The sequence below is a fragment of the Sylvia atricapilla genome, chromosome 1 (genome assembly GCF_009819655.1).
Source record: "Sylvia atricapilla isolate bSylAtr1 chromosome 1, bSylAtr1.pri, whole genome shotgun sequence".
Taxonomy (NCBI): Eukaryota; Metazoa; Chordata; class Aves; order Passeriformes; family Sylviidae; genus Sylvia; species Sylvia atricapilla.
Genome location: NC_089140.1, coordinates 74,457,662 through 74,601,840, shown reverse-complemented (window position 1 = coordinate 74,601,840; position 144,179 = coordinate 74,457,662). Strand labels below are relative to the sequence as shown.

The following is a 144,179-nucleotide window of genomic DNA, read 5'->3' as shown; positions in this document are numbered from 1 at the left end:
GTGGGAAGACCTCCTGTGCCTGGCTCCCTCAATCTCATCATGAGGAAGAAGCATGCCCCCCATGAACTTAGAGAGGGGTTGAGTCCAGAGTAGCCAAGAAGTCCTTAGGTTCTGTGAAGTTCATTACATATCATCATTTCTTAGATGGAAGCCAAATCACAATTCCTATAAACAGTAAAATTATGTAGTGATTCCAGAGATTTCAAGTTTTGACAGCAGCTGCAGCAATAACAGCTCATTTCATGCCTTTACAGGGTTTCTTTACAGCCACTATGAATAGAAACTCTGTTTAATCTTAAAAAAAAAAAAAAAAAAAAGGAGAACTTACTTAGAAATCAATGATTTTAGGTCTTCCTTGCTTGTGAGAATTTCCTATTTGTCTCAGGTGAGAATGAAAGTGCTAATCTTTTTTAATGTGCCAGTTACAGAGGCAAGAAGTGCAGTGGAACATCATATATTTTTGCTAGGCAAAGATACATAGGGTGACATATGTGCTTTTGCCAAACTTAGGGTTTTTCAGAATCACAGCCAATTTCATGAAATTAAAATAAAACATTTATGAACCTGCAAGGGTAAATTAAAGCATGTAAAATTTAGTAGTTTCTCTGTCTCAGCTGATGTCCTTGCACATTGAACTTCGGCAATCCTATTTCTTAATGTGGCACCAAATCCACACATCTTTTTTCCCATGACTACCCTGATGAATGTCAGCAGACCTGTACCTATAGATGGCATCATAACTTGATTAGCTGTTTTTGAATTTCTCAACACTTTAATGCTGTGTAAAGTACTATGCATATGCATGGTGCTATAAAGGAGCAATAACTTTTATTCTTCAGGAATTTATTTTCAGCTGTTGTTAATATGCTACTGAAATATGATAATTATGAAGGGGAGGAGGGAAATAGTTGTATCTAGAATAGACTGAAAAGTATTTTTCACCTGCTTACTGTTCCATCTCTGGTTAGATTTTTCTATTCAACACACTGTGAAAGGCAGTCCTGAATACAAATAAGCAGTAATGCATTGGCAGGAAATATAAGACGCAATTAAATAAATTTTCAATGAATGGTGCTTCATAAGGCAGGATACTTGTTCCTATTTAGGTGCCTCTGTTCCTTTTATTTTTTGGTTGCAGTGTTTCAAAGGAATTTTTGGATGCAGAATACACAATGTGTGCGTACACACAAAAGTCACAATGAATGCAATCATCCTGTAGCCTGTTTTGTTGCTCATCTTTTCAAAGGCTTCCATATGAAAAACAATCAAAAATATTGTATTAATATCTTGTTTCATTTGGCCTCACCATTGCTGTCAGGTGAACTGTTGTCTCACTTGTGATCCAGGCTTTGCAATTAAAGTTAGTTGTTTTGATAAATCCACTGATCTCCTGAAAAGAGAAAGGTGATGCAAGTTCAATGATGGAAAATAGGATACAGTAGATGCCTGTGGTGGTTTAAAACCCATCTGGAAAACTAAACCCACTCAAGATGTTCCCTTTCCTCCATCCCTTCCAGTAATGGTGAGACACTAGGAGAGATTATAAATTGGAGTAAAAATTTATTGTACAGAAGAGAGAAAGGGTGTTTTACCCACAAGAGGCTATTCACCACTGTTGCCCCAGGCAGCACCCACCATGGTCTCCAACAAAGTCAATACAGAAAAAGAGAAGCTTCAGCAACTTAACTTCCCTCCCTGCCTGTCCAAATACAACAGGAAGCAGGAACAACCCAAAACCTGGAAGTCAGTTTGAATAATGAGCCATTGTGGTGAAGTGTTGTCTGTCAGGGCTCAGCCCCACTGCTGCTCTCCTGTGCAGCAGCAGTGGCATGTCCCCAGTCCCTTCCCCCTGAGCAGGGACATTCTGTGTGTGTCCTTTCAGCTCTAGCATCTCCCTTTTCCCAACACCAGTAACTTCCTGCCAGAGCCACACCCCCAGCACTGATATGGCTGGTATGAAACTAAATAGTGCCAGAAACTCCACCCTGTTTTTTCACTTTACCCAGGACAATGCCTAAATCTCTGATGAACATCTGCAGATCCTGAAAAACTTTCTTACAACAACTGACTCATTTTCAGGGCATCTGAGAGTTAAAATTATAATTTCTTGGGTTTGTCTCCTTTACAGGATGAGACAAAACACTTCTGGGGTTTCATTTGTCTGTTGGATTTTTAATGGTGAAATTATTGAAAAAATATTTGCTACTTAGAATTTGTCAGTATTTATTTTCTCAGTGTAATTATAAATGCTTCTTTTTCTTGTAAAAACTCAATAAGGGAAGCTATTGAATTGGTGAGAATTATCCCACATTAGACTACAGATCCAATTTCAGGGAAAAAAGTTGGATTTTCTTTCCTTTTTTAAGTTAGTAAATTATTATGGTCATGGAGAGAACTGGACCAAGGAACAGAAAGGTTCTAAGTTCTTGCACTGGCTTTGGCTGGGAAAGACCTAATTTATAGCTTGGGGCTATTTTTTTTTTTTATTATTTATTTATAACACTGATAACACAGGCATGCTTTAGCTACTGCTGAGCAGTAACTAAACTATGTTTGTGAGTTAAGGCCTTTTCTGCCTCTTATCCCACCCACCAGTGATCAGGCTGTGAGTACACAAGACTTTGGGAAGGGCCACAGTTGGGACAGGTGACCCCAACTTACCCAAGGGCTACTCCACACCATGTGACATCAATTTCAGCATGTAGAGTTGGAGGAATAAAAAGGAAAGGGGTGATATTCAAAGCAATGGTTTTTGTTTTTCCAAACAGCTGTTATATATGGTGGAACCATGTTTTCCTGGAGATGGCTGAACACCTGCCTGCCTGTGGGAGGTATTGAATTAATGCCTTGTTCTGCTTCGCTCATATGCACAAGTTTTGCTTTCCCTATTAAATTGTCTTTATCTCAACCCATGAGTTTTCTCACTTTTTTTCCTTCCAATTCTCTCCCTCCAGATGGGGAGTGAGCAAGTGGCTGTGTGGTGCTTAGCTATGCTAAACTGCGACAAGTTTTCAGTACTTCAGTACCTTAAATATTTGGGGATTTTCCTTTGCTTTCTATTTGGTTTAATTTTGACAGTCTTTTAAAAAGACTTTCATTTTCTTCTCTCTTCGGACAGGACCAACATGTTCATTGCCTTTCTAGCTTAGATGTTTCCTTAAAATTACTAAAATTCTGAGAGAAAAAATACTTCCATTCTTTAATAAAAATAATAATAACAAAAAGGAAAAAAAAAGTCATGAGAAGTGCACATGTAAAGAAGCAGAGGTCCGAATCTTTAAGAAAAACCACAGGGAGGAGATGAAATTGAGATATCTGAGGGGAAAAAAAAAAGGAGTGGGGCTTTTTAAGTAGAAAGAAAAGAAGAAAAAACAGTCTTGGTTTTAGGGAGAGGAATAAAAAGGTAAAAATAATTTGGATATTGGAAACTGACATTTAATACAAGTGGATGATCAGAAGTTTGTTAGAGCAGAAAGAGGAAATGGAAACATATGCATGGAAGTGAAGTAGCCTAGGAGAAATGTCTGGAGGGAAGAAGTTATTAGTAATGGTGGGTCACAGCATGAGTCTGTCAGATGTCACAGTAGGAGAGAAATGAAGGAAAGTGTATTTGTATTTGAGGAGCTGGAAAATGAAATATGTGATCTTCTAGAGTTATAAAGAAATCTCTTATACAATGTAATAAGCAAAATTGTTCTATCCTGCTGTATTTTATTGCAAAATTGTTCCGTCCTGCTGTATTTTATTAAGGATCATATATATACTCTAGTGAGCACTTTCATCAGTGTGATGATCCTCCCAGACTTACTAAGAAAGCAAAGGGATACCATCCTTCCTTGAACAAACAACACATTTTGGGGTTGTAAAGAAGTTCAAGACAAACAATAAAATATCATTTTTTCTTTTGCAATTGTTAAAATAAATTTGAATTATAGTTAAGCCTGTTACAATTCATTGAATAACCTGTCCATCACTTTTCCAGCAGTTAAAAATTAAAAGTTAAGGTAGCATTTCTGTAATGTGCTGTTACATGTCAGTGATGTCAGAATGCAACAGGAAAAAAATGTTTTCAGTTAAATATGCAAAGAGGTTATGCATACACAATAACTACCTATTTGAATCCAGTAATCCAGTCCTCATACCTTTCATGATGGATATTCCAGGTAGTTGCTTAACAAACAGGACAGAATCTGTGTTTGTTAAAATTTAGATCAATGTTTTAGATTCTTTGCTAGTAATTTTTGTTGCCATTGTATTTGATTGCTTTACTTAAAATTCAAAAATATTGCCAAAGTGGCTAAATGTCTAAGAATTGTCAGTGATATGTTCTTTTTATCTTCTTACTAGTATTAATCATGGTAAAATACTCTTTTCAGCTCTTGGTTAATAAAATGTCAGTTACATTGTAATTGCTCTTGAATGATTAAATGAAAATAAAATTTCGTTCTAAAGGACTAAAGCATTCACATATATATTTTGATGATTGAGGAGTATACTGATAGAAATTACACAATCTAACAAGTTCATGCAGGTGCTGTATCCAGACTGCATGGCATGTACTGGTAAGTGACTGTAACATTGCTACTACAGTTTTAATTCATGAATAAGAAAAAGAAATCCCATGTAAATTTTTGCATACAATAATACACCATGTACAGTATGATTCTTTATTCTGTCCAAACAGTAAAAACTTTTTTTTAACATACATTTCAGCTAGCAATCTCTTAAGTAGCAAATGAGTCCAGATTAAGCATGGACTTTTTAAATCTTCTGGAACAAATGAAAATAAAAACTTTATATGAAAGTTAAATAAACTAATTTTAGATGAAAAAAAAAGTGGTTTGGTCTAGACATTAAAACAATATATTACTGAGATGAAGGTAGAACTTAAGTTCTGATTTAGAATATGACACAGCTTTCAATGAGTAGAGTTTAAAACTGTAGGTTTTTCCATCTCAGACAGCAAAACTGTTTACTTAGTAGTAATTGTATGCACCCAATCCCCTGCCATTCCATCATATTTCTAAGTACCAGTTTTTCTGGTTTTATGTGCCTTTTATTTCTCTTTGAAAATTGGAGATATTAAAAAAAATGCATCTTTAAAATTTTCAGCAATTTGGGCCATGGGAGCTTAAATCTCAAAGCTTACACATCCCACAATTTCTCTTGAAAGGGGTCTTTTAAAATGTCACTTCTGGTGTAGTTTTAAAACGGCCTCAGAGCTTAAATGGTCCTCCTCCACCTGTGATTTGAACATAGACTTTTTTAATATTTTGTTATCTGCATTATTATTTTGAGAAAAAAATCAGCAGATAAGGGTAGCTATAATATATCCTACTGTGCTATAAGGGCAAATAAACAAGGTCAAGACTGCAATGAAGAACTGCAAATATCTTTGCTGATGGAAATTTGAAACAAGAGTATCTGTTTCCTTGATACAACACTTAAGCTTGTAGTTATGTTCCTTTATTTGATTGGAAGATGAGGACAAAGATTCTGTCCTCATCTTCCAATTACATGATAAAGATGCTGAAGACAGTCTTTTGAGGCTTGTTGAATTGCTACTTAGCCAAAGGGCTAAACCAACACTAAGATTTTTACCTTTTTTTTATTTTTTTTTAAACCAGTGTAATAATTTAGAGGTCAGTTCATATGAGCTAAGTAATTTTGATTTGATTTAATGACTCTTGATACTCAAAAGCTCTGGCATATTTAAGAGAAAATAATGCTTTCAGTATCTGTTATTAGAGTTAATCCATTATTTGAACTGTAATGACTCATTTTTCTCTGAATCTTCTCTCCTCAGCAAGAATTGCAATGTGGTCATTATACTGTTTACTGCACACTGATAATATACCAGACTATTTGTACTCCTTCAGCTGAGATGTGAGTAAAATGCACACACCTGTGTTCCCTCTTAGCTGGCAGGTTTTTAGCTCTCAGCAGAACTTAATGATACCTGTTTCAGTCTCATGATTGCTTATGAAATGCCATGAATGCTGCATTTCTTATGTTAAGCCAACTTGATGTAATTCTGATATCTTTCATGTGCTCTAACTTTCACATGAAATGTATTTTTTACAAGACAAATATATCGCAGAAGGCAGCCAGGTGAGCTGTGGAAGAAAAATAAAAAATCAAGGAGCACAAATATATACCTTATTATTAACTCTTGTTTTGACAAAGCCAAGTGCTTTTGAGTGAGAAGGAGGGAAATACAATTATTTATCACAAAAAGTTTTCTTTTCTTCTAATAGTGTTGGCACTTAAAAAGTAAAACCTCTGTTCTGTGTAAGTTTAAAGCTTTTGTTTTCATGTACTCACTGTTGACAGACCTTTTTTTCTTTTGATCTTGTTCTATGATCCTTCATGAGGTTGCTAAACAAAGCGTGTAACACTAGTAAGGTCACATGGAAGAATTAGTTTTCCAGACAGTAGCTAAAGGCTTGTTGACCTTGCACAAAAGAAAGTAGTTGTTTTGGGGGTTTTTTTTCATTAAATGAAAAGATTTATAGTGCTCTGGAAGAATACTTGCCAACATACTCTAACTATTTCTCCAATGACATTTTCAGTAAAAGGAACACTTTGAAATGATGGGAAGTGGTTGACTGGGGAAATGAATACAACAGCTAAGCAAAATTGAAATTACTACAGTACTTCTATTACTGTTTGCCTTCCTACATGGTGTGGTACAAACTCAGATGTGATGTGAGAGAGAACATTTTATTTATAGATTAAACAACAACGTACAAATTTCAATATTAAACAAGATAAAACTTCTAACACACACAAATTACATTCCCTGAAACTATGAAAATAATCGGTTAAAAACAGTCATCATGTTTTTAATAGAAAGGGTGTGAGTACCACAAAATCCCTTTGATATTCATGCTTGCAGAAGTACATATGTAGGATATGTTTCATAGTAAATATCTGAAAATATCTCCAAATAGCCTCAACTTTTTTCTCAGGAGAACCATGATTTATTTGTGCATATGAAACTGAAACATGAATGACATTATAAGTCTTTGGGACACAATTAGGCTCATAATAAGGCTTAGAGCAGTGCAAAATGTACCATTTACGTTGTATATTCTGAATAAATACCATCCTGATAATTAACTCATGAATATCCAGATCCAAGAAACAATTACTTTTAATGTTGTGGTTATAAGCATTCTCCACCATGTACAACACAACAGTTTTTTCTTGTCATCTATAATCAGAGATATTATTTTGTAATGAAATTATAATGCAACTAACATACCTACATTATAAAAATGTATTCATTAAGCATGCAAGGCAAGAATGTTGGTGGGAAAAATAGTAAATAATTCTATCAGAAAAAATTGAGACAAAAAATAAGGTAGGGTTATTTTTTAATTAATCAGAATTAGATACATCCTTACATAATTCATTATTAAATTACTAATGAAATTATCTCTTCCTGGACGAAAAGGATGCCCACCCACAAGGTAATTTAATTCAAGAGAGATTACTTAAGTATATCTTGTTAGAATTCAATTTCAAAATTTATTCCAGAGTCAATCACTTTGACTTGTTCTGGCAGAATATGACATACATTTATAACCTTGAATTTTCGACAAAGGATACAGATCTATTGGGAAATAGGAAAAAAAAAAAGGAGGGGGTTAGAAACTGAAAACGATGTAGTGATGTAGGCATGCACTAATTGAAGTTCTTTAGCCTAATAAGTAGAAATCTTGATCAGGAAAAGAATAGCTAGATTTTAAATGCATGAAGTTGTCTGGTGGAACGGTTTGCTTTTTCGGTTTCTGTTCACATATCAAGTATGTGAAGAAATAAGTTTCAAAAATAAATTTTAAAAAGACCATATTTTACTGTATCTTGCATTTAAGATTATCATTTGGGACCTAGGAAAATTCCAAGATTTACTACTGGACACACTTCTTTTAAAACCTTGTAAAAACTACTTAAAGACCATGTTAAAGAATGGAAAAACAGACATGATGTGTATAATATTAATCTTTGAAACTAATTTCTTCAAGAAACTACTTGACATAAATAGGAATTATTAAAAATAAATGTGTCTTTAATGGAATGCAGTAATTTCACAAAAATTGTTTAAAATCGGTGTTTCTGACAGGATATATGTGATGGCTCTTATGGCCAATCCTGTTGTCTTTGACATTTCCAAGAGAGTAACTACCAAAACCAAGAATTTCTTATCTTTAACCCTGAATGCAGTACAAGAAAAGAGATCTCCAAGTAGCACTAGTGGATAAAGTGTTAAAGTGGTTTTTTCCTTCTTTGAAGGTGTTAAAATATACCATAGAACATAGAGAGTGTGTAATCACGAATTTTTTGCATACAATACATCACAGAACGCTTCCAACTAAAGCCTGAATGATTCTGCTCTTAGAACGGAACTTGCATGTGACAAAATACTGTGCTTTACTTGAAAGGACTGCACAAGCAAAAATTTTACACAAGCTAAGTATTATGCTTGATAGATATTGTTGAAATGAGAGTAATGGAATGAAATGAGAGCAATGTGCAGTAGGAAAAAGAGCTGCTCACCTCAAATTTATTTAGTCAGAGCTATTTTATTTCAGTAATACATTATTGAAAGCAAACCCAAAACCAACCTGGGTAATGTATGGCAATATAAGGAAGCAAATAAGAAAAAGTTAAAATACTGTTTGGTACAACTGCATATGAATGACTGATGCCTCACTGTTTTCTAGTGTTGGAGTGCTCTTTTCTGCTCAATAGAAAAAACCAGCACAATTAAAAGGAAGTTTTAAAAACAGATATGCAGAGGAAGAATTGTTTGTTTTTGTTGTGTTACTTAGAGCACATCTTTTATAAGCTATGAGGAAGAAACCCTAAAAGAGTACTAGAGGGATTTTGATAATGTTATCACTGTGAAAACTAATGAAAATAATTGTTGAAATTCAGTATGGAAACCTCAACACTCTGACATCAGAAAAAAAAAAAAAAAAAAAAAAAAAAAAAAAAGCTATTTGAAGAACTCTGCAATGGGAATATGAATAATTTACAACTTTATTTTTCAGGAATAAAATGGGTTATTGGATAATATATGGCAGAATGGAAAAACCCTAAAAGCTGAAATTCTGCTGACACTGAAATTCATACAGCAGGATTGCATCCTGCTCATATCGGATCAAAATAACATTAGAGCTAGAAAAGAGAATACTTCAGCATTTGAACTTTAAATATGATAAACACTCTAGGAATAAGAACTGAAGAGACAAGGACAGAAGCTTTTTCCTAGGGGCAGTGTACATAAAAATTTTGGAGAATGGTTTCATAATGACCTGCTAAAAGTGAAAGTTTCTACTGTTGAGGAACCTTACACTTAATGCTCTTATTAAATAGTAAGTGTTAGTACATTTCAGCAGGTAGTCTGAATACTAACATCATCTATCTAAATCTTAAGTGCTTAATGTAAACTTATTAAAAAAGTTAAGACTGTATATCACAAAAGGCAAATGGAGAAATCCTGAAATACTTTGAGGTAGGATACAACTGGAGTTTGCAGAAAAAATAATTAAAATTATAAATTTGTTATTTACTTTAAGATAGTAGTGATACATAGACATAAATTTTTTGTTGTGCTGAAAGACTGACATTTGACAGTTTGGTTCAGTAAAAGGATCAAATTTTTTGCAGAATTAAGCCAAAGCATGTACTTTTTTTTTTCTTGTCTCTGCCTTGTTTATCTAATTTCTGTGCACTGTCACTCAATATTATCTTTCCCAAAAGACTATTTACTCCTGCCATCCTACTCCTTCTTTGGATTGAAATGTAAATGAACCATGTACTTCTTTTTAGTTTCAAGTTCACCAGTCAAACTTGAGGTAAACTGATTGTAAATAAAAGAAATTAAATTTTATTGCACTGTTCAGTGCAGTGATCAAAAGACATAATGATCTATATATGCAGATGTGCAGTTTTCCATGCCCACCTCAGTCATATAATTTTTCAGGCTATTGGATAGTTCACTGATAGTTAAGGCATGACAGATTTTAAAGCTGCATGTAAAATACAATGTAGAAAATTATGCTTTTTGACCTAATAATGTTGCATGCTGCTTTATAATTTTAAATGTTTTGTTGGCAAATGGACATAAATAAGCAATTTAACAATATATTGAAAATTTTTGTGCATGATGGTTTGCTTCATCTGTAAACTTGAAATGCAGAAATGTTTCTACTCCACATTTTCAAAAGTCACAAGTGATTTATTTTAGCTCTTATTTAAAAAGCTAAAAATTAACAATATCTTTTTGAGAGATATGAGGATGCAGCAAATGCCTGCTTATGCTATATCAGCAGTTTCATGGATCTGGCTGATCTTTGCAGTCTTCTGTGTCTTTCCTGGTTTATATCTCTATTGATATCAGTGGAATATATTGTAGAAAACTGCAGAAATCTGTTTATGAACTGATTAAAATTTTTAATTATTGAAGGTTTTAAGGAACCTTCAAGATCATCTAGTTTCAATTTCTCTCCTGTGGGCAGAATGTAGGTTGCTCAAAGCCCCTCCAATCTGGCCTTGAACACTTCTAGGAATGGAACACTGACAACTTCTCTGGGCAACCTGTGCCAGCATATCACCACTCTCACAATGTAGAGTTTCTTTCAAATACCTAATCTAAACCTACTCTCAGTTTGAAGCCACTGCCCCTTGTTGTATCACTACATGCCCTTATAAACAGCTCCTCGTATGATTTCTTTTAGGCCCTGGGGACCCCAGACTGGACACAGCACTGCAGGTGGGTTCTCACTAGGGCAGAATCTCTTCCTTTGCCCTGCTGGCCACAATGCTTCTGATGCAGCCCAGGATACAGCTTGCTTTCTTGGGTGAGAGTGCCAGTTCCTGTCCAGACTCTCATCCGCCAGCTCCACCAAGTCCTTGCAGAGGTGCTCTGGATTCATTCATCCCCCAGTGTGCTGACGCTGCAGGTTGCCCTGAAAAAGGGTGCACTTGGCCTTGTTGAACCTCATGATTCCTTGGGCACCGTTCTCAAGACTGGCCCTCTGGATGGCATCCCATGCTTGAGGGGTGTCAGCTGCGCTCCTCACACCCCTCAACTTGGGGTCATCTGCAAATTTGCTGAAGATGCACTTTGTCCCTTTGTCTCTGCCGTTGATGGAGATGTTAAATAACACTAGTGCCAGCACACACTCCTGAGGGACACCTGTCATCACTGATGTACATCTGGACTCTGAGCCATTGTCATCAATGTTTTGTATGGATGTACACCAAGTTAGTATTTGCCTTTAATACATGGAGTCTTTTGCGCTTTTTTTTGCTGTTTTGTTTTGTTGTTTTTTCTGCAGACCAGTCTTTAGAAGCAGACTGGTCTTAGAAAAGGGATAGTTCAGAAGAGAGCAGAAGAGAGCTGGTGCTGTAAAGGCTCCATTGCTGACCTCCATTTTAACAACAAACTGTATCCATTTAAGGGAAAACTGTTTTATTGAGGAGAGACTATCAACAAATTACTCTAGTAATGATTCACATCAGGTTGCCAATCAAGCAGAGGAAGAGGAATGGTAAAAAAGGTCTGGTAATGGATCTGTTTGATTGTCAGTCATGTTCAGCAGTTAAGGCTGAGGAACACCATCTGCATCCAGAAGAGAGCTGGGGAAGGATCCCTAGAACAGTCACAACACCAGTGCACACACTGAGCATGAAGCACTTTGCTCTGGAAAGGTTTTGCATTTTTGCCATCAGGTGAAACAGAATAATTATGTTCCTCACTAGCAACCCTTCAAATGCCTACTGTAAGATACTCCACCATATTTTCCTTATAGTCTTGTATCTATATTCATTAGGTTTCCAGGTAATACTAGGTAGTTGTTTGGTTTGGATCAGAGGTAGTGGTGCTAAGTGCTGTTGGAAATATTTTAAAATTATGTCCATTTCTGGCTGTCTTAAGCTACTGCATTCTTTGCTCTAATTTTTATGACTATGTCATTCTTATCCCTTAATGTTTTCCCATAAACATTTCCTATCTCGTCATCCAACTCTTTATGTTGTCAGTTCTCCCTTCCTATCTCCATGATAGACTTCCTGTAAGTCTGGGATCTGTAAACCAGTATGCAACAAACATGACATCAACTGAATGAGTGTAACTGTCATGTTAATCCTGGAGTAATATTCTGATGGATCATAAATAGTGGTATTTCCAGAAAAAGTGCAATTTGCATTGATTTGTCATATAGTGAGTAGTTAAATTGAGTGTATAATAAGTGAGCAAGAGATGTTTTCTCAGGAAATGCAGCTGACAGGAGGAGGTGAAATAATTTTCGGAAGGAACTGCTAATTTTTTACACACTTATCTCCATTTTTCTATCATCTGCAACTCTAGGATCCAATTTATAGCTGACATTACTGCTTGCCATCCAAGTTTTACTATAAAAATAAGCAATTTCCATTTTTTTCTTAGCTGCTGTATTAGATCAACATTGAATGCAAATGTTTTGTGGACCCATGGAAATATGAAACAGCCGCAACTTTTTCTACTGATCCCAAAGCCTTTTTTTTTCTTTTTTTTTTTTTTTTCATTTTAATGCAGAGATGTAGTATATTGCTTTTCTGTACATGAGCTGTTTAATTTAGTTTAATCTCAGGGAGAAATTTTTAGTTATAATAAAGAGAGACACTTGCCATTTATGATTGTAGACTTAAGCCCTATAAAATTTTCAGTTGAGGCTGAAGATACAGTAAATATTAAAAAAAAAGAAAAATAGAGTGAAAAAAATATAAATGCTAATTTTTCCTGATTCTTATCTGAGTAGTGAGTTGAATCTGGCAAGCAGCCAAAAACTCTCACCACCTCCTGATCACTCTCTTTTCCATTGGGCTGGGAGGAAAATCAAAAGAAAGTGACAGATCATGGGTTGAAGAAATGACAGTTTAATAAAGAATGAAAAAGCTATGTTTGCAAACAAAACAAAATAAGGAATTGATTCACTATTTCCATCAGGAGGCAGATGTCCAGACACTTCTGGGAAGCAGGGACTCTGCATCTTAAATGTTTCTTGGAAAAACGGCAGAGCTTTGAAAGTCCTGCCTTCCTTTTCCTTTCCCTGAGCTTTTTCTGCTGAGCACAACATTTTATAGTTTGGAATATCTCTTTAGACAATTTGGTCAGCTGTTTTCTCTGCATCCCCTTCTGACCTCTTGTGCCCCAGTCTGCTTGCTTGGGTCAAAATGTGGGAAGACAGAAAGCCTTGATGCTGTGTGAAGACTGTTGAGCCAAAATACTGGTGTGTTATCAAGTTTTAGCCACAGAGCACAACACCATGTGGGCTGCTATGGAGCAATTTAACTTGGGCATATTTTTTCTACTGAAATTTGTAGTCTTTGTCCATGAGGGCAAAAACAAGAGGATGATGTTTAAAGGCAGTGGGGACAAGTGCAAATTGTTTACTCCTTCCAAGTAAAGTATTCAGTAATTTTAAGTAAATTTGTTTTGAATATATTAATCATACTCTTGCTATGTGTTTTGCAATGCAGGGTTAGATTTTGTAAATAACAGTGTCATTTACTACATAGCTTTATAATGCATTTTCTAATGAATGGTATGTTCTTTTGACCTTGCTAGGTATGTTATTATTTGCCTACCAGTTAACATATGAATTGCTCAGGAATTTATTTCTATTCTGAGATTAAAACATTTGTCTTATGTTCTTGATTTCCAATTACTATTTATCATTTGTTCTCTATTTCAAATTCAGAAACAACATTCTGACTACTTTTCCTAAAGACCATAACTACTTAGCTAATACTGTATGAGTGTAATCCCCTTAATTAATTGACATTCCCTCGTTTGAAACTGTACCTATTTTACAGTCATCTTCTAAAAGCAGTCTAGTAGGTGTCAGTATTATTTCACAGAAATGTTTCCTTTACTTCTCTGTTGTTTTCATAAACTTGTAAGTTCAGATTTGTTTCTCTTAGAAAAATCAAGTACTGAATATTATTCTCATATTCTGTAGAAGGAGGGAGGTTTCTTAAATTTGTAGTTCCACTGCAAGTAAAAATAGTCATAGTAAAAAAAAAATCTCCTTAAGTGGAGCAGGGTGGTGTATTACAGAGATACAGTCTAATTTTAATGTATTGTGTGGAATATTGGAATCATTTTACCTAATAAGTATTCTAAATTTTTTTAAGTCAGTGATAATTATCCATAACTTGGTTTTGTGATGCTTATTTACTTTTTTCAGCTTTTACTGCAATTGAAGATACTTCCACTGAAAATATTCAGGTTTTGCACACAATAGCTTTCAATAACATGCCATTCTCCCTCTTTCCCCTTCATGTTTAAGTCACCAGCACTTCATAAACTCTCTATAACTGGACATGATTGAACAGGAACGGATAGTGGGTGAAGGGAATTTTCAGTCTCAACTCTATTGCCAAAGAAAATGTAATTTACTAGCACCAAAGATTTACTATCTCCAGATAGTATTTTCAAAATGCTTAGTTTCAGTTCTTTCTTTCTTGAATACTTACTATTTTTATCACATGAATTTTTAATTTTCTATAAACATAGAAGTATATATCAGAGTGCTGTATATGTGTTACATGACAGAAAACAGTATTGATCAGCTTAGAGAAACTTTAGGCAGTTATGAGGACTGTGATAAGCCCATAACAGGCAATATTCAAAAAGATGTTGATAGCTGCTTCTTTTTTCACTATCATCTATTTCTCACCATTCTCTCTCTGACTCCAAGTATGAGCTATGATAACCATACAGGGTTTTTTTAAACTGGATTATTTTTCTTTTTTCTATAGGTTCATACATATACATATCTATCTATATATGTTTATAAGTGTATGGATGGACAAAAAATCTACTCATAAGTAAATATATATATGTATACATAGACATAATTATATCTCTGTGTATATATATATATATATATATATGTATATATATAAGAGTTAGAAATTTTTACTAATAATTATATATCTATATTAGAGACCAAATTTGGGAAAAACATAAAGTTGTTCTTCTGAAGAGAACAAAATGAAAATTTTTTTTTCTATTTTTTTAAATTAAAATTGGAGAGACACTAACTATTTATTTGCTATGCTTTTATTAGTTTAGGCAGGATTTGTTTCAAAGGTCAAAAGCACAGTTAGCTCTGAAATATGGTATAGATAGTACCTGAAAGTACCATAATCATTGCTCACCTTTTTGATTCAACCAGTGATAATTTAGTAAGTAATTGTATATTGGTTAAGCTATACTTTGGGAGAGATTTTATTTCATAGGAAGAAGGTTCAAAGTTTGAAAATCAAAACAGGGTGAGCTCTTGTAAGCCATTGTAACCCACTGTTCCACAGGGGATGTATACTCAGATAGGGCAGATGGGAAGATTTCTAGAAACATCTGTTGTCCATCATTCTTGTGCTCAGCAACCCAGATGCTGTTGACAAGTTGTATGTAAATCCTGCTGACAATTTGTTCAATGTCTTTCCTGCTGTGACTGAGGTTCTGCTGGTTGTGCCATCTATCAGATATACAGACACTGTGGTCCTGCGAGAATGGCTCCCACTGTTTTGTTGGTCAATGAGCAATGGTAGTCATTAAATCAGAGAAAAAGTTTCCCTACCTAGAATATGTCTCTATCTTTCAGAAGGAATTGTTACCTCTCCCCCATTCCATGTGAAAATGAACATTAGTTACTGAATGTTATGCACACTAGAAAATTCTAAATTGCTTTCTATGCATTTTTCCTCTGCTTTTTTAGTGACATTGGAAGATATTTCTCTACTCTGGTGTTTAAAAATTATTTTCATCTCAAGCATGTGACATACAAGGGGGAAATTATGCATACATTATTGTATAAATGTCAGGCTTTTTAGTTTGGAAATGCTGCTAGAAAACCTTTACATTGATAAGAAGGTGATTTATACCCCTTATCAGGCTTAAATTTACATCTTCCTGATATTTTACCCTTGATGAATCAAAAAAACTTTGATATATGTTAGAGGCAGGGAAGGAAAGAATGTTAATTTTTATTATTTTTAAATTATAGATTCTACAAATAATGAGCTGGATTTTAATAGGTCAACATAGAACTGCCATAGACTGGTTAAAGACCCCTCTATTGTAAAAAAAAAAAAAAAAAAAAAAAAAAAAAAAAAAAAAAAAAAAAAAAAAAAAAGTAGAATGTTACCTTACTTAAAGGCGTGGGAATGTATTTATGGATTTCTTACGAGATGAGTAATGTGCAGTTCTTGTGTGACCAATAAGAAAGCCTTGCAGATTAGTTATGATTTGGTTTAGTATACTGGCATTAACGGGTTGGTGATGGCACTTCTATGGTCAAATGTGAATGAATGCACATTTCACAGGATGGCCAGAAGAACCACAGAAAAAACCATTATATAATGATCTCTGAGTGCTCCTTGAGAAGTGCTGCTAAATTTATATAGCCCTTAATGCATAAATATTCCAACAAACTTACAGGAACATGTCGAATAAGAAGGACAGAAAACATTGTATAACTGCAGATAGTGACTCTTATATGGAATGATATCTAGTCTTTATAATTAAGTTAAATTAATTTCAATCAGTCTATACTTTGATTAATGTAAATTTGCAATGCTTCCTGTTTAATGATAAATATATATCAGAACACCAGAAAAAATAATCCAGATGGTAACATAGTCCCTAAAACTTCACACCAACATCCTTAAAGAATGCAAAATGTAAATGCCCTGTATTTATTTACAAACTTTATTTCAATTTGTTAAAATATTTTTAAAAAATCAAAATTGACTGGTTTTAGTCCAATTTTCTCTGGTTTTATTTCTCCATATTTATTTTTGTCAATAAAAATATTTTTATCATCATCAGATGTACTACGTCTAAATGTTATTCTGCTCTAAAATAATTCTAATAAGAAAGGTAGAAAATAATGGTACTTATTCTGAAGTGCCACCATATAATTGCTTTCTGCCATCATTCTAATGGATTTAAAATGTCACTAAAATTATTTATTTTGAAAATCAAAAATCAATAATGATTTGGAGACCAGCTTGCAAGAAAATTAGAGGTAAAATATCAGGCACTTCATACTTTGTGACAGATCTTTTTCGTAAATTTATCCTTTTAATAGACTATTTCAGCACACTGAATAATAATATGTATGTGCAACAAGATACACCACATGAGTAACTCTTGAGATGGAAGATTAATGCAGCATTATGGTTCTACATCTTGCTTCTAAGTTGGAATGATATGCATTATGAGGAAAAATTAAAAGGCCTGCATTCTGCAAACTTTTCTGAAGAGACTTCCTATGCTTCCAGGTCAAATCAGACATAATATTTAAATTTCAATAACAACAACAACTGCAATAATAATAATAATAATAATAATAATAATAATAATAATAATAACAAAAATAATAATAAAATTGCAAAGGAGATTAAAAATGAACTGCATGGAATAGTGAAACCCTGATTTATTAGATTTATGTATATCATATAACGTACTTAATTTCTGTAGAACCATGTAGAATACCATAAAATAAAACCATTCATTCATTGAAGAAGATACGAGGTGCAGTAGGTGTACAACTATTTTTAAACTTATGTCTAATAATATACCTAAAAACAATATGTTAGTCATGTCTGGAAAGATAAAAAACAAACAAACAAATAAAAGCCTAACCAACAAAACCAAAACCTAAACAGCAATAGCAAAAACCATAAATAAACAATAACAAGCCAGAAAAAGAAACCAAAATTAGACTTTGTGTGTGCTTCTAATTAAAGAAAAATTACCCTGAAAGATTTCACAATTTATTCCTCTTTTTTTTTTTTTTTTTTTTTTTTTTTCTGTTCCAAAAACTCTAGTTGGCACATTTTCTCTACTGCCACTCATCTGACCTCTTCAAATGACAGGGCTAAGATATTATGACAGTCTTTTTAAGAAACCAGAAAGTACGTTATGTATGTATACTGGGTTTGTGTGGCTGAATTTTGGTAGCAGAGGGACTTCAGGGGAGGCTTCTCTGAGAAGCTGCCAGAAGCATCTCCTGTGTGCAGTAGAGCCAGAGGGCTCCAAGGCAGACCTGCTCACCGACAGCAGTCGCACCTCTGTAATAAGACCTTTAGGAAGAGAAAACAGTTATTGCACCAGAACAACTGGAGCCAGAGAGGAGGAGAATGAGAATATGTGAGAAAGACAACTGCAGACACCAATATGTTGAGAGAGTAAAGCATGAAACAAGGAACTCTTTCAAAGGTGCTTCTGTCACTTCTGTATTCTGGTGAAAGGATGCTCAGCCAATGTGATCAACTGCATACACTGCATACACAGCAGCTATAGACCCTCTTGTAAATGTGGACTAAATAAAACACTAGGATTTTATTTACCTTCAAACTTCTGTTAACATTTAAACATGGCCAGGAGCTGTCACTTGCTGAGCTGAACAGCTCCAGTGCAGGCTTATCCTGCAGCAGAGCAGGGGTGAATTCCACAGCAAGTAGAGCAAACTTCTAGAGCCAAGGAAAATGCAGGAGAGCACTGAGACCCCCTTGAGACAGCAGCTTGCTCTAGGGTGGTGTCTTAACGTGAGCAGAGCCAACACTGGCAGCAACTACACCTACTTCCTCATACAGGGCCCATAGGAATGTGGTGAACAGAGAAGGCAAACAGGGCATGGTGCAGCAACTTGCTCACATCTGTGCAACTGCGAGGGCTTGTCTCTCACCATCTGGGAGCATCTAACAGCGACCAGATTCAGAATTTTGTGACAAAGGGTACAAAGAGGTCTTTTCATTGCCAGTCTCATCACTGTACTCTTTCTCAGATATGGTTTTTGCAGGCTGCAGAGTTCATTCTCCTGTCCACTGCACCAGCCACGTCAGAGGCCTTCAGCCAGATCTTCTGATGGTAGATGTAGCTGTCTAGATCTCAGGTTACCCACCATGCCTGATGTCTCCCTGGGCTGACAATCATTCCTTTAGCAGAAGGTGTGCCGTTGTTGCTGAGCTGTGTTGTCAGAGGAAGGAGCTACAGAAGGAAGTGAGCAGGCTGTGAAGCATCCATGAGAATGAGAGATAGGTGGGGTATTCTTCGAAATTGTACAGTCTCAGGAGTCACAAAACTCCATTGAAGTGGAGACACAGGTAGAAGCCTGTAAAGTCGTTAGCCAAGGGTCTGTTTGAACATGAAGGATGGAAGCTGGTCATTGCCCATCTAGGAAGAATAGTCCTACTGCTGAAAACCTAGAATCATAGATTCCACTCCTTGGTATCTGCACAGAAGTTAGGAAGTGCATGTAATTTTTATTTAAAAACTACAAAAATCCGCTAGGATCAGGGTCTAAAATCTAGGTCTTCCCGTCAAGGTGATCATTTAGCTACAAACTAAAATCCTTTCTTTTAAATCACATAAATCTTTCATTTCTCTTTGTATCATGATCAAGTTTCACTAGGCAAGGAGAACAAGGGATTCCGTCTCTGACTGGTTCAAAACCAAATCAAGTCTGGTCTTCTTTCCTAGACAAGCAGAACAATGAAGGTATTTTTTTGTACTTTTGCATTTTGAAGACTTTACATATTCTGAGAAAAGTCACTCAGTGTTGAGGACTTGCTGTAATTCTAAGATATATATTGCCATTTCTTTGCAATAGGAAAGATAATTAAAACAAGTCACCGCTTGAAGTTCTAAAATTAACTAAATTTTGTTCGAGGGCTTCAAATTATGTATTTCAATGATGGTATCTAAATGCTGTCCAACCCTACGGCAATATCTATGCTGCTTCCTTAGAAAGACCGGAAGGCTCCTATAAATACCCAGCCTGTGATACGCTTGTGAGGCAGGTCAGCCCTCAGGTTATTTCCAAAATATGGATCTTAAAATTGATTAATCTGCATCTTTTCTGCCATGTTGAAAGTGATTTTATTTTAGAAACTAAAAAAAAAAAAAAAACCCAAAAAAACCCAAAAAAACCCCCAAAAAACCCCCAAAAAAAACCAACAAAAAAACCCCAAAAACTTAAAAATGTTAATATATTCCTTTTTTTTTTTTTTTTTTTTTTTTTTTTTTTGCAAAACAATGACAATTTTTTTCATCCCAAAATGTAGGCAGTTGAATGAAGAAAACTTATCAGACATACTAATGTCTGAAAAGACATGCTTATGCTGATATAAGCTAGAATGTCAGCAAGTTTATAAATATAATGACTGGCATGAAATAATTCCAAATAATTAGTTAATATTCAATTTTTCAGCTCATGATTTTTTTTGCTAAATTCCTAACATCTTCTTTCAAAATTATTTTAAATATAATTCATATAGAAGTCAGGGCAATTTTATAATCTCAAGTGTTAATTTAATTTCCTTTTAGGACACTAGTTAGTTCATGATTCATTTCTTCAATATAACCACTGTCCAGGATCTATGTAGGAGTGAAAAGCCTTGCTTACTTTTTTAGTCTTTTTTTATTTTGCCCTATCCTTTTATAGTTCTCTCTATGATCTGTGAATGCCTTTAATTATTTGATTCTGTGTATGACACAGTAAAAATAAAAGTACATTGCAAAGGAAAAAAAAAACCAAAGGAAACAATGTGTATCTATGGGAGACAGATGAAATAAGGTTAGTTTTGTTTTTCAAACATATCTCACAGCTGATCTACATTAAAGCATTAGAGTACATTCCAGACTTGATTTTGGTATGAAATTAATTTTGCTTACTTTTTTCTCCGCAGTCCTTTATATTTTAAAATATTCTTACTATTATACCATTTAGTATTTAGAGAATTTGTCTTGCAGTTAAATTTGAACCCAGAGTGCTTCTTACTCTGCAAAGCATTTATGCCTGGATTTGAATGTGATAGGTTTGAATTTGTTTTCCAGTTTAGACCAGGTCCATTACATTCAGATTACTTCATATTTCTGATGTGACATTAAATTCTTTGTTGTAATGGTGCCCATTACTTGAAACAATTTATATAAGTATCCTTTCAGCAACACTGTTTTTAATTTCAGTAATGTATTTTTTTTCCTAGAGATGAATGCCAAAGCCTTTATTTCAGTTTGTTTTATTGTCCCTGTGAAGGAAATAAAAGCATTTGGGAAATCATTACAAGTAGCCAGACATTTGTTGTAACAGTGTGAACAACCATAAGGTTTCCATCACTTGTTCTCTTTCTGAAATATTTAGAAGGTTTTTGGTGGGACAGTAATATTTTTAGCCCAATATAGGACATAAATGATATAGGGCTAGTTAGGAAGTACATAATTGAGGTTATAGATCGACCTGACAGCAGTAATAAGATTCACAAAAGTTACTTATTTTCCTGTTTTGGGTATATAAATAGGGAGAAAATACTATTTTAGAGGCATAAGTCTATTTCCATGTTTAGTAGGAACATGAATACTTCCTATTTCAATTTGGTATGCGGTTTTTACACATTTTTCTCTGAAAAGTTTGATAATAAGGATGCTCGAAATGAGTTACAGTTAGATTGTCACAATTGTTCCTATTGGGAAATGTACAGTGGAAACAATTTCATGCAGATCTTGTTTAATTTTTTTTTTTTTCAGGAATAACTCTGAAGGTGAGAAACAGATGGAAATGTCAAAATGGATGGAAATCCATGGACTGATTTAGTTCTTGCAAGTCTTACTGCTTGATATACTGAAGTATGATTAACAATGCCAAAGCTCTCTAGAAAATTATGATATTTCTTGTTGCCCTCTAGATAGGGAAGGGAATTCCAGTGTTGCTGTTTCTTTTCTGCAATGGTGGCGGCCTGGTCTTTAGGAACGACAGCACGACGTACACATTCTCCTGTGTCGCCGGGCTTAGGAACACGCTTACGCCAAGTTGGTGGGTGGTTACAAGCGTTTATTATCTCAAGCATGCAGTTTAAATACTCTGGGGTTATTACTACGTCAGAGGGGTCTTGCTACACTTCCTGAGTTTAGTAGGGAGAATGGAAAAGTACTGGCACATGTTAGTAGAAGCTTATCTTAGGGGGTTGGAGTGTTCTCTGCTCTTCCCGTTACAACCGAGATCTTCCGAGCACCTGTCCCTATCCAACCACATTCCAGTTGCCACTAGGCAATTCCAGTTTGCCATTCAAATTGAGTGAACCCGCCCACCGAACAAGCCACGAGGTCAACGGCTGTCTTATTAAAGATAACTTTTTGGGTTTTTTTTATATTTTAGTTAGGAAAGCACAATTATTATTTTAAAATACAATAAGATAGAAGCATGGTCTTTGTGAAATATTCTCTGAAAAATAAGCAGAGCCACTTGAATCCAGAAAACAGATATTTAAAACTCAGAGATAATTGAACTTAAATTATTTGTTTTAAGTTCTGTTTAGAATGTTTTCAAATTAGCTTTCAGTTGAAGATCACTATTATCAGAAATTTTTGATGATTTTCTAAAGTAACAAGAATTAAGAGATCAGTGTCAGCCTTTTTCCTTTCAGTTCCCATTATAACTTTTGAACCCATGAATGCTGAGAACCAAATTTCACAAAGATGTAAAAGTCATAGAATTAACTTCATGTAAGTTAGACAATTGAAAGACAAATGAAAAAAGAGAGAGCTTCTGTGACCTCCAGAGCAGTGCCTGGCCTGTTACTTCATGTCTGTTGATCAGCAAAGAAAATGTGGATACTTTGACAGAAATGAGTGGAAGAGGTATTGGACAAAATAGAGGAAATATAGGTAGGAGGTAAAAGGTCCCTGTAAAACGAAGAAGACTATGAGTAATTTTGTCATCTCTAGGAAATTAAGTTTAATTATTTCATATGCCCTTGCTACAGCTTCTTTATTGCTAGGGAAAACAAACAAACAAACAAAACAACAACAACAACAACAAAAACCACCTGGAACTGACTGCTCTGAAAAGCAAAGTCAATTACAAGAAAGATTTAGTAAGACAGGTACCTTCCATTTCATGAGAATCATTTTATCACCCTGAGCATCCAACCATGATTTTCAGCAGTGATTACTAATGTTATGATCTTTTTTCTTCTAATAGCCAATAGAAATGCAAAGGACCTAATGCAAAGGCCCTAATGGTCAGCAATCATTAAGCACAGCCTTTGAAATGTAGAGTATGTATTTTTTTTCTTCTTAACTGAGAGATTATAGGTAGAACCCTTCCTCCTTTCAGCCATTGCCATGAGAAAATTAAAAAGGCTGGTTGATGTCAGATGAACCATGTTGTGCTTTTATGTTCATTCTACAACTGTCTTGTTTAGTAATTAGGATTCTTTAATTGGTAAAATATTCCCAGGAGACGTGGTCGTATATTATACTATCTACAGCTACATTTAACAGTTATCTTCTCTATGTTTTCTTCCTGATTATTTATTTTTAATTTATATAATAAATGATTAAGTAGTTCTCAGATTGCCAGTGTAAGGCCTTAACAGTGTTAGCTAGAAGGTATAAACTTGAAACGCTGTTTGTAATAAAAATGGGAAGAGAAAATAAATTACCTGGGATTTCAATAAGTAAAAAATTAACAAAGACTGAAAACATTGTTAGTGTCATCATATGTAGTCACTTAATTATCTATCAGTCTATAAAGCTGCATCATAACTTTCACAAATCTCAGGACAAAAAAAAAAAAATTGCTATCAAAAGTAATACATTATTAAATGAAATGCAGTACTGTCCTAGTTTCAGCCAGAGCACAGTCAATTTTTTCAGTAGATAGAAAAGAGATGTAGTCAGACCCAAACATTATTTAATTCCATCTCATGGGATTGGGGCAGGAGTAAGGGACTCACTCCAGATGGGAGAAAGCAGGGTGAGGTAGGGAAGACCCAGGCAGTGTTTTGTCATGGTTTTTCTATGTCTACTATGTCTACTATGTCTTTGTCATGGTTTTTCTATGTCAGTTCATGTCTACTGTTTTCTAGTGCCATGCTCTTGTGTCTGTGGCAATAAATAATGAGGTAGGTTGCTAAAAAGTGTTACTGCTGTCTAGTCTCACATACTTGTCTTCTTTGAGTGTCAGTAGAAGTTCTCACAGAACTTCAATATTTCTCTTGCCTGAGTTTTGTGTATTATTTTGCATAATATTTCATATATATATAATGTATATTTTATTTATGCATACTTACAGGTTAATACAGAGAGAAGCAAAATCGTGTATAAATAGGGAAATAAAGGGAAATAAAAAGAAATTAAAAAATCATTATGATGCTTAGATTGATTGTGCTTTTATTAGTTATATAGACTTTGGTCATAATTATGATGAATCCAAACTGTTCCATATATGATTTTGAAGAAGGTATACTCATAAGATACTTCAGGATGTTCTGAATAGCTTTATTTTATTATTAGTCTGCTGATTGTGCTTTAATTTTCAAGCAATTTAATTTCAATATGTCATTGTTGCATATTTGTTGAATGTGTGTAATGGAAATAAATATATTTCCATCAACAATCTGGTTTTGGAAACAATTACTGAAGAAAAGGGAGGATAGCTTTTAATGGAAGTTTATGCCCTGAATACAGATCAAGTAAGTGTTTTGGCCAAACTAAGTGAAGGATATGTGCTATTCTCAGGGGAATCCCTCTGTTCTCACCTTTATAAAAGGAACCTTTGAAACAGACATGTGTAGGATGTGTGATGTGGAAATCTGTTTAACAACAAGCCTTGTAATTGTGTACTCAGTATTCAATCACTCATATTGCCTCTAGAGGCACAAGGAAATAGGTTCCTACACATCCATTCAGGAAGGATAAGGTTGTCAGGAAGACTCTTTCACTGCATTACCATTTTCTACAAAGAAATACTGCAAAACTTGGAATCTAAATACTTCCCATCTGCAATAAATTAATAGGTTTTATATAACTGTGAAATGTTTCTCATGTCTCATTCGAGATTTTATTTTATTTTATTTTATTTATTATTTGTTTAATAACAAGTTTGTGCAATTGCAATTTTTGTTGCTCTTATTTTCTTCTAATTCATTGCCCTGCATGACTATTATTATTAAAAGCCTGCTTTTTTTTTTCTTTGCTTATTTTTTTATTAAAGGCATATTCTATCATATTACTTTTTCATAGACAAGAAGTTAGAACTGTACTTGATACTGGAGAAAATGTTAAATTATTTTCTTGTTATTATGAATACAACATGCATGAAATTATTTAAAAATTAATAACCTAAGCTATCTTGTAGTACAAACAGTCAACAGCTATAATGATTCTGTATGGCTCTCCTTTATTACACATAATCACTAACATCTCTATGCTGTCCTATACGGTATTCATTGTAACAGCTTACTGTGTAGTCAGAAAAGCCCATCTCACCTCTGCATCATTTAAGCACCTTCTATATATCTTATTTAAATGCAGAAACCATTCAAGACATGTTGTACATTTGTTCTTAATATTGTGATAATCATTACAATGATTATTTCTATTCTAGATATAAAATTAGTATGTCCATTATAATGAAAATATTTTAATATTAAGAAAAGCACATAAAGATGCCATTTTAATATTCAGTCTTAGCATCAAGTCCTTGTATACATACAATATGTATATATATTATATACATATAATATAATTAATACAATATAAAAATAACATTTTCTTCCATAAATACAGCAGACACATTTTTATATAAAGTGAAAAACAGTTCGAAAGAATTTCTACTATTCAACAAAATTTAAAAGCTCCAGAAATAAAGATCCATGCTACATTTAGATACCTATCCTTCACATCTATATTTCATCATAAGTGAGAAAATTTCCTAGATTAATCGATTTGTTTAGGTTGGAAAAGGCCTTTAAGATCATCATTACCTTAAACACTTAAGCCAGCACTGATATGTCCACCACTAAACCAAGTCCGTGAGTGTCCCATTTATATGTCTTTTAAATGCCTTAACTTTTCCAGTCCATGCCTTGAGGTCCATCCACTCAATAGATGTGGGAAGAGAGGTTGCCAATAAAGACTGAGGCAAAAATGTTGTTGAGTACCTCAGCCTTCTCTTTGTCCAATGTCTTTGACCCTTTGACCTTCATTTTCTGGCTGACATACCTGCAGAATCCTTTATTATTATTAGTAGTAGTAGTAGCAGTAGTAGTAGTAGTAGTAGTAGTAGTAGTGTCCTTTCCTGAGCTCTAGCTGTGCCTTGGCCTTCCTGGCTTTACTCAGCCATGCCAATGTCTTGCCCTCCTTTTATGATTTCCTGCATCTGGGCATCAAGAGCTCTTGCACACTATGGAAAGGATCCTTAATCTGCGGTCTCTTGTTCTTCTCCCTTGTCTCTCAGGGCAGTTTCTGTGGGAGTCCTATTGACTAATTCTTTGAACAGCTGGAATTTTGCTTTCCTAAAATTCAGGATCCCGACTACCCATTGCCTACCCTATAACTCACAGGTCTGTAAACTCTACCAAGTGCATGATCACTGCAGCTCAAGCTCCCTCAAATCTTGATGTCATTGATCAACTGACTTCCGCTGGTGGCCATCTGGTCCAGTATTGCATCCACTCTTGTAGGATTGTCTAACACCTGACATAAGAAGCTATCTTCAATTCACTTCAGGAATTTCTTGGATTGCCTACAGCTTATTGAGTTGTTTTCCCAGCAGATGTCAGGATGGTTGAAGTCCCTCACCAGGAAAAGAGGCAGCAAATGTTATGCCTCCTACAGCTGGAGCAAAAAGGCCTTGTCAATAGGTTTTTCTTGACCAGCTGGCCTTTAGTAGACACAAACAGCAATGTTCACTTTCTTGCCTCAGTCTCTAGTTCTTCTTCATAAGCTTTCAACCTGCTCATGCCTGTTCTTCAGAGACAGTTTTTTATATTTGTGTTCATTTCTTGAGGTAGATGACAACCCCTCCATCTTTCTTTCCTCTCCTGTCCCTTCTGAACAGCTTGTAGCCACTGATAGCCAGACTCTCATCTTTGTATTCATGTTATTAAGTTTCAATTATGGTGACTAGGTCATAGCTTTCTAGCAGCATAGTGGCTTACAACTCCTGTTTGTTGATGATGATGCATGCATAACTCTGGAGGCACTTCAGCTGTCACCTTCTTAGAGGAATGCACCTTAATTCCTTTGAGGTATTTCACCAGTATTTCCCTGGTGGTTCCTATTACTCCATGAGTCCCTTGCCCATCTACGTAAGATGTCAAGCGTGCTCCAGTGTACCCAGCATGACTCAGAGCAGTAGGCTTAGAACTCTCACTAGCAACAGGTCCCTTTATCCTTTGAGGAAGGTGATTCCCATGACTGGACATCCAGTACCCAAAAATATTTGACAGATGTGAAGGAACTGGTAATATCCTGACTTTATATAGTGTAAAGACCTACTAGTCAAACTGCCTGACCACTTCAGGGATGACCATAAGGTAAAGCACATTATTGAAGACAGTGTCCATCTGCCTCTTAAACATGGTGCAGGCTTGGTGCACCAACCACATCTCTAGAAAGTGTTTAAGTGTTTGACCACCCTCATGGTAAAGAAATGTGTTTTTTTTTTTTTTTTTTTTTTTTTTTTTTTTTTTTTTTTTTTTTTCCCTGCAGACCTTATCACAGGGAGAAGAGGGAGAAGAGATGAGTACCTTCCTCTCTCCTTCTCCTCCTCAGGAAACTGTAAAGAGTCTTGATGTCAGCCTTCAGCCTCCTTTTCTCCAAGCTAGGCAAGTCCAAAATATCCAGGAGAGAGAAGCACTCTAACAAGCCAAATTTTGTTGATTGGTGGCAGTTTTTATGGATAACGTGCCGTATTTTATCAGTTTAGATAGCTCTCCAGGGATGCTTATCCAGAAGCCAAGGCAACAAGCAACCTTCCTGAAGTAGTTGGCCATGGTCAGTGCTTCCCCCTAGAAGATGGCTGCTAAGAAGATTTTGGCACCTGTTCTGGTGTCATGTAATTAGCCATAACTTTAGTAGCTGTTACACATCCAACACCTTCTGTACAGCAATTTTGCACATGGACTGTCAAGTCAAAGTATTTCCTTGATGTAAAGTTTTTGAACATTCACTGAAGAGGTGATAAGTGGAAACATATATCCCACCCACAGGAAGAATAAGTAATATTTTGTCCTGACTTCACATTTCATACTTCTACAGGTTGACAGAATATAAAGATGTATTGAAAAGTGCTTACAGGTAATTGAGAACTACCTGACAGTACTGGGGAGATTAAGTCAGTGAATATTTGATTTTTAATCTAAAATATGAATTTTTGTAATAATACTAAGGAAACTAATCTTCCCACTCATATATTCTAATATTCTGACGCTGGCAAACTGTGTGAAATATATTTTTGTCAGACAAGGGATAGTGGAGATTCTATGAATGGATAGTTGCAGCAACTGCCTCAGAAGATAATAAATGAATCTAATTTTAAAGAGATGCTGAGATGATCCTAAGTAAGGTACAAGCTTAGCCTACTTTTTCTCTCACATTTTACTTAGAATGCTTTGTGCTAACTAATCAACTGATATTAATCATTCAGGTACCATGAAATACGCACAAGCCCTAGGGGCAGTACCGTTACATTTATCTTATTGTGACAGAACTGGTGCAGAACTGCCTTAAGATATCTGTATTCCTACCAAGTGTGTAATGTCACCTGGAGCTACCCCATGAACATGTGGCAGACTAATCAATTCTGTGAGCTTGCTCCTTCTCTCCTCGCTGGTGCAGGGAGTGTAGAATGAAGAGAGAAAGAGAGGAAAAATTATGACTTTAAAGTAAATATCTCCGGAAGAGTAGAAAAACATGGAGAACTCTCCTTTGAGCAGGAACTATTATATTTCTACAGTATGTCATTCATGAAAAGCTAGAGGTTTTTCTTTCTTTCTTTCTTTCTTTCTTTCTTTCTTTCTTTCTTTCTTTCTTTCTTTCTTTCTTTCTTTCAATCATCAAGCAGTTCTTCTAAATAATTGTTCATTTTCACACTTGATGTCTTTTTATGAAGAACAGGCATTTGAGAGGGTTTATATTTACTCAGTAAGGTTGACAACAAAAGGTTTTCACTACCTGGATAATCTATTTAGCATTTTATTGCATCTTATTTTTATAGTCTCTTTCTCCCCATATATTGAATTGGCCAAAGTACATGGAAACTGTTCCTTAACTACAGTGTGTCAAAATGAAAAACATAGCTTGAAACAATGCACATGAAAACTCAAATTTTAGTGGTGTTTTGATATTTGTCTTGTTTGACTGCTTGCTCTATTTAATTATTACTCACAATAAAAAAATGTAGGTATGTGGTATTTCCCAGGCTTTTGGCAGATGAAAAGCTGTGGCCTTGTTCATATAAATTCTAGGTCAATATTGTTCTGTTTAGAGCCAGACAAAATATTATTTTATGTAAAACGATCTTCATGGATTAGAACTGTTCTGATCACTTGCAAAAGTTGTATATTTATTTTTTTCTTCAAGTGCAATTTCTTTTTTCTGTTAAATCTGTTAAATGTGTTTGTTCATAGACACACAACTTAATAAATTTGCCATCTTTTGCAATTCTCAAAAACATTGGAAAACTGAAGATAGATTAATCTAGAGTCTGTTTTTAACATCCTTGTTCCTTTAAATGGGATTTGAAAATCAAATTACAAGTACTTACACTTTATTTTGGTCTGTAGCCCTCCTTTTCTTATTTATTTGTTTTTTAGTCAGAATAATGTCCACTTTTTGCAAAAATTTACAAGTCAAGAGAAATTTTCAGACTTGTAGTTCAAGAAGTTGTTTTGTACAGTGATAGAAAAATCTTGGTGAAGAGGAAAATTTGGGACCTACTTCACATGAATGAAACAAGAACCTGATTTCCCTTCAACAGGTTTATACATTACTCTTTTGAAATTTTTGTTTGTTTTTGGTTTTTTGTTTGTTTGTTTGTTTTTGTTTTGTTTTGGTGGTTTTGTTGGGGGTTTTTTTGGTGGGTTTTTTGTTTGTTTGTGTTTTGTTTTGTTGGGTTTTTTTTTGGGTTTTGTTTGGTTTTTTTTTTTTGCTTTAGCATAGTTAATCCTGATATGTGATATTTTAAGGATAAGCAAAAATCACATCCTAATTTCCAAGAATAACCTGATAAAGGTATACTCTGGCACTCTTAGCTTCAAGCAAATTAAGTTTTAGAAACTAAAGTATCAAATTCTTTAAAAAACTACATATATTTAATAGGGAAATTATAATTCCTTCTTATTCAGATAATGTGTATCAATCACATGAAAATCCAAAACTCCTTTGACTGTTCTAGTTACATATACTTTTCCTATTCAGATTAATGTTTCAAGTAAACATTTAAATGCTTCTAATTTTAAACTACTGGATTTAAGTGAAAAACAAAAGGTTCTTTCCCATATAATAATCTCATTGCTATTCTTGGATCTACACTGCACAGAAAGGAGTGGTATGGTTTAGTAAAAACCTGCAGTCAGTGGAGTGGAAAAGAAAGTGCTTTTGACCAGAAACAGTAGCCTCTAAAGGAATTGTGCCATCAACACAAAAAGTATAAATATTATATACAGCAGAGTAGTTGGATATCTCTTGTATATCTTGTACCTATAAACATACAAAACCCAAATATTGTGAATGCACACATACAAAAAGAGAATTTAAAAAGAGGATATAGCTGTTCATTAAGCAATTCTTAGAATAAATTGCATCCAAATAGACAATATGTGCTACTAGCAAAATGAGAGTTGTCCCTGCCAGACTTAAAATGGGTAATGACATGTTTTCTAATGGTTGTTGCAAACAAATAGACCGTCCAAAATTTTTTTCTTAATTCTTCTGATGAGCCTTGGTCTAAGTCAGAGCATCCTAATCCTGTCTGCCATCTTTTCTATTGTAATTTCAGTTCACCTAGTTTCTTAATTCTTAAATATTTCAGCAAAATTTTGCTTTATCTACACTTGGAGAGAAAAATTAAATACTCAAAAACATACGTCAAGCTCAAGACTCATTTTGAGATTCTTCTTTAAAAGCCAGCTTCTCCTCCAAGTAAGTCCCATTCTATTACACACATGTCAAACATTAACTGGGCAATTTTGCATTGTGTTACATCTTATGTGAGCTACCAGATCAGGTCCTGAGGTCATCCTAATCTTTATATAAATGTTCTCAGATACAAGCTTGTGGCCATTTAAGTTGCCTTCCAGCAAAAACAAAGCATGGATGCTTTTGCTTGCTATATTTCCAATTGTTCTATTGCTCCTACGATGTTTTCTGATCCAAATAGAGAAAAAAAGAATTCTGCTAGCTTGCTGTGGTTAATTTATTCTCTTTTCCATTATTCCACAGTCAGGTTTAAATGTCAGAGTCATCAGAACTGTAGGATGTGTCAGAATGTTGCAGAATTTCAGGAAATGCACAAGAAAACCTTGTGAAGAATAAAACCTCTGGATTTGGTGTCAGGAAGATACTACATAGACTCACCTGCATTTTTTAGCCATGATCCATTGCCCTGTTTGCTAGGCAATGATTTCAATAGTCTTACATAAATAAACATTTGTGGTGTGGTTCAGACTTCTTGCTTGTTCTACCTGTGAGTTTAAAAGGCTCTCAGAAATGCATCTTTGATTTAATCAGACAGAAGAAAAGCACACACTAAACAATTCAGTACCTTGCCTGTCTTGATAACACAATGAATATATTTATATTGACATCTTTCCTATATTCATTATCACTGTCATTCTCCTTAAAGGTTAACATCCTCATGAACTCATTTAGACTCATTTAGCACACACAAAAAAACATTTTTCACTTCCATCTGTGCAATGAAATTAAATCATAACATACTTCAAATTATGAGGTCTATATTAAAAAAAAAAAAAAAACAAAAAACAAAAAACAAAAACCTTAAAAACCAAAGCTCAAAAAACCCCTAACTGAAAAGCATAAATTAATTTCCATTATTTTCAGAGTTCTGATTTCCATTTGTGATAGGCCATCCTATCCAGAATGAAACTTAAAGAAGGCATGTTAAAGGAATTGGCAGTTGTGAAGGAGAAAGAGGAGTAGAAGCTATTCCTGTCCAAAATCCAAACAAGAATATGTTCACAGATCATGAGTAAACTTGGGTAAAATATTGTTTAAATAAAAGCTGTGGCAAAGTGTTTTAGACAATACTCTGTAGTAGCTGGAGGTGTGTGCTTTAATTTACCACCTTAAGGACTCTTCTGGCCCAGTTATTCATATGACCAAGAGTTACAATAAAAAAAAAAAAAAAGAATTGTTTACCGCCCATCATTTACAGCTACCTGATGTAGTTGTTGTGTAGTGGAAAAAATTTATATATATTAAACAGAGCTGCCTGTATATAAATAGAAAGTGGAAAAGTAGCCAACAAAATTTTAGGCAGTCCTAGTTGTCAAGGTAATAATGTCCATCAACCACAAGGCTTTGGATTGACACATTATTTCCAAGTTTAAAAATCTATTAATACTTTATTTCATATTTTTAAGTGTTTTAAGTTGGCATTTTGACAATTTTGAGGACACTTCTTGTATGCTTCTCATTAAGAGAGTAGGTACTTTCCAAGGGCAAACACAAAAACTGATAAAGTTGACAATAAAAGCAATGTATAATGAGCTAAGAAAATTCAAAGGGAATGTCCGGATTATCTCTAGGAGCCTTGAGTAAGATGTTGTCAGCTGAAAATTACCTAAAACAATTCTTCTAATTGCTGAAGAGATACTTCAGAGAGTTGACAGTTATCACCATAATTTCTTTTTCAATCTATATGAAATGCATGCATGAAGCAGCACATGCACATTAACTTGCTATATCTGTATAATATACAGATGTATAAAATATGTGATGTAATATATGTCATGTATAAAACCATCACCATATGGCAGTTTTCCATTACTTCTAGCCTTAAATAGTTAAGTACAATTCTACCCGTCTCTGCTGAAAGGGTGCTCACAGTCAGAAAAGCAGAACCATGTGAAAAGAAGGGCTGGAGAGACAGGACTCACAGCTGGAACCCCAACAGTTTGAAGAAAACCAGGTTGGACATGGTCAGTTTAGTGACTGAGTTACCTATGTTTCATACTTGTATAGGGTATCTTTGTATCAAGAGTGATCAATGACTTTTCATTCAGTAATAAAACCCAGAAGAAATCAAGAACGATTTTTATTTATCATGATAGCATTTCTACTTATAAATATAACCAAATAATAGAATCCTTAAGTTTAGAAAAGGTCTCTATGATCACTGAGTTCAACCTTTTACTGAAAATCATAATGTCAACTAAACTACAGCAATAAATGCCATTACCAGTCTTGAATACCTCCAATGCTGGTGGCTTCAGCACTTCCCCAGGAATCTTGTTCCAATGCTTAACCACCCTATCTGCGAAGAAATTCTTCTTGATGTCCAATCTGAACCTCCCCCGGCACATCTTGGGACTATTTTGTCTTGTCCTGTTGCTAGCTGCCTGTGAAAAATGGCCAACTCCTACCTGGCTACAGCCTCCTTTCAGGTAGTTAGAGAGTTATAAAGGTCTCCCCTGAGACTTTTTTATTCTTGGCTGAACAATCTCAGCTCTGTCAGCTGCTTCTCACAGGACTTCCTCTCCAGACCCTTCTCTGAACATACTCCAGCACCTCAATGTCTTTCTTTTTGGTGAGGGGCCCAGAACTGGATATAGGACTTGAGGTGCAGCACCAGCAGTGCTGAGTACAGGGGAACAATCACTGCTCTGGTGCTGCCGGCCACACTACTGCTGACATAGGAGAGAGTGCCATTGGCCTTCCTGTCCACCTTGGGTACTGTCCAGCTGGATCATATTCAGTCAGCTATCAACCAGCACCCCCAGATTCTCTTCTGCTGGACCACTTTCTAGACACTCTGCCCTCAAATTGTAGCATTGGATGGGGTCCTTGTGAATCAGGTGTAGGACCCAGCACTTTCCTTATTGAACTTCATACCCTTGGCCTTGTCTTGTTAATCCAGCTGTCCATATCCCTCTGCAGAGCCCTCCTACCTTACAGCAGATTAACACTCCCACCAATTTAATGCCATCCTGCATGGATGTGCTCAATCCCATCAGACAGATCATCTACTGGCCCCAATACTGAGCCCTGGAGAACACCACTTTTGACTGGTACCCAGCTGTATGTAACTCCATTCACCAGGTAGACTAAATCCACAACTTCTCCTTTATCCACTAAGCAGGTCATGAAATTCTGTTTACTTAAAAACTTCCAAATATCTATTCCAAAATTTATCAGCTGCAAACAACATGTTGAAACATATATTTGGTTTTTTGTTTTGGTTTGCATTAAAAAAATCCAAACAAACCTGTCAACAGTTCAGTGTCTCAGAAACATGCTTTATGCATAAAAAATAATGATCCAATTTTCACATTCCTGTCTGGAAATGTTTTTTCCACCTTCACCTTGGCAAAAGAGCAAAACAGTTAATCTGAATCTCACAGAAAAACAGGTAGGTATATGAGGACACTGGTCACCAACATTTCTTGTCCATACATTTAGGAGACATGTTTAATCACAAGTTAAATAAAATCTCACAGGAGTATTGTGGTCTGGCAAAAACAAGTTTGGAGAAAACAATTTGTGTCAGCATTTTATATTTTTCTCTATGCTAGCATTGTAAATTAGTAGATTCCACATGCACTTGATCATAACTGTTGAATTCTTAGCCAAAATCTCTGAAATTACCTAGAGAAAAGAAAATAGCATGTGGATAGTCAAGCCCTGCATGACAGCATGCACAGCAGTGGGTGTTTCAGAGAGTCAGAATTCAGGTTTTGACTTTCATAGAGAACTCCTACCTCAAAAGATGATGCCATTCACTTTATAGTGCAAACCCTGTCATAGCCCCTGTCGAATAAAGACCTGTGAAAAATATGTTAAAAAACTAATTAACATGAAAGTAAGGAGCAGTTCAGAAGGTATTACATCTGCAGAAACAAGGTGTGAAATACTTTTTCAGAAGGGTTAAATGAAAAAACAATCAGTGGTTTTCAAAGAAAATTGCTGGCCATTTTCCCTTTACACTGATTTTTGCCAACAAAAGATAACAAAGAGAAAAATATAAATAACATATAAAAACATATGAAAATATAAAAACATATAACATAAAAAAATACAAATAAATAAATAAAAAGGAAATAAATAAATAAATAGAAATGTGGAAGCTTTCCTTCAAAATTTGCATGAAAGCAAATGAGATCAGTTTCATTGCTGTTATGAAGGCAGAAACTGAATTGGCTAAATCAGATGTTTTATTGCCATGTTTTAGAAAGCATTTTAGAAGAGATGAGGTGGTATACAGTTTTTTTTTCTCAGCCTGAAAAATGTGTTCTACAGCCTACAAGAGCTGATGTAGCTTCCTTCCTTAGAGAAATAATATGTACTACCTTTAATACTGCATGTGTCATAGTAAAGAACGCTTCACATTTAATGAGAAAGGGATAAGACTTCAGAAAAGCTTTGAACACCATTACATCTTCATATTTTCTTGTTTCAAAAAAACAGTACAGGTTCTTTACACATTAAGTGAACCTTCCCAAAGGTTTTCCATGGAAAGAATGAACAGTCATTGCCTCTGGCATCAGACACTGGATTTGCCTGACCAAGAATGAGCAGCCAAGTCTTGAGTAGGACTGAAAAATGACTGGCTGAAAAAGAGCTAAAACTGTTCTGAGACCTCAACCCAGAAGAGATGCTATAGAGCTATATTTTTTTTTCCATATTTACAATTTATGTAAAATATATTGAGAAGTTCCTAATAGAACATCACTTGAAGTATGGAATTGGAACATGAGATTTCTTCTCTATGAAGATAGTATTGTGTAATATGAACAAGAGAAAAAAAAATTAAGAGCATTCTAATAGATATTTCTTTACTAAGTAAAACATCTAAATAAACACTTGGATTTGGTCCTTTTTCTAATTCTTCTTAGTGTTTTATGTTTTGCATTAATGATGTTACTGCAGGCAATCTAGTCTTGAGTGAAATTTAAATAAAAGTCTTAAAATAATAGAGCTAAAACAACAATTATTATGGCAATATAATCTTTCATGCAGAGTCAGTTAATGCCATCATTATGTGATTGAGTCCAAAACATTAAGGTGAAAGCTGTTTGGCAGCATTTTTGCATAATATGCCTCTGCTTGAAGCATCAGTCCAGTTGAAAACATATAATGTTTGAACGGGGGGTAAATGGGGTAAGGCAGATGAAAGACACATAAATCAAAATAGGAGGATTTGAAGCCCATTAAAAAAAAAAAAAAAAAAAAAAAAAAGCTTTTCATTTCCAAATATAGCGCATCAGATTTGGTTGTGATTTTGCTTCTTTTAAGTTGGCAAACCAGTTATACTCAAAAGGACTAGGAATATTTCACTATGTCCTGATGCATTATCCTAAAGCAAAACCTCAATAAATTAGTAAAATATACAGAGTAAAAGTTTTGAATATGCTAACAAAAACATATTTTAATTCTCAATGTATCTCACTTTTTCTTACACAGAACAGTGTTGAAGTGTTTATTTATATATAAAATATTGTATATGTAAAGTTGTTTACTTGGGCACGAGGATTAATTGTCATTAATTCAAATAATTAATTTGTCTGGAGAAGAAATTTCAAATGTTCAAATTTGTAGTTCGTGAGCCATTTCCTATATATCTCTTTGTGAGAAAATAATATGTATGTCCTGTGTAGCCAGAAATCTACATGACATGTTTCTTGAGCTTTCATCTTTGTGAAATTGATACTTCCAATGATGTGCTGAAATGTGTCAGATATGTTTCAACAGAGAGACATAATCAGAGCTCTCTTATCAGAGAGGGATGATACACCTTTATTGTGAAAATATTGTGAAATAAACTAATATTTGTGAAATATAATTTTTTATATTTCTATACACTTTTAATATATGTCCTCCTAAAACACAATATGCACTTAAAACAGGAGTCAGAAAATCAGTTTTAGCCAAGTTCTTGATGAAATTACAAGTCCTAATTTTTAGTAGCTTTATTTTTTTTCATGCTGTAAAAATATCATTGTTGCTTGCTGAATATTTGACTTTCTAAGTATATTCAAGATGATATAGCTGAAATGGGCTCATATTTGCATGTCATCAAGAAAACAGATGATATCTTGCAGAGACATTAGAAATATAGAGCTTCTCACTGAAAGTCAGAAATATTTGGTCATATAGAATGTATTTTAGACAACTGTATCTTGAATCCCTCCTGAATGGCTTAGGTGATATTTTTGAAATGTATACATTCCAGGAAGAGCACCAGCAAAGATCAAAAAATGGACCAGGTTTGTATAATTCTTACCATTCTTTGTAAGTCTTCTGGTTAGAATCAAGTAACAGCTGCGCTCTGCTAGTAACATATATATCTGATTCTCAAAGTAATTGTGAATATTAACAATGGAATTTCCCTGAAACATATTAATAACAGGAATAGAGATGGGTCATCTTCAATCATAACAATGCCAGACATAGATATACATAATTTTAGGTCTTAGTTTTCTGAAAGTAATAAGTAAAAAACCAATCTTTATGTTCCTTCTAGTTGTTTTTATGAATCAGAGAAGGGTAACAGATTTTGGAGTTGAAATTGTCTTTTCCCTAGTCTCGTTTTCCTCCTTGTCTATCTGGGACTGATGCCTTTAAAGGAAATGAATGGTGCTTCTCTCCAGAACTCCACCAGGGTATAGTAATAGAATCTACTACAACATCTTTTCAAATGTGTCCTCCCTCATACTCAGCACACAGCTTAGTTTATGCCCACCTCTAATGAAGAAGAGAGTTTAAAAATCCACAGCCCGTTGTTTTTCTTTTTAAAACTCTGTGACTGTTCTTCCATACTGAAGAACTAATGAGGGAAAGGTAGATTTCAGAATGAATAAACAAGCTGATTTTACCTTGTACATACTGGTTTCTCAAAATAAATTTATTTTAATAGATTTTATTTATTCATATGTTTTTATCTTTGCAAGTTCTACTTCCCTGATTGTACATGACAAGCTCCACCATAGTTATGAAAGAGATGAAACACTCAGAATTCTTAAAGTAAATGGTCCTGACTAACTCAAATTGGATGCTGCTGAAATTACATTAAAGTTGTCTTACGGCTTTAGGGTTCTACTTTATTCAACATCAGCAGAGGAATATCAAGGTGCCAAGAGGGACAAGGGCCTTAAAAATATTCAGTTAAGCTGTGAATGGCTCGTTTGTGCTTACCTGAACTGAACTTGTTTGAGGTACATCCACTGGAAGAAATAAAGCTGAACTAATGATAGAAGGAAACATTGGCCATTTTTTCAAGTAATACAACATTTTATTGCTACATTATTTTAATATTTTTCCTGTAGTGACATTGCAAAAAATATCCCCCCCAACATTTTTTCAGTTTTCACTACTTTATAAATAAAAAATAATTTATATTCAGCTTCCAGTGGCAGCATGGATTGCTGTTAATTAATTTCATAGCATTTGGATTCTAGACAAAAATTGGACTGCTCTCCTCTCCTGGAATTTTACTTTTAAGCATAAAATGTTTTTCCTTTAATATCTTACGTAAGATAATTGTTTGTGCATTAAATGGCTTATATATATATATAAATAGTGGACAGTGGCCAGGAGTAGATATTTTCAGTTGGCTTAAAGAGATTTCATCTGCACATATGAATGTTGATTACTATTGCTTTTACTTACATTTATTTAATTAAGGGATATAATCACAGAAATTTGTTTTCATTGGAATGGACAAACCTGAAAAATAGCTAAAAAGCTGAATCTTAACTGTGCAGATTCTAGTAAGCTCTGAGGTTGATTTGTTTTTCCTTACATAAAAACTTCGAGAAAAGTTATCTCTGTTGCTCAGTTACAGGTCTTCAAACTCACTCTCAATTTTGGTTTTAGGCACCTTCAGTGAAGCTTTCTGACATTCATTTTGACAGCATTAAGGCATTCTTTGTGTGGTTTGTAACATGATGTACTTGATACTGAAAGAAATAACATCCTTCTGCAACGAGCATAATCAGGCAGGTTTGTAGCTCTGGAACTACAAAGATTTGAATTTAGAAAGCAGATACACAGGACTCTGTGCTTCCTGTCTTGCTCAAAAAGCAGTTTCAGTTTCCTAGCATATTTTACGTCTGCAAAAATGTAATTTGTTGTACTGAACCAAATGTAGAAGACTAGAGCACTTCATGAGAGCAATTTCAAATTTGATACTTGATTTTATGCTGACAGTTCTTAAGAGCAGGGTTAAGGCCTATGGTATTAGTCAGAACATGCCTGTGAATAAAATGACAGCAATAACTCATATTCTTATTTGAGTTTTTCTTAATGTGTTATCAGAAAAGAATAAATACTGAAAATTTGCTAAATCCACTTTTAAGAATATTTTAAATTTATTAGTCAATCATGGTTTTACCCTATGAACTGGAATTTTAGGGAAATAAAATTAACTTTTATAATTCTATTATAAAATAATTATATATCAGTCTCTGCTGATAAAAAGGCCTTTCTTTATGTTTTATAATTGAAGGGTTCAGATTTTTTTTTCTATTTTCTCCTATGACAGATAAGAACCCTGAAGTTCTAATAATATTAATATTAATAAAAGATTCTATTTTTCCCAGGGAAAAAAAAAGTCTGGTAGCCCCTTATTTACAGTAAACAAACATATTTTCCTTATATTTTAAATAAGCTAAAACTACAAGATAATCTTAGACCTGTCACATTTTCAAAATTCATGTATGAAATGGTGGTTCCTTACACATTACAATACAGGTATAACTGAATTTGTAAGGAAAATTTTGATTAACTTTATCACATACTACTGGAAATAATATTCAAACTAAATATTAGTCAGCAAAATAAAGGTTGTAAAGGCAATTCAGAAAATGGCTGCTATTGAGGCTGTGCTTATTTCTTTATTTAATATGTGTGTTATAGGTAAATTTTAATCATGTGGTGTTTTTTTTGTTGTTGTTGTTGTTGTTGTTGTTGTTGTTCTTTGCTGAAGGAAAGCTAGCCTGCACTTCAAAAGTAACTACTGACTTTGTCCAATGGGTAGCCAAATATTTAATTTGCTATATTCTCCTTAGAAGGGGCTATCAAGTTTTGGTTTTGTGTGGTGTGGGGTTTTTTTGGGTTTTGTTTGTTTGTTTTTCTGTTGTTTTGTTTTGTTTTGTTTTGTTTTCCCCTGGCACTCCTATTGTGTTTGCCACTATAGAAGACCAGTGTTAGACAATTAATTGGGGAATAAAAATGCTCATGGTCTAAAAGGCTTATTTATATGTATTTTGCAAATAAGACCTGAGAAATAACTACTAAAGTAAGAAAATAACTTCTAGCTGAGATATATAGCAGTGAATTCTTGGTTTGAAGGACTAACGGTTTTGCCACAAGCTTAGAGCTCAGAAATTCAAAACTATATAGGTTATGGTTCCCAATATTTATTTATTTTAAGACTCTCCAGTAGAAGTAGAAATAGAAAACTGCTTTATTGGGAAGTGGTATTTTGTTGGAATATTTTTACTACAAATTACAATCTCTGTATGAAATGAGGCAAACCTCTACAGAAAACAGTCATTATACAGTAGCCTCAAACTATTCCCAAAACAAGTCTACCCAGTGTGCAACTGAGGATAATAGAGCAAGAAGAACTAAAATAGGGGGGGCATAAGAATTATCATAATACTTGGAGTAGATGGAAATTTGCAGTAAGGAAGAAGATTTTTCTCTCTCTCTCTCTAGTGCACTAGTACGGAAGAAGGCCATATTGAGCCCTTAGCTACAAAGGAACACTCTTTTACAAGAACTGCTTTTCAGATGATATAATTAAAGGTCAGAAGACAACCTTCATGATTTTCTTTTTTCTGTCTTCCAGCCTCATTTGTACCAAGGCTGCTTAGGTCACTGTTTTGAGTTGGTGATGCAGGAAGGTTTACGTATCTTTAGTATAATTGTGCATAGCAGTTTCCTAAAGTTTCTCTGCTGGGAGTGTCATCCAGAAAGGTTACTGTGACATTTCCAAAATTGTGTCTTATTAATAGCAATGAAGCATGTTCGTTTCCCCTTGCGTGCAACAATATTGCATAGATGTTTATCTATATTGTGATATGTTTGTCTAGAACATGCATATGTACTTGTATACATAGATATACATGGAATATTGATGTTAGAAATAGTATTTTCTTTGGGTTATATTTTGCTTTGAATGCAACATAAAAAATAGTAAGCTAAAGTATTTCTCAAACATGAATAATTTGGAGGAAAGAAAGAAGGTGGGCAACAGCCTCTTTCCAATAGTTTTCAGCAGCCACTGAGTTATGAACAATTTTTACCAACTTCCATTACTAAATAAAGTGATGCTTATGGCAGCTAAATTAACTATACTACCCTTGATTATCTTTGAAGGACTTTCATGCAGAGGGAAGCACTTTAAATAGCAATTTATGTATCATCTCATTAAATGTAATGTTTGCTAGCTGTTATGCCAGCCATGTCTTAGAAAAGTACCCACTAAATTTTCTATGAATAAATTTATATTTTGGCTCTACTTATATAAAAGTGCAACTGGAGAGAAGGGAAGGTGAGTTTAGATGAATAAAAGTTAAATAGAGCTTTTCTGTCAATATCATCTAACATTTTCCTGGTCTACTCTTCTGGATGCTGTTAAAACATTTTCTGGCATGACAATTTAGCAGCAGTTAGAGGTATATTGAAAGAATGTCAAGAAGTTTTGATCCATTTGTTTTGAGAATTATATGGTGCGATTTGTTTCTGGGGACAGAGGGAAGGTCATTGAAATGAAAATATATTAATCATTGTAACAGAAATCCAAATGTCTTGATCATCAAAGCCTGTGTTTGATGGTAGCCAGCTGTGGGTACTAAGGAAGAGTGAAGGCATAAAGTAAGCATGCAATGATTATTACATACTGAAGTTTCTTCTATGATCACTGACAGCGTAAAATTGTGGGGGTTCTTGATTGATTATAACTTACATGGAGGGGCTTTTGAGACATTTCCTTCAGCAATTTTGTAATCCATTTAAGCAATTGGCATTTACAAAATCTTGCAGCAAGGAACTCCAGTCTTAAGTGTGTTTTGCATCTAGAAAAGAACTTCTTTTTCAACCTGATTTTTTAGGGGGGTTTGTTTTTATTAGAGGATTCCTGATTCTGTTATTGAAAAGCACAGTGAATATTAGATCCTGCATATAATTAATGTTTTCATAGACATCTATTTCCTACCAGCTGGAAAATCCCAGCCTGCCCTGCTCTTCTTTGTAAAGAAATAATTTTCTGACCTTAATCATCGCTTATCCTCTTCTTTATCTTTGCTAGATGGAGAATACCTTACCTGGGCGAAGACACGCTAATGACAGCAATAAAGCCTTCAATATAAGGACACGGCTGTCAGTAGCATAACTTTTTTTTTTCTTTTCCTGATAATTCTTAATATATTATTTCCTCTATTTACTTAACACTGAGCTAAGACTTTCCTGTAATTAGCAATTATAACTACAAGATGCCATTTGTGAATAATCATGTTGCACCACTTCATCAGTTCACACTCTTTTGAATGGACTTTTTTTATTTACTGGTCTTAATAAAATTCACAAATAAGATCTCACACCCATTATTAATTTCCTTTGCCAGATCAAAAGATCAGATCTAGAAGAATTCCACTTTTGTCCATCCTATATTAGGATTATTGAATATTTACTTTAATTGATTTTTCTATACTTTGTTTAGAAGATTTTCTAACTTAATTTCTTTAGAAACGTTGATGATAGACCTTTTCAAATACCTTCTTGAAAGCTAAGCAGCCTATGAAATCTATGAATTTTCCTCCTCTCTATGTCAAAAGTGTAATTGCCTTGATACATAGCATGCAAATTAAATTCCTGTGGGTGGCCAAATTTTAATTTCTGTCCTCATGTACAAGCAGGTTAGCACACTACCCAGAAACTAGCCAAAATTTAAAAAGTTAATTGATTCTGTAATTTTTTTTACAATTCTGAAATTAGTAGAATGAGATAAACAATAGCAACATGCAATATGATGGAGGCATTTCTTATGTACTTATGTCAAATACACCAAAGTTCCTTTGTAAATTGAAGTTTTTCAACAGTGTCTTGACTTCCAAATCTTATCAGGTATTACTGATTAATTAGTTTGTATTTGCTGTACTTTCTGTGACTACAAAGTTGTAACTTGTGCTACCTGTTTGGAACATAAAAGATACATTCTATATCCAACTGCTGACTTTCCTCTGACCTTTTAGTGAATATAATAAATTAGAATCTGTTATGCTTCCCTCAAAAAGTTTTGCTAGAAGTTTCCACACACAGTACATGGGTGCAAAAATATTTATAAAATGCTTATCTTCCAAAACTTAATCAATAAACAAAATATCATTTTGCAAACAGTAATGGAAATGTGCAAAGTTATTTTGCCAATATAAATTCAAAATTTATATGACTTCTGGTTTTTAGTAAAAAAACCCAAAGGAATATTTCATATTTCATATTTCTATTTGAATATATTTTAATTTTTCCTTGTTAACTAGGGTTTACATCAATTTAAAGATAATGAATTTTCTTAAAAATTAAATGCTTGTTTTGATTTTTTGGGGGGAGATAACACAAGAGAAACTGGCATTCAGAAAAAAAATTGATTCAAAAAACTGTCTTTTTGATTTCATGGTTGACTATATTCTTTTAAAATGGAAAAAAATAGCTATGAAGAAAACAAAAGAATTTTAAAAATTCTGTCTGGCTTATTGTATTTGTGAATTGCCATGTTATTAGTTTTTATCTTCTGTTATGTAGAAAGTGACTTTTCATCCAGCTTAACCATATTAGAAGAGAGTTTAAATACGCTTCTGAAGAACTGGAGAGATGATAGAGATGCCCAGAGGATTTTGTTGGAAAAAATAGAAGTCTTATTCACATGTCTCCTTACATTTCCAATTATCTCCTTATGTTTACTATTTATAGGATGGCTTTGAACATAATAGATAACACTGTTAGGAATAAGTGAAATTGTTTTAGCTTGAACATCTATTTGTGCATCTTGTTATGAACAGATTACAGCTGAGTGATTTCTGTTCTGTTCAAGTGAGCCTGATAATGATAATAGTGTTCGAAGGCTTCTGGTGACTTTTATTGTCCAGTCTCTAGTTCAACTTATTTGACAAAAGCTAAGGAAACCTAAACTCTTTATACTCTTATATAAGATATCAGCTTCCTGAAAGGTTCATTGTTTGGTTTTCTTTTCAGTAGTTAGTGATGGGCCAAAAGAGAGTATTTGCTTTTTACTACTCAAAAGAGAGTGTTTTGCATTTTTGGATAAACTTAGAGGAACACTGTCAACATTTTTAATTTCAAATAAGTGGCAAACCAGTCTGAAACAACCTGGAGAAATGATTGCATTTAATTTTCTCCATAATCCATGATGATTCTTGTGGGTTCCTTCCAACTCAGAATACTCTGTGATTAGCATAACAAGCAGCTCTGTAACATTAACAGGTCTTTATGAAGTCAACCCAGAAGGAGTAAATTATAATAGCAGGTTTGATCCTCTTTCTTCCAACTTTGTGTGACAGGTAGCACAGGAAGTAGAGAAGTCATAGGAACATGTGATTCAAAGGCAACAGAGTCACACTGGACAATGAGTGACAGGAATGAAGGGCAAACTCTTGACAGACAGTACTGCAATTGATAAATAGTTTGGCCTGGGAATACTATCACATATGATTGAAGGAGAAATGATCAAAATATGATATGTTGTAAGAGTGAATGAGTGAAAAACACCTGCATATACAGAGATGGAAGCTGGTGGATATAGACCTGATAATTTGCAACGTGAGGAATTTTTTTTCTGTTTAAGTGCTTGTTTTGTTCTCTGGTTTTTCCTTTACTCTCCTTAGACTGCTCCTCCTTTCAATCACTTTCTTGAAGGCCCTATGAAATATTACTCTTTACATTATGTTCACTAACATAAGATCATGTGCACATCTGCTTCCATAAAATCCCCCTTTTTTTTTTTCAACAGATTCTAAGAACTCACTGTCTACTGTATGTCCAGTGGCTACAATCGTTTTTATTTGTTTATGACTTTTTAAACATTCATGAGCTGTCTTGTTGTAATATCTTGCAAGTTCCAACTGAAATGCAATATTAATGTATTTTCTTTGCTTCTGTGGTCCTGTGGCATTTTTGTCTTAAGAACATACAGAAAATTCATTCAGACTAAACTGTACCATGATTTTGTTTACTACATGGTGGTATTTTTGTTAATTTTCATCTGATTTCATGTGGCTAAGCTTAGGAGCTACTAGTTGGTGTCCTGTTTTACACTTTTTCCACTTTGAGTTGTCTAGGAGTTTCAATTTCCAATTCTTCACTATTTTCAAGATGCAAGAAGATATTGTAATAGTGCCCTAGATTCCTAAAATTTCCTAAAATGTGCTGAGAAATAAATGTCCAAGGATATGGCAGCAAATAATTAAAAAAAAAACTATTTATATAAAAATGTTAGTAATATATTTATATTTGGTTATATGCTTTCACAATGTATACTGTTATTAATTTTATTTAATAACACATACAGGATTAAATTTTAAACATCAAATTCAGATTCTGCTGAACAGGTATATAATAACTTCCTTCAACAAAGTAATAGAAAAATATTTCCTTATAGTTATTACTTGGAAATTAGTACTATAATGCAACTCAAGGTCATAGAGTCTTATTTGGTGTTTCCTGATATAGATGAATAGTGAGGGAGATGTATATACTTGTTTCTTCCTTCTGGAAACAAACCAGAGATTTTTACTGAGTTGTATGTAAAAGTGTTGTCTGGACTTGTTTAACCAATTTTTTTGGTTTTAGCAGATAGGTAAAAACCCAGATGCTTTACAGCCTATTTTATCTTCTGTCCTAGTACTTACTCATTTAAGTACATAGGGTGTCACTGATCTCAGTGTTGCTGTAGACAAAATTAGTTTTGGATGTTTATGCATTTAATGGACAGATATTATTTGTTTGTTTCCTCTTACTGCATGCTATTGAAGGACTGATGGAGATTTGAAAGAAAAATATTAGGTCCTGTTCACTAGGTGATCATAAAGAGTATCAACTGTTTGTATCACCTGTGAGACGTCTCAAAAGCTTAGTAATGTTGCTTATGTAAGACATTTCTTAATATTCTCAGATTCATATTCTATTAAGAAATATAAAAAATCATTAGTTAATAAAAGTAGCATTGATTGGAGTGAAGAAAAATCCATATTATTCACAGTTTCTTAATAGACCAAATAGTTTAACTTGATATCAAGTCAATAAAAATTTGGTCTCCATTACACCAAAACAGATTGCTTAATGGTAGTGCATTCTGCTTTTAACTTCATTGGGTTTTATCAGCCCATTAAGGAGAAGATATATCTAACTAAATGAGAATGCAACATTCCACATTTCAAAGGAATAATATATTTCCAATATCTCTTGGTTTTATGCCAATAATTAGCTAAGAGAAAGAGAGGAGGAATAAACCTCCAGCTGTGTTTCTCCCACAGTAGCCAATACAGACCTTGTAACATACTGCTTTGGCTTTGAAATTATTTAATCTCAGCAGCACTTCAAAATTGCAGTGCTGGTCTAGTACAACACTTGTGTAACCTAAAGATTAAAGGAAGAGACATTTCAAAATGGTTTTGGATGCTTGCTTTGTTTTGTGATAGCTAAAGTATATTTTTGGTTACAGTTGGCTAGTTGCTCAGGTTTCTTTTTACTAGCCTTGAAAAAAATCAATAAATTGAGGGGAGGGGCTGCTAGTTTTTGTGACACTTTCTCAGTCTTCAGATTGACAGCTTTAAAGGTTATTGATAAACAACACATAGTGTTTGTGAGCAAATGATTTGTCTTTGGAAAAACAGAGCTTAAAAATTATTGAGCATCTTTTTATGCTTTATCTGTTTCACTTACAGATCACTTCTGATGATGTAAGTATGACTCAAAATGAAGAACTGTAGAACAAATAAACTGTAAACAGAGATTTTGAAACTAATGTTATGTGTTTGGATAGATAAATTGTGTCAGCATGTTTTTAGAATAAGAGTTGACACAACTATTAGAGTTGACACAACAAATTCATCTTTCTAGACGATATGATTAGTTTAGTTAAAAAATAAAAAAAGATTCTTTTAAACATTGATTTGTAGAAAGTAGCACTTTTAAGCAAGTAAGTGTGTAACTTGTTCCTGTCTCAGTGAGCACAAGCACTTCAGACTGTGTTGTATGTATGGAGAATACTTCAGCAGAGAAGTATTAGCAGTTGGTTGTGATGCCACTGGAGAAATTCCATGTTCTTTTCAAGCTTGAAACTCATGCCAGAACAATTAACATAGTTGTAAAAACTGGTTTATTTTTTAAAAATAAATACAAAAATATAAATATAAAACATTGGCAGATAGAATTTGATGAAATGAAGTTGCACAAACTTTTTTTTTTAAACCAGCTGCATATTACACTTATTAACACCACGTGTACATTTTGTTTTATTTTAATGTACAGAACAGGATATATTGGATTTTTTTCTTCTTTGCCATCTTAAAAGCTGCACTTGCAGGAATAGGACATGTACCTAACAGAAGCGGCTTGAGGTTGCTTAAGGGATTATCACCCTGTTCGAATTTCTGAAGGTAAGATATTTTTTTTATTTTACTTACTAAAATGTACAACACTGAATTTCCATAGCTTTGGCTCTTGGAAGTTGATTAAATAAAATGTTGTATATATTCCAAGTGGCATCCTACTAGAAAGAATGAATGACATTAATGGACAAGTTTAAAACAAATTTTAAAAGGAAACCATTGTGCTGAGTGGCAGGAAAATTTTCCTGAATGTTAAATACTGTTGAGTGCAGAAGGTGTCTGTAAAATTACTTCAGCTCGAAGGGAAAGAAAAAAGTAGCCTACTGTAGGTTAAGAAGTGTCTTTGTCACTTTCTCCTCCACCGTACATCTCAGCTAGCTTGTTAAACCGAGGGCCCCACTCTCGGAGGTAATCATAGTTTTGGTCTCCTTCGGTAGTACCTGACTCCAAGGAGCTCAAGGATTCAGCTATGGAATCGTTTCCTTCATAGGCATAGGTTGCAAGCGAGTCATACGGCGGCGCAGAGGGATCCGTGTCGTGCTCTTTGAGCCTTTGGTTAATGAAATCTCGGACATCCGTGTTGTCTGGTGCCGAAGGAGTCCTCCGTGGCACAAATAACGTTTCGGGGATAATGTCTCGTCGCAGCTTCTTATCTTCAATAGCTGCAGGATTCCTCAGGGTGCCGATATCAAAGGCTTGGGTGTCCTCCTCTCCACCGCCTTCGTCATTGTAGCTCACAATGTTGTCTCTTATGTCCTCTTTAGAGAGGATCAAAGGCTCCTTCTTCCGTTGCCTCTTCAGAGCAGCAAATAGCACCACTATAACTTAAAGAGGGAAACAAAGAATGGGTAAAGATCTCTATTTAACAATTTCTTAGCAGCAAATCCACAGGTACAAGAACTACATTTCACCAACACGTTTTTTTGATAACTGGATAAACACCTCTATCAGTATAATGGTAGCACAATAAAGTCTCTATCAAAAACCTATTTTGTACACATTGTGTGCTCTGCTTTACAGGAGCATGAGCTTGTCTGCATGCTCCTCCTCTAGCTGTAATGAGCTTTAAAATAGCCAGGTCCATTCTGAAGATATTTTTCCTTTTTCAAGCTCAAAGGATATTGTTAAAAAGTGGGTTTGAGTTGAATTATAGGTCATTACTTGCTATTCTGAAAACTACAAAATGGAGGTTTTACAAAATTTTTTTTTTTTTTTTAATGACAGCACTGAAACCATTGGATAGACAGGGCTTTGATGTACTGAAATTACTGCTTACTGTTATATTATATGTGAAATATATCCTGTGTATTGATTTTTAGTAGTTATTTAAATGAAAAAGAGACTTTTCCTTAAAAAAAACTAAAAGACATTAAAGCAATTTTTGATTATACTATTCATCCTTCCTGAACTTTCTTTTTTTGGACAACTTAACGAAAGAACATAAATGAGCTTCTGGTTGCACAGTGATAGGTTTAACACTCTGGGACTTGAATTCTTATTTACAGTATTAAATTAGCAGATAATGAGGGTTTGCCTTTGTTTTCTTTTTCCTTTTTATTTTCAGCTGCAGGTGTATTCTTCTTGCAAAATCCACAATCATTGATTCTGTCAAGCTGCATAAAGTCAGGCCTCAAATACTTGTTCCTGGGCAGGGGAAGATGCGTTTCTCTCCTTACCTAGCAGGATGATGATGCAGAGGAGGATGGCCACCAGTGCCCCGGTGCTGAGGCCGGCGGGCAGCAGCAAGGCCTCGGCGCTGCAGGACTGCATGTTCCCGCGGCTGTCACAGGCACACACGCGGATGGTCAGCGTGCCCGTGCTGCTCTGGATCGGGTAGTCGTTGTCTGATATCACCACAGGCAGAAGGTAAGTACTTATCTCGTGTCGGCTGAAGCCATTCCTTCTCGTCAAAATTCTGGCGGTGTTGTCTAGATCAATTAAAAGACACTGCTGTAGGCTATATGAACATATCACTTATAGCAGACACAAATCATCATATTTTATATGACTTAGAAATAGTTCCCGATATCACAGTTGTATCTCTGTTTTTCCAACAACATTCTTGTTTGATCAGAAAGTTATTTATAAAGTTTTAGGTACATCTGGCCTGCTTCTCTGTGCCTCTGCACCACTTTTGCATGCATTTTGAAAAGAGGATTTCTCAAAGCTTAAAATGCTTTACAGATTAATGTATGCAATGTGTGACACAGTTACAGTTCAGGGTTGAAACCCTGAAATACAGCAACCATCTGAGTAAAAATAACCTTCCACTTTGTGCAGTTTAACACGTACTCTTGTTCTTGAACATTCTTTCTAATTCTTTCTATGCATCATCTGTGACAACACCCTCAGGAATGCTACCTGTCAACTCAGTATGAGATTCGCTACACCAAACCACTTTCAACACACTGCAGAACAATGAATTATGTACCTTAGCACATGAAGTAGGGCTTTTTTTGGATAGAAATTGTCTTAGGAATTCAGAAAATGTGAAAGATGGTGGGTATTTCTGCACATTTTTGAGAAGTGAACTCACTAAACTGTGTCTGCAGCAGACAAATCTTAGTTGTGTGCAGGATACTTCAACATCAAAAGCTGTCCACTGAGTGGCCAGAGGGAAGGGAAAGAAGACAAGGAATGAGTAACAGGGAGAGACTATTTCTTCTACTGTTCGAGTCACAACACTAGAGCGGCAGCCAACACCAGAGTTGATAACTTTTTAGTCCAAAAGAGAAAAAATACATGTTTAGTCTGAACTAAAAGGAAAATTTAGTTTTCATCATATTTGTGGATTGCTTGAGGTTGCCTATGTGGTTAGCTATCTTCACAGCCAACTTCAGGCACAACTGAAAGAGCCCATGTGAAAAAAGAAAGAAAATAATTACAGATAGCAAGGAAATATCAAGATCTATACCTCTCTGTACTCAGGACCTAAGTCACTAAGATATAACTTTTGTTTAAAATATTAAATCATCTATTTTTTCCATAGACTTCAAGATGTGAAACACAAAGTTTTTCATTATTCTTTCCCTCTACTGGTTTTCTGTATTTTAACACTATTTGGTTTCACTCAGCATCAAAAATTACGTGTCTTACGGATTCTTAAATACCCCTTCTACAAGGGATTTTATATGGTACTCAAACTATTTGATTTAATTACTTCCCTTTCCCTACCATTAGAATTTTTTTTTCTGCTGCTGTTTGCAGTTGAATACATCCTGGAATATTCATCAGGAACAGAGGATTATTCCCGTTGTCTTTATGACTTCGACACATTTGAAGGCTGATACGATGTCCCCTTTCATTTATTTTCTCTGTTATCTAGAGTCCTCTCAATTAGTCATACTAATAATGAAGGCCAACATTCATAGTCTCACTTTCCCAACAGAAGTTTCTGAAAATTTTCTCTGATAAAGACAGATTGAGAAAGGATCAAAAGAAAAGCCAAAGTGGCTCTCAGAACCTTTATTTTCATTAATGGCCAGAGAGAAGCAAAACAGAAGGCCAGGGAAATAAGAACTATGTGAGAAAAAAAAAAAAGTGAAAAAACTTGTCAGCTGAAGGCATTTTTGAAAGCTTTTTTTCATTTGCAGTCAAATATTTCACCTGTCTCTTACCCCAAGCCAATACTTTTCTGATGTTCTTTAGAATGTTTTTTATCACATTTCTGCCTCACTTAAACAGATAAAAATGTAAAAGCCCTAAACCTCATTCAGGTAAAGTAGTCTTGATAGTACCAACCTTCACAGATTTTCTACATACTGATAGGCATCAAAAGCAAACATATTTCAGGAATGTAGCCAGACAGAAAATATAAAACTCCTTCAATGGAACAGGCATGCATTTTACCTTCGTTATCCTGAACAGTGAAGTTAGGGTTAACAGCAGCTAAACTGAAGAAAAATTTTTGTCCACCAAGAGGATCATCTTTGTCTACTGCACTTATGGTTTGAATAAGCTGCGGGGAAAAAAAAGCAAGCAAACAAACAACAAAAAAATCCCCAAATACACCTAGGTTTTTGATAGAGCTGTCTGATCACAGAAGATGAAAAGCATTAGAATAACTTAGCATTCATGCATATTGATTTAATATTAATTCTGCAAAATATAACAACTAAACAAAAATGTTCAACAAGTATCTCATGTAAGTTTTTTTGAGCAAGAACATCTTTCATGAGGTATTTTTCATGAGGTAGTACATGTGCAGCTATATTTTTATAGTTACATAGTGGACAAAACTTGCCAAAACTAGTTTTGCCTGTAGCTGGTAGCTTTTATACTTCATCTTCGGTTCATCATTTTAAATTCAAATCAACACCTAAGACAGTAATTCACATGAAGTTTTCTATTTTCATGATAAAAATTACATTTTATCAAACAGATGTTTCTGAAAGGGAGGTTAACATTTCAAATTACATTTCAACATTAAAGATTTGTTTTCTTAAACATGATTTTTCTATTTATTAGAAAAAATTTATTAGCAAAATACACCAACATGATTCCTGAGATGAAAAATGCCAGTTAGATTTTCTAATATTTCTACTCTTGTAAAACATTGTAGCATATGCTAGAGATGCATAACTTTGGAGTGGGATGAGAATCTGGTGTCATAATTCTCAGAGTAAGCTGCACCAGATCAATTCCATACTCAGACTCCAAGCTTTCTGCAATGCCCAAAATTTTTTTTTTGAATTTTTGAGGAAAGTAATGGCAAGCCCTTTATCAGCCCTTTATTTATTTACCTGTCAGGTAAGTGAAACAAGGATGTGGCTTTTTCACTGAAATTTCTACATCTAAGAGTGGCAAAATATTGTTTCCTAAGCAAAGCAACTTTTTTAACTTTTATTTTTAACTTTTTTACTTAATTTCAGACTGGGGCTTTTTTATACAATGGCATGTAAACTGAATTTAAGTCTGGATTTTTGTGCATGCATGGTTGAAGGTTCAGTATCGTTCTTAAGTTTAACTTCCAAATATAGATTAATCTTTAGTCTAGATAATTTTTATTTCTCATTTATTTTATCCAACCTTTTAAATTGCACTGCTTTTTCAACCATGGATTTACATCTAATTTTTAACACTGTTCCTTCCCTATGGAGTACTTGTTAAACCCTGTTTGCTTTTCCTCTTCCAGTTCTTCCAAATACAGCCATTTCTCTTCATATCACAGCTTTTGTCAGGTCTGATCATCTTTAACATCAAGAACTGCAATGCACTTCTGTTTGCCTTAAAAAACGCATGACTAACTCCCAACTTCTCTCTTGTCCATCCAGAAAATAGCAGCAAATCACTTAATGAGGCAAGGATGGGAGTTCTTTTAATATAGCAGCTTCCTTGATTTTTCAACAGGAGTTTTGTCTTTCTCTGCTTTCTTATATAATTCTCCAATAACTCTAAATGAATAAAACTGCTAATGCAAGCATAGAATATTATTTGTTTGTGAGGAATGAATATTTTAATTATTTAGTGAGCAGCTAGCATATGAATTTTCATAGTTATTTACAAAATGAAGTAAAAAAACAGACTAGTTTATTTTACTTCACAACTGGAGACCATGAATATGGTCTCTTGTAGGTATTAGGCTGATGAAAATCAATTGATTTGCTGAGTGTTCATACTCATAGTTTAAAAAGAGTGTGTAGAATTGAAAGCATTATACTGCAGTTTGAAAACTGTTTCCTGATAATATTGTTTACTATTTTAAAATCTTATTTTATATGTAGTTTCAAATTTTTTTCTCTTAGACCTGCCAGACATGGGAAACCTCAATTACTTTGTAAGTAGGGGTATAACACTCTAAATTACTTTTTTGTAGAAATGCCACAAAGGAGTAACTGCAGGGAAGCTAAGGATGTTACTCTGTATGATAACACTCAGGAAATGAAGGGTCCAGAAGCAATCATGAGGGTCCTTTGCCACTAAAAGAGTATAAACCAGTGGAAACAAGTTTGCTGTATGGTCTGCTTATTCCAATAAAATTCATCTTTCTGCTTGGTAGGATTTCTGCAAGCATCAGTTCTATCAATTGTTTAGGTGTATTTTCTTCTAAAATATACTATACATACGCTTTTGAATTTAGGAGAATGAAAATGAAATGTGCTACTAAGGAAAAGAAAGTTGCAGAACTCTTTAGAAACCCTACATCAATTTGCAGTTTAAAAACTTTTTCTTGCCTGAATGAAAATAAAAGTAAAACCTTTGAGAGCTTTTGAAAAAGGTAAGGCAAAGACAAAATTCTGATACTCATAAAACCACAGGAATCTATAAGATCTATGGCTATATAATGAAGAAACTGAAGTAAGAATGAATAGGGGAACTAGGAAAGAAAGAGAACAAAATTTCAAGTTAATTGATCACAAATTGTCATCTGCCAAAAGAAATGAAAGAGATGCAATAAACAAAGATAAAATGACACTTCAGGATTAAAGGATTTAAGAAATTTTTAGAGAAATATCTGAAAAATAGGAAGGGAACATTTAATCTAGAAAAAACTTCAAGGATTGTAGTTTTTCAATAGATCTGAATTATAGCTATTTTTTTTAGAAAGACACTTGGTGAATATAACAAGGAAACTTCTGGAAATATGAAAATCCCAAAAGCCATGTTTCAGCAAGATTATGGTGAGAAAAGCATCCCTGATAAGGATTATTATATGGGTCATGAGGAGCAGCATAAAAAGAGTTGGTTCAAGAAACTTAGCGTGTTTATATAATCGATACTAAATTAAGTTATCGGGAAAAGGAAAATAGACTCCATCATTCATATTTTAAACTGTCTTTGAAAGAGAATCCATTATGAGCTAGACCTATTTACATAACATTTGGCCACATGAAAAGGGAGTGGGCATGTATAGATTTGGTAAAATGAAGGAAAATAACAGCAAGGTAATAACAAGCCATTAAACATCACAGTGCACTTGAGTCAGGCGGGGCTGTCCCAGCGCAGGGCCCGGCGGAGCCCCTCAGCCCCGGGACAGCCTGGGCAAGGCAGGGCAGAAGGCTGCCCGGCAGCCAGGGCTGAGCCAGGGGAACCCAGCCACACACAGCCCTGCCAGCCCCGACGGGACAGCACAGACCCGGCAGGGATGGCCCTGAGCCGGGACAGACCCCGGCGGGGCAGCGCTTTCCTGCGGACCTGAAGGATATGCCATCCATCACGAAGGAATCAAGTCCATGGGGAATGCTCGCACTGGGGCAGGGAAAAGTGTTAGGGGGAAGGGGTGTCCCAGAAAAGGAAGTCAGTAGTGAAGGGGTGAAGGTGAACCTGGGAAGAAGGGGGGATATTAAAGGAAGTTGTTTTAGTTCTTCTCTCTTTGCTTCTCACGATCCTACCCCATTTATAATGGACAGAATATTATATTTATTTTCCCCAAATTGAGTCTGTTTTGCCAGTGATGGTAGTTTGTACGTTTGTCTTTGCCTCGAGCCATTTTCTTTTCCATCCTTTCTCCCCCTGTACTGTTGAGGGGGAGGAAGTGCTGGGAGGGCAGCTGGCTACTGGCCATGGACAGCTCCTGCCTTCTCTTCTTCTGGCAGATCACTTACAAATAGAGAAGGGCCTCTCTTCTGACATCTACTATAGGGGAAATGAATATACAGAGAAGGTACACGCAGTTTCCATGCAAGATCTCTCTAAAGCAGGACTGTCTTCTGCTTTCTAAACTGTTTCTTACGTTTTACATTAGAGGATCTTCGGAGGCTGGCAGCTGAGCTGCCAGACATGTAACAGCTGGGAGCTGACAAAACCAGTGGGATTCCATCTGCCCAGACGCCCAGCTCCTGGCTCTTCTCACCTGAGGGCAGAGGACAGCTGAACCGACTTCTTTGGTTGCAGGGCTGCAGCAGTCTGAGCGTTTTGCAGCTTTATTTCCCTGAACTCCTGTTGAGTCAGCCTTCTGTAGGTCACATGGATGCCTGTGTCCTCTTTATGCCATCACACCAAGACTGTCCTCGTTTTTGTGGGGGTTGAAAGAACAGCAACCACCAAAATAGCATTTTGCCAGAGGTGCTGCTTGTGTATAGCTTGAGCCTTCTGAGACAGGATGTTTGCATCGTTTGTAAGTTCGCAGTACGCCCTGATATCAGCAATAATATCAAGCAGGAAAACAATCACAGGCCCTTCATCATTCAGACTAAAAAGTCACATTTCTCTCTTGCTATATATATGCATATGTGTGTTTGTGGACATGGATTTATGTGCACCTACCTATGTATCATACATCGTATGTGTGTCTATATAGATGTATAAAATTTAGACTTCTGTACAAATTAAGTAAATGGAAAAGTATAATATTCATTCCCATATCTGTCTTTAGTAGATGGGAAATACTGAGACTAATACCACAGAATCTGTGACTGATGAAGCATCATTAGTTTCAGTGACCTAACAGAAGATATAAATTTCATGGATCAAATGTAATTATGAAAACTTGAAAGGGACGAAAAATAGCAGAAATGTGGGAGGAATCAAGCTCAGAGAACCATGTTCAGTTTGGATTGATTAGATTCTTTCAGGACAGACTGAATTTGAAAAATAAGAAGTCTTATTTATGAGCTGCCAGTAAACAAGAAAAATATAATTGAATTCAAATAGATTATTCATGTTATCCTGCATTACATTTTTTGTCTTCCTGCAAATTGTTTTCTTTAAGCAATCATTTCCAACTCAGATTTCTAAAAAAAAAATGTTTATATTTATGGCCCTCTCAATAACTTTGGCAGGTTTTTCTGATAAAGACACTACTGAGCTCCATAACAATTTAAATAAGCATTTGTGGATGTGCAAATTTATTTAGCCACTCATTTATTAGTTATAAGTGATTAGCATTATTTTTTTCAACTTTTTAACTGACAGCCTATTCTGACTGTAAGCAATAAAACAATGCAATGTAGAAATAACTTTTATATTTACTTTTAAATTATACTGATTTCAATAGTTTAGATAGTGCAGAAAAAAACTTGTTCCTTAAAGTACATTTACATGGACATTTAACTGTTCAATTGACATTTCCAGTACACTCTAGAACTAGTAACCTGCACAGAAAAAATTCTGAAACCTCAGAGGAATAAAATTTGTGGATTCATGCATTTATATTTTTTTAACATAGGATTTTTTTTTGTGCAACTGGAAGAGGAAAAGTCAACATTCTTCTTTTACAATTGTTAATCCATATTTCATATTGAAAATTATTAAAATATTATTTTAGCATTTACAGTGGACACTTCAACTGTTCAAAATTCTACATTTTTAGCCAGTGACTTCTCTTTACCTAACAGCTTGAATTCTCTTGTGATTCTCACAGCAGACTAATGCACTTGCTCAGTACCTTCAGATATTTTATGCATTACAAATTTGGGCCTCAAATTCTTTGTTCTAAGTTCAAACTGATGTCACTTTGGAAGGAAGAATGGCAACCTGAATGTGAAATTTGCAATACAACCTGAATGTTAAACCTGTGGGACTCCAACAGTGAAGACAAGCTGGCACTTCTACCACATTCTATTCAAGTGTACTGAAAGTGTTGCACTGAGCTACTACTGCTACCATTTTAAAAGCTTTATTATTGGCTGATTATGCTCTGGGGTGTGTAATAGGAAAACATTTTTTACAGAGTTCTAATAGGCAATTGCCTATTGGGAATTAAGTATTAAGCGTTATAGTAATTTCCTTTAAATTGAAGTACATATTATGTAGACTCTAAGAAGCAAAAGAAAATACTATGTTACCATTTAAAAAATACGTTTGTTTGCCATAAATTTTTGGTATGCTAATGAAAGATGAATCTAACAATTGAAAAAAAAAAAGAAGTTTGACAGATTTTTTTGTTTGCAGTCACCACCAGCATGGATTGAAATACATCTGAATTTTGCACTTGGAGAACTATTGAAAATATAGATCAAACTTTTTAGTTACATACAATGTTCTACTTTGTGAAATTAAGGGCAAAGTGAATCATGACCATGTCATGGAAATATCTCATCAGGATTCAACAGCAGTAGAAGGTTAGGTAAGGAAAAGTGGTGATTGAAACACTGATGTGCTTGTAACATAATTGAGATTTCTCTCCAAGCCTCACTTACAGAGCTTCTTTGCTTTCATTTTAAACATTTCAAAAGTTAATTTGGATATGATTTTTTCCTAAGCAATCAGCAAGAATGATCTACAATTGAGTGCTGCAGCAAAACTGGAGAAAGGGAAGTGTTTATCAAAGGCATACCTGTCCAGCTCTTGCATTTTCACAGACGAAAGTGTCATAGAATACAGCAAACTGTGGGGCATTGTCATTGACATCCAAAATTCTTACATAGACAGGAACACGAGTAGTATCTTTGGGGTTATCTGACAGCAGAAGAGAGAAGAAACATGAGATTGTTTTCTTATTTAGAGTTTTCTATTTTCTTCCAAATTTCATGAGCAATATACATGCAAGATGAAGTTTGAATCTTGTCAATATTTAGTGTACAAACCAGAAACAAGCAGAATCAAGACTTTTGAAAAATAAGGAAATTATTTGTTTAGAATGAAAAAAAGAAATATTGGGATCTAGTGAACAATTAAGTTTTTCATGAAGACAGGGGGCTGCAAATGTTAATAATATATTCCAATGTTATGTATGAAAAGTATGCTCACTACTACTCACTACTCACTACAAATTTGATCACTTGGTGCGCTCAAGGTTTTGTAAGGTTTCGATCTTAAATTTTAAAATTCTTTGTGATCTAGTTTGTTTTACAAAGAAAAGACATCACTGGCTGTGATTTGTATTGGTTTTGGCTGGGATAGAGATAATTTAGTCGATGACATGCATACATATTCTGAAGAATTTTCAAGTCTGAAATTCCTCTCTTGCCCCTCAAAGAAATTCAAACAAAACAAATGAAAGTACCGTTCCAAAATTTTGGCAAAGAATGTACTAGAATAAGATTATTTTATGTTTAAATTGCCCTTAAAAATACTAATTTAGATTTTCAGACCTTAAGCTCCCCCTTGCCAATTTCCAGATCCTACTATTATTTAGAGTGCTCTTTTGTTAACATAGATTAATTCAGGAATACAAGTGTCCCTGTTCTCACTTGCTGATCTTGTTGCTATACCAAAAATATTAAATAATGCTTGGGTGTAAAAAAGTGCAGCTGTTTCTTGAAATTCTGCTGTGTGGTAGCTAAGCACTGTATGGTTTTTCAACATTAAAGGAATTGAATATGTAACAACAGTAACAGATTGTTCCAAATTACTGATTCCCCCCGCCCCCGTCCCTTTTTCTTCTGCTTCAAATAAAACAAAAGACATTTAGGAGCAGCTGGAATTACGTTGGCTTGTTATCAGTAACACCTTTGCTAAAGAGCGTGATGTAGATCATTTTGACATCCTGAATTATTTAAATTTCCAGGTTTAGGGCACAGTTTTTCATAGCCTTCTGTATGTTTGTACTAACTTTCCAAATCAGTTCTAACACTGCTTTAACATTCTTCCATGCTTCATAGTTAACATCTTAAAATATTTAAAGATCTATATATCCCTCCTCACTTTCTCCAAACTTAACATACCTCTGTGGAGAATGCTAGTTACTCCAGATATGTCCATAATATGAATTTGCTCTAAGTTTCCTGACAAGGAGGTAAGTTTAGCACAAAGATCTAGTTATACAAGGATGCTAAGTTCCATCAGTATATAAATCTGAAAATAATTTGTACAACATTGGACAACACACTGGTTGCAAACTCAGGACAAAGCACCACAAGGAAAAAAAGGGTTTTTGAAAAAACAACCTACAGGTTTGGTTGGGTTTTTTTGTTTGGTTGGTTTTGTTTTGGGTTTTGTTTTTTTTAATTTTTTTTTCTAACACAGAATGTTTAATTGGAAGGACACAATGTTCCATTTAGTCCTCTGTAGCTCCTGCCAGCTATGTTTCACTGCTGATCAATATTTTTTTCCTTTTTTTCTTTTTTTTTTTTTTTGACTGATACAGAATTAACCCTAAAATAATAAATGACTTTGAGAGGAAGAGGAAGTGATTCTTAGTTGGTGATTTCAAATATCAGACCTTTGCCCCTCAGAAAATTTTCTGTCCATTGATCAAAGTTATTCTCAATAATGTAGTGAGTTTAGGAAGATATCTGCTATTGTCTTTATACTCTCAACATGTATATACAGAGAGATGTTTAAAATGGCCCAAGAAAAGCTACAGCTTCAGTATCAAACTGAATTGTACTTGTCAGATATTGACTCTAAAAGCTGTAGGTGTAGATACGAAAGGAAGAGACAATGGAAGCATTTCTAAGGAAATTAAGAAAATAATAGAGACAGAAATATAGATTACTAAGCTAAACTTGGCTATTTTAACAGCCAAATCATGTTATTGTCCTCCAAGAAAAGGAATAAAAATAATTATTCCAGTCTTATTATTTAATTGGCTAACATTTCAGAAGTAACTTGGACATTAAAGGTCAGTGATGGAGGAAAGTGAGGAAAAGAGCAATGAGGAGACAACTGATGTTAGCTACCCCACAATTCACTTTTCCAGAATACATAGTAGAAAGGGGCAGGGGGAAAATGAAAGAGGGGTGTTTTCATCACTAAGTCGCAGCTGTAACTTAACAGGCTAAGGAAAACTGTAAGGAAAAATAAAAACCAAATTAGCTTACTAATCTCAGCTGCTATAACACTCAGATTGTGCCACTGGGATATCTCACGGTCAAGTGGCTTAGAGGTATAGATGGAGCCGTTTCCAGAATGAATGTTAAATATCCTGTCAAGGTCAGTGTGACGATCCAGAGAAAACCTAATATGATAACGAAACATAAAGCATCGTCAAAATTATAGAAAGTCAAAGAAAACATATATTTCACAAGTCAGTACAGGTTTTATGCTTTACATTACAAAGGTTGGTTTTGAAAAGTCATATATTTAGTTTCTATAAATGCTTCTGAAAATTCTGAAGGTTAGCTCCTTAGAATAAGGAATTAAAATGTGGATTTTGAAAATGTGATACAATAGTGTAATATTTGATAACTGGAGCTTTTACAAGAATATAGAAGAATTATTTTTAAAAAATCAGAATTTCAATATATTAATTAATTTAATCATGAAAAGAAAATGGTCTTTGATATACTGTTTCTTCAGACTGAGACTGGCAGCTAATTTACAAGCTGTTCAAAGGTATTGCTATAAGCTCAGCTTCTAGTATTTAGCATATATTAATTCAATAGAGATCAAGATAATAAAAAGAAACCTGTATAAAAAAAAGTCCACATGCAGAATTCTCACTTTCATGCACAGATGCAAAAAGACCTTCTATATTTCTATAGCTGCTATACTTCTGGCAGGCAAGATGTCCACCAACATGATACAATGGTGTCGAACTAGTATCAGAAATTTTCTCTTTCCTCCATTTTTTTAAATATTTCACATTGCCTTCAAATTAGAATTTAACCTATCACGTGGAATTAAATGTAGTATTTTGCCAAATAAAGAATGATGATCAGCATATCTGTCAGAATTGGGCCAATTTTTTTTAAAAAATTATGTAGTACACTTGTATAGTACAATAGAAATGAATGTTTATGTTTTTATGAAAATTTATGAGTAATCTAAACTGTTCATCAAATGCATCTGGTTTCACTTACAGTACTTAACTAAATTGAGCAAAATAAAATATTGTTGTTTGATGAAAATAATATTGATGCAGTTTTGGTGGCTGTTGTTTGCTCACTCCATCACACACAATTGCAGTAAATATGAAAGAGAAATAAATAAAACCCCAACAAATAAGTCAACACCAATATGGATATAAAAAAACCCCCTAAAAAACAGAAGGAAATTAGAACAGCCAATGAAAACTTCTGATGATGCAATTAAGACTTACTCAAAAGTGGTTTTTTTTTACTACTAGCTAACTCTAATAACTCTGAACTAGAATTAAAAAAAAGACACAAAAAACAACTGTTATTTTCTAGAGAAATTATATTTGACACTACTTGGCTTATATGATAAGCATTTCATTTTACTTCATATGTGATGTTAGTTTTATTGAAGACTAGAACTTTTTTCATCAGCACTCTAGAAGCTTTTCACAGTGTGAAGCAAGAAGCAATCCTGATGGACTTACTTGAAATTAAGTTTTCTATGAATTGAGGCACAGGAAAATATTTTGTGTGTCTCTTGTGTGCAAGTAAATTGCTGTTGCCTGACATGTTTGTAGGTTTACAGATAGCACCATTCTCAATTCTGTCTATCTCTGGGACACTAATAAGTAATAGAAAAAATCTCTGTGTGAAATTAATGTTGCATTACTATTTATCATAATTTCTTTAGCAAATATTATGTTTACAGACACTGAAGTATTACCTTATTGGACTTGAGGCAGAATCAGGATCCCGTGCCATTACCGTTCCTATTATTGTCCCCAACTCAATATCTTCATGCACCTCAAAAAGGTAAGAAGACCTGCTGAAAACAGGAGGTTCATCTACATCTTCTACAGAGATTTTCACAATGGTTGTGTCTTTGAAAGGCCCAAGGTAATAGAAACGGGGATCCACATGGGTATTTTCAGCTTCTACTTTTAAAGTATAAAGTCGTCTTGTCTCATAGTCCAGTGGCTAAAAATGAAAATTGTGATAAATTTTATTAAATTAGATTTACATATTGACAGATGTTGACCTATGTACAGAACGAAAACTGAAGATGGCTCAAGCCTTATCAGATCTTGTCCTGCATTGTGGGAACACCAACATAAATTAATATTTTCTCCACCACAGGAGTCACTTTGTCTAATAAGAAATAACCATTGTTTTTAGAAGAAGTATCTTTTCCTAAATATTAATTATCTCAGCATGAATGATAAAGAGATTTTCAGTGCAAACTAACCAATTATTCAGGGAATTTTGCAGCTGTTTCACAAGAATATGGATTTGAAAATCATATAACCATTTAAAATGCTTGAGATACTGACTGGAAATACAAACATTCCAGAACAAGGTATTCAATACTAATATTTTTTAGGAAATTCTGTAAACTCCTGGATAATCAAAATGACCAGAGTATTCTTATTGTCAAGCCTGTATATGTTGCCTTAAATATCAAGAATGTTTTAGGTGTCATTTGAGGAAGGTGTCTCTATATCTAGAGAAACAGTAGGGTTTAATAGTATTCCTTTTAATTTAGTTTAATGAATCTAACATCAGAGGGGTGGTGTTTTTTTGGTTGGTTTTTGTTTTTCTTTTTTCTTTGAAACTATATTTGACGGTTTTGTCAGCAGTTCCTTTTTAAAATGGAAGGAGGAATAGTTCACAGTTATAATTAGAAATCATTTTGGATTGAAAAGAATTCTATTCCCTCAAAATTTTCTTGCTGTCATAGATGAAAAGTGTTATCTAATTAATGATTCTAAGGAAATGAGCAAGCTGAAAATCTACCTTTTTGACACAAAGAAGACTTTATTAACTCCCACAGATTCTCAGAGAGATATAGAACTGGTGGTTTTCATTCATCAAAATGGATGGTTGATGACTTATTTTCTTCTGCCTAGCTGCTTTTAAATACTAATTAATGTTCACTAAAGATGCCAAAGTGACAGGTTAGATATTTAAATACACTATTCAAAAGCAGAAAGATGCAGTCCAGTGAAAGAATGAGTTTTCCCACTGCCCCAGACTTGTTTTAAAAAGTAGTCAGAGCAGATGGGAGAGTATCTATGAATACAGTTGAGAAATGCAACTATTTAACCTAGATTTGAGGCTACTGCTGTGTCTGTAAAGTGTATCATTCAGCTGTTAAGGGACACTGGCTTCAATCCTAAAAGCAAAGAAGACATGCTAGCCCTGCTTTATTCTAATTGACTTAATGCGGCAGAATGTGAACCATGAATATCTAAACTTGCTACTGTAACATTCACATCCAATTTGGACATCCTGTCCATCTACAGCGCAAAACATGGATGTGAAACCTGTGGATTATACAGGCATTCCAGTATGTCAACAGTAATGAACAACACATTTGCCCAAATATGTGAAATTGTGGAAAATCACTTATTTTGTCTGTGAGAATTTGTATAGAAAACTTTGTATAGAGAATGTTCTTTTACACCACATGATAAATTCAGACTTAATAACTTAGAGGCTTTGCAAAGGAATACAAGCTATTTCTAGCTATTCACCACTGAAAACAGAAATTACAATCAAAATGGATAAATAATAATAATAAAAAAGACACTATTTTAATGAATCAATGAACTTAGCATTCTTATCTCCTTCCTTGCTTGTTTAGTGCTGTTGTCTGTGGTATTGAATAAACTACTTATTCATGACTGAGAAAGCATCCTGAAAAATGCAAATTCTGTCAGACTGTTAATGACCAAATCAGAAGATCTTATTCATTAGTATTTATTGACATTTTTGAAAGTGCTGTATTGTAATTAAGTAAATTTCTTATGCATGATTCAGCTACTAGACTTTTTTCAAGACGCTATTGATTTAATATAATAGTCTGTGTGAAAATCTGAAGCAAGCAAAAAAAGAGCATCTCAAGACAAGCCTTCACAAACTAGGACAAAGAAAAATAGAAAACCTCCATATTTGGGTTTTTTCTTCATTTTTTTCCCAGATAAACATCTACACTATGAACACAATAAAACAGAAATTAAAAAGGAACTCTTTGCAAAGCTTCTCTCTTCCTTGGTTGCCATTATCAAGAGATGTGGAGGTATCTTTCATATCATTGTTTATTTCATTATTCTATGCTTAAGGACATTTGTTTGGAAAGCAAATATAAACATGTTAAAAATGGTGCCTGAACTCTTTGGAGTTCATCTCAAAGTCCCAAAGACAAGGATCAAGGGACTTCTGAAAGGGAAATTTTTGAGTAGGAGAGTGCCATTTCTGCTTGGGAGATCTTAGAAGACAAGCATCTGAAAGTGCTCTGACAATGCAAGACAGAGGGCAGAACTAAAGCTAGCTCTGGAACAGAACACCTTCATTACATACACATTGCTCATGTGGCAGCCCTCTCACATTGGAAACAGGAAAAAAACTATATAGCTTGCAACTCATGTCTGTGTTCTGGAATATAGATCTCATCTCACCCAAGTAGACGAGAATCTCACAGGGAAGGAAAATCTGTGTCTCTCATTAGTGAGCGAGCTGCTGATTGCTTGCTGGAGAAAACAGGTAACAGAAATACCCAAGAAGTTTGCATTTGAAATCACAGAGAAAATTAGTGCTAACACATTTGGGCCGGTCCACTTTTTCATAATTTGCTCTCAACAATGCTTTAAACCTATGCTGCATCTCAGGTATGGTCACCACCTTTTATTTCCAGTTCGTCTCAAAAGGAAATGGTACCCTATAGCCCTGGTTCATACCTGAGATGTTTCAGTTTTCTAAAATACTTTTCCCAGAGATTTTTCTGTAAACAAGAGACATATTTTTGTAACTGTAAACTGTCTATATTCTTTCCCTAGGAGGGACTTCCTAATGTCCCTCTACTCTATAATTAAAAGAGTTTGTCTTTGCTTCACCAATCAAATTGGTCTGTATAAAATGGTATAAAAAAGAAACACATCCCAAAAATAAAAAAGTAATTTTCTGCCTTCTGGAGTCTAAATCTCATGTTGTTATAGTGTACAACAGCGTCGGTACCCTTCAGTCACACTGATGAGGGACGCTTGCAAATGTTAAGCAGTTAGCATGTGTTATCACACGATGTAAGCAATGAACATTTGTGACATAACATTGACATCAAAATCATTCAGTGCATGCTGTAAGTAGACACCTTTCGCACAGTGATGATGCCCTCCTGCGTGTCCTTCTGTGTCACAATATCAAACATATCGGTCCCATCGCCGTCTATAATCCTGTACTCTACTTCTGCATTTTTTCCAGTGTCCGCATCTGTGGCTTTAACGCTGCCAATGGCTGTCCCAACTGGGGAGGACTCAGGAATGCGGAGATGGACGGTACCTGTCAAAGAAACAAAAAGTCATTCAGGACCCCCACAAGCACGAAATAACATGCATGAAGTAACACTGCGTGACACAATAGCTGATAACATAATTTTGTGTACTTTTTATTCTAGATAACTTGCCATTTAATACCAAGACAATGGACAAAATACAAGGCAGATAACTATCCAGAGGAACGATTTACATAGAAGATTGAAAACAGAATTGTAGAAAAAACATTAATAGAAAAATAGGGTTGAGAAAGACCTTTATTCTATCTCAGAGAAGAATCAATTATATCTGCAATCTTCTTGCCTTTCTTTTCCTTGTATTTTTCTCATCTGCATTTTTTCTTTCATTCCTATTATATCATCTAGAAAGACTGCTTTGTGTTCTTGCCAGGTTTCACTCTTCTTTTTTACCCCTCAATATCTAAGGGCAATCTTTGAGATACATTTTTTCATGGAAGCAATAACAAGAATTGAATTCCTTGATTTTGCTGGCCAACTCTATGCAAGAGACTGGCATTTCAGCTTTCAAAATTAGATAATAAGATATCATATTAAATAAATTTGAGTAACATATTAATGCAGAGGGAGGTGTTTTAAAAATCTACAAGCAGAAATTGGCCTATACTTGTTAAAGTATATTTAACAAGTATGATTGTGCTTATACTTGTTAAAGCAGTTAATTCACATTTAAATAGGCTTATGAATATTGCAATTCTTGGTTTCTACTACTTTCCTTGTCTCATTTATATCCCTTTATTGTATTGTCATATAGCTGATAAAATACATAGCAATAAAACTGTCATCGAGACATACTGCAGTAAATTGAAATAAGTACTTTACTATTCATTTCAGGATTCTATGACCTAGCCTTAGTATGAAAACTGTAAATAAGGGTGCAGATATTTGATCCCATCTGTTGGAACATATGCTAGAAAAACATGTGGTGGGACATAATGCTCTATGAAGAATTCTCAGAAAAAATATTTTAAAATAAATGCATCTACAGTTGTCATTCCAAAGATGAAAGTGAATTCATCAAATTTATCTTGGAAAACATTTTCTTCTATGACCTTTTTTAATTTTTCCAAGATTTTCTGTTCTCCTCAGAGACTACCTACATTAAAGGAGTTAGAAGTATGCTTGAAGTAACACAAAAGTGGAAAGGGGCAGCAACCACAACAGTAAAAAGTTGAACAGGCTGCATAAAAAACAACACATACATACAGCGCCACAAATAAGTTACACAGCAAAGTCCATTAAGGGAGTTTTAGTTTTGAGCAATCAAGAAGAATCATGGGTCCAGATTGGCAAGGCTGTATGGGAAGGTCACTGGCAACATGATTTTATCATATCTCAGGAAAGCATGAGTCATTTGAGGATTATTGGTGTATTACAAGCCAGCTACAGAGTGACACTCACTACAAAAAAAACCCCTATTATTTTCTGGATCATTTAAGATTTTTTTCTACTTCTATAGAGGGTTTTTTTCTGTTCTACTATATTATTACGTTCCTATTTGACAAACTTAAAAAAAAAAAAACCAAAAACACAAAAATAAAAAAAAGCATTCACATTTAGTTTGCAATTAAATGTTGAATGAAAAATATTAAAATATTTAAATTTAATTTCTTCATATAATTTTATTTAAGCATATTTTTAATATGAAACTTACGTATAGCAGCAGAATTAATTCTTTATGGCCATGTATACCTCGTATTCTATTTATATGTGTTTATTTTGCTCAATCACATTTTGATGTACATTTTGATTTCAATTGACTACTTTATCGGGCATTTTCTCTAACATTTCCATTACCTTTCTCTAATATCTAAACCTGTATACTTCACTATTAGAGAATCCCTCTTTAATCACCTAATGGTTAAAAAAAAAAAAAAAAAAAGGCAAAAGAAAAATTAACCCCAGTTTAGTACTTAAGCAGTACTAAAGGAGACCATGGTGAAAGACTGCTTTTTTTTAATCCCAAATTAATATTTCTACGATATAATTATTTTCGTGAGGTGTGAACTACTCCTCATATTTTTTATCCTCAACACAAACTACATTCCTAAGCTATGCCTTGTGGACACGCCTTGACTCCCAGTGCAATACCCAAGTCATTCATTTAGTCTACAAAATGGTAAGAGGTCATAACAGGAATTGCTAATAAGGTAGTGGAAACAGAGAGGGATAATAACCAGGAATTTATAATCTAAAAGATTATTTTTAATCTAATTTCTAGAAATCTCCACTGTAGTATGAGACACTTAATTTTATTATTTTTGTCACTGAAGACATGTAATGCATTGACGAAGTATGGGATGCAGTGCAGCCCTAGACACCATATCAGACTACAAAGTACACCAAAGTAGAATCATCCTTGCAAAACTCTGCTGTCAATCTTATTTCTCTCTCCTCAAGGAAAGTAGTTTACTCTTTGCATTTACTCCAGTGAATGATGTCCTTTCATTCATCTGTCAGGAAAAGAAATGGGAGGATCAAGGAAAGGAATACTTTTTCCATATACTAAGGAGAGCAGACATCAGCTTGAGGATTGAAGTCTACACATTTGGGATTGCAAATACTTCAGTCAGTGATAAAGAATGAAAAACTAATCTTATTTTTCCATTTATCTTTCTTCCCATTCGCTCTTGTATAGGCTTATAATGTAAAGGTAAATATTATAAAGTACTACAGGCTACAGTCTCACAGGAGACACGGGCTGCCGTAATTCAGGTGCACTGAGTTTCATTCAGACTCAGGCTTCTAAGTCCATAAATTGCATTTTCCATTTTTCACTGATCAACACTTACTTTTGAGAACACTTGGAAATATTACAGTTGAAACAGAGATCCAAAGTCTGAGGTCTTTGAAGACTTTCTGTAGCACCTTGAAAAAGTTTTCAATCTCATCACCACTGTTATCTATGTGGGTTTTGGTATATTTTAAAGAAGAGAAAAATATTCTGAAGAATCCTTGCTTCATAACATGAACAACATAAGAATTATGGGTTTATATATATATATATATATATATATATGTATATATTTATTTTTAAAGAAAGTATGACACAATACATTATGTTGAATTTTCCACAATTTTAATATGAGTTTCTTGTGGTAGACATTTAAGCTGATATTAAACAGTTTATTGAAACATATAGCTATAATATGCTGAGTCCTGTGGAAACATAATGGGCATTCTAATATTTTATAAATCTGATATGAATATTATTGTTTCATTAACCTAATACATCTGGGTTTTTTTATTAATGGAATAGAATAAAAATAATTTAACTTAATCAGTTTTAATTCCAGCAGTCTCATTGAACTCTGTTAAAATAATGAATCATTATAATGTCTATTTCCATTTTGAGATTAAATATATTTTTAACAGTCAATAGCTATTTTTACTTTCATATATCAAGTAAAATTTGTCATCTTTATAAATGTTTTCGTTTTCATCTGCAATGAAACATGCATTTATATCTAACAAAGAAATTGGCAGAGAGAAAGTAGAGAGAAAAATCAAACAACAATAAAAGCCCATGAGAGTAAAATTAAGTTTCTTTAAAGCAAACGACACATCTGATTTAAACTGACATTAAAGAAAAATGCAAAGATGCTGCATCAAATCCTTCTCTTTCTAAAGTATTTTGTTAGACTCTGAGATAAATCATGTTAAAATGGTCTAGAAGGTTGATTACATCATTCTAACTTCTAATTTAGCACACAGTTTAAGAAACAAGTAAAAAGAGAAAAACTATAAATATCCACTTTTGGAGGTTCTATGCTGTCTTAAGTTTAACTGGGTGGTTTTTGGTTTTTTGGTTTTTTGGTTGGTTGGTTGGGGTGGTGGTTTTTTTTTTTTTTTTTTTTTTTTTTTTTTTTTTTTTTTTTTTTTTTTTTTTCCCATAAAGCTTTGAACATGACACCTCTTTGGACAGTTTTCTTCAGTGTGTCCAGAGAGGAGTAATACAGCATTCCTCTCCTACACAACAATGAAAATATTACAATCTTCTACATAAAAAAGGAAACAGCAAAAATAATAAAGAAAATATTTGTGGAAAATTGAAGAAAATAAAATGATAAATTAACAATAAATTCTGTTCAGAATAAGACCTTTGTGGAAATGCACAAATTCTACTTGCTCAGTGGTGCATGACTTTTTAAATTTCAAGTCTGTATACGAAATGACACAGTGATAAACATCTTAGCTAAACACATATATATTAACTGCAATATTAAATTGAACATAATTATGTACTCCAGTTGTGCCATAAAGAGCATAATTTGAAGCTGATTCTGTTATTTTGATCAAGAAGAGTGCATCAGTAACTACTGGATTGAGTAGAATTATGCAGAGTGTCTAAAATGTGTGGTGAGGATACTCTAAATCCTCTACGTATTAAGTAAATCTAAATCATCCTGCAAATATTGCAACTACAATTTATGCAAAAGGCTTCAAATGTATTTAAAATCCTTAACTGTTACAAGTTTGATGTTACATAGTGTAATATTTACATATTAGAGAGAGATCAAGAACATTTTTACATTGTGGTTTGAGGATACAAAGTCTTGACAGCAGTATTATCAAAAGGCAAAAAAAATTAAAAAAAAACCTTCACTAAAGCTGTAAAAAACCCTAAAAGAGTTAAATGTCATTTATTTTAATTTGGGAAAAATTCTCTGTTGTTTTGTAGATCTGTAGCTGAAAAAGTACAATCTGTCTGATTCCCTTTGAGTAATTTCTTTTCCATATTCTTCATGATTAAATATTTAAGCAGATACTTCAATTTAAACATTTCTGCGTATCTAAAATTAAAACATGTTTCATTCTCTAGTGGGAGAGCATGTAGTATTTAATTTAACCAATAGGTAAGGAAAGCAAAAACATTGCTCTAATGCTCTTACAAGCCCACCTACTATTGCTCCCCATGTTACTGGGAGGAATTCCAGGTTTACTGCAGTTATATTTATCATGTAACTGTTTAAAAAAAAAAAAAAAAAAAAAAGAAAAAAAGAAAAAAGATGTAACATTTAATATACTGCTTTAATAATAATAATGATAATCAGCACATAAGCCTTTTGTTTACGTGTGCCCCATAATCTAGATTTACTCAAAATTAAACCAGATGGTGATTGCTTAACTCTTACAGCACGAGTCAACTATTAAATGCAGCTTACTCTGGGGGAAGCGAGGTGGATTGTCATTGACATCAGTCAGTGTGATGTTCACGGTGGTGGTTCCTGATAATCCACCCATCTGGCCTCCCATGTCTTTTGCCTGGATCACCACTTGGTACTGCTCCCTGTTTTCTCTGTTCATGTTTGGCAATGCAGTCCTGATGATGCCTAAAAGAAATAAATTGGAAAATAAAATTGCTAAAAATGTGTTTGCTGCTTATGTGCAGCAATCTGCTTTTTTTTTTTTTTTAATATTAGTCTTGAAATAAATCTCTAAAATACTAATTTAATGTTTCAAAGTATAAATTTCTGCCCATAACTTTGTTATAGTGTTATAATTATAGTAGCCTTTAGTACAGGCTGTAGTCTTTAGTACAGTCCATGTCTTGGTTGAATACTTGTTCTACATCACAGGTCCCTTTCCAGTTTCATGCTAAAAATGATTCAAGATATTCGTGCACAAGGTTTAGGAGAAAAAACACCTTTCATTAATCCAAGGAGAATCATTAGGAAAAAAAAACAGTATTTTCTCAGAAAAAAACCCTTTATTCTTGCCTTCGTCAAAAATGTTATTTTAATCTTAAACTATAAATGGTACCACTTTAAAATTACTTATACTTCAGAATTGCAGATGTCTTCAGTTTTTATATGTATTATAAATATCGTAAATCATGAGAAAAAAACCAAGAAATGCTGTTTCATTTCAGTTAGTTTTTAATTAAAATTTCTAAGTGATCTAAGATCTTTTAAATGAAGGAAAAAAAATTAAGTTTATGGTAAATGAAAATAATGAAAATTTTCATGACCTGTTTCTGGTTCCACAGAGAAATATGGCTGCCCTTGAAGTATGCTGTAAATTATTCTGGCACTGTTTCCATAGGAAGGGTCATCGGCATCAGTAGCTGTAACTTGTACCACAGAAGTACCTGAAACATCCAAAGCCAACTTAGTTGCAGATGACACTGTGGAGATCTCAGAGCATCAATTTCCATTCCAACAGACACCAAAGAAAATTTCAGCTAATTTCAATTGGATTTTCCAAATCTATTTGTGATCTTACAGTCAACATTAGGTACATTCTTCCTTCTTTCGAGTTTCCCTCTACATAAATTGAAAATAAATAATAAATAATCCCACAAGTGTGATTGAGAGTTGATTAGAAAATGTAAACAATAGCTGTGTCTGAGCTGAATTCTTATACTTACCTAGCTACGATAAGTATGTGTATTCGCATTCTGTTTGTGAATTGCAGAAGACATTTGTTTTTATTGCAATAAATACCTGCTTTCCATTGCCTAGAATGGGTTTGGGGTGTGTGTGTGTGGGGGGGGTGGTGGTGGTTTGTTTTTCTAGGGTTTTTTTTGTTTGTTTGTTCTGCTTTGTTTTTTTTTGTTGTGGTTTGATTTATTTTTTTTTCCCCTTTTCTTTTGTTAAATGATATCAGGATGATATGAAATTACACATGCAAGAACATGACAGAAAAAAGATGATTAAACAGGTCATTGGAACTTGTGAAAAACAAGTCATCAGTTCTCCCTGATTTCTAAGTGTTACTGTAGATAGATACTAACAGAAGAAACATTGTCATGCAAGCTTTGAAATCTGATGATTATTTAGATTACAGAAATTTTCTAATCTTAAGGATCTTCTCTAAATTTTAGCAGAATATACCAGTCCTTCAAAACATGAAATGTTTGCCATTACCACTGACAGTTTTTCTTCAGTCAAAATATTTTTACATCCTGTTCAACTCTATCATCACAGAAATAAAGTATGAACAAGGATTCCCCCCTACTTTGCACCCATAAATTGAAGACACTATTTTAAGTCTATAGCAAAGAATTAAAAAATACAACTAAGCAAACAAACAATCATCGTATACACATGACTGGCTTGCCACGGGCTAATCTGAAGATCAGAAGATTTTAAAACTTGTTTCTCCTTTTTCCCAATTCTTTCAAAATTCTTTTCCCCACCAAATACTGTCAAGTATGAAAAAAGTGCCTGTAAATCCAAGACCCTTGGCACAACTATTTACTCCCTTGCATTGTCTGTCCACACTACATATTTATCCTAACATACATAGAAAAAGAGATAAAAGTAAATGCTATTTCTCCGTTTATTTAGGATTTCATGACATGACAACAAATATGTTTTTTACAAGAAAATTGTTTAATCACAGCACCAACATCAAGGGAATGGGCGTGTGCCTAATTGCTGAAACAGAGATGAGGTCTCAGAAATGTTCAGCTTTCAACTGCTAGAGAATAGAAATATTTGATTCATTGAGACCCTAAAAGTACTGGCATCTCATAAAGAAGGCAAAAGAGCATATTGCTGGTTATATTATTCAATAATAAAATAGAGTAAATCACAAATTTAACAGAGAAGAGACCCCCAAAAAAATTAAAATATAAAAATTGCTACACAAGTATAAAGAAATTGGGATAAAATAACTTTCTATTGTATTAAAATTGTTTTAGTAACCTTCTAGAATATGTCTGAATCTGAAAATCTGAATTTAAAAAAAATAATAATGTGGAGATGATTGGTCTTTTCTAAAAGCTTTGTCTCCTTATGATTCACAAATGCCTCATATTTTCAGCCACACGGAACTCCGTGTGTAGATGCCTATATAACTATTCTGTTAAAAGGTGAATAGTCCTTTCTGTTAAATATATTTAAGTTCTGAAGAGGGTTGTCTTGATTCTGAAATGCTCTTTTGGACCATCCAACTATAGAGAAACTGCAGTTCTAGAATGCGTACATGTTCCTAAAGAACACTTTATCTGAAATAGCAGTTATGTAAAAGAAGGATAGGATAAATCATGTTCAGCAACTGAAGTGCTGCAAAAATCCCCAAAAAACCTGAGTAAACTGACCAACATGGAATTGTACAAGTAAAGTTTACAACTCCTCCATTTCATAGCCATAAAAACAGAGAACAGTCATATGACATCTGTCACACAGCACGATGTTTTAATCAGAAAGTTCTGCATTGCAAATCCATGAAAACAACTATATGTTACTGAATAATTTCTTTTTTCTAGTTTTTACATTTCCTTCCTTTGTGAAACAAGGAAGGAAATACTATACCTATACTCTAATAGGTCAATTGTATAAGACTTTTATTTCATTTTAGTTTAAAAATATATGAAGAGTCAACTTTGAAGAATCATTTGGAAGGAAACTGAAAAAATGTTTAATAACTCTAAAATATATTAAATCAATTTCATTTTAAATATAACAATATGTGTCTAACAGTTACTGCTGTCTTATTTGAGTGTCATAATGAATAGATATTAATTAATACTATTTCAGTGCGCATGCACATGAAACAGAGGAAATTATATCATCTATGCTTCTCTCCAGTTGGAATGAACATGTCTGCATATATACACTCCCCCAAAAAACTATCAGAAACTTCTGAAAGCTGTAGATTTGCACCTATTCCTTTTAAAATCTGTGGAAAAAGACTTGTGCTCCTTAATTTGGTCACTATCACACAGTGCAATTGGTGGGTTATGATCAGAACAATGTACACTCCATTACCCAAATGTGGCAAGGATGAACTTTACTTTTTAATGTTACCTCAGCTCTTTGGCTTTTATGGGTCAGGTACCTGGTAGGAGAAGTGCAAGGGCACTACCACACTTCCAAGTGCCATTCAGGATACAGAAATTCCCTTTGATCTTAGCCCTTGCCACGAGATGAAAAGAGATGTGCTCTCTGCAGGGGGATCAGCAATTCATATTAAAAACCTGACAGAAGCCATGTGAAGAAGTGAACAGGAGTAATGCTATCATTGTATCAGTTACATTGTGCACATCAGCTGTCAAACCACCAGCTGCTTTTGCTTTGCTTCAGTACACTGAAGACCACTGATGCTCAATAAAAGAAATGTATTGTTTGTTCTAGTTTGAAACCTGGAGGAGAAATCCAAAGGCATTGAAGATGATCAGCTGTGCCAGGGCTTCAAGACTACAGTATAGGGATCACTTAGTGATCATCACTTGGGCTAGGTCTTGCTCTGTCTTTTACATAGTCAGGTGTTGCTTCTGATGAAGTTGGTCTTTGACCTTCAGTATTTAAAGCCTAATCTGAACTTTATAAGAGTGCATAATGGACAAAGTGAAAACATTCTGGGAGAGATGGAAATGGACATTTTACAAGGACATGTAGTGATAGGACGAGGGGGAACAATTTCTTTCTCTTTCAAACTGAAAGAGACTCGGTTTAGATTAGAAATAAAGAAGAAATCCTTCACTGTGAGGGTGGTGAGACACTGGAACAGATTTCCCAGAGAAGCTTTAGATATCTCATCCTTAGAGAAGCTTTAGATATCCCATCCTTGGCAGTGTTCAAGGCCTGGTTGGACGAGGTTCTGAGAAACGTGGTCAGTGGGTGGCATCTTTGCCATGGCAGGGGGGCTGGAACTAGAAGATCTTAAGGACCCTTCCAACACAAATCATTCTAAGAATCTATGAATATGGCACCATCTATGTTATTAATAACACACCAGTGAATTCTGTTATTTCTGCTTGCATAATTGTTTATTTTACTATACTGTGAACTAGAATTCAACAGGGTTAACCTGGCCCAGAAACAAACAGTCTTTTGTCAGATTATTATAGTTCTCAGAAGGCTTATTTTAACATAACTTTAATTACAGTGTTTGACTCTCCCTAGGGTCTAGGACTATAACAGTAATTAATATATTTGGCCCTTGCTGATGTTTTCTGCAAGCATCTTCAAACACAAGTATTAATGACTTTGACCTCACAATTTGTTTGTGATGCATACATATTAGATAAAAATCACTGGAAATAATTATCTAGGAAAAGGAATCTACAAAATATCCACTGCAGAGCTGGGTTCTAAACCTAGATTTTGTTTTCTTTACTCACAGCTGAATTATATGATATTTAACTAGAGCAAGTACCCTCTGTAGTAAATTACCCATACAAATAACAAGCCAAATTAACAGCATTTTTCAGCTCTTTCTAGTGAAAAAGACAGGAAATAATGACACCTATTTTCACTGGAAATAATGGCACACGTTTTCCTCTGAAATAATCTATTTCAAGCTGCAGAATACAGAAAAGAACTAAAAAGGGCTGCATGTTCAGAAAACTGTCAAAAATATATTTGACTACATGGTAGTCCTGTAACTTAGAAAACAATAAGTTGTAAACAAGCACAGGAGTGGGTAATTTTAATTGTCTTAAGATATCCTTTTTAAGGAAAAATAATGTTTTATCTTGGGGGGGGGGGGCTTTCTTTTTTTTGGGAGGGGTTAACTTTTTGTTCCATCTCCTTATGGCAGGATTTGTGTGCAGAGTGAAATCAAACTTTGTAAAACAAACAAAAAAAATCATAATTTGGGTATTAAAAATGTCCTCAGTCAGAAGATGCAGAAGGGTTTGGTTGAGAGAACTTTATATGAAAAAAAGATTTTAAAATATCTTTGTTAGTAGGAAACCAGAAGGAAGTGTAGTAAGATGAATTCCATGGCAGAGAGGACTAAGCATTGGGAACTGGTGAACAGCACTAATGAGGGAGTATATAAGAAGTCAAAGTAGAAAGTTAAGCAGCTCTACCTGCTGTCTAAAGAGAAAGAAAAACATATAACAAGAGGTAGAGATGATAGGCCAACAGGGCACTCTGTGCATCACATGTAAACCCAGAAGGAAGTTACATCTTCTGAAGCATATATTGATATCCCTAATTTAGAAGCAGAAAAGTTCCAATAACTTTTAGGGACAAGTTTGTAACTTAAGGATAAGTATTGTAACTTTTAAGTTACAGTAACTTTTAATAAGGATAAGGAATGATTAGAGGATATATATGCTGTGAATATATATAAATATACAGAAAGAGGTCTAAAAAGAAAATTCTGAAAACCTTTCTAAAATACACTAATAGGCAAAATCCACAAGAAAATCCATCTAGAGGAAAATAGACTATCTGCAGTTTTGAAAAGAAATCTCTAAATGAGCAGAAAGAGTTAGGTAAAAAATATGATGGACAGAGAAGAAGACTGTCGTCAAAACCATAAGAATATTCTGGGTCATAAACTCTGAAAGTAAGGAAAGGAAAAAGTGAAAGAAGATGAAATATCCAGTAATCAGTACAAAGACTTCAGGAGAATAAGTTGTCTTCTAGGATATCGACCCAGCTTCAAGATCCTGAAGTTGGCCCATTTATGTCTGCCTTTTCTCTGTTTAATGAGCAACAGAAGAAAGATGAACAAACAACAAAGAATTTGTGGGCCTTTGTCAAGACACTCCACTTGATAATAGATACAGCCATATTCTCAGGTGCCCATCTGCTTAGTACAGTTGGAGGAAGAAATCAAACCTGCTGTTTGTGCTCTGAAAGAATCTGGTGCATGGCTACATCATGATTTGATACCTTATGGATGGAGAAATATGGAGTAACTAAAGATTAAATTGTGTTCTTCTGACTTCCTGATAACCTTATCATTCCTTCTAGTACAGAGAACTTCAAGATGGAGCAAACCCCATGCTCCAAGGGTGCACAGATTTCAATCATTTCAAGTTTTTGGTACTTGAGAATTTTATTATTTTCTTTGTATGATGTGATACCATCCTTCTTTCTGGTATCTAGATAAGTGCATACAAGGTTCTTATGAACACTTCACCATTGTGCCTGCAGTACAGATGTGTAGAAATAGATAAATAGGCAAAACTGCAAAATAATTGCTTTTTTGGGTTTTTTTTTGACACTTCTTAATAAAGTAGAGATAAGATTAAGCCCATTTGAAACACTGATATTCAGTACCAGGACAGAGAATGCAGTCACCAGGTGATGGACAAGGTTTTGAGAACACAGTCCCAGCTTAACATAAGTACAAGGCACATGTACAAGTTGTAAGTTACTAGTCATATTAAAGACTGATATGGCTTTGAAGTATAACAAACCAAAACAAAACCAAAAACAAAACCAAAAATTATCTATAAAACACACACTTGTGTGGTGAAAATGCATATAAAATATGATGACAACCTCCACAGGAACTGGAAACAATGAACAAAGAGAATTATTCTGGTGTTGTGTCTTCCCATAAAAGGCATGACATCTGATCTCTGTCTGCACCATCTATCTGCACAAGGTCCTCTTTCACCTTTGATAGTGACAGTGGCACATATTTTATTTTGCTTTTCACCCCATTTTACTATTGCCATTCACCAATCCTCCTTTTATATATGAAGGATCTTTCTCTGTGCAGGTGGTTTGAATAAACTGGTATCTTAAAAAACACTGTTTGGGTATGTCTATGTGTCTGTCTAGTGGTCCAGCCTTCACACCTGATTGATAATAAACTATTGAACTTGAATGTACCAAGAGTAGCAGGAGTCATTCAATAAAAATATTGATGTTATTTTTAGTGGATAATTCTATCATGGAATCATATCATATACTGAGTTGGAAAGGACTCATAAGGATCCTCAAGTCCAACTTCCTGCTTCTCACAGAAATACCTAAAACTAAACCATACGACTAAGAGAAGCATTCAAGACACTTTGATGTTGTATTTCTCTGGGGAATGGTTTTTCCCTAGGCCCCCTGAAGCCTGTAACCATGTAGTTTTTACCCTTCCTTCCTTTCTTGACCTAATTGGCTGAGATCCAGCCATCCCCCCTGGACAGAAACCTTGATAAGGGCCTGTCCTCCCCTCTTTCTTCCTCTTGCCCTCCGGCTCTCCAAGGCTCCAGCCCTCCTTCCCTCCTTCTGGACCTCCCTTGCCCTCTGGGCCTCCTGCCCTCGTTTCCCCTCCTGGAATAAACGTCTTGGATCAACCCTGGGGGTAAGAGCCTCTTTTGGATCTTCTGCCCTATCCCTGAAATATTCCCCCAAAGCCTCCCAAGAAACTGAGCTAGCCCCGGGGGGCAGCGGGGGATTCATTTCACTTTGACACTTTCCTGGGGAGCCTGTTGCAGTGGCTGACCAATCTCTCAAAGAACCTTTTCCTAATGTCTAATCTGAGCTTTGCTTGGACACAGTTTCATTCCATTTTCCTGTGCCCTCTGCAAATCAGCAGAGAGGGGAGATGAGCACCTCCCCTGACTGTTGTGCAAGGGCACCTGTGACAGGAGATAGTCATGGAACAGATGCACCTGCAGGACTGGGCAGGAACTTGTCACCACTCTCCTGTATCCCTTAAGTCACTGCATTCAGTGAAGTGGAACAGAGTGAGGACAAGGAATCCTTCTCATGGTGTTCTGCCTGCTTGGCAGGCCTGACCCAGGAAAGGTAGTCTATGGTTCCAGCAATCTCTCTCCTTCTCAGACTCTCAATATATAGCATAGTGCCATACCATGTTGACTATGCTGGATTAGATAATGAAAATATTACAGTCCTGATAGTACCATATTTTTTATAGAACCATATAACTCATCTCTACTCAGGTAAAGGCTATAGTAATTTAGCTTTGCAATTTCTCATTCTGGTAACTGTCACTGAGAAAATATTTGTATCATGAAATCCACTTAATGTGTGCAGACATTTATAGAAAGATTAACTGTTTCGACATTCTCACAGAAGTGAGTACTACAGGGGACATTCCAACAGAACAATTCAATTGCATCCAAAACTGCAATTTCTATCTGCATTCCTTATATTAAGCCTAACAATTTCTTAGCCCATGGCCAACAGGACTGGGTAAGTAATGGGCTACTCAAAATATTATAACTAAAAAACATCAAAATAATCCAGAGAGAGAAAAATAGAGAAATGTAGGAATTTCTTCCTAATTTCCTATGAATGGGAAAGTGAAATTGTCATAAAAATTGTTCCTTTGTTTATAAATTTATCATGTAAGTTGCTGTACTAAAAATGCTTGAATTGTATGACGTCAGAGATAATAGAAATGGAAAAAATATTTTGTAATAATAATGTTATAATATAGTATTACTGTACCAGAATGTGAAGAATTTTAACATAATGACTTCACAATTTCTGATTAATTCTATTTATCTCAAAACTTTTTTTTTTTTTTTTTTTTTTTTTTTTTTGATTCTCTACCTAAAGCTGTATATGCTTAAGGTAATTTAGAAAACTAACCAGTACATTAGTAAATTGGTAATACATTTTATTAGATTTTGGAACAGTAAAGGTAGAAGACTTTTCAATTCTTCTCTTTATGTGGGGTGATTTGATGAGATTTTAGTACAGGCCTACACATTCATCTGTCATATTACTTTATCTTTCCTTTTTAAATTTATTTTCCTTTATAATAAAAACCACTTGCTGAATGCTGGAATTTTACAAACAGATTCAATCAAAAACTGAAAGAAGATTGAAATATTAAGAATACAGAAGTATTTTTATTATGCTTCCATATATGGCTGCACAGATTTGCTGAGGCCATTCTCTTTCAGTAATTATGTATTTTTTTCCTCTTTTAGCATTTTCCAAGGCCCAGAAAAGTAAGTATTAAAGCATCAATATCTGTATATATAAAACATCTTAAAAATTTATCATCTCAACCGGCCAATTTAGTCATCTAAAACACTTGTTTGACCTATTCAGGCAGTGGAAGTGATTAAAATAATAATAATAGCCAAAAATTATATTGAATTTATTGTTTGTTATCTGCATTTTTAGAATTTAATATTATAGTAGCTTCAGCTATACAGTGAATAAAATAATATTGTATTTTAAAGGAAACTTTATGTATTTTTAAGTTTTCAAAATTATTCCTACCAAATTCAATGAACTAATATCAATAATAGTTCATATTTCAAAATGTTATTGTTTATGAAATTCACCAGCTGCCATGATCCAGGCCACAACTTAAGATAGGAACTAAAAATACATTGCAAAAAAAAGAATGATTTACTCAAACAGCTGTTCAGTACTCATGGAGGTGTCATCCATGGATGGATTTAAGGGAGGACGTGAAATCATAAGAGGATTTGTCTATAGAGTAATAAAGTGAAAGAAAAGAAAATAAAGAGGGTGTCTACCTTCAGACCTTCAGTGCATCAACAGTACACGAGTCAATGTATAATTCTCCTCACCCACAGAGAGAGTGGAGACAACTCTCCATTCAGTGCTTACTTCCACTGGGAACTTCCAGTGAAAATGAAAGAAAAAAAATTTGAACTTTCAACAGGCTAATTTTGTCAACTTATTCTTATTCTTTTATTCTTATTCTCATTCTTATTCTTATTCAGTTACTAAGGAAAAGGATGATTCACCATTACCTACTATCTATAACTTCTATATTCCAAAGAACTGTAAAGCCAGTAATTTGGATATTGCAAGTAGAAATGGATCTCAGAACATAAAAATCTGGTTCTGAATGCCATTTCAATATTTGAACAACTATGTCAAAATGAAAAATACATAACTCATCAGGTAGAATTCTGCATGACTGGTTTCTTAAAAGATGGGGAAACAATTTTTCAAGTAATGAAGAAAAAGCATTTGTGCCTCAGTATAGAGAACTCACCTACTACTGACATTTCCGGAACACTAGCAGTGTAAATTTCTTCAGGAAATGTTGGTTCATTGTCATTGATGTCATGGATCTTGATGACAAACTCAGACTCGGGTTCCACTGGTCTCAGAGTTCTTCTATTGATAGCTTGGGCACGCAGGGTGTAAAAGGCTTTCTCTTCCCTGTCAATTCTCCGAGTTGCATGAATATCTCCTGTTTTCTCATCAATTATAAAAAGAGTACCAGCCCCATCTCCTGACAAAATGTATTTGAGTGATCCATCTCCCTTATCCTGGTCAGAATGAAGCTGAAATGGAAGAAGACAGTGTTTTGTTTAGAAGCAATGAAAAGAATGGAGGTTTTTAAATACCATTATCATAAATTATTCTATATGCAACAGATGTTGTTGATACCATCAAGAAAGTAACTTTTATTCACCATTGACTGACAGCTAGTTTCCTAACTCGGCTCCAAGAGTCTTGAACTTGACTGTTCTAGAAGGTTTTGCTTTTGCAGCAACACCTGTTCTCTGCTAAGAAACTTCTGCACCACGTTCTTAAAAAAGATTTTTATGTTAATATTGACCTTTTCTTTCCTTGAAGAGATCCTATTAAAAATTCACAACTGCTGTGCTAGTTGTAAATTCACTAAGCAGATAAAGAACATGGCTAAATACAAGACAATTAAGGAAAACAGAACCACTGTTTTAATTAAATAATATTCTTTAAAAAAAATCATTTCATATTATTAATATTTCTCCCAAATTTTAAGTCATTATCACTTGCACTCCATTGACTAATGTAAATAGACTAAAGGAAAACCCCAAATTTATTAAGCATATAAGGTATTGATTTAACACCCATTATTTAAGTTGTAGAAAGCTTAACACCACATATATAACTTGCAGTCCTGACTGCCTTTTTATGAAAAATTACTCAATTATGTTTTGCTGTTCAGCACAGTAATTTGGATGATGGCTCATTTGATCTTTTGAATACATTTAGCATAATTTTTCTCAACACCTTGTTGGAAAGGTTTTTGCAATCTCATTGATTCCATATTAACTGGCACTCAGATTTATTTTCACCATAAAATATATTCTTTTTGTATGCTTACTTTTGAGTTCAGCAGAAGGTTCAAATAAAGTAGAAGCTCTTATTGCAAAAAATGAAGTGCAAATATATTTCTTTTTAAATCACACCCAAGAAATACCAAAATATTCCATTTTAAGAACTAGTGCATTTTTTTCTTTCTAAAAATAGTTATTTGCACATGTAATAACAGCATTGATTAGATGAGCAGTAAAATTATATTCAGTCAAGTGAAGAGTTTTTTTGTTTATTTAAGCTTACATTTCAGATAATGAAAAATGTATATAAATGTGTAGCCTAGTATAAATATCCCTCTTGCTATGCAGCCATGAAAATATTTCTCTTTTTCATCTATGATGCCCTCTTATTGTCTTCTGTAGCATCTGCTGTAAGTATTAGTAAAAACAAGTAGTAAAAATATTTAATTATTATGGTTTTGAATGTGTCTTCCCTTGTCTTTTGTGCTGAAACCTAATATACAGATTGGACTAGTGGGATAAGCCAAACTGTAGACTTCTATGTTGTAAAATTTTTTCAAACACTGAATATTTCCCACAAACTTGATATATGTGGAACAGATAGAACTCACCAAGTATTTTGGATCAAAACCTTCATGGTAGAAATTTGAACACTATCATGTTCTGAACTGTGATTTTCTACATAAAAGTATTTAGACATATTAAACTTTGCTTACACTACACATATGTATGCTTACTTTACAAAGTAAATATTTCCTTATGGTTTCTTTTCATTCTATGATAAATGAAAAAATAAAAAAACTCCACTAAACATAAAGAGTTTGAAGGTAGATGTTAAAAAAAGTACCCTTTGCAAATAAATATGTTTTTTTCTTTTCCCTCTGTTTCTCTTGATGAATTCAAACTGAAGTTTTCAAGCCATTCTCACACCTTTTTTGAGAAATGAATTTTTAAAGTGAACTTTAATTCATCATGTTCCTCCTTTGATGGGCCACCAAAAGTGTGACCTTTCATGACACAATTAACCCCTTCATGCCTACAACCCTTTCACTCTTCTTTTTAAGAATCTTCAAGTATCTTTCAAGCTGTGCTCCATTTAAAAATGTTATATAGGGTAAATCGTGCTTGAGTGTTTTCTTCTCCATATCTTTCTAGAATATAATTTCACTTCAAAAACACTTTGGTCCTAGGAACTTAATGCTGGTCCATAACCACTCTGAAATATTTTCACAGCAGAATGATGAAGAGCCTGATAAGAGGCTGCTCTTCCTTACACCTGTGACAAAAATATAAAATAAGGTCCTTTTTGAGAGGGATCTTTAAATGGGCACAATTGCAGTTTTCCCAGATGCCTTCTAAAGCCAGGTCTGGTATTATTAATTCTTGCGAAAGTTGACAGTAGTGTGTCAGTGCTGCAATGTCTGTTCTTTGACTCAGAAACCAGTAAGCAGCCTGGCAAAATCCATCCTAATACGTTATCTCAAAAATAGCATAACTCCATGCAAATAATTCCCAGCAAGAATGTCTGGCCAAATTTAACATACAAATGATGCATGGAAATTGTTTTGGAGAATGATATTTAGCAAAACCATGCCAGGAACTTGTGAAATAGTCTAGCAATCCCGATAATCATTTTCTGGTGCCTTAAAATATTGCTTGGCACTAGAAGCCTGCACAGTGTGGTGAAGAGCAGTAAATCAGAAAACTAAGAAAATCTCTGCACTAAAAAATATGAGACTTTTGAACAACTATGTTTAGATCCAATTTAGCATGCAAAGATCTTTTAATGCAGTTATTTGACAATGATATATGGTACTATGATTGTTGGTGATTTTCCATTGCCTCTCCTCCAGCTATGTGTAAATCTTAGTGAGGTGATGTGAAAATGATTTTTATGCCCACAAAATTATTAACCTACTACCTGGGCCAAATGCAAACTTTCTACTTGCATGGCTTTCTTGGTTTGGGGATTTTTTGTTTGTTTATTTTTTTCCCACACATATATTAGCCAAAAGTCTGGAAAGGCATCTGAATATAAGACTTAGAGACATCCACATAAAGACTTCTAAGGAGCTGAGTTGCACTTTACAGTAACATGCTTAAAAGGAGTACCGACCTACACAGTCGGAAGACTTTAAGCTATAACACTATGTTCTGTAAAAACATATTAATAATGCCTTTGGTTTGATAATCCAATTTAAATTATATATATATATATATAAGAGTCCAGAGTTATTGTAGAAAAGCTTCAAATTCAGAATAACCTTTCAGGTCTTTTTGGGTGATCAGGAAACACAAAATTATAGATAAAATGAGCATGTCTTCCAGACATAATTCAAGGGGTGAAAATGTGTAGTGTATATAAACAACGAAAGACAATACCTTTGATTTTGGTTTTTTAGCTCTTAATTCAATCCAATGTTACTAGAGGAGTCAAGGTGACTAAAGACTGCCCAAGGTGCTTCACAGCCCTATATGGTGAATCATTACCCAACTCTGAAAAGCATGAGCAGTTTGTCAATCAGTGCTGAGGAGATTTTTTCATTTTACTCAAGTACCAAAAAATGTTCCGTGAAATATTTCTCAGCTACTTTTAGTATAAAGTGTTTCCTATAGTTATTTTAGCTAATGGGCATCTGTGATTCATGTCAGCCAAAATGAGAAACAGAAAGACATCTGTTTCATTTAGCAATTTCATTGCACAAAATGATCAGCTGTGAAGATGTGATTTTGTTTTCATATCTGTCACTGATATTTTGCAAACTCCAGTTTCACTGAATTTCTTGCTGTTCTTCCACAGAAACACTTCCCTTTTCAGCTGCACTGGTATATGTATTTTATGCATATTTTTTCTCACTTTATAGAAAATCAGAATGTCAGTTGATATTATTTTATATAGCCCTGTTTTGTCATACAGTAATTGCAATTACCATGAAAGACATTTTTGCATATCTTCTATCTAAATTGATTGAACAAACTTTTTAATCCAGAAGGACTTCATATAGATAAAAAGGAAAGTCCCTGTTAAACAGAAGATATTATTACAGTCTCAAAATGGAGTGTTATCTGAATACTTAAAAATGAAAGTGAATTACCAATCTAAGTCAGAGATAAAAACAGGTTTTAAGAGAAAGATTTACTTTTTCTTCAATTGTGAGAAACCGCCCAGGATTAATTAACATATTATATCCCTCCTTAGGGTAAATGCCACCATAAATAAAATAAGTTCATGAAAATATGCCCAAATCAAATTCAGCTCAATAAATTTTATACTTGTAAAAGAGCTTTGTAAAAATATTTTCAGAAGACTTTAGTTGAGCAACATAATAATTCTGTTTTGAAAATTACAACACAGGAAATCCATTATTCCATTAATTAACATCCAGTGATCCAAATCAAAGCTATCCACTCAGGATTTTGGGATTTCTCTCTACCTTCCCTCATGAAATCCACTCAATTCTGAAGTCTCCCAAAATGGGTGTAAAGTGGGTGGACATTTTTTTCTAACAGCACCCAAAGTGTTAATCCTATTTTCACCAAAAAGTGACAAGACACTACTGTGAAAAACTGAGAGAAGATAGAGCTAGTCAGATCTATTTTATCATACAAGCTAATTCTGGAATTCAAAATAATTTATGACAATGCCAGATAAAGACTTTAAGATTTGTCACACCTATTTCTATTTGAATTTCAGATTCAGAAGTCCCTCTATGATCTTTCAGTGATTGGTATTCAAGTAACTAGACACCAGATATGACTGTATTAAGAAACTTCCCTTTAGTTAGAAAACTTACTGTAGGCATTAATACAATTCATGTTAATTTTAATTTAATATACTATATTGTATAAGACACTTTCCAATATGGTTTAAAGTTTTTGTAGTCTTTGAAAAATGGCAGACTACTTTAATATTAAGTTACTAAATGGACTCTTACTCTCCTACTTTATAGTAGTCATTTTTAATTGTATAATGCAGCAATTTTTTTTTCTACCTTCTTCAGCAATAGGTCAATATATCAATTTAATCTTAGTATCATGGTAACAATGAGACCTCAGTACACTCTTGAGTTATTCTATCTTTTAGATTTTATACAAATAAGTCCTGAGTGTCTCCTAATTCTGAGTACACATTTCAGGGCAAATTATAACCTATTAGCTTTTTTTCTAATGGCATTAGCAATGTAAAGCCAAAATACACGACAAGAATTTGCCAATTCTTTCAGTGTTCTAGTGCACATTTAATATTAGCAACTTGACTGGATACTTAGTTGAATAATAATGTTTGTGTCTCTAAACATAATCACAATGGTGGGTAGATTTGACATGAAGTCAGAGAAAAAAAAATTATTTATATAGAATTCCCACAATGGAGATACTTATTTTAAGCATCATGAACTGAACTATTAAATTATGCAGTTCTTAGCTGCACTTACTGTAAAAGATTCTCAGACCAGCTCATTTTCTGTGCAGTATTCTCACAGTTGACAGATTTAACAAGTCATGGCTTTAAGCCACATTTTACTCACCAAAGAGGTTCACTTATTTAAATTTATCCAAAAGGTAACATTTTAAGCAACTTTTTTCAGTGATTCTGTAACTTGCACTAAGTTTTATTCAGACATGTCACACATAAAATTTTCTCACTCAGTTATATTGTCAGTTTGCCAGGGCTGTGCTATTGTGTATTTAAGAGGAGATGAGCAGAAAGGAAAAAAGACAGATTTCAAAAATAATGCTTTGTGAGACTGGGAAAGATAAGGGATTAGAAAATTGAAGTGGAAGCACAACAAGTAATGTAAGATGAGGAGTAGTCTGAAATTCTTTTGCAAGAATCAGAAATTAAAAACTCCAATCTGCAGTGCAGACTGTTTTCAGACTGTATTTGCTTAACTTGATTATCAAAAGAAAAGAAAAAAAATATTTTCCACTATTTTTATTGATAAAGATCACATTAGTTCCTTGATGTTCAAAATTTTTGTTTTTTCTTACCAAGGTTTTAAAACAGTATGAGATAAATTAAAATTAATATAGCTTTTTAGCATGTCTTTCCACGTTCCTGAGTGAAATAATACCTATCACATAAATACAATTATAATTTTCACAGCTCCCTACAATTTTCACTACTGATATAAATTTGAAGATTCTCAATTTCCAGAAATTTTCCATAACCATTCAAAAATATGTTTTTTCGTCACTAGGTTTGTGTCTTTTTCCTCTTACTGTAGATCATTCTAAAGGCATGAGTCACAGTCTGGAGAAGGTAAATGGTCTTGTCACTGACAACATATTCGAGGACTTCAGGTGAGAAAGGCAGGATATTTTTTTAAGAAACATCATAAGAGCAGCAGCAAAAGGTCTTTCATAGATGCACTAAGTCAATGTGCCAATATCCAATCTCCCTCCTCAAGCCAAGGTCTTTAGCTGATGTTCAGAAAGTTAGAGCAAGAAAGTTTCAGCTTCACTAGGTTGTTGTAGCTTCCACTCCAGAGGACACACAAGCATTGAGCTAAGATGAGAGACTAATTGAATTTCATACACCAAAAAGTTCTTGCATAAGCCAATATGCATATTGTCTTCCAATTTTCATGTAATAAATACAGTCTGTACATCAGGTAAAGACAGAAAGCAGAGAAATGCCAGTAGACCTGAAGTGCCCTTACTCTTCCTGGCACCTCCAACAGATGTCCGGGTGTAAGTAAGCAGAAGGGAATTCTTATGTTAAAGAGAAGAAAAGGTCCTGACCCACGGCAGTTGTTCAGATCCCCAATTCATTAAAACGCTGGACTGAACAAAAAAACCCATTGTTTGTCTCTCCTCCTCCTGAAGTTGATATGGCACAAACCTACATTCTCACTTCTACAAGTAGTCTCTGTACATTTTCCTGTGGTCTCAGAATGAAAATATATCTGATGAGATTTTCCTCAGATGGTTGGAGGCTTTCTGAATATCCATGGGTTTTATATGCTATGATTTTTGGCCTTTTTTTTTTTTTTTTTACTAAAATAAAAAATCTGTACTAAACATTGTACAGAGGATTAAGTAGTTTCCAGAGTAATCTCCCTATTCCACCAAGGAACTGCCTAGGAAGGCAAATATGCTAAAACAGCACATGCTTTTCTTACACTGAATTCAGAATAGCTCCATGTATTTGAAAACTTAGGGGTTTGTCTGTTTAGTTTGACGGTTTTTTTTAAGGAAAAGTCACCACTTGTTCCTATGCTCTCTGCGTTAATCACAAAAACAGTGGTTGTAAGAACCAACCGTAAGTTTGGGGGTTTTTATAAACAAGAATTATTATATATATGCTCATATATCTTTTCATAAAGTAGCCTAGTTATTAACAAAATTACCATTAAACCAGTTAGTTTTTATATATCTTAATGTACAATTTGCATTCTACATATAAAGCACTGAATATTTTAAAAGCAGAGCACATTTAAAATATAGATGTTTGGATTATTTTGCCTACTGCTGGAGGCCATTTTAAAACATGTTACAGAAGAGTGTCTTTGTTTCCATCTGAAATCATTGTAACACATCAATTGGTAAGAGGTTTGATGGTTTTCATATCACTTTCGTGATATGTGTATTTTCTTCTCATGTATACTCCATACATATCACACAGAAATGAATGACAGTATCTGTCAACCCAGGAAGTGGAAAAAGGCAACTTAAGCGGAGATTATATATCAGAATTAAGGAATAAAAAACATTTTAATAATCTCCAAAACAGTGATATCCACAATAATAAAGTATTATTGTAAAATTCAATCCCATAGAAGGGAAGAGAGGGAAAGAGAGGGGTGACATATTTTTTCATACATTCCAGGAGACCTCTTATGAGTCTGAATTGATACTATATCTACTCATAGCAATCAAAACAATGAGGGATAAAGATGTCCTGTATCAATCATGACCTCATTTATATCATAGTAAAATCAGTGAGAGAGAAATCTTATGACCCTAAACAGGTAGGTAAGCATTAAATGAGGATCAGTGATAGAAAATAGGTGGAATATGTATAAACTCTTAAATGCAACTCATTTTTTTTCCATCAAATTTGTCTCTTCTTCTAGTAAATTATGAAATCTGTTATTCTAGGGAACACTATTCTCAAAAAAATTTTATCTATATACCAGTTATTAAATAATGAAGTTGTAATTGAAATCATTACATAAAATTACATTGCAGAATGATTGTGCCAGTGCTGTCATCCTCAGAGGATAAAAGTGTTTCCTGATGTTCAGAGGAATCTCTTGCTTTTTTGCTTTGTGCCCATTACTTCTGATCCTGTCACTGGGCATCTCAGAAAGGAGCCTGGCTCTGTCCTCTCCGTATCCTCCCCTCAGGTGTTTTTGTACATTGATAAGATCTCCCCAAGCCTTCTCCTGGTGCATAGAACTGCAGCTCTCTCAGAATTTTCTCATACTTGAGATGCTCCAGTGCCTTAATCACTCTTTGCTGTACTCTCTCCAGTGTGTCCATCTCTTGTATTGGGATGCCCAGAACTGGACACGGCACTCCAGACACGGCCTTGCCAGTGTTGAGCAGAGTGGAAGGATCTCCTTTCTCAGCCTGCTGTGAATGGGAGGTCACTTCTATCTGTTTTAAGAGAGCCTCATCCATTCATTCTCCTTGGTCAAGTGGCATATAGCAAGCCATTATAATGTCACCTTTGCCTGTCCTCCCTTTAATCCTGTTCCATAAACTCCCCACTGGCTCCTCTTCCACCCCCAAGCGGAGCTCCTTGTACTCTAGCTGCTCTCTCACATAAAGGGCAACCCCTCTCTTTGTCTTCCCTTCCCATCCTTCCTAAAGAGTCTGTATCCCTCCACTGCAATACTTCAGCCAGGGAAGTCATTCCACTAAATATCCATAATCCAAAGAAAATCATAGTACTGCAGCTGTATGCAGGTCTTTAACTTTGTGTTTATTACCCACACCTCATGCTTTACTATACAGGCATTTTAGAGTGGAATCCCAGCATGCTAGATTCCTGGAGACAGTTTGAGGATTTATCCACAATAGTGCCTGGTAGACACCTTGTGGGCACCTCAATTATGTAGGAAACTGCAATCACATAATGACATTTAATTAAATTTAATCATGTTTATATTAACACTGTGTAAATAACTATAATTACAATTTAAACTTTTCCTGTCAAAACAGCATATTTTATTCCACTGTCAGAGTGCAAAATGCCAAAATAACTAGATTTGGATATAAATCTTAGTACAAACCATAGAGAGTATAGTGTATACATGAAAGACAGGATCATCAGCCCCAGTGAATTTATTCCACAAATACTTTTACTGGGAGCAAAAAAGCCTATCCTGATCTTCAATGATACAAATTAAGAACTGTATTCCATAGTAATTATTCTCCCTTACAATGTTAATTGTTGGTTTCAAAAAATGTGTTTTGTGGACTACAACAATGATGAAAAATTATTTCTAATGTATGTGAACTCTGGTAATCAGTTGATAGGCCTAGCCAGTATTTCCATAAAGCTTCTGTGACATTTGCTGACATTTTTAAGACATCAAAAGCATCCTTTACTTAATCTTCCTTTTCCTAATTACCAATAAAGTTTGCTATATTAGTTATGCTGCTGGTGTTTTGTGTGGGGTTTTATGTTTTGTCTATGGAACAAAAGAAATCCTTCATGTTCTCTTTTTTCCCCCCTGGATTTAGTTCATTTCCATGAAGATTTAGCTCTTGCCTTGTGTATTATTTGCTCTTACTCTCTTCTTTTGATTGTAGAAAAGCATTCTAAACTATCCCTAGAAAACTTCCTAATTCTCTTTTATGATACACAGACTTTTACATGGCACTTAAAATAGTATTCCTCATTCCTTTAATGACTTTGTTTTCTACAGCATGTCATTATCCTTTCCTAGGAAATACATCAGTATTACTGAAATCTCTTCCATTATTCTTAAATGATAAGCCTTCATTAATCCTGCGCAGCTCTTTCCAGTGCCACAGCTATCAGCAGTCCTCTAGCTATTCCATTTATTTTACTTGGCTTTTAGTAGACAACATGCCACTCCTGACACATAGAGAATGGTCTGTCACGTAGCCTGACCTAACTAAATAGATAATTAACCAGTTTCCTTATATTCTAACTGTATTATTTATATAGCAGTCTCATTATCTTTTTTGAATGACCTAAGAAATCCTGCTTATTGCTAGAGGTATTTCTAACTCCTGTATGGCATTTTCAGTAGCAACAATGTAAAATATGGCTGTATTTCTGCATAGTAGTTCTTACAAGGGACAGGTATTTTAAAAATACAATAGGAATGGAGTATTCTGTAAAAAAAAAAATTAAATTTTATACAAATTAACAAAAGTTATGTTTTTTTTCTGTCTCCTCATAGATTTATTTATTTTCTATATAGGTCTCCCCAAGTGGCTTCTCTTGAAACTCATATATTCTACTTGCCACATTAATTTCACTTTTTACAAATACTTTCACTTCATTAAAACTTTTCTTAAGTTTTAGTAACATGACTTGGAACACTGCCTTACTCTATGTATCTTTCCTGTTTCCTTTCTCAAAATGAATTTTCATGACATTTATTTAAATTCCTACTTGCTAAGACAAAATTTAAAAAATAGAATTCTCTTTTTCTCTCTCCATATACTTCACCTCTTACAGAGTTGCATTAATCAATCTTCTCACTGCCAAAACTTAAAATACTAATATAATTTTAATAGTTTACTAATATAGTTTTAATAGTTTAATAACTTAAAATACTAATATAATTTTAATAGATAGATAATTTCTATCCAAGGTTGCCTAGGTAGTAATAGTTGTTAATTATTATATTCACTCTAAAATAATATTTCTAAATAGTTCTAATTCCTAAAGATAATATTTATAATGGGATTTACAATCATCAGCATGGAGACTCAGAAATTTGATTTTATGCCAGTTTCTAGACCAAATGCTCAGAAAGAGTAGTTGCCTCATTTCTCAGCTGTTCTTGAGTGTGGAAGAGACAAAGTATCCCATATGATCATCTCTAATGTATCACGCAGTATTTCAAAATTTTCTACGAAACAGGGGGTTTGGCGGGTTTTTGTTTGTTTGTCTTTGTGTTTCTTTTTGCCACCAGTTTCACCCAGAAATATTCCAAATCATCACGTCCAACCTCTGTTTCCTACTGTGTTAATAAATGTCACTTGCTTGAGATTTATTAAGAAAGGAAAAACATTCTCAATAAAAACAAAAAACAAGCAAACAAACAAAAACAAAACAAACAAAAAAAACCCACCCAACAAAACAAAAAAAACCCCACCAAAACAACAAACCACCACAAAACCAAACAACCAGAAGCTAAAAAAAACCCCAAACCTTTCAGATTACTAAAACATTGGCAGCGAAGGACAGCATGATTACTCCTAATTTTACACCAAGAGTAAGCTTAATTTGCTTGTCTTCTCCCACAGCTGCTTTGAGATACATACTTAGGCAAGTCAAAAGGAAAGGCAGGATTGAAGGAATACTATTTCAGAGACAGTGAGAGCACTTACTCTACTGCCTCAAGAAAAATGTCACAAGAAAAACTAATCTGGTGTAGGTTTGCATTGTGTGTAAGACAGTAATTCTAAATCCAGACAGCATAACTGGACTGTCGACCACAGATGTAGGAAACAGAAGAAAAGCACAGCCAGTATGAAGAAGCAAAGCTTTTCTACAACCTTGATAAGGGGAACAGAAGAGATGAACAGAACCGCTGTTGAGCACCAAGTTTTTCTTCAGCTGTTATATGTCCTTGCAAGTATGCAGAATCTTTTCCCACTCAAATTTTGCATGCCCAGTCATCTGAGTCTACAGTGCAGGCAGCCATCTTTGTAACTTCTTAGTTTTAAAAACTACAATACTGCAAATATCCCAGAACTTTATCTTTCTTTGTTCAGCACCTATTTTACATCTAACTCTTTGCATAGATCTGTTTATGCATGCCTTTTTAGTATACCAGGCGTCCTAAATATTCACTAATAATTTTCTAAGCTCTGAAATATGTTCAGATGTGTAAGGTACCTTTGCACAGCCTTTCAAGCATTTGGTTAGTGTGTGAATTGAATCTTTGAAACAAAAGACAGCTTCTGTTCTCAGGCTTGAGGAGATAAGGAACTCATCTAGGGTTATAGATTTAAAATTGCTGCTGACCAGACTATTGTAAAATTACAGGGTATTTTTTTTTCCCTCAGTGATCGTGTACTGCTCTAATACTCTGAAGTAAATAGCTATAGAAAAAACTCAGGAAACACAAATAGTTGTTTGAGAAAGTAACACCTATCAGTAAGACAATGATGTTTTTTTACTCCTGTAAGCAAATCCTACTCTGTCTTCAGGGACTTCAGATAGTTACCACCTCAAAACAAAAGGTATTAGAAACTTTAGAAGAACTTACCATTACAGTCTTTTTCCTTCAACTTATTTTTAATTATCTTCAAAGACAAAAACACTCTTATAAGGAAAACCTTCCAGCAGGAAGACATTTTAAAAGGGTAAACATCAACTTTTAACTTCTTAGAACTCCCTCCCTCATGGGTATTTTGTTGCAAGTCACCAATTTTTCCACAGTATTACTCCCAGATCTTCCTTGCTATCTGTGTATACAGGATATTTGAAAGGTCATCTGCATCTGATTTAATGGAAAAAAAAATCAAGAGAAGGAAAAAAAAAAAAAAAAAAGCCCCTGAGGAGAATCAGCTTTTGAACTGCTGCTGAAATTATTGGCTATTTACACATTTATAATTTCAAATAAGGTATAGGTCAAACATTTCTAAAACTCTCTTTTATATTATGTTTTTTTTTTTAATTCCTTGAGTGAATGAATGTACTGTGATGAAGCAGACTTTACTTCTCCTGAGTTGTGGCTTTGAATATAAATCATTTCAGTTTTATCAGTTCTTTCCCTTTTGGACTATCTTTTTTGTGACAAGCAGATAAAATTTTAAAACCAAAAGATAAATTGAACTGAAAGGAGCTGGAGAGTTCAGATTAAACCATTTCCCAATTTCTTATACTATTTTGAAGCATGATGTTGTTTTAAGTACAATGCATAATCAGATACAATCTCTAAATGAAAACAATGCAAGAGAGCTATAGCTGTTCTTCAAGAAGGCAGCAAAATGTATCCTGTTGGTGATTTTACACCTGCTGGAAGTAATTTAGACAATCTTCCTCCTAAATATTCTTGACAACTGATAGATGGTATTTCACTTTGTGCTTACACAGATGTGAATTATCTATTTTAGAAACTATTTTCAAAATGGCAGACTACTGCTACTGGGATTACTAGAATAAAAATTAAAATCTATAATTTAAAAATAGTTTTCTCAGATATTAACAAAAGCAGTAGCAGGAAAGCTACCTTCATGACTAGCAGAACCCCACTGACCCCTCAGTCTCATTTAACACTTCTCATCAAATTGATAAATGGCTTGGAATCAAGTATCAATGTGCAAAAGAAAAATGGAGAAGTCAAATAATATTGTTCACTCTTGTATCAAAACTAGATAGTTTTCATTAAATTATTTAGGGAGAGCCAGGCTGCCAGAATTCAGGAAGCAGTTGGACAATGATCTCAGACACGTGGTGTGATTCTTGGGGTTGTTCTGTGCAGGGCCAGGAGCTGAACTCAATCCTTGTGGGTTCTTTCCAGCTCAGGAGATTCTGTGGTTCTATGTTTCATACATTACCAGTGTCTTGCATTTACCATGCTACTGCAAAGTGCTCAATACAATTAGGCATGTAGCTTCCATTTACTTGACAGAAGAGAAGGAAACAATATTCAGTTACTTCTCCCTACTCATATTTGCATTAGTTTATGAGTAGACTTGCAAAGTATTTGCATAAGGGTAAAGCAATTAGATGGATGGACTTGAAAATACATGAAGTGAAACACCCACACTGTTTTAAAAGTGGTATTTTTGAAGCACTCATATCAGATTAAGTATGAACACTACATGTAATTCTACGATACTGAGAACTATTGACACATGGACAAGGGAATAATAAAATACTGTTCTAATGTATGTGAGTGAAGCATGTTATCATATATAGAGCAGGTGCCTGGCAGGCAGGCAAGAGCCCTGGGGAAGGTCTGGGAAAGGGAGGGCAAAATGCTGCCCCTGACATATGACAGCAAATAAGAAATACTTTTTTAGTATTTAGCTTTACCTCAAAAGTTCAACATACCAGTTTCAGTATGTAAAAGCTATGCTTGAAGAAGAAAGCTTTTAAATGCCTGCAAAGGGTCATTTTGGTCAGGAAGAACAACTAAGTTCATTTAATTTTCAATCAGTTTATAACTTTGCTTAGCAGAACTTAAAATTTCCATTAGTATCTTCCTCTACTTTGCACCTCCTACATTCAGTTTTAGCTTCTTTTTCTTAGGGGGAAAAAATAAAACTACCACTTTTTTTAAAGATCTATTACAGGTTCCAGTTAAAGACCATTAAAAGCATTAAACTTGGTCAGTAAAATACTTATGGTCATATAGAGGCCAAGGAGATACAAGAACAGATTATAAAATTAGTATGGGACAGATGGCATCTGCAAACAATGAACACCTAGGCCCACCCAAACATCCTTCTATGGATACTCAGAACTTGGACTGTAAGAGAAGCTCCCACAGCAGGAACTTGGGATAAGATAAAGATACTATTTTCTGGGTGTTGCCTCAGATGCAGGGGAAAGTTAAACTGAAAGAGAAGAACACATCACTGATATTGGACACAAAGAATACAGAATTTATGGACTATAAGGAAATCCAAAGCAGCAAATGTGCTGAATCAGTTCTGATTGGGTAAAAGGTAATTCTGGCAGGGGGAGATCATGACCCACCAACTCAAAAAAAGCTCAGCAGTTCCAAAGAAAGGAAAGACTGAGCATGAGGACTAATTAGCATTAGAAGTGAGGAAATCATTTAAGCAATAGAAAAAGAGAACTGTGTTGCCAATGAGCATTAATTCCTTTGCCTGCTAAAATGTAGAGATATTGAAAAGTTTTGAACCATCTTGGGACCTCACCACTAAGAAGCTATGGGTGAAGAAGGACCAAGAAGATGCCACTGGATCCATGAGTGGTTACCACCTTCTTCTTGATTTCTCTCTCTCTCTCTCCCCCCCCGCCCCCACTGCTTCCTTCTTCTATTTTATCGTATCCTTGTACCTCACATTATATTGTTAAATAAGATCCATACTGTTGACTTAGTCATATGGTCTCTTTGCACCTTAATTTGACCAGGTATCAATTACTGGATCATAACAGGAACCTTGGTGTCTCAGAGCATGGTTTACATCTTGGGACCATGGTTCACTATTTACTAATGAATCACTTGCCAAAAGTGTGACACAAGGTCCTCCAGTGATTATGTGTATATGGAAGGATATGTGATATGAGCCTGAAACTGGCACAGACTTCATTGCCTGTGAAGATTTGATGCAGCTACAACATAAACGCACAGAATTTCCCTCTTTTCATGGTAACATTTGGTTAAGAAGACATTTCCATTTGATTAAAACTAGATTAACACTGTTAGCCAGGAAGTTTTCTCCTTGTCAATATCCATACCAGCACTGGCATGCTCTTGAGGTCCTATTCCTGTGTGCTAGTCACATAGTATAAAAATATAGGACATGCTGCCTTTCAGTTCTGTTAAACCAAATCTTCTCTGCTATGGTAGAGATTAAATTATACCAATGTTAGTAAGCCTATTGTTCTTAGTACTTTTCATTCTAATTTTGGTATCTTTGCCTATGTCTTTCCTTCCTTCCGTCCTTCCTTCCTTCCTTCCTTCCGTCCTTCCGTCCTTCCCTCCTTCCTTCCTTCCATCCTTCCCTCCTTCCCTCCTTCCTTCCCTCCTTCCTTCCTTCCATCCATCCATCCATCCATCCATCCATCCATCCATCCATCCATCCATCCATCCATCCATCTCTCCTCCCTCCAATACCTCTGCTCTCAAAGGTTTTATGGAACTTAGTTCTTGCAATGCTAGCTGGTTCTAGTTGCATGAACAGTCCTATTGACTTTACAATTTCAGAGAAAAAGCACACTGCAAGTAATCTTCCTGTTAGATCTTTAAGGTCAAATTTGAAGAAGAGAGCTATTCAACACATCCAGCATTTCTCACTGAGAGAACAAATACTTACACTGGACTCCTCAAGAAGGGCAAAATTGCTTTGGAACATCTACTTTCAGCTCTGTTGAATGTGGTCTGCACACATGAAATGAAGTCTAAAATGACAACAATCCACTCCAGTACTATTTCACTGTGAAACACTGGAGTTTCACTGTAGTTCTCTGTGCTTCCTCACACTTTCCAGAATTTTACCAGTCTTAAGAGGCAACTGGGAGTGTTCACTTAGGTTTTTCATTTACAGTGTGGGGCATATCTGAACAAAAATATCATCAGATAATATGTACACTAGGAATCATCCCCTTAAGCAGTTGGGTTAAGTATGGCCTCAGTACGCCCTACTCAAGGGACTTAAGCCCTCTTTCCTTCTGAGCAGACACACTTTAAAGAAATTTTACATCCAGGCATCTGCCCAGGACTTTGAAGCCACAGTCTTTGAACAAATGTATCTAGCTTAAAATTCAGGCACACAACTGTGGCTCTTTTGGTCATCGCTGAAAGACTTGTGGACACTACTAAGCCTTTGCATTCTTCAACAACTGTCAATTCTGTTCTGTGTCATCCAGCAAAATCCATGTCTTGTAGAGGTACATCCAGAACAGCAGCCAAGAAACAATTCATTATTTATCAGAATAAAACCTTAGTGTTCGGCCTTGTTAGTTCTTTGTCACCAGTACCTTCTCTGTCTGTTTCATGAAGCAAGAAATCAGGCCCTCCAGCATACACTGAGGTTTCCAAAGGAACAGTCCTTTTGCCAACAGAAAATATCAACCCTCTGCACTCTTAACAATTTAGAGTAAGTGATGAATCTAAGTAGTTACAAACTTCCTACTAAGCTGAGTCCCAATAGACTTTGAGAATGAATCTTTCTCAGCACCCACTGAAAATCAGTCAGCCTTCAGGACAATCCTACAAGAAACTGTTGATGTCTCTGATGTTATGGAAAAACACTATTTTACTCTGACACCATTGACTTGTTCTTAAATATCTAGGAGGCCACACATGTACTAAAAGCAATCTTTCATATGCTTGAAATTAATTGGTGCCTTAATTAACCCTCTTCTCAGTCTATGCTTTTAGTCTTGCTGAGAAAGAAATAAATTTCTAAATGTTGTTGTGTCTCAAAAGTCAATTCCACCACACAGCAGTGTCTTCAATAAGAAAAGGTTTTTGAAGCTACACAGCTGTGAATAACTTGGGCTTTGCTTGCAGTAGAATTGCACCAAAAGCACTTCACATGGAAACTGTTAAAGCACTAGCTGCCCTCTTTCACCTTGACAGATCACTATGCATTCAGTTTGCAGAATATCGTCCATCCCTTTCCATTCTATTTCATTGATCTCTGTCACGAGAATCTGCTCTAGCTGAAAATTCAACCTCTACTGACCTTCAGTGCCACAGAGCTGATTGTCGTCACCTGAAAGGAATGGCATTTTATATCTCTCAGTCAGATCTTCGCACTAAATATTAAACCTGCACATTAGCACTTGCAATTCCAAACCCTACTCTTTAGTCTCTCATAGCAGCAAAGGTCTTTACGAAAGAAAGAACTATGGTAGAAACCCCCTTCAGAAATCAAAATGCAGAGGTTTTTAAAAGGATTTGGTAAGTCTTCACCTTACCACTACAACAATAGCGTCACTTCATTGGGACCTTTTATTCTATGTGTCACACCTGATGATGAATCCTTTGAAATCAAAACACAATCTTTTTTAGTGCCCTCTCCAAAACCAGTGCTTTTGATAGTTTCTTCATCAGAAAGAAAAATACAAGCAACATCTGAGGCTTCACTGTCTTACATCTTTATGACTGTTATGTGGTACATCATCCACAGTGTCAACACACGGTTACTAAAACCATGACTGCTGTTCTTGAAAATGTGTCATGCACACACAGCTTGCTAAGTCTTTTCCTCAGAATCATCTGTGCGTTGCGATTCTCAAAGTGAAAGGAACTAAGTGAGGTTGACATGTTCTGCTCTTTACATCATCAAAGATAATGACTACACTTACAAGCATGTGATAGTGAATACTGCCAGGATAATCCTTTCTGGTAACAGTTCTAATATGACACACACAAATGCTATATAGATTAATGTGCAAATATATGATAAATTATCCCTTGAGATTCTAAAAAGCACTGCAGTATTACTAAGAACTTCAGTCTCTCAAAGTCTCTCAAAGTCCTGAAATATTTGTGTCAGTTGATCCTTTACACAATGAAACTACTGCAATGGAAATTGCAAGAAAAAGTCAATATCTATCTCAGAAAGCTAAGTTGGGAAAATACCTTCAAAACTAAACAATTGACAAGATCTGTTGAGACAATAAGAGGGGAAATGAACTTTAATATGATTAAATATCACAGTGCATTGTCACAGTGCAACTAGTCTGAAGTTGCCCCCCAAACTCAACCAGCCTAGAAATAAAACAAGTCCCTGGGTGAGCAATGATAGGAGGGATTAGAACTCAGAGACCTCAACCAATCCCTTCCAACCCTAAATGCAAACATAGGTCAAAGAGCTGGGCGTAGTTCAGACCAATCAGTAGTCTAAACCCAGGAAATTCTAACCCCCTATAAAAAGATCTGCTGTAATAAACTCTTGGCTGTTTGTTCAGGATGCTTGGTGAGTTTGCATTGTTTCCATCTCCAACCAATGACCCTTAACATAATAGATAAAGAATTAATTTATAAATTTATTTTTTAATGACTCTGTATGAAGAGATTGTTGGTAAACAGTAGTGCTTCCTTTAGGTGCCAACTCCTAAAAAATAAAGTTTAGATTTAAAAGGATTATTTTTTTCTGGATATACTCAAAGTAAACTGACATTTTTCAGAACAGGTTTGAAAATGCATAATAGTTTGTAATTTCATCACTTAATTTGAAAAATAAAAAATGGGCCTTGAAACTGCATGCTAAGAAAAGAAATAAAAATTATGAATCAACTTTCCACAATATTAATAAAGTGGGTTTGTTGACATGAGGTTTACGCTTCTTTAGAACATTCCTGCATTTTTTAGCTGAAATTGGGAGCACCACTTTTACTCAGATTTTCTTCCAGTATTTTTTGCAAAGATACCTCAAAGGCAAATTATATAACATATATATATAGAGAGAGAGAGAGAGGTTTGGTTTGCCACGTGGCTCTTCTTTGTGACTTCAACCTTTGGTAGAAATACAGTTGGAATTATTATTTGAGGTTCTGCATATACAAAAATCACTTACATAATTTTGATTTTTGTTCTAAGGGTGCTATGTATTACATGAAGGAAAGGATGACCATTCCTTTTCTTGTGATAATAATAAATACTGATCCAAAGAAACCTGGGAATGTCCATAACCAGTCAATATGTACTTTGCCACCCTTTCACTCAGATAGTTGACTTAAAGAAGGTTTAGCTGTTCAGCTGGACTATAACAGGTTCAGCAGCTATAGTATCCCATTAATTCATGGAACCCCATTTCAATCATATTATCCTGGTTGAACATTCTTCAGATGACCCAAATAGTGAATAAATGAGTGCATAAATTGCATTGTGAATTGTAGACACTTGTTTCAAAAGTACTCTGATATTCACCAGTTATTAAGTTTCCCTGACAGACATTTAGATGCAGATTAAGAAACAAGGAAAAAATATATCAGTAATGATATCAGAAAGCAAAGGATGTAAACCATAAACCCAGATGAATTAGCTGTGGAAGTTCTACTGACAAAAAAACAAAAACAAAAACAAAAAACCCAAAAAAACCCCCAAACCAAACCAAAAAAACCAAACCAAACCAACAAACCAACCAAAAAAAAAAACCAAAACAAAATAAACCAATCTCTCTTAGTCCTTGGCCTTGAATCATTGAGTTCTAAGTTCTGCTGTTATTATCTCCCAAAATTTTCAAACACTATCTCGAAGCAGAAAAATTAACAGGAAAGTGGCATTTTATGTCACCCACCTGTTGAGATAATTTTGTCTCTGGATAAAATCAGGTTAAAGGAAACATCCAGAAATGTTTTGAGTATACAACTCAGATGACCATTGGAAATGTAAATGCGAAAAAAAGAGAGATAGATACTATAAAATTTACACAGAAAAAAATAATTGGTAATTATTTATTTACCTAATAATTATAGATTTTTGACGATCAGAATTAATGCAACAATCATTTTTTTTTAATTCCACATATAGTTATATCTCTTTCCATTAGCTCCCTTTGTGTTAAACTCTCCCTGAAAAAATACCATGCTATGATACTCTTCATTTTATATATGTTTCCCAAATCTCTCAGAAAATTAGTATTGGGCAAACCATTTAATTTATTTTTTTTCTCAGAATAACAACTCTTTTACTCTAAGCAGAGAAAACTAGATGAAAGGGTTGTCTTAACTGCTCATCAAGTTTCTTCTCAGTATTGTACTGTTAATCCATCATTTTCCTTATCTTTACTTATCACTTCACATTTGTGAACACTTATTTTCTTTCGGCCATAGTTCAATGTTTATTAACAGCTCTCTTTTTCTAATGCAGGTGAGTTAGTCTAAAAAATGTTAACCCTTTTCTCTCTTAAGAGTCTTTCTTCACTTATTTATGACTGAAAGAAAAATGTCAAGCAACACCACTCTCACTTCATGATTTGAAATCATTAATATTCAAAAATAATAGGAATACAATAGGAAAAAGTAATCAGCATGCTTCTGAAGGCCTTTAAACAACATGAAGTTCTAGGTGCCCTGGAAACTATTCTCTGTTGTAAACAATTTACTTTCAATAAATTAATATAGTGTTTTGATTTTGTGGGTAAGGATGGTTTTCACAAGCTATCAACCTGACACAGACTGAGGAACTGGCCTACTTGCTTCAGAACACTAAGAAGTCATGACATTATATTTGTGAATGGTATGAAATGAATATTGGGACTATTTATAAGACTGTCAGCATGCTTTGGAAATGGTTGCATTTTTTAAATGCTAGTGCTAATACTGCCGACTCAAAGGAAAAAAAAAAAAAAAAGGACTTATTCATAAGCCTGCGCTCTTAAATTTTTACTTAGTGTTGACATTTCATAAGCATTAATGAGCATTTCCTTTCACAAACCCTCCAGTGTCCTTAATTCTTCCAAATTTCATAAGATAATATTTCCCATACTCCTATACACCAGTACATGCTGGGGCCCAGCTGGATGGATGGAAATTTTGCAGTGACCTTGGGGTCCTTTTGAGCAGCAAGCTGACCAGGAGCCAGAAATGTGCCCTTTGCAGCAAAAGTCATCAGCATCCTGGGCTCCATTTGGAAAACCATCACCTGGAGATCAAGAGAGATGATCCTTCCTCTCTCCTATGCCTCTGTGAGATACATCTGTAGTTCTGTGTTGAGATCTGGGCTCTCCAAGTGGAGAGAGGAGAACTACTAGGGGGAGTCCAGGAAATAGCCAGAAAGTTGAGTAGGGAATTAGGGCATTTTTCAAATGAGGAGATGCAGAGAGAGCTGAACTTGTTCAGCCTGGAGAAGAGAAGGCTCAGCACAGACACTATGAATGTATGTAAATACTTGTTGGGAAGTAGTGAGGGAGACAGGCCCAGTTTCTTTTTCAGTGGTGCTCAGTGACATGACAAGAGAAAATAGCCACAATGTAACATACAAGAAATTCCTTTTAAATATAGGAACAAATATTTTAGTGAGTAGGTGGTCAAACATTTGAATAGTTTGTCCAGTGAGATTGTGGAGTTTCTGCATTCGGAGCTATTTAAAATCTGTCAGGATACAGTCCTGAGGAAAATTAAGCTTACCCTGCTTTGAACATGAGGTTTGGACTAGATGTTTTCCAAACATGTCATACAATCTTAACTGCTCTGTGATTCCATGATTTTCAGAAAGGCAGTATTTCACTGTGCTATTTTTCAAATTCAAAACCACATGAATGCTGAAAATCTGCTTTATAGAAAATTGAATTTCTTTGTTTAGAACCAACCATTTGTGCGAAGATGTACCCATCACTGCTGACAATAAATTTCATTTTCAAGAAAATTACTATTTTGAATTAACATCTTGTACCTGTTTGAAAATTATTGTGGCATAAAGCATTATATATTTTTCAATAAATTACATGGGAAACTTAAACATCAAGAGAAAATAATTTAAAGAACACTTCCAGTGTTGTTTACGTAATAATCTAGTAAGCTACACAGTCATAAGTACCAGTCCGCTCTCTTCTATTGCAGTTCACTTCCTAACCACATGATTTCTATCATATGGTTTGCAAAAAGAACTGTATTCCCTGCAGTTAATTGATTTTCAGGGAGAGGTAAAGAGGAAGAATACTTTTTTTCTTCAAAATAGGTGCAATCTTCAAACATGAGCATAGAAAAATAATGCCATATCTTGTGTGGAACATGAAACATTCAGAGACAGTTGGAAAATTATTTTATGGTGATTTACATAATATTATACTTTGATAATGAAGACATACTGAGTGGGCTGCTGGTAGGTATGATGTGCTGAAACCAACTGTCAAAAATATTTTCATTTGTTTCATTCAAGTATTTCAGTAGCTCTAACTAGCAATATTAGGTTAGTGATTCCAGTAGGAGAAACAGTGGATCTGTTTCTTGGAAATCTGCTTCTTACACAATAGCATAAAACACTGAAGGTAAGACTCTGTGAAAAGATAAAAACACTTGAAAATCGTATAGAAAACTTTATGAGGATCCTACCTTGCCTACATACTGATAATCAGATCCTGTGTATTCCTCTAAAAGAAAAAACTGATTCCACATCCAGCCTCTCTTCTGGCGGTGAATTGCTTTCCCATCATTCCCTAAAGCACGTCCTCCAAAGCTTTTGGGTCTGAGATCAGGAGTCCTTCTGAAGAGCATTTCTGTATGGCAGGGATGTGGCAGCCACATCCAGAGCAGCAGAAGTAATAGGACTTGTTGTACTGTCATAGTTCTCCACTGCTGATGCTCTTCAAGCCGGCCGGCAGTGGAGCGTAAAGTTTTGTTTTTCTTGGCTTGTTTTTTATGTATCTAGTTTCTGATGCAGCCAAGTGGTTTCCAGGAGCTCATCTCTGAAGTGTATATAGTAACCAAATCCTGAAAGACAAAAGGCAATGTAAGTTGAAATGTATTCACTCCCTACTGTCCAACATCACTGTTACTGTACCCTTTATATACAAAGCATAATGACATAGAAAGCAACCTTGTCAGAAATACAAAGGTTATCCGTATAGGGAGAACACTGAATATATCAGGTAGCTGCTGTAAGAATATTTCCTTAAAAAAAAAATAAAATAAATAAATAAAAGTAAGAGTGCCATTAAAAACAAACAAACAAAAAACAATTCAGAAACTTCTAAAAGTGTTATTTATTTAGACTGGTGATAAATATTGCTGAAACTTAGACATTAAACACTGCTGCCTTTGCTTCAAATGTTTTCCACCCAATTTCCTTTACAAGAATTCCGGTGTTTTATTAATCTTAGTATCAAGAGACACAAAACTCTAACACAAAGTAGTTTTAGAAATTACAAAAGGTAGAACACCAGTTCTCCAGGGTATTTTAAATGGTAAAAGGGAATATGATATGCATCAGAAGAACTACAACATGACAAGAAGCAAACTTTTAAACAGAAAAAGTTCTTGACATGGTCTTGCAATATGGAGTGAGACAAACTTAGCCTTAAACTGTAGGAAACACCTTTAAAAAAATGAGGGCCTGTTTTCCAAGCATCCTGAAATACTGAATTTAATTTCATTGTGGGAAATGTTATTGCGAGGAGAAGGCAAGTCTGTCTCAACTAACCTCTTTTTTGTCTCCACTTTTTTTTGATTTGTTTTGTTTTGCTTTGCTTAATTTGATTTCTTCCTTCTTCTAATGGAACCACGAAATGCTATTTCAGCAAGAGAAATTTAGTCAAGTTCTTTTTATTTTATTTCTATTGCCAGCATTTGAAGAATACCAGATTTTGTCAGTGAGACCATCTGGTAATTGTTTCCTCCAGTAAATCATAAAACCTTTGATATGTCATTTTGACAAGTTGTAGTTTCTGCAAACTTTCATCAGGGTGGTTTCGCTATTCTTCCTCGCATATCCATAAAAAACATGGATGATTGTTGCATTTACTTGAATATTCTTCCACATGTGGGGAAAAAAAAAGACTCTCAAGTAATAATAAGCTTGGGTTGTTTTTTCTCCTCTTTGTTGATTTTTATAGGTAAGTAGCATGTGCTCTTCTTTCAATAACTTTATACTATATTTCACTATCATCTTAAATAGATTTATTTTTCAAAATGAGTTATGTAAAAATTTCAAAAATTCTTCCTGTACTTCCATTTGATATTGATGTGTTATTCAAGCTATTTCCAGTAAGCCTGTGTTGATTAAAAGAGCCTATAATAAAATTTTAAAAGTGGGTACACTATGAAATATAGTGACATAGTTTAAAAACTGTGTGTCTGTGTGCAGACATGTTAAAACTGAATGGATTATTTTCAGGAACCAGTTATTGTCTCCAAGTTCTATTCACTCAGGAGAACATTTTCCCCTCTCTCTCAGCATCTGAAAGTTCAAACAACTTCTCAAAGCCACTGATATTAAGGATTTTGGCCCCAACTCCCTTCTCAGTAACTCACAGATATCCATTTCCATTGGTCTAAACAAGCAATAACTTATGCATCATTTAATTCACCTCTTTTCCCTTTCTCCTAAAATTTTGGCATTTACTTCATTGTGAACTTTGATTAAAACACAGAACAATCTGTTATATAAGCTACTAATGCTGAATATGCTATATATGCTTAATTATATCTGCATGTACAAAATGGAGGTGTGGTACTCCACCTCAGAGATTATTTATCACAAGTCATACTTGTGTTTGGGACAAGGGTATACTGAGTGAGGGAGGAGAGCTAATATCTATTCTAAGATAATTCAAAATCAAATTCTCAAAGACCATAAGAAATTCCAAGTTGAAATTCTCTCTCTCAGTTTCCCTAAAATTTGGAAGACCAGTGGTTTTTTCGGAAAGGGTATATAAATTTTCTTTTCTCGCTTTTTTTTTTTTTTTTTTTTTTTTTTTTTTTTTTTTTTTTTTGTGTGTGTGTGTGTGTGTGTGTGTGTGTGTGTGTTTCTTTCTTTTTTTTTTTTTTTTTTCCCTTTTTTCACTTTATTGTTGCCCTCAGTATATATATTCCATTATCCACACATTATTATTTGATGTAGAAGTGTTGTTAAATGCCTCTTGGGAAATAATGCTTCAATATTAGGGGCTGTTATTGAATTTCCTTCTTGTTAAATTAGGTCAGAAGAATGAAAGCTCAGATGAAATTTGTTAAACTCACAAAAGTAGCTAAAGTACATGGACCTGGCAAGCACAGCTGCTTAATGGATGTACGTGCCAGCAAGCCTTCTCCCTCCTTTGAGACTCCTGTTGGAGTTCAGTTTCCTGCTTTAAATGTGATGAGTTGGATAGTAGTCTACTCTAAAGCAGTAATATTTACCTTTAAAAATGAGCTAGCAAAAATGAAAACAAAAAACCAAAAAACCACAAAACAGACTGAACTAATAAAAAAGCATTGTATAAAGGAAAAGTTTGAAGATAATTAGATGAAGGAAACCTTTAAATCCATAACTGCAGAAAGTAAACAGAAATCTGAATTCTGTATTAGATTGCATATCTGGGATCTGTGCTGGAAAAGTAATGGAGGAAGAAACATTTTCAATCTGTTTGCTTTTTTGGTGTTTTGGATTTTTTTTGTTTGTTGTTTTTTGTTTGTTTGGTTGTTTCTTTTTAATTCCCTGGAAAACTAGTCAGAAAACTGTCAAACTTTTGGCAAAAAAAAAAATCTTAGGGAAGGGTTTAAGAAATCAGAACAGTTTTAATAGCTTTGCTGACTTCAAGTGGCTTACTTTAAAAATAATTTAAAGAGTTTTAAATATCTTTAAATAGTTTGAAATGAAACTATTTCACCAATCTTTCTCATCAAATCTCTCTCTACCTCTTCTTCCAGAAGAACACTTCTTCATTTTTTGTCACAATAGAAAAGAAACAAGGAGAAAAAAAATAAGCTTTTAAAAATACATCAGATATGTCCAATTTCTGTAAAATATCCTACTGTGTAATAACCATATTTCTGTGTAATATCCTTCTAAATTACATTAAAATTACTATAGAAGAACATTGTACCCAACTGTGCTCTTGTTTACACAGGTTTTTGGTTTTGTATTATTTTTAATGAGTTTTCTTGGAACAATTTCTAGTATTCAAGAGATGGATCAATCATCACCGAAGCGATTAAATCACCATAAGCTTTCAGGTAACAGTTTTAAAACCATTAGGCAGTACTTTCCACAGGTAGATCACTTCTATAGTTCTCAGAGCTTAGAAGAAAATGTTTTAATGCCACTCAAAATGTATTCATGTGATTTTCAACTTCTAGTAAAATTTGAAAAATTATCTATATTGCTTCTCATTCATGGAGGCTCTTGCTCCAATACTAAAACATGCTTCATGCCATTTGAAACTCATAAAATTTAACATCTCTATAAGATGGGCCATGAATGCTTTAACTGATGCATGTGTCAAAGTTCCACTTACTGGTTCAGGAGACAGAACTTTTAACCAGGGATGTTATTTTTATATTAAATTACATCCTCTTTTGGTCTGATTTTCGGCATTCATATATAGTTGCATTTGGAATTCAGCTGAACCAAATTTAAAATAGAAATTTTAATACAGATCAAAAGATTGTCTATTTTTTAATAAAGAATTTTTACTCAATTTCTCTTGTGAGGAACAAATCTGAACAACAAAAAACTTACTTGGGATAGCTACCATTTAAGAATTTTGTTCCGCATTTGACCTTGGTCAAACTTGAACTGAATTTTAATTCTGTGACATTTCAAAAAGCTTGTTTAAGGAAAGATATTTATGCAATGCTGGTCCTGTTTTCTCCATTTCTCTTTCAGCTGGGAGCCATTCATAGCTCTAATCTTGTCTTTCAATCCATTTTGCTATGTTTGTACAAAAAAAGATATTTTTGGAACTGAAGATGCTTTCTGAAAAGTTAGATTAAACTGTGTTGGAATCTCATGAGGAGAATAATATTTAATTTTATTACACTGGAAGTAAGCAGAGCAGATTTTGTTCTTGTTGTGGTCTTGCTCTGCAGAGCTGATGCCAATGGTGCTATTCTTATATATAGCCAGAGTGAGAAACTTTTCTTACTTTCTGTCTGACTTCTCCAAATTTTTGGACCCTCTCCAGCCACTGGTACAGAGTTATCACCAAAGTCTGCAGACCTTCTGTCATAGTTCCTACAGCCTTCAGCCTCTTATGGCTATCAGCCATGAGACATAATTCCTGCCATTTTGGTTCTTTTTTGAATTAGGCAATTTGCTAAAGTGCTTCTGTTTCATTAAAACATTTAGTTCCTGGCTTATGATGTCAGAAGTGAAATTTAAATCTCTGGCTAGGATTTAAAATACAGGGACTATTTAACAAGCTAGTAAAAGTAGAAACAGCAGAACAGTTAAGTGCAGAAAAAGCTGTATTTTCACTGAGCCTCAGAAAAGCCTCCAGCTCAGATAATTTAGTTGTGTCAATTTATTTGCCATCTCTATCAAAATAAGAAGTTCTAATGCTTTAGAGCATAGTGTGATGAGGCAAGTACTTTAAAAAAGACAGATTTGCAAGAGTCTGTAATTCAAAACACAGCGCACCTTTCTCTCTGCATGCGTTGGTGTAAGATATCCCTTAAGGGAAAACTACATTTTTATGAAGAATTTTAAAAGTATTTGAAACAGACAAGTTAGGTCTGTCAAATGGTCAATTCTTAATGGATTCTAATATCATTCCTTGTATTCTAGATTTATGTTCATTACTATATGTATTATATTCCAAAGAAGCCAATTGAAGTAATTCATAATTTAATTGCTTGATTATGAACTAAGAAGATAATTGGTAAATTGTCAATAAGCTGCTTATTTCATAGCCTGCAGCAGAACCCTTGCACACCACAGTGACCACACTTCAAGTTATTAAATTATAACAGAAATTTGCGAAATAGTCAGTTTTGAACTTTGAACTTTATAATTCAGTCTTCTTTATGAAGTCCTGCTACCACTGATCTGCTTAGATATTTGAGTTGAATATGCATAGTTCAATGCTAAACTAAAAAAAAAAAATAAACCAACAACAAAAAAAACCAACTAACATTTCAAGGATTAGGTAATTTATAATACTAACAATATTTTCTATTCATTGAATTTACTTCATTCAAGGAGTGTTTTCTGTTATTTTCACATTTCATGGGGAGAAAAGTACTGAAAAACAAGCAGAGAAAACAAAGGAAAAGGAAATAGTGAGCACTACAATTTTTGCTAGAGAAGTTGAATTTTTGGGCTACAGGAGATTATATATAAGCCTACCTTATATCTTATTTTTAAGCATATTTATGTATTAAAAATTCTAACTGCTATTAAAAAACCCAAAAAAACAACAAAAAAAACCAAGTAGACATGCACTATACCAGAATTCAAAGTGGAAGGTTGTGGATGCAATCTGCGTTCCACTGTTAGTTCAGTAATTGGATATCCAAAACTGTAGTCAAGCAAACAGAAATCCAAAACATGGAAAATATAACTCCAAGCTGATGTTAAACTGAGGAAAAGGTATCAAAACTCACTCCTCACAGTTCCCCTGCTGTGAAGGATATAGCCCTCCACCCTCTAAAAATCTCTTGATGCCTCGTCAAAACTTCTCCCTTGTCTTCTTAAAGAAGAATGAAACCCTCAGGCTTTAGACAGAGTGGGACATTCAAAGGGTGAGCAGGAGACCAGAGAAAAGGCAGCAGATACTAGTAAGTTTTTCTTGCATAACAATTTTAACTGTTTATTAATGAGGATTTTGTGTGTTAATTAGATTACCTGGATAGCTTGCAATAATTCTTAGCTCTCTACATGCAGTGACTACACCCTTTGTCACAGTAAGATATTGAGAGTACCACATTATTATAGCATTTTTCTACATAGTTAAATTTATCACTATTACTAAAATTTTGTGGGAGAAATTACATATGCAGCAGTGACAAAATGGTAGGTGACTTGTGGATATGCAAAAGTTGTTCGAATCTTTATAATTTCTGTAACTTGTGAGGTACCCAGAGCATTTCATTACATGTGGCACCTTGCTCTCCCTTCTAGATAACTCTTTCCTATCTGCTTATGTATACTAAGTCAAAGTTCCACAGAGTAGCTACCCAGTATTTTTCTGCATGATAAGGATGGACAAGCATAGAGTTAATTTATTAAGTTTATAGTCTATATAGGCCCTCCCTGTTGAATTAAATAGTAAAAAAAATCAGAGTATTTTAAAAAATCCAAAACCTAAAGATACTATCTGAAATCTGAAGGATGTAGCAAAAAAGTGGAAAGATCATAGTAGGTTGTGCAACACAATACACTACTGTGTTGAGTTGACACAGTTGATTTTTATAACTTATCTGAAAAAGAAGAAAAAGAAGAAGAAGAAGAAGAAGAAGAAGAAGAAGAAGAAGAAGAAGAAGAAGAAGAAGAAGAAGAAAAAGAAAAAGAAGAAGAAAAAGAAGAAGAAAAAGAAGAAGAAGAAAAATAAAAGAGAAGGGGAAGGAAGTTACATGGACATTAATATTATTCTTAAGAAGTATGAAATAGTCCTTCCTCTCCATTCAGCCTCATTGTAAATTCAGGGCTCAGGTTTAAGCATATATCTAATTTTTTATAACATGTAAATTATTAGGCTAGCAATAAAACATTTAGGAAAAAAATATTTTTGAGGAAAGAATAACCATACCTACTCACCCAGTCTACAGAAAGAAAACAAGGGGAAGAAAGGAATATGGTTGTAGGTTGTAAAAATTCTTCTTGAAATTAAAAAATTAATTTCAATGCGCAGCACAGATAGTCTAAGCAATTTACTTCGTTCACAACCACAGTGATTTAGGTTAAGCATTAACAAAAGCTTCCTATATATTTGCAGGACAGTTAGCAGCTGAAATGAGATGTGACTGAAGGATTAGAAGAACAGCCTGAGCAAACTGCTTTCCAAAATGGGCTTCCAGCAGCTGGTATGACCAGAGTATCTCTCAAGATGCTTTCAAGCTCCATCCCACTGAACTCTATCCCTTCCTTTTCCACTTCGTTATTTCTTTTCATTATGTTTTTCTATGTCTAGTGCCACTGCCACCACTGGTAACCCTATTCCCCTGTATGAGTATGGATTGTTCACTCCAGATCAACCATATCCTTTTTCATTTATCTGATGTCATATCCAAAGTGGCTTTAGATTTACTTTTGTGGGTTGAAAGCAACTGAAATTCTCTTGCTTGCCAGCCAGCATAATATGCTTTTCCACATCAAATGATACAGTCTCAGACACAGTTTAGAGAAGGTCTTCCCAGTCCTCTGAGTTTCCCTCCATACGATTTGGTACTTGTATTTATCCCATAAATTGTCTTATTTTCTACCTTCCTTCCTTCCTTCCTTCCTTCCTTCCTTCCTTCCTTCCTTCCTTCCTTGCCTCCCTCCCTCCCCATCCTCATCCCATTTTGTTTTTCTTATTCCTTATATTTCGTCTCTGACAGGCCACGGCTTTCTTGGAAATAAAAATATCAGAAAATTCCATATGAATTTTGTAAAGAATGAAATCTGAGAGACCACCTAGACCATTCCTTCTCCCTGCACTGAGATGTTTGCCTGAATAGGGTGAATTATAAGGAATAATCCTGAACAGTTAAGGAAAATACTTTTTTTTTTCCTTCAGGGCAGGTGGAATTTTAAATCTCCTAGCCTTTGCTATGCAATGCTTTCACCTGCCAGCAAACTCTAAGCCTTATTAGGGAAATAGAATAAGCACAGAAGCGTGCCAAATATCTAAAAACTCACTCTAATCTCATCAGGAGTTTATATCTTCAGCTCAGGCTGAAACCTTACAGCTTCAGAGAGCAGAGGCAGTTCACTAAAGCGTAAAGAATTGGGGCATTGAGAGACTGTGCCTGCTTAGAAAACTGTGTAATTTAATAAAGTGTTCATTGATGTCTACACAGTGGCTCCTCAAACTTGTGTTAGTGCCTGTGCCTGCAGCAGGGATAGTCACATTCCTGCTAATTAGATGATCGCAGAAGGATTGCATTATTTCTTAGCAGGCAGGAAGAAATGGAAGCAACCCTTTCTCATGAAAAATCACAGTTGAAATTAACAAGAGGATCAAATTTTAAGAAATCTTGTTAAAGATATGATCCTATTTCTCAAGTTTATTTGACTGAAAGTGTAAGTATTGTAAAAATTCATTCAATTATTGACAAATTTCATAAAACTCATATTTCAAAGAAAAAAAAATCTTGAATGAAAAGAAGGTACATTTGCAACGCATTTGAATTTTTTTTCCTATAAATATTTCCTAAAGTGCCTGGAGTTTCACCTTGTGCTCAATTACTTCATAATTATTTTAGCATGCTAAAATTGTGCTACAGCTTTTTGTATTGTTCTCAGTTTATCTAGCAAAACAAAAGTCTCCTTACGCTGTAACTGGAGTTTGTTGGACTAAGAGGATCTAATATTATTGAATAAAAAATTGTAGGGAGTGTTAATATACAATATACTAGTAATATTCATTATATTTGCTGTGGTTGGATGAAATGATCATATTTTCTTCACTTTCAGTGAGTCAGAATTATAGATCCTCTTTTACAAGCTTGTTCATAAGCTGTTACAAATGTCAAACAATGACAAGAAATCTCTTAAGAATATACCAGATACATTTATAGTATAATAGTCTGTACCCTTCTGTGCCTTACATTAGACAATCTACAGTACATTGCAGCACAATGAAATGTTTACAATTTAGGCAATATAATATTTGCTGTTGCCTATACAATGTGAAACTATCTGTTTTATGAGGTAGGCGAGAAGAGCTCCTTCTTCCCATATGGGTCTTGCTTTAAAACAGTGCACAGCAGGCTGCATCTGACATTTTTCAAAATTAATTTTACAGCAGGATTAACTGCAAAAACCTGCAAATCATATGCTAAAAATTTCCTAGGTTTGCATATCTCAGTAATGAAAAGGATTGGTTTTGAGTGGTATTGTAAAAAGATACCTGGTCTTAAGTAGCACATAATGAACTGATGATGGACATGGGTCAATAAAAAATTTGAAGGCAAAGAAATTTTCACTTAAGAATGATTCACTGTGCTGTAAAATGGTACTATATTTGGCATTCAAGTGTGCTTTTCATGCTTAGAAAATATAATTTATACATATACCAACACTGCTGTGTAAGAAAACAGAGGTAGATATTGAAGACATAAATTAAATTATGCATAATCTGACCCCAGGTTCCACGCTTGGATCAAGTGTGTTCTGAATGGCCTCTGTAATATCTGTATAGTTCTATGCTTTATACAACCTCTATTTGTGTCTCAGCCTTCAAGGTATGAGAGGTCAGGCCAATGGAACAGATTCTGTTGGACTGCTAGGTGAGCTGGAGAAGTTAGTTAAAACTGTGGATTTCAGAAATATTCACTGAACAAATCTGTGATATTTAAGAACATATTGCACAACTTCTTTTGATACACCTTTTATGTTGGATGGTTATACAGAGATATGTGTGTTGGTTTGCTGGCCTTCTATACGTTGTCATTTTTTGGTGTTGACCACAGCATCTGACGAAACAGTAATAATACTGGACTATTGCAGAGGTAGCCTGAAGAGAGACACTAAATTTGTGATAAAAGCCAAATAAGGACATGCCTACTTTTTCCTGTCCAGGTATCATCTACAAACAAATCAAACAAATCATGTGCTGAAAAACTGAAAAACACTTCTAATACCTTCCTCAATAACATGAGGAGAAACTCTTCCCAATAAGAACATGTCTCTGGAGAATTAAATCACTGAACTCTTTTTTTTTTTTTTTTTTTTTTTTTTTTTTTTTTCCCATAACATGTTTCACATTCTTTGCTCTGTGCTTTTCTGAGAAATACATGAGTGGAAATCAGCAATCATTTTGCACTGGAAATGACCTTGCATGGGTAATTGGTAAGGGCTACATCCAGCTGCCACTAGAGAGATTTCATTCAAAACAGTTATTTAATTTCTGATCTTTCTCTCTTGATTTTCAAGGGTAACCAACAAAACACCTTTAAAGATAAACCCGGAACAGAACTTAAGAACTCATCCAGGACACAGAAACAATGAACTTGAATGAGTGTATCTTTTTACTGTGCATCAAATTCTCTCTCCCTTCCTTTTTAACCTCTGTATATCTGCAGGTTATAAAGTAACTAAATCTCTCTTTCCCTTGAGGGCTAAATATCTCTTTTTATTCTCTACAGCACTATTTTCATACCAGTCTATTTCATTCCTGGCAAATATATATCTATACACATTTTTTTCTTTACAGAATTAATGCAAATGATAGCTAATTAAATGATATCTAATTAAAATTAGAGAAATTTCTTCAACTTCTGTATAAACTCCACTTTTTCGATTTCAGATAGAAAGGGTTTCTATACCTGTAAGAATATTTTGGATTATGGTTTCCTTTTTTCCAAATACATCCAGGTAAGTTAGCAACATATTTTGACATTATTAAAAGAGTTACACCTCATCTGTAACATCTTGGATCATCAATCCAAGCAATACTATCAATCTTTATAGTGTTCATTACTGCTTCATCTATGATACAGAAAAGGAATATGCATTTTTCTATTGACTCTGCAGAACACAGCAATAAAATATTACTCTGCTATTCTAGATCACCTGAGATTGCAGAGAAGGTATGTGACAGGCAAGAAGGCAAATTGCACCTTTTGAAGCCTCAGCATACAATACTGAGTGGTCTTTCATTTAACTTCTTCTGAGAGGCTTTTATTCTGTATCATGTACTTGTGTACCCTGTTGCAGGCCTGCTTGATGAGGTCATTAATATATGACCAGCAATAGATTTACAGTCAGTCAAGTGAAATCATTTGTATTCTCAGTAAGAAGGATGTGTGGTAGACAAGAAAACAGTAGTAAGCTCCTACCTGTAGGATAAAGCTATGCTCTGGAGAGCTATAAATACACTGAAGTTATTATAGCTGCATAACTCAAGTAATAGAACATTGACATAATTGAGTGTGGACTAATGAGCAACTACAAAATGGAATAACAAGCAGAATCTCCTTAGTCCATAGGGAAAATATCTGCTTTGCTGCACCAAATGAAGAAAGCTATGTGTCAGATGGAGTATTGAGTGAAGTTATATGGGTTAAGCATAAGCAGCCCTTTTCGCCAAAACATGTGAGAAACAAGGCAAACTCAGGAGGGCATTTGTAACTTCTGCATGGGGATTTGCAACTTGAAGGTTTGTTTCACAGTTTTGACATCTGGAGATTTAACAGCACACATTCTGACAAACAGGACAAAGTGGAGAGTGAGAAGAAAAGACTGCAGAGAATGACAACCCTGCATCTCCTCTCCTACACCCAAATCTCACTTATCAGCAACTAATGAAGCAACAACATCCATGGTGTAAGGCATGAAGATACTCTAAAGTAATGACTTTTGCAAGGAGAGGGACCAAGTAGCAAGCAATAAAGTCTGACTCATGGTACGAATTAAAAGGAATGATTAGCCCATTAGTGGTGTGTGTGCTTATATATTTGTTTGAACTCAGAAAGTAGAGATCTTCCAGAACTGAAAAGGAAGGGGCACAGTGATTTGGTTTAAGAAAGGCTGGAATAATCCCATGTAATTATAGATAAACCTATTCTTAAAAGAGCTGTAAAGGGAAGAAAATGGGAGAATGCCCAGGAAACTACCCAAACCTTGGCATTCACCTGAGATGTTTTTTTGTGGTATGCAGAGATTGCCTGAAAGAGATGACAGACCAACAACAAAAGTAGCTTTCTACTATTTTTGGTTTGATGGTTATTTTAGGGTGAGTATTTTTGGTTTTGTTTATTTTTGTTTATTTTTTTGTTTGTTTTGAGGGGTTATTGTTTTGGTTGGTTGGTTGGTTTTGGTATTCATAAAAAAATTATTTAGAGGTGAGAACTTATGTAGGGTTTACTTTGATGACATTACTTTTTTGAAACATAACAGGTTTTGGACAACCAGTCTTCTAAGTTGCAACACTGGCATAAAGTGAATCGGGAATTGGCAGGTAACACACAGCACCTAGAGTGCCTATTGGTGCATTATTTAAAACAAGCATGGGATGGAGAGTTTTCAGCCAAGAAAAAGGAGAAATTCTGCTTTTGGATACAACTGAAGCCTGGATGAAAATTAAGTAAATAGTCATACAAGCAAAGTAATAGTCTGTAATTGTTTGTTAAAATAATCAGGAACTAGGAGTAATAGAATATCAAGAATACAAAAAAAAAAAAAAAAAAAAAAAAGTTGGAGGAGTACAGAGGTACAGAAAGAATTAGACCTTTTGATAGACTTAGTGTTAGCTGGTTTCTTTTGCATCTGAATTCAGTGAAATAATTCCATGAATGGCTTTGGAATTGGGACTACAATACTGGAACTCTGTAGACAGTAAAGGCTTTATTGTGAGTACCATCTGAGAGATGGTTGGATAGCTGAAAAAGTTTAAACTTTCCAGTTGTGAGTACAGTTGTTTATTTGTTTTGTTTCTGTGTATGTAAGTATGTGTGCATGTAGAAATTTTGCAGCTATAGGGATGCTTATTCAGGAAAGTATATTAGCGGGGATATTATATGAAGATAGAAAAAATATTCTGAAGAGATACCAAGTGAAATCTAACACAACTGAAGACCTTTTTTGGCTTTTAATTTCTATTTTATTGTTCATTCTTTTAAATATTGTATTTCAAGGAAACTCACTTTGGTTTCTCTGATAAGTCTCCTCCAATCAACTCCGCAAATTTTTCCTGGGCTTTTTTTCTTTCTTCTTTTTTTTTTTTTTTTCCTCTATCACTACAGATTCCTTTTACATGGCCACTAGACATTCATAAAGTAGCAACCAATATTAGCAATCAATTCAAGCAATATTTACCACCTCTGCCTGTTCCATATAACAGCAAGCCAGACTATTTTTTGCCTAACAGCTCTTTTCAGTCCAAACTCAAAATACAAACCCGCAAGAGGCCCTGCTAAGCAGAGTCTTTGCCTGTCCACACCACATCAAAATTACGAGTCTTGATATTTTGCTTCTATGATTCTCCTGCACCCACAACAGAAACAAAAATCCAGAAAACAATATCCGAACAGTTCATATGTTGTCACACAGAGCTAGGAAGTTTACAAGGAGCTGCCAGTTTATGAATATTGTATTACAATTGCAAGCTAACTGACATGGTCAAAGGGAAAATGGATTCATACTTTATAGGCTTATCCAATTACTTCCTTTGTTAAACAATAATCAGTCCTAATTAAAATAATACATTTCCACAAATGCAGTTAGCTAGAAAATCAATATTTTTTGTTATAGATTCCTGTAGGATTACATTTATCCCAGTAAAACTGAATGACTTATGGCAATATACCTGATGTACTGTGAATTCTGAGGTTTTAAATAAGTAATTTGATGCATTACAATTATGATGTATTTAGAATAGTTACCTCCTTTTTTTCTATTTTGGATCTAAGATGAAAAAAATACTCTTAAAATTGGAAGCCAGAGTTTTACAGTTTAATGGCAATTGGAAGTCAATTAGAATTCAGAACATAATTCTATGTGAAGAAATCTTGTTTATTTGTATTTAATTAGACTTAATAAAAATTGTACAAGGGAATACAAGGAATTTAATATATAGGAATAATTTATGCCTGTCAATTACCATTTGGTCTCTGAAATCTGGGGTTTTGAGTTGATTTTTTAAGAACAAGGGACTGTTTCAGTAAAATATGAACAGCTAATAATTTAACTTCAGGGTTTTTTTTTAAACTGAAGGGAACTACAAGTGATTAATGATAAATTGATATTTGAAAATAAAGATCTTGAAGTGTTACAATGTTTTTACAACGACTTATTCCTACCCTGTGCTATATTACAGGCAATATATCGATATTATTTCTGAATGAGTGATTCTGTCCTAGGCAGTATCTACACATTTTTCTCTACATAATAATATTTTTCTTCAATAAATGTACCAAATCTCTACAACAGCAAGTGAAGTCTCCCTTGTAGAGACCACAAATGAGTAACCACAAGAAGATTGAAAAACAAAAAATTCTAAATCCATTTTTTAGAATTAAAAATGTTCTCAAAGTGTCTGTTCAGTTCTAAATATACTTCCATCCCAGCCTCACAAATGAAAATGCTGAATATACCACCTAGATACCTAAGAAAACTGTCTGGAAAAAAAGCTATTCTTCTTAAGACAACAGAAATTTGATAATTTTGTGTGTTTGAAGGCAAACCCTTTCAAATCCGGGTATGTGAAATATATAGAGATATATGCAATATAGCTGAGATATTTTATATATAGTTTCATGGCACTGTAAAGTAATAATTTGGACAAACACAAAATATTTCTGTAAAATAATTAATACTTTAAAATTTTATTCAACTATGGCAAAAAGCAAAGAACTCTCACCACTTAATCCCACTAGGTGCATAACATACTAGAATCCCTTGATTAATTTCCTCATTGTACTGATTTTGTCTATGGTAGAGTGGATTTTCTTCCCAGTATCTTTTATTTTGCTGTGTTTGGGATTTTTGTTAGGAACAGTGTTACCACACTGTTAGGAACAGGATACCACAAGCATGCTTTCCTTATTGCTAAGCAGCACTTGCACAGTGTCAAGGCCTTTTTCCGGTCCTTACCCCAATCCTCCAGTGACTAGACTGGGGGTGCACAAGAAACTGGAGGGGACACAGGCAGCACAGGCCACCCTGACTACCAGAAGGACATCCCATGTCATGTGACAACATGCTCAGCAATAAATCTGGGGGAAAAAGAAGGAATTGCGGGACATCAGGAGCAATGTTGTTTGTCTTCCCACATCACCATTGTCACATGTAATGGATCCCTGCTTTCCTGGGAATGGCTGAACACCTACTTGCCCACGACAAATGCTGAATTCATTACCTTCATTTGCTTTGCTTGTGTGAGCAGCGTTTGCTTTCCCTATTATACTGTCTTTATGCATTTTCTCACTTTTATCCTTCCTTTTCTCACCCTTATCCCACAGGAGGGGGAGTGAAGGAGCAACTGTGTAGTACTCACTGCTTACCAGGCTTAACCCAGAAAATCCACCCTTTTTCTTCTCTCACAGAAAGTTATCTTCAATAAAGTTACTCCCTTTGGATATCAGGAACCAGATGATCTGCACATTTTTATCAGCAGATTTCTTCAAACCACTTGCAGGGAGGAAAATGCCACAGAAGATCACAAAATGTGATAGACATGTCTATATGTGATAGACGCTCCTTACAATTCTTGGGTTACGAAGCCATCAGAAAAATCTGAATCTCTCATCTTATATTAATACTAATGTCTAAAAGCTGGCTGAGAAATAAATACATAAAGATACAGTTACAAGAGTACACATACTATAATATATTTCAACACTTTCTGCACAACAATATTCTGGGAATTGTCAATATAAGAAATGGCGACCCTCTCTTATCAAAATCACTCCAGGGGAAGAAAATCCATTTCCATCCAACACATACCATGACTTAACTAGTAGATAAAGAATATTATTTTATCAAATCTGCCTTGATATTTTTACAGGGTGGCATTCAGCTTCTTACTTATGAAAAGTTTATGTCAGATTTGATCTCCATCGTATTGCTACAAACATCACTTGTTGCACCCACGAAGAAAAAAATGCATTGACCCAATGCTAGTGTCATCATGGGGAGAAGAAATGCTGAACATCTTAGATTTCCTATTTTCATTTATAGCTTGCTTTACAATAAAGCAAGCAACTACAAGAAGGTTAAGACTTTAGATAAATATAGGAGGAAGGTTACTTAAGGTCCTACATCAATTTATTAAGATTCGATGGATCAATGGCTCCGAAAGGAAAGCAAAAGTGATTCTTAGGAGGTTGTAAAGGTCACAGAAATTAAATGGTAATACACCCCATTGAATGCTTTATTCTTATGACTCATTGTGCTCACTTTTCCAATTTTCATTCTATGTCACTAACAGGTTACTTGCTCTAGCCTATATTTTGAAAATGTATTTTCATAGGATAGTTGACAACATGCCATTCTTTTCCCCACAGCTTCTTTTTTTATCTCTGGTGTTTCTTTTATTCCTCTTCCAAACATCTGTTTGAGAACGGCAGATTAGCATAAGAGTCTAATGTCAGTGACAGTGTTATCCTTATGTTACTACAAGAATGTCAAGGATTTGTTCTCAGTTCCAGAAACAAAAAGTCAGCTACTTCAGTGACTGAAGTGTACTTGCTAAACATATTCACTGATGCTACTCAAAGGAAAATGTGATAAGTAATTAAAGTGTATATTATGATTTTGAAAGAACTACAGAGATTTTTCTTCCTTAGTGTTAAGAAACACAGAACTACAATATTATTAAATACATATACATACACATTACCGAAACTTAGTGAAAATGTCAACCATTGATTCCCTCCTTTTTCTTAAAACATTATTTTAGAGTAAAACAGATATCTCGTCTCTAATAACTGTTGTATGAGTGAAGATTGAAGAACTCAAGTGTAATTTCTTCCAGTGCCCATAAAGAAACCTTCCAATTTGCAATCACTCCTTCATGTTACTCAGTGGAACTCTTTAATAAAGACAGCTCTATGACAGTGAAGAAAATAAATACCAAACCTACAAAAATTACACCAAATTTGAGAAAAAAAGGTGTTTTAAATATGTCAATACACTGAATATGATAGAAAGTCACTCTCACACTTGAAAATTTTGCACCTTTCTGGCAAATAGTGAGGTAAGATGTCAAACACCATCGACAGACAATGAGGTCAGCAAGGAGTCATGTCACAGAGCAACCAGATCAGCAGCAACACTGGTGTTATCATTTCTATCCTCAGCCCTGACAGGAGCTGCATGTGAGCCCCTTCTGTACTGCAACTGCACAGCAGCTTCTTCAATGGCTCTGTGCCTCGGAGATTTTCCAAATCCTCTTCCATAACATTTTCCAATTTAATTTCCCCTCCAAAAGCTTTATTTATGCAAATTGTTGAGGTATGCTACAAATGTTCATCCATGCCAAGGCTTGGAAACTTTTTCTGCAGTATCAACATCTGTAAAAACATCTAATTCTTTTCAGAAACAAACTCATTTTATTTGTTACCTGATAGAGAACTTTCTCATAAGGAAAAAAACCCTTCAGTTCTATAGAACAATATTCTGGAAATAAATATGTGGCTGATTGTGTCACCTAGACTTCTTTTCCTTCCTCATTTAGGGGATATTTTTTACTGAGTTATTAAAGAAAGATGATTTTTTTTTTTTCTTAGAGGACCTAGAGGGGAATAAGGAAGGAAAAATGATGTACTAGCTTAGTAAAAAGGATTCTGGAGATGAAACATGGGCATACTAACAAAACACATTATTTAGGTATGGATAAGAGAAAAGAATATAGGATAGAATAAATATGAGTCGAGGGGCAAGAAGGATAAAAAGAACAGGTGATAGCAAGTCAGGGTGAAGAAGGTACTGCATTAAGCATCTAAGCAGATTTCTTTGACATCTGCACATTAATGCAAAAAGCACAGTGAGCAAACCTAGAAAAAAGCACCATTTTTTGTTTTGAAAGTTTAAAACTATATAAGCATCTTAGAGAGCTGGTGCAGTATCCCAAAGGACTGGAAGATTATGATAATATTATGTGCAGCAAAGACAAGAAGACCAAAGCAGGAGTAATTTTTGAAAGAAACTATATGGCACAAACAAAAGCTTTTGTAGTGCAAAAGTGGAATAGAAAATGCAGCAAATAATAGACTTTGGCTAAAACACTGTAATTTCATTCCAAACATAGTAAAGAAACATCTCAAAAATATAAAATACATTGTATTTTTAGATATGAGTATAAAGAAATATCAGGGAAAGAAGGAGGTAAAATAGACAAAGTCAAGGCACAAGAAAGAAAAGTCAGAGATGTCTAGGATGAAGTAATTCTGTGAGAGAATTAGGAACAGAAGCAAGATTGAAAATTTTGATTCAATACTCAGTGGAGAAACAGTGTTTAACAGATAAATGAAGTTGGAGAATGCAGTGTGTTATCACAGCAGCATTCTTTTTATAAATAAATGTAGGACAGGTAGCTAATACAATTTATATTGGCAGCAAGATTTTATGATCTCTGCATTAAACAGGAAAGATTAATTAAAGAATTTAGTTGTGGATGGCCACCTTTTCCAATCCTATTAGCTGTGTTACAATATGTTTTACAATGAAGAGACATAAGATACTGAAGAAATCCATAAACAATTTCTAGGTGAGAAGTGATGTAAACTCCCCCTGAAGGGGATGGAACAACACTGGACAAGGTGTGCAGCTGTAAGCAAGGCAACTGTTAAGTTAGGGATGATTCAGTGATAAGACATTTAGAAAACCCAGCAGCCCAGCAGCAGCACATTCACATGTTGATAAAACAAAACCAGCTCAGCGTGAGAATCAGGCATTCTCAAGGCCCACACACTGTTCACTGCAATTTACAGGTTTTCAAAGCATGGGTCTAATGAATTTACTACTAGTATAGAACATGAATTGGCTGAAGCAGCTTCAGAATATTTAGTCATTCTCTGATTAAAAGTATACATTTTCCACTCCAGTTCCTCTCTTAATTCTTCCTATGATTGAATAATTATCATGCCTGGTGGACAGAGAAAAATTACTAAATGTCAACCATCTTAATGCTTGTGAGGCAAAGATCACTGAATATGATTTAACGGCAGGCATCATCTGGATTAAAAAAAGAGAAACTGATATATAAGGAGGATTATTACCTAGAAGAAAAATAAAGTACATCTTCTCTACTCAGGGAAGAGCTCAGCTAAAATAATAAATTCATTTTGAATACCACATTTTAAGAGAGGTATGGAGAAGAAGACCTCTCATGACTGTCATGACAGAAGGGAACAAACTGGTGCTGCTACATTATAGAAAAAAGACATGGGAGAGGGGAGAACAAGTTACAATTTAGAAATATGAAAGACTTGGACATGGGTTAATCTGTTATCCATATCTACTGAATGTGCAAGAAATAATATTTAATATGATTTGTATCTGAGAAGAAGAAAAACTCAAAAAAACAAAAACAACAAAACACAAACCCAGCCCTGTGATTTTATTTTTTTTTTTTTTTAATTTTTATGATAATCACATCTACAGACAGAACTAGCACACATTAACATAGTACAATTAATCTCTGAAGACTGCCTTGGAGATTAACTTCCTTTTCCACCTCTATCTATTCTTAATCTTGTAAGTGCTATACCCAGAAGACCAACCCTGAACTTCATTTTATTTAGACTGAAAAAAGTAATAAAAGCCTATTACATAATGTATACTTTCAGATATGTTTCACAACCACACAATAACTGAACAAAGAAGGAGAACCAAGTTTTTTGAGCCAATCTTAATCATGCTGGCCCTATTTTGTGAAATTAAAAATAGTAAAGTGTTCCATTAATGTAGATGTAGATGCAACATAAAGTAGGTAATATTTGCAGGCTGACTTTCACAGCTCTTTAGGGATTAAGCATAATTTGAAAAACTAAATGATTACTCATATTTTGTTTGCTAGTATCTCACTCTAAGTTGGCTTTTTTACAGTTGTCCCTTTAGACTACTGGATTTTCATAAGTACTTTATAACCTCACTGGAAACAAGAAACAGACCAAAGGCCTGAACACGAAATGGTTAATGCTTATGCACCCACTGCATCTTCAAGGAAAGAAAGATGGTATGATTCTAAGCATGCAGAAGAAATTCTGTCCAAAAGAGGAAAAGCCCCATGAAAACTATAATCACATTGCTATTAAGAATGACCCATCTCCAATATAACATTTGATTCTTTTAGATATTTCAGTTGTTTCAAATCACACTAAGCTCTAATATGATACGTCATTTAGCATCAAACATAAAATTTCCAAAGAGACAGTGGTGGAAGGAAGCAGAGGAAACAAATCAATATTACTTACAGAAAACTTATTTAAAAAAAAAAAAAAAAAGAGAGAGAGAGAGAGAGAGAAATCAACATTTTATTAAACTGGCAAACTACTTCATCAGACTTGAAAGTTTCCAGATTTATGTTATTGTATACTGCTATGTTATTTTACTTGAGCATACAAATGCAATATATAGCCAGTGGACAGGGATGAACCTGAGTTAGGACAGGTTATTTCCAAACTCTGTGAGCTATTCCCAAGTCTTAGTTTTACAAATGCCTTATCTTTGTGACAGCCTCTATATTTTCATACAAAGGATTCCATAGAAAGACTTGCAAAAGCACCTAAACTTGGCAGTTTGAACAGTCTTTACAGCCTTAGTGTTGGAAACCCAACACCAATACACTCTAGAGAGATTTTGTTTGCTTTTCACTCCTGTGTAGTGTTAAATGGGTAAAGCTGCACATCCTCAGAGAACTGTGCATCATAAGCACCTTGGGTTATGTGTTTCACCTCCCAATACACAGTTCAGACATCCTGGTTCTTCTCTTCCTCATGAACATTTTTGGTCTTTTTTTCCTCAATCCTTCCACAAACACTATGTCACAAGACCTCAAGGAAATGGAAGGGTTCTGAAGAGGATAGGCAAATCCCACCGGCATGTGTTTACAAAGAAAGAGTCCCAGAGACCATATGCAAAGCAGTGCAATTATTAGGAAAAATTCCCAAAAATTCTTTTTTCAACATCTATACACTCATAACTGTATTTCTTAATTTTTGATAATGTCCAATAGTCAAGAAGACTCGATTTTACACTTTATTTGCTATACAATGCAATTGCAGTGCTCCATCTCTAGGCTAAATGCTGAATGTTAGTTTTGCTTGAGTTCAAAAGAAAAAACAAATAGCCCCATCAGTTATGGAATTATGATTAAATTTATATTTCACTAAATAATCTTCGTGTGCTGCTCAAACATCCATATAACACACAATTCTAGGAGGTAATAGGACTACAGACTAAGCAGAGAGGATATAGTCTGGGGGTGGCAGGGGCTGTATTCTTTAATTATAATATATTACATGGACAAAAAGCAGCCTAAAGCTCTTCAGGAATTCTGAAACCTTTGCTGTTTTACAAGCAACCAGGCAGTGCACAAACAGACAAGAGGTCAGTTCTTGTGCACAAACACTGTTGCAGCCCAACAGCCCCCATTACTTTGCATATCTCTTAGTAGCTAATAACTGATACATGATAAAAAACTGACTTTTCTTTATCGTTAATTGAATCTTTATAAATAATAGCCTTTATACACTGAAAATTATCTAGAAACTATAGCTGTATGCCATTAACATCCTTGATAGCATTGAATATTCTTAAAAGTACCAAAGTACATGATAAAATCAATGTTTAAAAACTAGCAGAAGGCTGAATAAATACTAAAAAATATGTATTTGTTAAGCATATGCAAAGTAGCATAGTGTCTCCAAGAATAACCTGTGTACTGATGCCTAGAGATAGTATTTTCTTACGGATAGAGGTAAAAGGACTTATCAGATGACTGTTGGTGTCTGAACAATGACTTAATGTTTCTCCTTGCTACTATGCCATATGGTCTTTTACATGGTTTCAGGGCATTGCTGCACCAATTAGGTCTGTTCAAGTTTAACCAACTTTTGTGGATCCCGGTGACACAGCCCAGGAAGGGTACACCTGGAGTTACTTAACAGCCCACTACAAGAGAAATTTCATGCCCAAATTAATATATTTTGATCTCAAAAAAAAAAAAAAAAAAAAAATAAAAAAAATGTGTTCTGTGTTTTATCGACATAATAAAATGCCTCACAGAGGAGTTCAGACTCCTTGTAGCCTGTCACAGAAAACCATTTGTTCACAAGCACCAATTATTTCAAAGCACTCAATTCTTAATTGAATTTCAAAACATTCAGTTGTTAATTTGCTATGGTACATCATACAGATAAAAGATAAACATCTGTGATTGACAGAAAATGTGAACTGAGAAGCAATGAACATAAGAAGGATGTCCTAAGCAAAAAATATGACACATAAAAGAAACTTCAAAATACCAGTACCTGCACAGAACAGAAAGCAAGCCAAAAACTGGGCCATATTGGAATAAAAGTAACATTATAAAAATATTGCTTATAATTTTGGAAATTTTATGAACAGAAACACATAAAGGAAAATATAAGAATCATTAAAATTCTAGGAGTGATGTATATGAGTGTATTAAAAAGGCTTAAAATTTGATTTCACTAATAATTTTATATTATAGTCTTATGTGGAAGATTTAATAATTCTAAAATACTTGGCAGTGTTTGACTTACAACACTGTACTATTTCAGTGAGGCAACTTATTAGTATTCTATTAAATATATAATTCCTTATATTGCCTTGGATATGAAAATTTCTGCTCAATGTACCCTGAAGCAAAAGTGCAATTGAGCACTTCCTAGGCAATAAGAATGTTCAGCTCAATGCAAGTTTTCATTTTGCACTTCTCTACCAGGACAAGCTATGATCGTGTGAATTCTCTATAAAATTTAATCATTCCAACTGTCCTCTTCATTTCATTACTAAAGCAGGCAGCTCATTGTGGTCCTTAAATCAATTAAATCAACTTCCCGAAAAATAGTTATTGGACATCATTGAAAGGCAATGAAAAAAGTCACTGCCTTCTAAGAATTATGTGAGCAATTAAAATTACTCTTTTATTAAAATTAGGGTGGAAACCAACGAAGTATCTGAAAAATTATAAGTTCTGAACAAAGTAAGCATTAACTAAGCACCAGCTGAGACAAATACGTAAGGTGGATGGTTAACTAGAAGTTAAAAAAAATTGGCTTCAGAAATACAGAGCTGTTTTATTCTTATTTTCTTCTCGAAAATTTGTCTCAGAACAAGGCACAGCTTTGTTTAAGGATGAAGTTTCCCAAAGCACACGTGTGTACATACTGGACAAAACTAAAAAAGAAAAAAGTGCTGAACTTTGTATATCTGATCAAATCCTGCCAACAGTAATGGAAATGAAACACAAGATTAAATAATTTTTGAACTTCTAGGGTCTCCCCTGCACAGAAGAATGTGAGTTTATCAACATACCTGGCCCTCAAACTTCTGTGGTTTTTTGCATACTAACTCCAGTTTGCAATACATAGTAGGAGGTAGTTTTCAGTCCTTCCTGGAGGCAAACTCCGTCCCTGCTATTATGAAGAGGACATCAGAAATCCAGTGACAATGAGGAGCTTCTGCAGTGCTGCCCAGCCCTGAGTCCCCTGGTTCCTCACATGCATGACTCCTCTGCCTGAACAAGCACCCAGTACTTCAAGCATGGCCTAACTGACAAGAGCACCTGACTGCTGCTGTTAACCAAAATGCCTTTCAGAAAAGTACCAGAACACACAGAAAGAGGCAGATTAACTCTTATTTAATCTCCTTCAGGATTTTTTTTTTTTTATATGAATGGCTAGACAGACTAGCATGGTCTTTTCAAAGTGCAAAATCTGTGAAGTTCTTGTGGATAGCAGTGTGGACTTACAAAAAAAAAGCAGGAGAGACAATCATGCTCACCATCCTTTCTCATATAAATCAGTTGTCAGAAACATTTAAGGAGTTAGAAAAGAGCTGTAGCCTGATCTAAAACTATCATAAAACTTCTGGAATATCTAGAGATAAAGGTGTTGTCTTTTTTTTACTTTGGCTGAGGAGAACTTAATTGAATATTGTTAGAGAGACACTTCCAGAGACATAAAGGTTTAGTTTCTCTGAAAATGTTTTTCTCCTGCATGAGGCATTGTGAGGCTATTAAAAATTACAGTTAAATCAGGGAAAAAATATAAGATTTCTTAAGACTGGAAATTTCTCTCCCATTTATAAGGGACTACCACTTCTTTTTGCCTTTTGCTTCCTGAATTCTCTTAACAATACTAAAAAGTGACAGCTATGCCCATGACAGTCTGTCATAGTGCTTTACATCAGAGCAGATGGATATAAATCCACTGCAGGAAAATACATTTTTATTTCTGAAGCATGTTGATTTCATCACATAAAAGATAAGATATAATTTTAATTTTTTTTCTTATTTCAACATTCATAACTTAGTTTAAATTATTTGTACACGGTAAAAGGTAGGGAAGGAAAAAGTGGGGGTTTTACAGATAATATATGCCTAGGGATCTCTGTTTATCTCCACAAGAAAACAACCAACTTTACATTGGCAAAGACAAGTTTAACCCAAGGCCATAAATTACATATCAGTGTTATTGCTTTTAATTTGGCAGTTCTCTTTTCTGTTTAAATAGCCCTTCCCAGCTTGTCCTGAGAATTGCGATCTCCAAAGGACACAGTCATAGCTACAAACTCTGACTCAGACTGTTTCTGCAGGAGTCTGAAAAGATGGCACAGCTACATTGTGCATGTAAGAACAGCACCCACGTTTGCCAGGAACCCGTGCTTTCATGACCTTTATGCCTTGTTTAAAATTTCTGTAGACTTGTGGGCCCTGAAACATGTCAGTTATTTACTACTGCAGTTGTACAGCAGGATGATTTTTTTTTTTTCTTTCTTAAAAGCTTAGGTATGTGTTGCTTAGACTAACTGGTCGTCACACTACACATAAATAATTCTGACAGTCAGGAGAACACACTAAATACACAAGTTCCACAGATCAGTAATCAGCCTGATCTGACAGACTAACCCCAGAAAGAGTTTTAAAAAGCATTTTTTTCCTTTTGATCATCTAGACAAGTTCAGTGACAGACACTTTTCGGTCTCCCCTTTATATGCAGGATCCAACAGTTTCCAGCATAAATAATGTATTTATCCACCTAAAATTCTAACTAAATTATGCACACAGGGATTGAAAGAGCAAAATCTACTGTTCAACAGGTGCAATTTGAAGAAAGGGAATACAAGGAATTTTACAACAGAGATGTGGAGATTCTAGCATTTTTTTTCAAAAATGTATTCTGAAACTGTGCTATACATATTTCCAGTCTTTTCTGAAGATAATCACAAAATCATTAACTTTTCACCTCCAGAAGCTCCACAAATAGGAAGAATCACTTCAATTGACCATGTTTCCACTTCCCTCCCTAACTTCAAAGAAGACATTGATAGATTGAATTATTTCATCTTTCTAATACATTTTCCTAACTATCTACATATTCTTTTTATCCCTTAAACTGATTTTTACCTCCCTCTTATCCACATAACACTGTCTGTAAATTTTCTTAATCTCATCTCATTGGAGACTTTCTCTTTGGTGACTTATGACATGCTGCATTATCTTTCTATACCTGTGCTTGCTTTTTTGCCCATCTCATTCCATGTTTCAGGTGAAGCATACTGCATTAGCAGCAGCTTTTAAAAGAAAGTACATTTTAAAAATGCCTTAAATAAAAAGTAAAAAAAAAAAAAAAACCAACCAACCAAACAAAAAGCCTCTGAAACATGTAACAGAATTCTATTTCCCCCTTCTTCAATATTCTTTAAAATATTCTGTATTGTTTGTATTAAAAGGAACAGAAAGAAAACTAGACTGACATGCATAAACAAATGTATATTAATCCAGAATAATAAGAAGATACAATGTTGGTAAATAAGTAAACTTTTAAGATTTAGTTTGTGAGGCCTTAAGCTTCACACTTTTCCATCCGTGTTTCTATCAAAACTATGACACATATTTAGATTTGTCATTCTTGTAAGGAAATTCACATCTTGTCAATTCACTGGAATGAGCAGTTGCAACTCTTTCTTTTGTTAAGTCACCACTTTAATTTTGTAGTTTATTACAGGAGGTAGATATAGACAGAGAGAGAAGTATTCAATACTTAAATGTTAAGAGAGTTTTACTGGGATGAGGAGGAAATAATCACATTATCACATGCCTGTATAAAACTGTTGAAATTTTGTATCTTCTTACATTAATGGTATGATTCTTCTCATCATTCTAACTGATAGGCAAGGGAGTTTTACGTCTAACTAACCCTAATCAGAGAAATCACACAATCTCTAACCAACAAAACTGAATGCTTCACCTGTTGACTGACTGATTATAGTATCCTGAACTTATCACAGTGGTACCTCAGCTACTGATTGCTTACCAAAAATCACATCCTAGTGACTAACAGTTTAATATTTACCATGTAATTGCTAGAAAATATATATTGAATTTTTAGCCTTCTAATAATTTTATTTCCTATTCAAATATGGAAAGCATATAGTACACAGTATTGGTCATGTGTACAGAGATAAATGGAATCATCTGACATTAAAAGAAAAGGTGAGATTTCAAAACAGTGTTCTCATTTGGTACTAATTTTGATTGATATTATTTCCTCCTTCAGCTGGGAGGACATAATAACTCACAAAGTAATAATCTGACATTGATTTTCAATAACTACAGCATATTCAGATGTTATTTGAACAAGACTATATTTTTTTTTCAAGAATAAAAACATCCTTCATTTTGAAAGAATGAGAACCGCACACCTTAAGTTAAAGCAGATATGTTAATTCTCTTTCCAGCTCTTTACAGAGAATAGTATATTTGCATCTAGAAACTTTCATCAGATAGGAAGTTAGAGAGAAGTAAGCAAATATGGACTATTGTATAGAAAACTCCTTCAGAAGCTGAGCAAGAATGTTATCTGTACTGATTGCAGATACCTAACAGCATTATCTTTAAAACCCCCAGGTATTAAGCTAGTATTTATTTAGTACAGAACCAAAACTACTCATTTTTCTGAATTCCAATGAAAATACCAAGAAAATATACAGCATTCCTGTGCTGTTCTTGATCTTTTTTTGCATGCAGGTTCACATGCATTTTCCCAAGCAGACCAGAAAAAAAAAAAAAAAAAAGAAAAACAAGAATGCTGTCACAGACCTTGGGTTTCTGTTAAACATTACAGGATGCTGAAGTGAATATTGCCTTGAGCTAGCTAAATATTAAAGCATTCTACAGAGATATAATGCACTACTACAATAAAAATATATTGACAATTGCCTTGAACCAGTTAAGTATGCTACAGAGATCTAATGCAGCAGACTAAAAATTTATTTCTATGTGGTAATGACAGTCAATTTTTGTGAGATTTCTCAAACCAATAATTATAGGCTCTTAAAAAGGAAGAAAACTACGACTCAGCTTTGTCTTATGCATGAATTGGTTTGTTATTTTACAACCACTATTAAAATTCATGCATACATACATATCTATCACCAAAGCAAGGTTCATTTTTGCTAAGCTTAAGAAATATGTGCTGAAAAGACTACCTCTTTGTTCCATATAATTATCCTCTTGCCACGAGATGGCACCAAAAGATTAAAAATATCTGCATTCCCAAGGTTCCCACCCAAAAAAAGGAATACTTTTCAGGGAATTGCACAAGAAATGTCTTCAGTATTTGACTTTCAACTTGGTTAGCAAGTTATGAATATCATTCTGCTTACTTTGACAAACTACTGAAATGTAGAGACTTACCACAGAGCTAATGGAGAAAAAATTGTTATACTAAAGCTTAAGTTTCCTACTTTTTGCAAATTGCAAAGAACTAGCTGTGGGCATTTAGAATTACATATTTCTTCTATAGGATAGGGAAGTAAAAGCATATCCAGTGTATTAATAAAACTGAACAGACAAAAGAAAAAAATAACTCCAAAACCATAACCAATGTATATTTTCCCTTAAAGAAAATGTATGAAACTTCAACTACTTATGTGTTATGAATTATTCCTTTATTCCATTCAATTTTTCTTCACAAATGCAATTTAAAAAAAATCCAGTGAGCTCTTAAAAAAGCTGTGTGGTATATAATGTAAAAAGTGAATAAACTCTGTTTCTAGCTTGTAAGATACTATATTGTCAAATGAATGCTTTTCTATTCCCACAGCAAAACCTCATCCTGTATGAAGAGTATTACTATATGATGTAAACAGCCTGAAGTGGACTAACTGCATAAAACCAAACCAAAACCAAACACCATAGCCCCACGTAGGACCAAAAAAAAAAAAAAAAAATCAATCCATAATCATTTCACTGGCAATTATTACACGTAACACATTTATCTATTAAAATTCCAGCAAAACTACTGTTTAAAAAACAATTCATAGCCTCCAACCAGAAAGAAACCAAGCACCTCAGAAAACAGAACTACTAATTCCTCAGCAAATTCCAAATCACTACAGCTTTTTTCATAAAAATAATAATAATAAAAAAATAATAATAAAAAAATTACAGAAGGTATTTGTGTCAGTATTGTCCTGATCTTCATCATCAATGTTTCTGATTGTACAGGAACATATTAAGCTACCTTCTAACATTTTGTTTCTGCACATCACTTCATTTTAGCTCATATATTTTAAAGTACTAATGGATTACCCTCGAGAAGTCAGCACTTGATTAAACATTAGAATCATTGAGAGAAATTCTGTTTAGTTAGATACACTTTAAAGTATTCTTTATTTGCTGTCACAATGCCTTTATAACTCACTTTTTTTTTTTCTTCATAACTAATATCCCAGTTTTAACCCACTATAATGATAACTAAATAGCTTCTAAACTTGTCCAGGAATAATTTTTTTAGTGCCAGAGCATGATGATTTTTTTTTAGTTATTTTTTGGTGGGAAAAGGAGGATTTTAATATACTAGAAGAAGAAAAGGACTCCAGCCAGCATACCCAGAGTAACAAGGAACCAGTCACATCACTAAAATGACCCAATAGTCATGGATGCCTCTAAGGCAAAACGGCCTGGGTGCTTTCCCAGCGATTCATCCGGAACCATTTCACTGGCAGCTGTGGGACTGATCCACCTAGGCTGCTTTTATCCCATTAGCCCTGACTTTCACAGCCTGCCCAAGTGGCAAAACAACCTCAGACCCCACATGTGCAAGCACTTACTGGTTGGATCTGGATGGCTGCAGCCACGGAGAAAGGGAAAGGCAGATATTTTCTCTCCTGAATGTACAAAACCTGAAATTTAACAAGAACTCACTGCTCTGTTAACATAGGGGGGTTTAGTCCCGTAATTTAGAAGGGTGAACTACTCTGATCTTTAGCATTGGTTTTTAACTCCAGCTAAGTGGTTGTTGTTAAAAGTGAAAACTTAAAAGCTCATTTGTAAATTCTGTTCTAAAGAACAATATAGCAAATACAATTTAAATCAGTGAAAGCAGTGAAATGTATTTATACTGGTGTTAAAAAACCCTTCTGATTTCATAGCTTAAATAATTAGTTTCTCCTTCACTGTCACAAAATTTTAGGCATCCAGTTTAGAATATCTCAAGCTTAGTGACCTTTTTTAGTCGCATTATAGATTCTCAAATTCTCCAGAAGATTTATGTTCATCAAAACATTAATGGGATTATTAATATAATGCACTATGTCTCAGTTCTTTTTCCTTTCCTAATTCTAATTATTCTGGCCTCAAATAAAAACCTGGAGAACACCAACCACACCTCAGCTAGGATATATTTACAAGTAGCACATGTGCTTCAGAGTGATTCAAATGCCTTGTTAATCAAGGATAGAAAGAAGAATTGTATGATTTTGTTGCAATTTTCCATCCTGTACAGATATTCCACATATGTGCTTAAAGTTTAGAGGACACATCAGGTTTTTTCTGGTGATCAGAATGCTTAAAGACTTCCTAAATACTATAAACTAATAAACAAAAAAACAAGTAATACATTTCCACTTAAAAAAGTTTTTCTTGAATTAATTAGATGAATCAGGATACTGTTTGATTTGAAACCACTTAAGAAGGGGAATTTGAAAGAGTAGTATAAGCAATTTTATAAAAGAGTAGTACTATTAGAAAGGAAAATCCATCTAACTCTATCTGCTGACATTCCATTCAGTTGTGACTACCAGAAAAAAAAGTAGTTCCAGTAAAATATAGCACAATTCCTTTTAACTTCTTAATCAGAAACTTAATAAAATGCCCCAAGCCACGGAGAGAACAAAATGTACCTAACATGCCTGGGATTCTTCACCCATTTTAATCAAGATGCCAACTTCAGTACTATCTTCACCCTGAGCACCACACTCTCACTCAAGGGAAAGAGCACATCTCAGCATGATTACATCAGAAAAGAACCTTTGTCCAATAGAGGGAAAAAAAATCAGACCTTCCTAAAATGGTTCTCAGGATAGTGTTCTACATGGCACTCTTTTATTGACACTATAAATTTCTGCCAAAAGACTGTGGAAACTATCCCTGAGAGAAACAGAATTAGAAGACAAAAATACTATTTAAAACTTGGCCATGGGAAGTGGGAAGCTGAAAATTATTTAGGGAACTTGGATGTAATATGCTTAAGTAGATCTTAAAATATATTTCATGTCATAATGAAATGTCTCACTTCTGCAATCACAGAAGCAAGGATTTTTTATTTTTTAAATTTTAATTAGGTGTAGCCCAGTAACATATTCATAAATTGAGGTCTATACTATTAGTCACCACTTAATACAAGACTATTCTGATTAACAGCACTTTTATTTTTTAGCAGAAAGTCAGGAGAGCAGGCTAGTAGCTCTGTTTAGCTTATGCCACAGAATCAAAATTATAATGCCTGAAAAAAAAATACATCATGTAACAGTATTGACACGTAAAAACTCTCTTCCATACTAATGAAAGAAGCCAAAAATTAAAAGGTATCTGTACTCATAATGAAAATATGATCTATAGCATGACGTAAACCTTTTGTAAAAGATAATTTGCATAATTTGTTATTAAAATTTATTTTTACACATGGAAAGGAAGTAAGAACTGAAATATTGTCATTTTCTTGCTTCAATTCATCATGTTTGCAGCTTTTTTTGTGTCAAACATATTCAGTTGGGTTTTCTTCTTTCTATTATTTCTTTTTTTCTTGGGTTTTGTCTCACACATTATTTCTAGAAACTGAAAGTCCAGATCATCTTCTGAATAATCTCAACAATTAAAAAAGAAACAAGCAAATGCACACTCAACATGAGCTCAATAATTAAATCTTATTAATCTAATTTGCATATGTAAACTTTTAGTAAATGTATTACCTATAATTTTCATGATGTATACAATCAATGACGTTTTATCACAGAGTCATAAGAAGGACGGGGTTGGAAGGGACCTGAAAGATCTTCATGTAATTCCAAGCCCCTCCTACCATGATCAGGAATTCCACCCACTAGTGCGGACAGGATATCCACAGCTTCACTGGGCAAATTGTTCAAGTCCATCACTACTCTACAAGCAAACAATTTCTTCTTAATACCTAATCTAAATGTCTACTTTAACTAATTTTCTACTGAAACAGAGATATAATGGATGTTCATTTATGTTTCCCAGTTTCAAGCACCATGGAAAAGGCATCAGGGAATGCCAGACTGGTCACTATTTCAAAGAGAAAGGAATTGATACATTTATAGGACAATTTTTCTTGGAATTCTCAGAAGCAGAATAAATTTAACCATCCTCCCTCTCTTCTCAATAATTACACATACTTTGGATTCTTGTATCTTTTCTCACTCTCATTTAAAACTCATAGATTTACTCCAGGTATTTTGCCTTTTGTGTAAAATATGAAACACTCAAAACTCTCTTGATTAAGGCTGTGATACTTAAAGGAACTAATGACAGAATGCACACCTTCTTAGTTTCCTAGACACAGGTATATCTCTTTTATTTTTGCTTGCTATTAGGAGAATATGACAATTAGTAAGATAATTTTTGCATACCTTAAACAGATGGAAATACCTGAACTACTAAAGTGTGGTAGCCACATGCATGCAATAAATAGTTCAGTTATATGTATTTATTTTATGTTAGTCTGGAGAAAAAAATTAATAGTCCTCTGGGACACTGCATTTTGAGTCTTACTAATAGTGCTGTAAATTACATTGGTACACATTCTTCATGTTCAAAAAATCTGGATATTATAGCATTGCAGAGTTCATGAGGATTGCAGTCATCTTTAAAGACCATGTTCTGGTCTGGGTAAGAGGAGGTATGTCATCTTCTTTATGTTGTAATGCAAAACATTGCAATAGGGTGATACAATAAACCAAATATGTAATGTGGTAAGTGATGTAAGTGATGGAATATTAACAGTAAAATATACATGTACATACATTCATATATATCATGCAGTTCTTCAAGAAAATATTTGAAGACTGTTTTTCTTAAAAAACAGAAGAATAAGGTTGTAGCTTTTGAGCTACAGAATTCTGGAAACATCTATTTTCAAGTGATTTTGTGAATCATTACCTTTAAATAAACACACACTCTCTTCATTACATGATTCCCTACTGTTTTAAATATGTTCAACATTCACTTTGAGTTACAATTAAGAGATGCCATAATAAAGTTACAAATAAAAACATCGTGTGAAGAATGATGTTAATGTGGGAATAATATTAAAAAGGACACCTCCCATGTCGCTTTTCATTACATCCAATTAACTTCCTAAGTCGCTGTATTTCCCTGATGCAGCCTGTTGGTACATGGTACACACTTCCAGAGAGCAGACTTGAGTTTATATCCCAGAGCAGGTGCCCTGTGACAAGCCAGGAAGTACCTCTGAGATGCTTACTAGACCTTTATGCCTCCTGCTGGACACACTTCCTTAACATAAAAAATGATAAACATTATCTATTTCATCTAAGTTAATAAAAAACAAGAAATGGTAGTGGGACCTGAAGAAAAAGTCAAGTAATAAAAGGGTAAATTAAATTAAGAAATAAATTTTACAGTATTCTGCTTCCTAGAATGCAAGCCCTGTTTAAAAAAGAGGTTGTCCCTGTTTTACCTCAACTGTAAACACAAGCACACATTTGAGGTAATTGTGTCTGACAATTAATAATCAGGAAGACTGCATGTAAAAAGAAATGTGCATAAGGCTTCAGCTGGCAAATTTTTTGCCAGATCACCCACATATTACCAAATAGACAAGAGGCCAGTAAACAGAACATATTAGCTGAATTGCCTTTGCTTGGGTGGTATTCTGGCTTCACACCAGATGAAAACAGAGAAAAAGAAAAAAAGTGTCCAGGTTCAGCTGATTTTGTTTTTTTTCTGTGTGCAATAATGCAGCCTGGTAACTATAACATACATAGCTCCCAGAGATGATGATTTTTATTTCTCTATTGCTTTCTTGTAGAGAAAGCCACAGAAATAGGCATCTTATGGAAGTCACCATGGAAGTCACCAAGGATTCAAAGCTGAAGAGATGCAAATCCAGCAAGCAAAAAACAAGTAACTTTTAATATAGGAGTTTCTCTTGGCCTAAAGAGAGGTTTGGAGAACATTTAGAGCTCAGAATACCATTGCTGCTTCTTTTCTTCCTTTTTGCTTTTGTGTTTTTCCAGAAGTTAGACAATAGAGGAATTAAGTTTTTTTCTCAAAAAGCAAGTGTTCACATTAGCAGATTTGAAAATGCAGGATGTGCAGCATGTGTGCTTTTTAATCACCTAATGTTTCAGTGAACTGTACCTTTAGTTCCTGAGAGCTTTCATTGATGGTTACATACTATTTAGAGCAAATGAAAGTGTGCTATGATGTGGCATACTTCTGGGCAGTGAAGTCACTTTCCACAATGTTTTGTTCAGGCATATCTAAACTGCTCATGAGAAGATGGCTTTTACTTTTCTAATTTCAGTTTTCCTCCTCTACAACAAATGATGTATCAAATATTATGTTAGTAAAAAGCCCGTAGGAAATTCAGTGGTAATACAGAGCAAATACTCATGTGGTTCCCTGAAGTCACTCACAAAATGTTCCTTACACCCTTATATTCTACCCAAATAATCAGCAGGTTTCTTCTATTTCTGTCAGTCATATAATTAATTATAATGTCAAAGAATTAGCCATCGAGCAGGTTTGGTTTTTATTTTTTTTTTTTTCAAATCTATGAAGGACATATTGTGAAGTCCAGTTAAAACACTTTGATGTTCACAAACATGATTTCAGGTGATAATAAGGAATGAATTAAAAATAATTTTACCATAACCCCATTTTCACCCCATTTCTACTATTCAACAATAGTTCAATCTTACTTTGACCCCCTGTACCAGTGCTGCAACCTAGTGGTATGATAGGGTATAAAATTATACTCCTTGTCAATCAGCCTGTAAGTATGGTTAGCAGACCTAAAAGAAAAAAAAATTACTTGCACAGAATTATCCAGATGAGACAGGCTCTCTTTCATTCATTTCTTTCCTTGGGAAATCATGTTGAGATCAGGAAATTGCTCTCTCACAATCAGAGGCAGATATTATCTTCAAATTAACCTTTTCTGACTTTTACATTTAATTATTTAACAAGGAAAAAAACTTACATTACTTAGTTGAGATTTGTATACTGCTTTGTATGTCTAGATGTGTATTTTATTAATCTCTCTCTACATTTAATTAGTTCTATGCCCATTAGCCTTCACATATAACATTACTTTTCTGCATTTTTCAACTACTGCTAAGCACAGAAAAGAACAGTAGCCACAGTGTCTACTGTGAGCACATTTCAGTATTTCATCATTCTTCACAGATCCTTTGTCTATTGAGAACATGCAAGTGTGAAGTTTTCGTGTAGCTATACTCATTTATTCTAATGCAAAGCCAAAAAGATAATTTAGGAATAGATAAGATTCTACATGCAGTCTCTTTAAGATGTATTTTGCTATTTTCTTTCCACAAAATATTTAAAGTATTATAAATATAAATGGTTGACAAGGCAAGTAGCCAAGATGTATTTTCCAATTCAACCCAAAGTAATAAAAAAATCTAATATTCAGGACCAGTTTTCAGCTTAAATATATACATTAAAATCAACACTCTTCAGACATTTCAGTATTCCTATTTAGGTGTACAACATCGTCTTGACACCACACAAGAAACCCCACAGACATAAATGGAAATTAAAATTAACAGTAACTGCTGCAGAAATAACTACCCATTCATTCAAACTTTTATGTAACAAAGTATATAAAAATATGAGAAGACTCCCTCAGGCCCAAACTGGAGTAAGAGCTAATAATCCAAGAAGTATTCCTCTCCTGACATCAATATATATTGACTCTAAATAGCTGGTTTTCAACTCTTGAAGAAGATAACCTGTTTCCTTCTTGCTTTCCTTAGTTCCCTAAGTTCCTTCTTGCATTTCCTCCTCTAATAGAGCAGACTGCTATTACATCCAAAAGGTAAGCAATTAATATAAAAGTTTGTGTAGCTGTAAAGATCTCAATAAATCCTAGTACCAGACCAGTACATTTACTAGTACTACTAAATGGCATATGTGAAAAGGATTTAGAGATTCAGAAAGTGTGCTCCAGTCTCTCACTCTCTGCTTTTCCCCTCCAGTAATATCACCGTGTAAATTTAAAGTCTACTACCTTTAAAAGAAGAAGGTAAAAAAAAGAAAAAAAGAAGACACTCCTTTTTACAGACCTGCTTCCTCACACTGTGCACATACTCACACACGCATCCACACATACATGCACAACAAGTTGTATAATTAAAAAAATACCTTCAAAGCAACAGGAGTGCTGTTGGGATAACACAGAGGCTTTTACTGAAATGAAAGGCGAAGATTATAGGCAACAGCTCCATTTGTGTGGAAGCAACAGAGATGATAGGTCCATTTTAAAATGCTGGTTGCTATTTGTCACTGATTGCACGTGTAGATGCATTCTCCTGAGCTGAAGGGCTGTTAGATTTTTACAGCTGCAACTAGTATCATGTACAGTATGAGCCTATTGAAAATTTCTTATGCAGCTGACAATGCCATCAATAGTTAGTAGTTGGGAGCATGGATTTAGATTTGTATTGTGCTGAATTAATTTAACACCACATCAAATATGGATTTTATTGCAGCAGTGACAATAAATGCTCACACAGGTGCAAACTGAATTTTTCCTCCCTCCACCTTCTCCCTTCTACCCCCTGGTTTTCCCTTCTCGCTCCATTCCCCCTTTACTGAAATGTCAAACCAGGCAATTTCCCCCCCCCCCATCTGTGTGCATATAGCTCTGAACAGATATTTGAAATATTGCCTGTATCCACTCTGCTATCCCTCTGCACAGGGATTTCCTTCATAAGAAGCATTTCTGTGAGTGTGGAAAAATATTCTGAAATTCAATCAAGGGCAGAACGATTAGCAGTGAAAGCAGCAGCAGACTTGCACAGGTATACAGAAAGTGAGGGCACATATGTGCATGTTTCATGCTATGTTCATAACTGTTACAGTATGAAACATCGTGCTTTTTTCAATTCAATTAGACTCGTTCCCCCATACTGAATTTGCAAGAACTGACTATAGATGGAAACTGATGCTCAAAAGACAGCCTGCTTACTAGGAGTAAAAAAAAAAAAAAAAAAAAAAAAAAAAAAAAAAAAGGAAAAAAGCTTAGTGTTTCAATCCTGAATGCATATATATGATGATATCGGCTTACTTGGAGAAGAGAATAGAGAGAATAGAATGCATAGCAGTTATTTCCTATCACTTGTCTCATTACTCCTGATGCATATTTATAAAATGCAAAAAGTTGTGTAAGGTAGAACAAATATACCAATTGCATTAAACAACATACTGCTCTAATACAATAACTGTAATAATATCAACAGAAAGAGAATAAGAAAGGTTCCTACCTTTTGCTGAGAAAGTGAAGTAGTGTCCACCCCAACCCAACAGAAAAAACGAGCTAATAGTCCTTTTTTTGATCAGTTTCCTCCTGGTATTTTTTAAGACCGATCCTACTTGGATCTAACTCAGGCTTTTTCTCCCAGCGTCACTTAACTCTGGACAGTCCGGAACCAAAGCTAAGGGGGAGCTCTCCCTCCGACTGGCTTTCATTCAGCGCTTCGGATTTACAAAAAAAAAAAAAAAAAAAAAAAAAAAAAAAAAAAAAAAAAAAAAAAACCCAAAAAAAAAAAAAAAACCGACAGCACCAAAAGGCAAGACGCAGCACCAGAGGCACACACACACAGAGGCAGCGTGCACAGACACTCGCACACTCTCACACACGCACCCCTCTCACTCTCCCTCCGCGGGGGGCAGCGGGAGCGAGGCGCTGCTGCTGGAGCCGCAGCACTTACCCTGGGAAGGTTGGAGCCCGGGGAAGTGCAGTCTTCCCGAGCACACAGTGATTTGCAAGTGAATGCGGTGGGAGGGTACAGCGAACGGAAAGCTTTTTTTTTTTTTTTTTTTTTTTTTTTTTTTGTGAAAGCCTGTCGCCCTCCCTTTCGCTGCCGGAATGGTTCTCTGGTTTGGAAGGCTAAGCCTCATCTGCTTAGTTTGTCGTAATAATGAATACTGAAAGCACCTCCACTTTTTGTGGTGTGGTTTTTCTTCATTAACCACTTCGTTGTACCACCAGTGGTCTTACAGCAGTGTTTATAAAAGATACATCTATTTTTACAAAATATCATTCTGGCAAGATAAAGGAAAGCCTTTGAGGGCTGAGATGAAATCACAGAGTAATTTTCTTCACTGAACTGCTTTTTCTGTTAGATTAGTAGCATTTTTCCTCACATGTCACTATTTTGCCTTATGATTAATACAAAGCAAGACAGGTTCATATAAAATTAGATATTTTCCCATTTCCAGAGGTTCTAAAAAAATTCAGCATCACTACTAATTCCCCATTAATATTTTTTCCCCAGTTGGTACTTGTGATTCCTGCTTTTATTTTAGTCATTGTATTTGGACTTCACATTTTGCAATGTGTTTCTTTTCATCGAGTTAATCTGTGTTGGTTTCATGTTTCTAATACAGCAAATTGGACTTAGCACAATCCTCCTTGGATCATATCAAATTCAATCCTTTCATTGTGATACTGTAGACAGTTATGTGTACATTAGTTAGAAGAGATTTAACAAATAGTCACATAAGATTAAACCAATGGATGTCAGTATTGCTCTATTTAAGATGTGTCATAAGAAGCCTTCTCTGGTTGCAAAAAAAAAAAAGTCTTAAAAAAATGGGAAACCCAAGTTCTCTTAAAACAGGAGTTGAAAAATGTATTTGGGAGTGAGGAAGAAAGTAACAGTTTCATTATTAGGAAATGTAATACAGAAATATGTAGCTCGCTGGGTGTTGTTAAGCTATTCAATGTTAACTGTTCTGCTTGGGTTTTAGCTGCTTTCTAGAGAAAAGACAATAACAATGATTAAAAAAAGGCAACATCCTCTCCACAACTGGTATAATTTCCTAATGTAACCACCTGCTGTTGCTTCCCCTTATTTGTAATCATCAGTAGGAACAGAATTGACCCCTCACCTAAGCACAACCTTTTGGCAGATGAGCAAGTCAGCATTTCAGTAACATGCTATACTAGAACGTGAAGACATCATCTGGAGATAGAAGCAAGTAAAGCAGCAAAATGCCAAGTGGTGGGGGCAGAGGGAATCTCTTTTGACTGCCATATATGAAATGATATTGTTTTAAAAAATTCATCTACCCTGAGAGATTTTTTAATCTTTTGAGGAAAGGAGTTGAATTCATTGGCTTTCATTGTACTTGGACTCATAAATACACAGTGCCATGTATAAAACCTTTATAGAAAAAATAAAATATAGACATTTACCATTCTTTTATCAATATAAAAATCAGAACTGCCATGTGCCTGCCCCTCTGCTTCTGGTTTCCAAAGACACTCATTCTCAGTCCTTTGACAGGAAAGGAGAAAACTGGAGGGTCTAACTCAAGCTTCCTAGTCTCTAGCACCATTTGACACTACACTGTGTAAAGGTATACTCACAGTTCTCAGGGATCCATGTGGAGCTGCCAGTACTATTGAGGTACCTGTGCTACCTTCCAAGTTTACACATTTATTTGTGCAAAACTGGAAGCATAAGATTCTTTTATTTTAGGCAAATCCTCTTATATTTATCTGAAGATAGGTTCATGGAATTTCCTTCATGGACTGTACCAACTGTGTTCTGTCTCCTAACATATTACTTAGATTTAGGCTTTGATCTCATAGCAGAATGCTAGGGATTATGTCAGAATACAAGTTGCACTTTCAATTTAGTAATACTAACAAATTAAATTGTGATAAAGGGAGACAAATATGTGCAAATGTATATGCATGGATTCAAAATAGCTTTTTAAGGCTGGGCTGCTTTTTGGATGATGAACAGGAAATTAGGTGTTGAATATTAAGGTTAAAACCTTGTATCTTTTTAACATTTTTCTCATTTGAAATCATGAGGTTGGTAATAAATGACAATTTGTGTATATGGTCATAAATCTATTCTACACATACACACGGAGAATTATGACAAATTTTGAAATCAAGAAAATAAATGGAATAATTCAGGAAAACGAAGGTCAGAGAACCTGACTGTGCTTACTACATTTTCTGAGAAGTATTTTGGTGTATTTCTTCTAGGGTTTTATTCAGCTGAAGAGAACCTATCTTAACCTAAAGAGATACTAATTTATTCAGGCATAGTTACTGCAAGTCACATTTGTACCCTTAAACTGGACTGACTTTAGGAGTTAAGCTTTAACTCTAGAAAAGCCATACTTTGTCACAAACTACTGTTTCTGTTGGTATGGTCAGCTGCTTAAAATTCAGCGTCTATTA

At 34.5% G+C, this 144,179-nt stretch overlaps 1 protein-coding gene and 1 long non-coding RNA gene across 4 annotated transcripts; one reads left to right on the top strand and one right to left on the bottom strand.

The window, feature by feature from the left end:
• Window positions 1-47,415: 47,415 nt before the first annotated feature.
• Window positions 47,416-142,203, bottom strand: CDH10 (cadherin 10). 3 transcript variants are annotated; one of them, XM_066326254.1, is made up of 12 exons: window positions 141,685-142,203; window positions 104,199-104,576; window positions 81,277-81,571; window positions 71,603-71,722; window positions 70,797-70,964; window positions 65,434-65,621; window positions 62,011-62,264; window positions 60,309-60,445; window positions 57,881-58,002; window positions 51,514-51,622; window positions 49,341-49,592; window positions 47,416-48,488 (listed from the first exon to the last, which is right to left on the bottom strand). In XM_066326254.1, the coding sequence occupies exons 2-12, from the start codon at window positions 104,427-104,429 to the stop codon at window positions 47,995-47,997; spliced, it is 2,370 nt and encodes a 789-aa protein (XP_066182351.1). In that variant the 5' UTR covers window positions 104,430-104,576; window positions 141,685-142,203; the 3' UTR covers window positions 47,416-47,994. The 3 variants fall into 3 exon arrangements, with proteins under 3 accessions (XP_066182351.1, XP_066182343.1, XP_066182359.1); XM_066326246.1 differs by lacking the exon at window positions 141,685-142,203 and having other exon boundaries at window positions 104,199-104,803; XM_066326262.1 differs by lacking the exon at window positions 141,685-142,203 and having other exon boundaries at window positions 47,416-48,482; window positions 104,199-104,803.
• Window positions 109,762-109,969, top strand: LOC136368243 (uncharacterized). Its single transcript, XR_010744812.1, has 2 exons — window positions 109,762-109,803; window positions 109,873-109,969. It is a non-coding gene; the product is annotated as an uncharacterized lncRNA (long non-coding RNA).
• Window positions 142,204-144,179: the final 1,976 nt, after the last annotated feature.

Excerpts from the sequence above, each read along its gene's own strand:
- CDH10 (XM_066326254.1), bottom strand. The coding sequence starts at position 104,429 with ATGACAGTACAACAAGTCCTATTACTTCTGCTGCTCTGGATGTGGCTG. Across the intron at positions 71,723-81,276 it reads TCCGGAAATGTCAGTAGTAG|GTACTTCTGTGGTACAAGTT; the intron begins GTGAGTTCTCTA and ends TGGATGTTTCAG. Across the intron at positions 51,623-57,880 it reads AAAATGCAAGAGCTGGACAG|CTTATTCAAACCATAAGTGC; the intron begins GTATGCCTTTGA and ends TTTTCCCCGCAG.